Source organism: Dermochelys coriacea, chromosome 2 (genome assembly GCF_009764565.3).
Source record: "Dermochelys coriacea isolate rDerCor1 chromosome 2, rDerCor1.pri.v4, whole genome shotgun sequence".
Lineage (NCBI taxonomy): Eukaryota > Metazoa > Chordata > Testudines > Dermochelyidae > Dermochelys > Dermochelys coriacea.
In genome coordinates this window covers 210,170,176-210,295,565 of record NC_050069.1, presented here as the reverse complement: position 1 = coordinate 210,295,565, position 125,390 = coordinate 210,170,176, and the positions used below count along the sequence as shown (strand labels likewise).

Here is a 125,390-nt window from a genome sequence, read left to right as displayed (position 1 = left end):
ATCCATTGAGAACTACATTATGTATTTTATACTAGTATAAATAACTTTTAAAACATTTAAGAAAATTATCTAACATTAATCACTTACATAAATATGAAATCCAGATAAATATAAGAAACTATTCATAACTTGTGTAGTGAACTTGGATGAAAGCAGTTGTAACACTTTCATTGCTTTTTGCTATTAGCAAAGTTACAACAGTATAGAAATTCTTTACAGACCATTTACTGAAGAACAGTTAGTTATCCATTACTGTATTGAACTTTTAATCTTGAATCCATAACAGTAAGTGAATGAATATAATCAGTATAGTGTATATGTATGCAGTTATTTGCTATAGATACTTACTAATAATGAGGCACATAAATGAGAACTATATCAAGTTTTAGTGGTTGGGGTAAAAATAATTGTAACAAATAAATCTGTTTAATTTTTTCACTTAATACAAATATTAAGAAAATATATAGAAGTTAACTTTTGTGGCTTGATTTATCAAAAAAGTTATTTATTTTTGCTTTATTTATTTGTAATGCTATGAAGAGTTGTAAAAGAGTTTAGATAAAAATGAAAATAATGGTAGAAACAAAATGTAAATATTCCATTATAATTTGAAAGAGAAATAATTGCATTGAATACGTGGTGCTATATATTTTGGTGGAAAAATAACTTGCTCTTACATTTTATGGAAGAATATTCTTATGCAGTAACTGATTTCTCTATTTATTGTGTTTCTAATTGTTAAGTATTCCCAAAACAGTTCTTGCAAAAGGAAAACTGGATTATTTTTGTATGTTTACATTAGATAAATGTATCCTAAACTCCTTTAAGGTTGCTTACATGTGAAACAGATATTCAGCACAATATTAATTTGCATGGCACGAATGGATTTAAAGTTTGAGCTTCAAAATGACTTACAAATATTTAGTGTATTTATATCTGAAACTTTGTAGATAATTTATAGTACTGTACAGAAGGAAAGCTGGCTATTGTATGGAAAATATATCTCAGAAATTATAAACCTCATGTAAAACATATCTAGTGAAGAAGCAGGAAAATTCAAAAAGTGACAGTAGTAATTGTTTATATGGCTTCCTCTATATACAAAGGATTTATGGACCCTTTATAAGAAATCAAGAACTGAAAATTAAGTAGTTATTTCACAGACAATAAAAATGCTTGTCCTAATTTAAATATAATTTATCTTATATATGTATATATTTGCATTTGGAAGAAGTCAAAATATGTTTCTTGTTTGCTACTCATTTGATCCAGCAGGTTTTTTGCCAAGGGGAAAAATGTATTAACTAATGGAGTAAAATGGGACAGCAACCCAAGCATGAAATCCCACTGGAGAGAACAATGAGAAGCTGCTCTCCACTATAATATTAGTGAAGCAAAACATATTCTGATGTTTTCAGCTTGTGTTCAACATCATAGGTACCTGATGAACATAGCCCAAACCTTTATTTAATATCTGTAGGTTACAGGAAGAGAGCCTTAAATTTGCTTTTTAATACTGCTTTGTGGTTGGATCTTGGTCTGTCCTTTCTCTCTAAATAACCAACATCTATAGATTACATTTCCGTTGGGAAGATTTTGAAAATTTACCTTATTTCATGATTTGTGAAGAAAAATCTGATGTAGCACCAGTCTTTGACAAAACTCTGAAAAACTTACCCTGTAATAATACTCTATTCTGTGATGTCAACAAAAGAAAAGTTAAACTTGCTAGTGTTGGAAAGTTTCCTAGGATTTACAAATAAAATATTTTAAATTAGTCCCATGTCTTAAAAATAACTTATTTTGTAGTCTGAGGTTGATATGTGTAACTCAGTTCATTAATGTTTAGTTTAAATTTTGTTTCTCTTTTATAAATTATATTTCATTAGATTGAAATATTAAAATTTCCAGGAAATAATCATCAAAATAGTTGTTTACAATATAAAATTAGTTACTTACAATTTTATACTTGAAATGATTGGTCAGTAATTTTTTTAAAGCAAATTTTCAAACACATTAGGGTTTCATTGCTTGCTGCTTTTTATTTTTCTCAAGATCATAAGGTAACAATGTTAACTGCAATCTAGTTTTGTTGCTCTTCAGTTCTTTCCTTAATTTAGCTGAACAGCTGAGATTGGTTCCTCCCGAAGACAGTAGTTCTTATACCCTTAGTAATTTTGTCACTTCGGTTATTTTTACTTAGATTTAAACAAATCATTTTCAGTTGTATGTTTTTCATACAAACCATATAACTGTTTCTTCTGTAACTGGTTAGCTTAACATATTAAGAAAATAAAACTACCAATGATGTATTCATGTAACCACTGTCAACCTAAAATAATCTGCACAATAATATATATAATGAAAATACATAGACCGTCCTTTTTACTCAGTTATGGCACTGCAAGTGTTAAGTAGTCAGAACAAATTTACTTATGTTCCCAGATGTTGTAAAACATCATCTGGTACAACCAAGTAACTAGGACTTATACAAAGATTTTTTTTTTTTTATTAGACTGATAACCACTGTTTCAACAATATAATTCTTTGTCCCTGGAAGAAAAAGCTCCATAATCCAAAAAGTATCCTGCATCATCATAATTATAATGTGTGGAAATAAATGTAACTTAATTTGGCAAGGAAAAATATTGCTACTCCCAAACTAACTAATTCTGATTTTAAAATACCTAATTTATATCTGAGTTGTGTTGTCCTTGGTAAAATTTGGGCCAATAGGATGTTTCTATTGATAAATAACTGGTTTCTGTATATTAAGATTAATTTTTTTTGTAAAGACTGTTTTTAAATGTCAAATATAAGTGATAAAATCCTATGTTCTTAAAGTATAGGTAATGAAACAGCTTACCCATGTGTCTCCTTCACATGTAAAGCCTCCTGTGAACTAAAGTTGGAATTGTGAGCAACAATAAAATACAGAGAAAAATTAAACAATATGTTTAGATAAGCCTGAAAGTTTAATACTGAATTCACTCTATTTTTTTTATTTTATGGTGAACTTCTATGAGGTTTCTGGTCCATGCATTTAAAAACTCAGGTCACTGAAGGCATACTAAAATAGTATAATAGGGGTCACAGAGGCCAGGGGGAAAGAAATCAGCTTTGTTGCATCAGACCTCTTATAAAACTTCAACCTATATGTAAACATTCCGTGACACATTCATATATGTAGTACTTTAAGTGCAGAATAACATCTACATTATTTGCTGTAACTTAACATTGCTAAAATAACTTTATTTTTACAAAGCCATAACAATACTTTGATTTATATTTGTTCCTTGTTTTGATTTTGTTTTTAAAGGAAGACTTTGAATGATGCTCTTTAAACATTGGATATCACTCTTTGAAATTCAGTAACAACCTCAAGAAGGTTCAAAAAGTGTATTTTTTTTAATATTACTGTCTTTTGTATATGCGGTTACAATGTTAAAATAATAATAGTCAAAGCTAAAATCAAAATGTTTGAGCTAAAAACATAAGATCGTGGGCAAAATAAGATCTTTAATCTTTTTTTCAAAATAGGAAATTAAAATGTTGTTGACTTCAGTACTAACTTAAGTAAAATGCAAAATAATTTAATTTAATTCAGTGTTAAGGTTGCTTAATTAAACCATAAATCAGAAAACTCAGGTTAGAGTTCCCAGGGATGTGTAAAGGTAGCCAAAATCCACAAGCTTCTAAGATTTAACAATATCAAAATATATTTATTAAGCTATGCATTTAAGAAAAATAGGAATAGAAAATAGTACATTTGACAACATGGTCAAATTAAGCTAGTTCTGTGAATCTTAACTTTCGTTTCCTGATCTTGTGATTTTTAGCTGTGAGGTCTTAATGTTGCATTAAATCTTTTGACAATGTATAGTCTAATTTTTATATGAATATATTTCCCTGGGGTTTTAGGAATTTTTTTGATGATGCTGGGGTTTTTTTTTTGTTTTTTGTTTTGTTTTATTGAAAGAGAGAAAAGGGTTGGGGGGAGGTAAACAGAGAAAGAAGTGGGAATAGGACAAAAGTGTTCACTGGTAGAGAAAACAGACTCAAGTAAGTCAAAGGCCAACAGGTGCTTGCTCTGTTCCTCACCAAAGCACATACTGGCCTAAGAGGTTCTACTCAATTTTTAAATGCTCACTATTGGGAAAAAAACACACACACTGTATCTTTCTATAAGTGCAAATTCTCAGATTTAAGTGACACTGTCTCCCGTGTCCAGTATGTAACTTTCAGATGTTCAAAACTAGTCTTTTTTTTAATTCAGACTTGTTCATGGATGTACTCCAGTGAGGACTAGTTAAATGTCAAGTCTCAAAGTATAGCTATCTTTTAATTATTGGGGATGTGGGGGTGCCACTTCTTAAAAAATAGAAAATGTACTGCTATTCATTGCCCATATGTGCATCTATATACACTTCCAATTTAAGTCACTTTTGAGCAGAAAATAAGCATGAAAACATTGGCTGAAAAGAATAATTTTTCACAAGATTGCGTGATTAAAAAGATGGGAAGATTATAACTGAAACTACCATGAAAACATTATTATACAGGAGCATCAGGGCTTTCATCTTCTTAAAATAAAAATTTCAATCTAACTTTTTTGTTGCCCACAATGCAACACTTGCATTTGTATACACACATTTTCAGTTTGGGTAAGTCTTTCCTGGTGGGTTGCGAGGTGATAAAACAAGATAGGGCTTGCTTACAATGAGTAGCACTGAACAATCTTGAAGTCTTGTTATCAAATTTCTATTCCAGATTCTAAAGCCACATGTATATAGCTCAACATACAACATTTATTTTAGAATTTACACTACTTTGTTTTCTTCTTTTTTCAGTAGTACTGGATTTCTGAAATAATAATGCAGGTCTTTTTTTTTTTTTTTTTTAAGATTTTTTTACTAGATTTTGAGGGGAGTTTTACTAGATTGAGTTTTTCTGTTTCCCTATTCTGTCTAATTAAATGTTTGTTACATTAGAATAAGTTATTTTACTAATAGTGTTTAATTTAAGACTTTTTACAGAAATAATTCCATGACCGTTTAGCTTTTCGGTTAATCATTATTCCCTCATCTTTCAATTTGAGTTGCTTTTATAGACTCTGTTATTGTCCTCCATAGTCCTTATAGTCATACATGTTATAAAAAGCTTATATATAAAGCTTTCTTAGAACCAAAATATTAGCCATTATCTCTTAATGTCAATGGAATAGAATAATGGTGTGATGTTATGTGAGAGATGAGGCATTTATTGAAATTAAATATTGAGACACTGCATTTACAATTTTCAAAATGATCTCTCTATTCTTTGCCTTAGTTCTTTCCTTTGTAGCATACCTGTAAACTTAGGAAAATGTTCTAGACATGGCCACAAATTAAGTTTTCTGAGTGACCATCAATTAGGATTGTCACTGCAATCAAGTGACAATTTAACATCTTTCTTTTTGTTGGCATAGAGAAAATACTTTTTTAATATTTAGTCACCTATTAGTTTCAATACTATTAAGTACTGACATATTTTCAACTGGATACAACTGAAAAAGTTGGATTAATATGAAATAAATTAATGTAACATTTTACCTTACTAAGCTGTCATTGGTCTTGTCTCTTTACTGTAAGAGAAAATGGTCACACAAATAAGTATTGTTTGCTTTATAAAAAATGTCACTGTACTTTCCTTTCTGGTAAATTTCACCCATATTCTGGCAAATCTGCTGAACAGTGTTGAAGAAATACACTAGTTAAGTACTGTGCGATGTGTTCGGCTGGATCTAGAAAGATAGTGGAAGGAAAAGGAAGTAGCTGCCTATGAGATGCACCCCAACACCCCAGGCTGCAGGTGTAGAGAGAGAATTGTCCTTTGGAAAATTTCTTTAGAACAAATCATTTTTGCCTGTAATCTGCTTTACAGTAAGTACAAAGTTACTGCTTTTCTTATTTCAATTAGGCATAGACCTACACTGCTGCTATGGGTGATAGATGTGCATATATACCATTTTATCTGTAAAACTACAACTTCCAGTTTCATATTGTGGAATCCACTGAATGGAGGTTGGATAGGAATCTGCTATTAAACCCGATAGATTTAATAACATTTACAAACTCATAAAACAAGTTCTTATGATCAATCTAGAAGATAACTTAGGGGCAGTGGTGGAACTTGGTTTTATACACACAGTTCCCTTAAAGACAGGTTTCAGAGTAGCAATCGTGTTAGTCTGTATCTGCAAAAAGAAAAGGAGGACTTGTGGCACCTTAGAGACTAACAAATTTATTTGAGCATAAGCTTTCGTGAGCTACAGCTCCCTTAAAGAACACCTATTGGACTTCAACAAATTAATCTAAATCCAGTTGAGTAAATGGTGCATTTATGGTAGCGATTCTATAGTATACAAAATGAAATGGGAGGCTTTTTGACTTAAGAACTGACTCTCTTCTACCTCTGCTTTAAAATGCAATTGAAGTCTAGCAATTTATAAAAACTGCCAGAATACCAGCTTGCTTCAGGAAACCACAGGAAATTCATCTTCCTCTGCTGCTCATCTGCTGGTGCAAGGGGTGGGAAAGACAGAGTTAAATTATGCAAAACTATGGGCATCTAAACATTGTAATAGTTTTAATTTGCTGGAAAGGCACTAAAAACCCAGTGGGGGAAAGTGCATAGGATAGAAGCTTGAAGTAGCACTGTTACTAGTAGAATGAGATTGACACCACTATCAGAGAGAGAGAGAGAGAGAGAGAGAGAGAGAGAGAGAGAGAGAGAGAGAGTCTAAGTTGCCAGAAACTTTACATTCTAAAGTCTTATTTCCACTCCATTTAATCCCCCCCGCCAAAAAAAAATGCTTTGGGGACTGAAATATCATGTTTAGTTTAATCCCAAAGGCATATGTTTGTTTGAAAATGTGAGATTTTTAAATGAGGAGCTACTCTAGTGGAGAGCTGAAAAAGATTTTTTTGTTCATAACAAATGTGCAGCTTATAACTTCAAAACCTGCTTGTTTAAAACCAAACTTGCCACATTTTATGACAGGACAAGTTTGAAGAAATTGCATCCTATAATTATAGCTGTGGAAACTTTAAACCCTCTATGCTAACTAGTGGCAGCATGAACAGTTTGAGCACTGTGAAATGTAGATCTTCAGTGATCTGCAAGTGTGGCTCATTGGGGATGTGCATATTCCCAGTGCATTACCCTCTCTCTCCTCCAGCTGCCTGAAGCTCTCCCATCCCCCACTGAGTTGCCAACTGTCCCTTCCCACCCAATAGAAATCCTCTCATCTCCTTTCTCCCAAGCCTCTGCAGACCCTGACTCCTTAAGCAATGACAGAGAAGAGGAGACAAATCACTGCTTGTGGGGCCCTCGCTGTGTAAGCAAGGGTAGGGGGATGGGAGGAGAGGGAGTGGTTGTTCTCCAATGGCGGTAGCAAATTCTCAGTTTATGTGAGGTGCATTGCAGCAGTCACTAAAGACCAGGTATACACAAGAGAAGTCCTCATTCCCAAGCAGCAGAAGAAGAGGCGTCACCAATATTTTCTCCCCATTAACCCCACAAGAGGAGCCCCAAGCCTGAGGTGAGGGACAGTCCAAACCATCCCAGATTGCTGTGTATGTTTTTTAAAATGTGTATATTTTGTATGCCCAATTAACAAGTGCTGTTTGAATTTCAATAGGGGTATTTTTAAGCTTGCACCTATTTAAACAAGTGCCTGGAGTGGGGTACTGGTTTTTCTTCTCCTTGGTTGCAGTCTCGAGCAAGGGTTGGGGAAAGTTCTTTTCTCCTTGTTGGCAGTTCCTAAAGAGTTTGGTGGGGAGGGGAAAATGTTATTTCTTTCTCCCCATTATAGGGGACAGAGAGGCCACATACTCACTCCCTGTTCTGTGCAAGCCCAATCTTAAGTGTAATGGAACCTTAGGCAAGAATTTTTGGAGCATTCTCCTGCTACCCAAATAAGGTGAAAGGAAAGTAGTCATCAATATTTAAATTGGGACTATCAAGTGATTAAAAAATTAATCATGATTAATCGTGTGATTAATTGCACTGTTAATAACAATACCATTTATTTAAATATTTTTGGATGTTTTCTACATTTTCAAATATATTGATTTAAATTACAACACAGAATACAAAGAGTACAGTGCTCACTTTATATTTATTTTTGATTACAAGTATTTGCATTGTAAAAAAAAAATAGTATTTTTCAATTCACCTAGTACAAGTACTGTAGTGCAATCTCTTCAATCTCATGAAAGTTGAACTTACAAATGTAGAATTATGTACAAAGAAAACTGCATTCAAAAATAAAACAGTATAAAATTTTAGAGCCTGAAAGTCCACTCAGTCTTACTTCTTGCTCAGCCAATCGCTCAGACAAACAAATTTATCTACATTTGCAGGAGATAAGGCTGCCCGCTTCCTGTTTATGTCACCTGAAAGTGAGAGCAGGTGTTCTCATGGCACTGTTGTAGCTGGCATCTCAAGATATTTACATGCCAGATGCACTAAAGATTCATATGTCCCTTCATGCTTCAACCACCATTCCAGGGGACATGTGTCCATGCTGATGACGAGTTCTGCACAATAACAATCCCAAGTAGTGCGGACTGCGCGTGTTGATTTTCATTATCTGAGTCAGATGCCACCAGCAGACAGTTGGTTTTAGTTTTTGGTGGTTCGGGTTCTGTAGTTTCTGCATTGGAGTGTTGTTCTTTTAAGATTCTGAAAGCATGCTCCACACATCGTCCCTCTCAGATTTTGGAAGGCACTTGTAGGACTGAGTGGACTTGCAGGCTCTGAAGTTTTACATTGTATTGTTTTTGAGTGCAGTTATGCAACAACAACAAAAATCTACATTTGTAAGTTGTACTTTCATGACAGAGTTTGCACTACAGTTCTTGTACGAGGTGAATTAAAAATACTATTTCTTTTGTTTATCTTTTACAGTGCAAATATTTGTAATAAAAAATATACACTTTGATTTCAGTTACAACACAGAATTCAGTATATATGAAAATGTAAAAAAAATCCAACATATTTAATAAATTTCAATTGATAGTCTATTGGTTAGCAGTGCGATTAAAACTGCAATTAATCGAGATTAATTTTTTTGAGTTAATTGTGTGAGTTAAATGCAATTAATTGACAGCCCTAATTTAAATAATCTCTTCATGAGATTTTCCCCTAACACGCAGATTGGAATGAACATGGGTAAATTACCATAACCCTGTGCAAGTTTGTTCTGTTTTGCTTCTCGCTATGCAGTACTATCCTCATTCATGTCTTTAGACTGCAGGTTCTCAGACAGAGGAATCTATTAATTGTTCAGCACAGATGACCCATTGTACTGTGACATGTACACTTTTATACAAATAAACCAAATATTTACTAACCTGAAAGATGTGATCTGATTTTTTCTTTTTCTTTTCAACCTTCCCCCAGCTCTCACTCTTCTCTCTCTCTCTCTCTCTCTGTTTTCCTTACACTTATTGTGTTTCATCTTCCATTTCTCTTCTTCACACATCTCTTAATATTTAGCCCTCACAGATTTGTCTCTCTCGAGTTTTGCTATATGCTCCCCATTCTCTTTTTCTGTTATCAACATTGCGAGGAAGGGGAAAGAGGTAAGTGCAAAGTAATGCACATTGAAAAAACATAATCCCAACTATACATATAAAATGATGGGGTGTAAATTAGCTGTTACCACTCAAGAAAGAGACGTTGGAGTCATTGGGGATAGTTCTCTGAAAACATCCACTCAATGTGCAGTGGCAGTCAAAAAAGTTAACAGAATGTTGGGAATCATTAGGAAAAGGATAAATAATAAAACAGAAAATATCATAGTGCCTCTGTATAAATCCATGGTACGCCCACATCTTGAATACTGCATGCAAATGTGGTCACCCCATCTCAAAAAAGATATATTGGAATTGGAAAAGGTTCAGAAAAGGGCTACAAACATTATTAGTTGTTTCAGAGTAGCAGCCGTGTTAGTCTGTATTCGCAAAAAGAAAAGGAGTACTTGTGGCACCTTAGAGACTAACAAATTTATTAGAGCATAAGCTTTCGTGAGCTACAGCTCACTTCATCGGATGCATGTACACAAGTACTCCTTTTCTTTTTGCAAACATTATTAGGGGTATGGAACAACTTCCATCTGAGGAGAGATTAATAAGACTGGGACTTTTCAGCTTGGAAAAAAGACAGCTAAAGGGGGATATGATAGAAGTCAATAAAATTATGACTGGTGTAGAGAAAGTAAATAAGGAAGTGTCATTTACTCATAACACAAGAACTGGGGCTTACCAAATGAAATTAATAGGCAACAGATTAAAACAAACAAAAGGATGTATTTCTTCACACAATATGTGGTAACCCTGTGGAACTCTTTGCCAGAAGATGTTGTGAAGGCCAAGACTATAACAGGGTTCAGAAAAGAACTAGATAAGTTCATGGAGGATAGGTCCATCAGTGGCTATTAGCCAGGATGGGCAGGGTTGCAAAACCATGCTTGGAAGTATCCCTAGCCTCTGTTTGCCAGAAGCTGGGAATGGGTGTCAGGGGATGGATCACTTGATTACCTGTTCTGTTCATTCCCTCTGAAGCCTCTGACATTGGCCAGTGTTGGAAGACAGGAGAGGTGCCAGAACAATGTTCATATTGGAGATGCTGAGAGCCAATGAACCAAACTGTAAACCCTGTATATAATGGAAACCTCTTCAAGCCAGGGAGTGCAGCAGCACCCCTCTTTCCAGTATGTATGGACTGGATGGACCATTAGTCTGACCTAGTATGGCCATTCTTATATTTTTTCCTCCTCTTTACTGGGTAACATCACCATGCCCCCAACACCTCACTATCTTTTTCTTTTAAACAGGATTCCTTCCCGTCCCCAGCTCTGTGTAATAGTACCCATGGGATGTGACAGGAATATTAACCTTTTGTCCTGACCCATGTTGGCTGTCTGAGGCTAGAAATAAATACTGGTCTCTTACCAGAGCTCATGTGAATCACACCTTGCAGGATCCCCCTTCCAGGCTGTCTCTCTAAACCTTGTGCCCCCTTCCAACTTTCAAGTTCCCCTTTTCCCCCTCCTTGTCATCCGTTCCAGACTTTTTCCTCCTCCTCCAGGCAACAACTCATGTGATGCTCCTAATAGCCATGAGCCAGACTGGGGATTCAAAGCCGCATGTGGTGCCCTACAGCAACTGGGAGCAGAAAGCAGTTTCTTTCTCCATCACAGCCTGGGAGGCAGAAGGGCAGCCAGCAGGGGGTGGGAGGGCCACTGCTCTTTGGCCACACTGGCACTGCTGCAGCTGTGCACAGCAGAATAGGAGGGAAAGAAATTAAGGAAGCTGTAAGGCAGAGAGGAGAAGGGTCTGTAAACCTGCAGGGCGGGGACTTTGGCACCCTCTGTATTGTAGTACCCTAGATGGCCACCCCGTTGGTAGAACATTGTGGTTTTTGCCAGTAGGAAAGAACATGAAATAAAATAAAAAATTCACCCCACAGCGGTGGCTTCTGCCCCATAGGGCTGGGCCCAGCTGCCTGCTCCAAGCGATAGCATTCAACATAATATTTAAGAGACGGGGTTCAGCTGAATACACTAAAAGTGGGTTTCTTGCATATCTGCTTTCTGTAACAGGAAACTTGGTTCTCAGAGGAGATGCTAGCTGATGGGTCCATAGTTCTGAGGAGACATGGAGATGCTGAGTGGTTTTGGCAGTTAGTGAGGGAGTGGGGCATAAGCATAGCTACCTATTTACTAAGATGTGAAGACTGCAAGAAAGCATAAGATGTGTTTTGCAATGCCTGCCTTTTGGTGCCCTGGGTACTGTACCAAGGCATTAAAGATTTCCCACCCGCACAAACAAAGTACTTCCCATCCACCTGCTCCAGAACCCTCATTAACTCATCAACCCCATAAAATCTCCTTCAAACCAGAGAAACTCACAGTATTTCAGTAAATCCTGAACTCTGGTCTCCAGCAAACCGAGGCAAGCATTCCAGTTTTGAGGATTCCTTACTGAGGAGTCCTGGCCCTCAGAGTGGCTTTTGGCCCCATCACATTACCTCAGCTAATTGCAGCTGGTGTGATGTAGCCTACAAGGGGAGGGGCAATCTTCCAGAATCCAAACTCTTTAGAGCATTACAGGTCAAAACTACAATTTAATTTAGCTACAGCTATAAAAACACCCAATGTTAGTTTTTACAGCAATTGGCTTGGTAACTGAAAATGCATACAGTTCAGCCTCCTGACTCCGGGAAGTGCTCTTGTACCCTTTCAGGTCAGGCTGGAGGCTGCATCTCGGTCTTTTCTAAACCTGAGTCTTCTCTCTCTCCTGCTGCTTGGAGGAGTTGAGAGCAAAAGCCAGCTGCAGGTTCCCTGTCTGTCCACCATCAGCAGGTTCTCCCCTTCCTTCACCCGTTACCCGGATGGAGGACAGGGACAGTGGGGCTTTAGAGAGGGAGATTGACCTTGGAGACGGGGAATGGGCGTGAACTTAGGAAGAGAGTACATTTGGGAGGATAAACAGAGATGAGGAAAGCGAGAGGGAGACAGGCACACAAGGATCTTGGGGAGGGGTTTTTTTCATGGCTTAGTGAGCATGGAATAGGTAGGCACTCTCAGAATAGGTCTCTATTATGCCTGCAGTGATTAGTTGTGAAGGTAGGCTACCAAGCGCGCTTGAGTGTTAAATGGGATATGCTAGGGCCTCAGATTTGAGAACTGCTACCTTAAACTTCAGCTGGGAATACATTGTTAGCCACTGATGTGCTGTCTGTGGGAAGGGCCTCCTAACAGGCAAGAAGCTCTATTTTGCACTCTATTATATTATTAATTACTCGTATTACCATAGTGCCTAAGAGCCATAGTCATAAACCAGGATCCCATTGTGCTAAGCACTATACAAACATAGACCAAAACGTTTGTCCCTGCCTCAATGTAAATGGCTAGATTTAGGTGGAACACAAGTGGGAGCACGTGCGTGTAGTGGGGCTTGTAAGAGAAGGAGTCTTCATTTTGAGAATGGTTTTCTGAAGCTGGACCTGACTTCTTTTCCCAAGCTTGCTGGATCTGACCCCAAAAATAACAGCAGCCCTCAATGTGGAGAGCCAATGGGGAGAGCCCCATGAAATTCTTTGATTTTTTGTTCTATTTCTTAGAAATTTCTTGCTAATTTATTTAATCCATTCCATTCCCCATCCCAGGGGTTGGTAGTCCTGGGGGATGGATAGCAGAGCAAGCCTGCTCCTATCCTGCTAGGTTGGGCCTGGCTCCCTGCTCTGGGCATTATGACCTGGAGCGTGGGGTCACAGTGCCACTCAGGTTTGCTCATCGAGTTGATGAGACTTCATGATAGCAGTGAGATTTGCTAGAAAGATAGTGTGATGTTTCCACTAATAAATAGGGAAGCCAGAGCACAGAATATTAGCTTCAGAGAGAGTCCAAGAGACCTCCTTCATTTTCTTCTTGCATCCAATTCCACTGGCTTTCTTCGTGAGTTACAGAACTCCTTCCTATAAAATCAAGGGACTGTATGTGATTTGCAAACTTGTTCTTTCCACCCCCACTTTATCTTCCTGCTTCAGCAACTTCACTTTTTCCTGTCTGCCTCCTGTGGTTTCAACCCCATACAACTCTTTTCTGTATTTGACTCCTCTAAACTCAATATCCATGATACTTCCCTGTTTTATCCAGGATCTTGCCAGTTTCTTTCAGGAAAAATTAATTCTTTCTAGCTGGAGTTTTCCTGACCCTGAGAGACCTCTCTTACTCTCAGTTTCTTATTCCTCAGCCTATTCTTTTGTCACTTCCTCTCATTTTCTGACTCACTTTCTCCTCTCATCTTTTCCTTTATTCTCAACTTCTTTCACCCGGCTCCTTTTCTTGAGCCATCATCTAGCCACTTGTAGCTCTTATCCTAAAAAGCTTCTCCTTTCACCTCCCCTTATTTGCTCATCAACTATCACTCTATTTCCTTTCCCCACACCATCTCAGAGATCCATAAGTACATTTCTGCTTTCTGTTCTGGCATGTGTGCCTAGCAATTCAGTTTCTGTGCCAGACATTCCACTGAAACTCTTTGTACCAAAGTCACCAGTGACTTCCTGACCAAAACTGATAACCTTTTCTGTGCTTTCATCTCCCTCAGTCTGTTCGCCATCCTCAGTGAACAAGGAAGAGTCCAAAATCTCCATTATCTACCATTCCTGTCTTCAGATTGCCATGATTCTGAACTGTCCTGATTCTCCTGCTCAGGGCCATCCTTACCCATATGCAAAGCACACAAGTGCTTAGGGCACCAGGAAATTTGGTGCCTCAAATTTCCTGATGCCCTGCGCAGCTGCATGCTGCTCCAGCTCCTGCTCTGGCTCTTCCCCAGGCCTCCATCCTACCTCTTCCTGCCCCAGCCCAGCCCCTTTACCACCCCAGCCCCACCTCTTCCCACCCCTCCTCTGCCCCACGCCCGCCCCCACTCTCCTGAAGATTGCAGCCAGGCCCTGTACTCACGGTGTGGTAAGTGGAGCGACTTGGCCCCAGCCTGCTCCGCTCCCCTGGCTCCCAGGCTTGGGGGGAAGGGGAAACCACTCGCCGGCAGCGTGGCTGGGAGCCAGGGGAGTGGAACAGGATGTGGCCAGGTGACTCCACTTGCCGCAGGAAGTGGCCAGCCCCCTTCCCACACAGAGGCCTGGGGCCACACACACCCGTGGAGGCCTAGGGCGGGACCCTATACAACCCCTGCCCCCCCCCACAGAGGCCTGGGGCGGGGCTCCTCTGCTCCCACCCATGGAGGCCTGGGGCCCCAAACAGCCCCCCCACGGCCCTGCTCCTGCTCCTCCTCCTCAAATGTTTCTATACCCCCTCTCGACAATCTGTTGAGATACCTGTTCCCTCTGTTTACTTTAACCTTTGGATAGTCTCCTCTTTTCTCATGCCTTCATCTGTACTGATGACTTCTAAACCTACCTCTGATCTTCCCAACTACAGTGTATCCCTACCTTCAGTCTCACATGTCTGAGTCTCCATCTCCCCCTGGATGTCCCAACACCAACTCTCAGCATAGCAAAAATTGAACTCCCTTTCTACCATCTCCCTTCTTTCTTTATGCACATCATATTCCATTATCCTTCCAGTCACTCAGGCTCACAATCTTAGTGTAGTGTTCAATTCCTCTTCCCATACATCCATCCTGTCACCAAATCCTGTCTGTTTCTTTCTCTATCCCATCTCTAAATAACAACATGTATCCTCCATTTCTGTCACAAAGGGAATTTTCTAACCACTTTGTATATAAGATTATTCTGATTCAGATTGCATTGACCCTTTTTGTGGAGGCACTGCATTACCATGATGGGAGGAGGTACAAATGCAGTCTTCCCTGCTTACGTCTGATCTATTGCATTCTGTGAAGTTCCGGAAGTTCTTGGCAGGGCTGAGTTGAGACTTGACATTTTGACCCATGATCTTCCTGATTGGTAAAAGATTGTGGGAAGACTCTGCATAGAGATTATCAATGCTTCTCTTTTGGAAAGCAAAGTGGCAGCAGCCCTTAAATGAGCAGTTGTTAAGAAATGGCTAAGTAAGTATTATCTTGACAACTGCAGCTGTCGCTCACCTTTCTTTCTGAGAAGTTATCGAGAAGGGTGTTGGAAGGCAACTTTGGCAGTGATTGGAATCTTCAGCGTTTCTGGACCCCTACTAACCTGGTTTAATTCTTAAGCATGGAGTATGCACTGGTCCTGTTGCTCAGTTGTTTTCTGGCACCGAAGAAAGATCAAATGGCCATTCTGATTCTTTTAGCTCCCTTTGGTACCATTGCTGCTAATACTGAAACAGTGGGTGGATTCCAGGAGTAAGGGTCTGTGCAGTAGGAGGCTACAAAGGGGGCAGTAAGGAATGTGGCTTGTGTGAAGCTAAGGGACAGACATGGAAAACAAAAGGAGATAACAGTAGGTAAGTTCAATTTCTTTCCCAGAGGGTCCAGAGAATGGTATTGGATCAATGCCCTAATTGCTCTTCAGTCCTGAGGGATTTCTTTTGTGGGCAGGATTCCATTCTGGCACCTCTCCTGCTCAGTGTGAGGCTAGTAGGGGAGACTGAATACTTCCATTATATGGTTGACACTTGCCTCTGTATTGCCATTTCGTTCTGTCCAAACAACATGGGTGATGGACTCATTTCTTGGCTGAGACTGAATCTAGATTATTTCTAACTGTCCAGGCTCAACCACAGGAGTTGGTGGTAGGGTGATATCAGTCTTCTTGCTTGAGGAGGTTTATCTTTCCCTTTTAGCTAAGTGTTATGATGTGGCTGCTGTTGGCTATTCTGATAGCAGCAGTAGCCAAGAGTGTTTTTTTTTTCCCCCCCATCAAAGCCTAGTTGGAAGATTTGTGCTGGTGTTCCTTTTTGATACAGATCTTACCCTGGAGAACCATTGCTTTTTCACCTCCAAACCAGATTGATCTCTGAGGAGTTACATTTGAAAGTCACTCACAAACCTGAGACAGTGCAGCATGCAAATCATCCCTCAATGAGCAGTATTTTACAGGTATAAAACTTATTAGGTTAGACTGTAACTGCAGTACTGAGTAAAAGGAAAAGCTAGGTGAAAATGCAACAGCAACCAAAACACAGGCTAGCTGGAAGGGTAGGGAAACAGTCATCTGCAAAATGGTCATTTTAGGGTTGCATCTGGTTGTCTCTCCCAGATTTAAAAAGACAGTTACCTTTTCCATAGTTGGCGTTCTTTAAGATGTGTTGCTCATGTCTATTCCACAATAGGTGTGCGTGCTTGCCACGTGCACCGGTGCCGGAAGTTTTTCCCCTAGCAGTACCTGTAAGGGGAGCGCCGGAGTGGCGCCTCCATGGCGCGATATAAGGGGAGCTGTGCACTCTCCCCACCCTCAGTTCCTTCTTGCCCGACAATTCCGACAGAGGGGAAGGAGGGCAGGATGTGTTACGGAAAAGATAACTGTCTTCGAGTGATTACTCATGTGTATTTCACAATAGGTGATTCCAAGCTATATCTGTTGGAGGTGGGTAGGAGTTCACAAATTCTTGGGACAGAGGAGAGCCCTGCTGAACCCAGCATCATCCCTGGTTTGGGAGACAATCGCATAGTGCGTGGTGAACCGAAGACCACGTGGCAGCCTTACAAATGTCCTTGATGGGGACGTGGTCCAAGAAGGCAGCCGAGGAGGCTTGCACTCAAGCGAGTGAGCTTTCACAATTGGTGGCGGGGGGATACCCACCAGACCATAACAGGTACGGATGCATGAAGTGATCTGGTTGGAGAGCTGCTGAGTGGAGATTGACCAACCTCTCATGCACTCAGCCGAGGTGATGAACAGTTGCAAGGACTTTCTGAACTGCTTGGTCCACTCGAGGTAGAAAGCCAGAGCCCGTCGCACATTGAGCATGTGGAGATAGTGCTCCTCACTGGAAACGTGGGGCTTGGGGCAGAGGACTGGCAGAAAAATGTCCTGGCCCATGTGATAGGTGGAGACCACCTTCGGGAGGAATGCAGGGTGTGGGCAGAGCTGGACCTTGTCCTTATGAAAAACATGTATGGAGGCTCCGAGGTCAGGGCCCTGAGCTCTGAGACCCACCTGGCTGACATAATCATGACCAGGAAGGCCAACTTCCATGAGAGGTGGGACCAGGAGCACGTGGCTAGCAGCTCAAACGGGGGCCCCATGAGATGAGCCAACACCAGGTTCAGGTACCACTGCGGGAGCGGGGGCCTAGCATACAGAAAAAGATGGTCCAACCCCTTGAGGCACCGGCCAGTCATAGCATGGGAGAATACCGTGAGACCCTGCACCGGCAGATGGAAGGCCGATATGGCCGCCAGGTGCACCTTGACTGACAAGGGCACCAGGCCCTGGGCTCTAAGGTGGAGAAAGTAGTCCAGGATAAGATGGATCGGGGTGGTCACCGGAGAAAGACCCCGCTTGTCCGTCAATTTGGAGAACCGGGACCACTTTGACAAGTAGGCGTGGCTGCCTGCTTTCTAGGAGGATGCGTTGAACCCCTTCTGAGCACGTCCTTTCCTCCCTACCTAACCATTGAGCAGCCACGCTGTGAGGTGGAGAGCCACTAGCTTGGGGTGGAGGTGGTGGCCCCAGTCCTGGGAGAGCAGGTCTGGGTGGAATGGCAACAGCCATGGCGGAGCAACTGCCAGGCCCGTGAGAGTCCCGTACCAATGTTGCCTGGGCCATGTCGGGGCAATCAGGAGGACACGGGCCTTGACTGTGTTAGTCTGGTGGGAGTTGACGTTGATCCATGTGGACTTTGCCCTGACTTTGCTGGGCAGCAAATGGCATCGGGAATGTTCCGTCGACTGAGACCCACACTGATCTGGGGGCGACTGCAGAGATCCCAGTGGCAGCTTGCCTATGGAGCTTGGAGCCGACATCAGCGGTGCTCCTGGTACCGGCATGAACATAATATCCTGGGCCGCCTGCAGGGCTTCTGGCGTGGAGGGCACCCGGACATCCGGGGAGGCCTGCTCTGAATGAGCCGGGCTGCTCCACTTGACTTGAGTCGGAGGCCTCGAGGTCGGTGGGGATGAAGGACTGCCCAACATGGGTCTAGACTCTGTCCTGGGTTTACTTTGGTGCCGCTGTGAAGAAGGTGTCTTTTTAGCCTTCTTGGCGTGTCCCATGGACGGGGAGCGGTGCCGACTGGTCAATGGCACCAGAGGGTCACCGTGCAGCAACACTACAGTGCCCGGTGCCAACTCAGAGTGGCGCACCGTAGTCAGGGTCAGCGCTGACTCCATCAGAATGGCCCAGAGCCTAATGTCCCTTTCTCTCTTGGTCCGATGCTTAAATGACTTGCAGATCTTGCAACGATTGCTGATATGGGCTTCTCCCATATCAGCGCAGACAGTCCACGTGCGGGTCACTCCTTGGCATAGATCGCCTACAAGTGTCGCATGACTTAAAACCTGGGGCATGGGGCATGCCCTGGCCCGGGCGCTCTAACTAACTGAACTAACTAAACAGCTAACGCTAACTAACTACAGGTACTAACACTGAACGACCAAGCAGTTCTGGGGACAAGCTACAGCAAAGCTCAAACAGAGCAGTTCCGACGCACCTTCACTGGCAGCAAGAAGGAATGGGGGGGGGGCAGCAATCCCCTTATACCGTGCCATGGGTGCTCCCCACTACGGGTACTGCTAGGGGAAAAACTTCCTGCACCGGTGCATGTGGCGAGCATGCACACCCATTGTGGAATACACATGAGGAATCGCTCGAAGAAGAAACATCAGCTACTGGAAAGGAGTATGCTAGGAAGAAAGCACACATTAAACCTAAACAATAACAATAATTCTCCATTTAGAATATAAAGAAATATCTTTCCAGAAACTTCCAAATGGCTGCTGTTCCCTTTCTGCTTTTTTTATAGGATAAGACCAGAGAAAAAAGGAGAAGGCCCAAGGAGAAGCAGAAAAGCTCACCAAGACAAAAAGCCCACAATGGGGAACAGCTGCTCTTTCACAACTTGAAGCTTCCTGGTATAATTTCTCCTCATGTCCTGCAAACAAACAAGTAATTTTATGCACAGAAGTCCCAGTGAAGTCTAAAGGAGTACATGTGAGTCATATATATTTACAGGACTGAGCCACTGGATTACTAGAACGGATTCCTGGCTTTTATTTACCTGCAAAGCATGATGCTCACCTGTGTAAATAATAAATGAGCACTCTGTGATCACCTGTGAAGCGATCCTCCCTTTTCAATTTTTTCAGTGGGATGTTTGAGGTGGACTGAGAGACAAAGGGCACCTACCCATAGATCACCACTCCATTCCTTACCCAGCTATCAAAAAGACTTAATATACAGGAGTACAATAGCACACATCCATACATCTCAGTTCTTTAACAAAGGTATTATCCCTGTTTACAGATGGAGTAATTGAACTGCTCTGGGCTTCAATGATTTACCCAACATTACCCAGGGCAGGGTTACAGACAACCATTTTAAATTAGGTAGATAACCCAGCTTCACCTATTGCATGCTGCTTATCCTCTTTCTTAAGCCCTCTTCCAACCCCATCCTCAACATAATACAGATAATTTGTATGTGGGAATGGACAGTAAAATAGTCTCATCAAAGAGAGTGTAATGGAGGCCTTGATTTTTTTGTATGAGAGGGTAACATAAAGTGTATCTTACCCAAATTTGGATAGAGCATACATACAATTTAAAATGTAGTATTAATTTCTCTTTCTTTTTGCCCCCCCCCCCCCCCATTTTTTTTTTAAGGAACCTGAGGTTGTAGAAATGGTGAATCCTAGTACTTTGGATTAAAGTGGATTTGGGGGGACGGTCACTTTATTACATAAATAAAATTCCCACTATAAAATGGCCGAATTTCAGACTTCTTTTTTTGTTCATTAGAGCATAAGCTTTCGTGAGCTACAGCTCACTTCATTGGATGAAGTGAGCTGTAGTTCACGAAAGCTTATGCTCTAATAAATTTGTTAGTCTCTAAGGTGCCACAAGTACTCCTTTTCTTTTTGCGAATACAGACTAACGCGGCTGCTACTCTGAAACCTTTTTTTGTTCATATCTGCTACAGTCTATTTTGTGGGGTCTCCCAACACTCACAGCCAGTATCTCTTGTGGGGGCAACAGAAGCGGCAACTGTTTCCCAGCATCCTCTGCTTCCAGAGAACAGTGGTAAAGGACATATGAAATGGGTGGAGGGGCATTATTGTTTGTTTTCATAGCACACCTCTGAACAGTGTGCAGTGTTTGATAAGGACTTTTTATTCTTTTTGGTGGGATGGGAGGCTGGATGAACAAATTAGAGAGAAGAAGTCTGGCTGTAAATATTACCAGATGCTTAGATAAAAAGAACACCGGGCGAAGCTGGCTTTTCTTTGAATTTGTAAGAAAGTTTAAATTTAATTTAGGGCTGGAACATACTTTGCTACTATTTTCTAATGATAGGCTGAAGCTGGGACTGAAGTCACTCCAGTGATGACATGAGCACTAGACCGTAGCTCAAGTAGCTAGGAGCTCAGTGCTGAGACACTATCACAACCAAACTAAAAATCCCCCTCCCCCACATTCTCTATCTCCAAAATGGAGAGGCTGGGAGAATTAGACTCCCAGCACTATATTTGTGGGTGTTGCCCTCTAAGCTAGCTCCTGATCATTGAGGGAGAGGAGCCAACGTGTTGTTAAAGTCAGAATGGAGCAGTGAGAAATAAAACAAGAAAAATGTTTAAATTTGTGTGAGGATAGGATGAGGCAGTTCTTGCCCTTCCCATGTATGTATCTGGCACTATTTTCAGCTCATCTCACCAGTGTAGATGCAACAGCCTTTTCCACTGCAATGCCTGAAACAACTTCTCTAAAGCCATCTGCCTGCCCACCTCATTTAAGACCTCTATTTTCCCCCTTTCTTATGGATATATTAAGTATTAGTAATTGTATTTGTTACAGCATTTCCTCTTCTGCTAAACAATTGAATCCCAACCCAGTATAAATGATGCACATAGTCTCTAGAGAGCTAGGCTTAGAGGTTCAATAAAGCCAACATCACAAAGCAGGTTATTAATTCAGATAAGCTGTGTAGTAATATTACACAGCTGGAAATGACCACATCACATATTTCGCTGTATCTTTCAAAAAACAGGGCTTCTGGGGATTAGCTCCTACCACTAATGTACATGTAATTTATACTTGTACACTGCGTTCACAAATCGTGACACGACTGATATGACTACACTAGAAAATCCTACTATGTTTGACAAAAGAGCTAAACATTGGCAGTGGCCAGTATCAGAAGACAGGATGCTGGGTTAGGTGGACTATTGGTCTGACCCAGTATGGCCATTCTTGTGTTTAAGGCTTCTCCAGACTTCCCATTGGGGAGTTACAGATGGATTGCCCCACAGATCTGGAGAGGATCAGATTATTTTTTTTCCCCTCAGCCAGTAACTGCTCTGCGCCATAAACGTCAGAGTCTAGATGTTAAGAGGGCTTTTAAATGTTGTTTAGTCCTGACAAAGACTCTTTACAAGTCTCCAAATCTGTTTGTTTCCTTAGACAAAACAAGGCTGTAAGAGCTTCTAGAGCAATAATTTCTTGATGAAATAAAAACTGTCAATATGAGCAGAAGACCCCTGTACCTCAACATCAGTTTGTACATGCTGTACAACAAACAAATCACTGCTCCCTCTAAGGCAGAGAGGGCAATGGATTTAGGGGCACTATATCAGCCCCTCCCCTCACCCCAGGTCTGAAACAGTTCCAAAATCTATTGCCGTTCAGGACACGCTGCATAGTCCATTTATTTGAACAAGCGTTTGGGGATGTGGGTGGAAAGTAAGTATTTTTCTCCAAAGCTTCGGGGTGGGGCTGTTTTGTTAAGGGTTCTTGCTGTTTAGGGAGGGAGTTGCTGCTTCTTTGTTTTGACTTGTGTTTTTAATGGTTGTCAGGGCACCTTCTGGGATAGTCATCCTTTAAAATGTTAAATTTCAATAAATGATATGGATCTAGTTTCACTCTTTGTAGCTCCCTGCTGTCTAGATCTATCACCATTCCACAAGGCTGACTTTGATTAGAGTTTTCCAAACTGCCACTCAAGAAAAGTTCACCTCCTTGTTCTTGCTGCTCCTCATTCCTAGCTATTATTCACAGACTTGTTTTGAAAGCTAGAAAAAGAGGGGTCAGACAACAAAGGGAGAATTATCTACCAGTAACTGTGTGTGTTGCCATCCTCCCTTATTTAATCCTTGTTTGTTTGTCTATCTATCTATCTAAAATCTTTGTCTGTTACATTTTTCATTGAGAGAAAGAGGATGGAGCGTGGATAATTACATACTGCACCTGGGATTGATAGTGTCATTTTAGCTCCCACTTTTTAGTGGTGCTGATGGCTTTAATGCTTGGTGTGTGGATTATTGGTTTGTTTTCCATTAATACTGATGATAACCAGTGCCCTATGTTTTCTGTGGCACATCAGCCCTAAATTCTGCAGCAAGGGCCCCTGCTTTCTGCACATGGTGCTGAATCTTGTGGTAGCATAAAAGGCACATTAAAAATGGAGGTTATATTGAATATTAAAATAGCATTAAACTGACATTGCAATGTAATTGATCTTTAAATATTCAGGGTAAATAGGCCAAATCCCCTAAGATGGGATATTAGATGGCTGGGATCTGAGTTACCCAGGAAAGAATTTTCTGTAGTATCTGGCTGGTGAATCTTGCCCATATGCTCAGGGTTTAGCTGATCGCCATATTTGGGCTCGGGAAGGAATTTTCCTCCAGGGCAGATTAGAGAGGCCCTGGAGGTTTTTCGCCTTCCTCTGTAGTATGGGGCACGGTTGACTTGAGGGAGGCTTCTCTGCTCCTTGAAGTCTTTAAACCATGATTTAAGGACTTCAATAGCTCAGACATGGGTGAGGTTTTTCATCGGAGTGGGTGGGTGAGATTCTGTGGCCTGCGCTGTGCAGGAGGTCGGACTAGATGATCAGAATGGTCCCTTCTGACCTTAGTATCTATGAATCTATGAATACCAACCTCGGAGTTGGAATGGCTTTCTATACATTTCAATCTGCTGTGCAATTTACAGCTCACTGTGGAATGCAAGACAGGTGTATGTATAGAGGCAGAAATTAGGAGCCCTTACTCCAGATACTACCCAGATCAACAGTGTTAAACTTGGGATGGGAAATGAAGCCTCGATTCCTTCTCTCTAATTGCAACAAGGAAGTGGGATTCCGTGTTCCTTAATTTCCTATCACCTGGGAAAAGGAGAAGACTCTAACCCATCCTTTTATCCCAGCTCCAGAGTGAAGGGCTCTGAAAAATCCCCTATAGCTTTCCTGCAAAGGCCTTAACTCTTCCTTAACACAGGAACACTTGTGTTGTGTCAGACCAGTGATCCATCTAGTCTAGTACTCTGTTTCACAGTGAAATTGCTTGTTGATTCAGAAGGTGCGAGAACCCCATCGTGAATAAATACAAAATAACTTGCCCACTAAGGAAGTTTCTTCCTAATCCTTGTCAGTTAAAGGCTGTTTTATGTCCTGGAGCATGAAGGTTTATAATTCTGTAACTTTTATCTTGTCTAATATAACTATTATTTGTATTACAGGAGAGTGTAGAGCCCTTGTGCTTGCTAGGCATTGTCCCTGATCTGAAGAACTCATCATTAATACAGGTAAAAGGTGGGAGAAAGTAAATATTATCCCCATTTTTATATCTGTGAACTTGAGGCAAGGAGAGATTAAGTGACTTGTCCAAGGTTATGCAAGTAGGCTGTGGCACTTCTAAGAACTGAATCGAGACCTCCTGAGCTCCTGTTCTCATTAGCCAGACCAATGTCTAATCCTTTTTTGTACTCTGTTAAGATCTTGGCTTTAATATATTGGTGCAATGAATTTCAGCTATTTATTGTAAAACGTACTTCCTATTATTTATTTTAAATCTGCTGTATTTCAATTTCACTGCACTATTGTAATATTAAAAAGGATGAATAGAACATAATTTACTTTCTGCACATTCTTTATTTTATGTACGTCTTTGTTGTGTCCCTGTTGTTTTCTCCTTTCTAAACACTTCTACTCTTGATTTCCGGGTGTTTCCTCTTCTAGCTTCCTCCAGACGTACGTTACACATGGTTTGTCCAAAGACAGTGTAAATCTCCAATTTAGAATGTTGTGTTAAAAACAGGAAAATATGGTTGTCTCCATTTGTGTGTGTAACCAGAATGGAGCGTTTTTAAAATAAAATTTGTTCTAGCTACCTTCCCTCAAGGCCAAAGCAGCTGATCTAACCTGCATTTAAAACCCTGGGTGCGTCAACTGACTGAATCTAGTACTGGCTTCCCATCTCAGTTACACCTCCATACAGGAGTCTGGGGAGAGCACACCCCATCTTCCATGTTTATTCTTCTTGCATGTCCGAGAAGGAATGGAGTCCAGTAGAAGGGTAGGCAAATCATTCATTCCTCAAAGCTGTGTGGAGCTTTTAACAAACTGAGGCAAGATGTCAGTTTTCATTCTTTGCTGCTGTCTGGGTGTATAGATCAGTCAACTTTTAATGAGTGCACCCAAATTATTTATTTTTTTGTATTACCATAGCAGCACCCAGGAGCCCTAGATAGGGACCAGGACACCGTTGTGCTAAATGCTGTACTAACAGCGATATCTTTCCTTTGTATTGCTATTCAGACAACAAGCAATATGTTTCAAGTGGGGCCCCGTTGTGAGAAGGGACAGAATGTTGGCACTGATGTTCTGGAAGGTTCTGGGACATTTGGGATGGAAAGAGATACCTTAAGGAAGCAGAATGAAGGCAGCAGTCTCCACACCCCCCTCCCCCAACCCATGGAGGAGACAGATGGGAAACAGGCAGTGAAAGAAGGTTCATAGGAAGCAGGGTGAAGTGTGTGGAGCAGCTGCATGAGGGAAATTGAAGAGCCCTGTAGCAGGGGAAAAGGAGAGGGACAGCAAAAGAAACAACCCATGGAACTAGGGAGGAAAGAGAACAGAGTAAGAAAAACAAAACTGCCCTACCTCCTCCCCGACCCCCAGATAAGTGATCTGCTCTTTGTTACTGCTGGTTCATTGAGTATATGAAGGGATTGAACTGGTGCATAACCACTCTTATTTAAATATGAAGAATCAGCCTTAACTGCAGTATTAAGCAATTGCATATACTATTATAAAAACTCGGTGTTTTTTCACAGTTGAATGGTCTTGAAGGCAATCATTCATTTTGTGAGGGATAAACAGGTTTAGTGGTTATTACTACAAATTCTGAGGTATTTATGGATTGTGCTGTGGTTATTTGGGGCTGCAGCCATGACTCCTAGAATCAGGGACTCCAAATAATCTATTCTTTAATTATCATCCATCCTTAATTAAATGCATGTGGAATTCTTAAATGTAGGCAGGCACCTTGTCCAGTGGGCAGTAAATAATATTTGTCATCTGGACTAGGTTTTTGGGCTGTCAGGCAATCGTATATGCCTATGCCTAGCCTACCCAGACATAACCTAACAGGGAGGAGGGTGAGTGTAGACTTATCTCCCTATCATGCTGTCCACCTGGTATTTAAAGAAAAGAGAGGATGCCTGCAGCAGAGGACTGAAACATTTTTGTTATTTGCACTCCACTCCTTGACTTGAGCTTATGCCCAGGCAAAATGAAGCACTGATTAGAGCATAGACTTCTGCAGCAAGCCCTATATCAGCAGCAATTTCTGGAAGGCACAGGGCTCTGGTGACAGAATAATGGTGTTGTGACCTGTAAACTAGTCTTCCCAGGATAAGAACTCATTGGTCTGGAGAAAGAGGAACTGCTGGAAATAGTCCCAAGGAGTCACACAAATACTTGGAAATTGCTGAACAATAAACCATTGCACACTGTATAACCCACAACCTGAAACTGCTACAATACATGGCAACTCTTACTGAAAGGGCAGGGTCCGTAGGACTGCTGGATTCTTGTTAGAAGACAAATTTAGAAATAATTGCCGGACAATTGTTGTGCCCAGGATTTTTAAATGCATACCAGACCAGCAGCTGGTTCTTGAGGTAACTTCCCCCTATCCCATTCTCATACACAAAATGAGTTAGTCTGGAGGAAGAGAAACTGTTAGCAAGCAGAAAGCAGAAAGAAATGGAGGACAGAAAAGAGGAAGAAATAGGAATATGAAGAAAGCATAGCACACTGCAAAATTCAACAAGTGAAAGACATCTACCTTATAGACAGCCATGTTGCTGCTGTCCACATCATGTAATAAAACAGTTTCTCATTGCCCAAATGGTAGCCACTGAACTAGCTGAATATGTCCTAATCCTTGATGAAGAAGTTTTACATGATCTTTTGTAAGATTAGCTGATAAACAGTTACCTTTCCGTAACTGGTGTGCTTTGAGATGTGTTGCTTACGTCCATTCCACTTTAGGTGTATGTGCTCGCCACGTGCACCAGGGCCAGAAGTTTTTCCCTCAACAGTATCTGTAGGGGAGCGGCTCTGGCACCCTCTGGAGTGGCGCCAACATGGCACGGTTAAGGGGAGCCACTGGCTCCCCGCACCCTCAGTTCCTTCTTGCCGGAAACTCTGACAGTGGGGAAGAAGGGTGGGTCATGGAATGGACATGAGCAACACATCTCAAAGAACACCAGTTACGGAAAGGTAACTGTCGTTTCTTCTTCGACTGCTTGCTCATGTCCATTCCACATTAAGTGATTCCCAGCAGTTCCTGTGGAAACGGATAGGAGTTCACGGCTGCACAGATTGTAATACAGCTCTGCCGAACCCAGCATCATCTCTGGCTTGCTGAGTAATGGCATAATGCGACATGAACGTGTGGACTGAGGACCACGTTTCGGCTCTACAGATGTCCTGGATTGGGATGTATGCCAGGAAGCCCACCGAAAATGCCTGTGCTCTAGTCGAGTGGGCCCTGACAATTGGCGGCGGCGGGACCTTTGCTAAGTCATAACAGGTCTTTATGCAAGAGGTGATCCAGGTGGAAATCCTCTGCGAAGAAACTGGAAGGCCCTTCATCCTATCCGCCACAGTGATGAAGAGCTGGGTCAATTTACGGAAAGGCTTGGTACTCTCCAGGTAAAAAGCCAAGGCCCTCTGGATATCCGGCAAGTGTGGACGCCTCTCCTCAGCAGTCTTGTGTGGCTTGGGACAGAACACAGGCAGGAATACGTCCTGGCTCATGTGGAAGGAAGATGCCACCTTCAGCAGGAAGGCTGGGTGGGGCCACAGCTGGACCTTGTCCTGATAACACTGTGTAAGGCGGTTCCGAGGTCAAGGCCTTAATCTCTGAGACTCATCTCACTGACGTCACTGCCACAGGAAAGCAACCTTCCAGGACAAGTAGAAAAAGGGAGCAGGAGCCTAGAGGCTCGAAAGGCGGGCCGGTGAGCCTGGAGAGGACCAGGTTAAGGTCCCACTGCAGGACAGGAGCCCGTACCTGTGGGTAAAGCCTCTCAAGGCCCCTTAGGAACCTGACAGTCATGTCATGAGAAAAGACCATCTGACTTTGGATCGGCTGGTGGAACACAGAGAAGGCCACAAGGTGCACTCTGATGGAAGAGTGCACCAGATCCTAGGTTCTGAGATGCAGTAAGTAGTCCAAGATGGACTGCACTGAAGAATGCTAGGGAGAAATGCCGCATTCTGACGCCCAGCGGGAAAACCTCGTCCACTTAGCCAGATAAATTAGTCTTGTGGATGGCTTCCTACTTCCGAGATGGACCTGCCAGACCTCCTCCAAGCAGGTTCAACCACGGAGCATCCATGCCAAGAGGTATAGAGACTCGAGGTTGGGGTATAGGAGTCGACCGTGATCCTATGACAACAGGTCTGGGCGGTAGGGAAGGGCTCAGGGAGGGGCCACCGACATGTTAATGAGCATGCTGAACCAGTGCCGGCGAGGCCACGCAGGGGCAATTATGGTAACCCGTACCTTGTCCCTCTTGATCTTTACTAGGACCCAGTTGACCAGAGAGATTGGAGGGAACGTGTACATCAGACCCTCGGCCCATGACAGGAGGAAGGCATCAGAGAGGGAGCCCTTGCTCAGGCCCTGTCAGGAGCAAAACTGATGGCACTTTCCTGGCAGCAGCTGTGCCCTCATTGAGATTGCTCAGAATTCTTTATGGGAAACTTCCGGGAGGGTATTCTCAAACTTGGCCGTGGACTGCCACATATTAAAGTCATAGCAGCCAAAGAGGGCCTGGTGGTTGGCCACCCTCAACTGTAAGCTAGAAGAGGAATACATTTTTCGTCCAAACAAGTCCAGTTTCCTGGAGTCTTTATTTTTGGTGGTAGCTTCGGGTTGCCCCTGGCATTCCCTGTGGTTAACTGCCTCAACTACCAGGGAATTTGGGGCAGGATGGGAATAAAGGTATTGGTTTCCCTTAGTTGGGACAAAGTACTTACTCTCTGCCTGTTTTTAGAAATGGGGGGCAGAGAGGAGGAGGTTTGCCACAAGGCGCTGGATATCTTCAGTACCCCTTCATGAAGGGGAAGGGCCACCCTAGCAGGGACAGTGGAGGAGAGGATGTCAAACAGGGAGTCCACTTGCTCCTCCAACTCTTCCGCCTGCAGGCCAAGGTGGGACCCTCTTCAACAGCTCCTGGTGCACCTTAGCATCACCCTGAGGAACCAGATGCGGGGGCTCCGAGATGGCCTCGTCCAGTGCCGATAAGGAGGAAGCTGGTACCGCAGGTTCCATGGCACCCATTGGTGGTCCAGCAGTCTGTTCCCCTTGGTCCACATGGACATGCGGGGTCTTATCCCCCGAGACCTCAGGCACCGGAGGGGGCTAGGTCGTCAATGCCACAGACCAGTCCAAGGCTCGAGGCCAAGCGGGCAGGCTAGGAGGGCTGGGTGAACCCCCACAGGTGCCGGGGTACCACGGGGCCATGGGGCAGGTTTCAGTACCGACGATACAGGCTGCACCAAGGATCTGGGAAGCTGCCCCACCAATATGGAGCCTTGCTTCATACTGGAGCCATGTGCAGAGCAATTGCTGCCCAGTGACCTGGATCCACTGGAGCGGTGACCCCATGCCTGGCAATAATCTCAGTCGCGTCTAGAGGAGGACCAGTCCGAACAGGACGTGTGCCTTCATGGGGACCTCAGAGACTGGCAGCTCTCACCGGATCCGCGACAGACAACCAGCGATCCACACTCGTGCTTCAAGAACTGGTACCAGGATGAGGAGTGGGACTTGGAGATATCGCAGGCCAGGCACTGGGGGGAATCTGCCCCAGTATTGTGACACCCGTCTCGGGGAATGTTGGCGGGGCTCGCAGCTGCAGTCCTCCAATTGTTCCTGAGATCTGTAATGGTGTTCCGGTGACGCAAAGGGCTTGGTCCCGACATTCCTGCTGGGGAGCACATGCCTCTGTGGGTCTGTGTCAAGTAACTGACGAAGTCCGCTTTGAATCCCACTGCCAGTACCCAAGGTCTGGTGACCGTAGAGGGCTCCCATGCTTCTGCCTCCCTAACTCTGAGGCATGACAGCTTTGAGAAGGTAAATGGTGGCAGGACATCCCTTGCTATGGGGAGCGATACTGTTGAGGCGAGAATGCATGGAAAGGTCCCAAGGCGGGCGCTTATCCTGAGGTCTGGGCACCGCCGGGGCCGGTGTGGGTGGGACTGAGAGAGTCAGGATCTCCCGCGCAGCCTGGAGCACTTCAGGCATCAACAGCACCTGAAGCTGATGAAGGCCCGCTTCTGTGTCCAAGCTTCCAGGCAAGTAATGGGGTGGGCTGCATTGCTTGACATGAACTGAGGCCTGACTTCCCAACAGGGGAGATGAGCCATCTGGTGCAGGTCTTAGCTCACCCCCAGCCCTCTCCTTCCCCTCCCCTTGTGGGAGTAGGTGACCGTCCCCTACCAGCCTTCTTCAACTCCTTGGCCGGGGCCACGGATGAGGATCAGTGCCAGCTCGTTGATGGCACTGGCAGGGCACTACGCACTGATGCCGTGGTGCTGGGTGCTGAGTCGGACCTTTGCTCCGGGGCCGGAATGAGCGCTGACTCTATCAAGAGCACTTTGAGTCTGATCTCGTGCTCTTTCTTGGTCCTAGGTTTAAAGGATTTGCAGATTCAGCACTTATCACTTACGTGTCCTTCACCGAGGCACCTGAGATAGCTACTATGTGGATTGCACACAGGTATGGGCCATTTGCAGCAATTGTAGGGCTTAAAGCGACAGGACTTAAACTCTAACTACTGCTAAGGGCTAACTAACTCAATTACTATGTACACTAACTTTACAAGAACTCTAGTTTGTACAAACGAAGCCTAAGCAATGCTAGTAAGAGCAGCAAACGTTCCATGCACCATCACTGGCGGCAAGAAGGAACTGAGAGTGGGGGGAGCTGGCAGCACCCCTTATACTGTTCCATGTGGGTGCCACTCCAGAGGGCACCAGGGCTGCTCCCCTATGGATACTGCTGAGGGAAAAACTTCTGGCACCGGTGCATGTGGCAAGCATATACACCTAATGCGGAATGGACATGAGTAAGCACTCAAAGAACTACAGTTCTCTCATAGGCAGATACTGTTTTTCATGAAAAGAGGTTACTTATAGATCCAAAGGCCAGAAGAGACCACTGAGATCATCTAGTCTGACCACCAGTATACACAAGCCATAGAACTTCCCCAAATTAATTCCTAGAGCATCTCTTTAGGAAAATACATCCAACCTTGATTTAAAAATTGCCAGTGATGAGAATCCACCATGACCTTGGATAATTTGTTCCAATGGTTAATTACTCTCACTGTTAAAAATGTATGCCTTATTTCCAGTCTGATTTTGTCTAGCTTCAACTTCCAGACATAGGATCGTGTTATATTTTTCTCTGCTAGATTAAAGAGACCACTATTAAAAGTTTGCTTCCCATGGAGGTACATAGAATGTAGTCAAGTTACCCATTAACCTTCTCTTTGTTATACTAAATAGACTGAGCACTTTGAGTCTATCACTGTAAGATACGTTTTTTAATCCTTAAGTCGTTCTTGTGGCTCTTTGCTGAACCCTCTCCAATTTACCAACATCATTCTTGAATTGTGGACACCAGAACTGGACAGTGTTTCAGTCGTGGTCACACCAATGCCAAACAGAGACGTGAAATAACCTGTCTACTCCTCTTGAGATTCCTCCATTCAGGCAGCCAAGGATTGCATTAGACCTTCTGGCCACAGCATCACACTGGGAGCTCATGTTCATCTGAATATCCTCCTCTCCACCACCCCCAAATCTTTTTCAGTCACTGCTTCCTAGGATAGAGTCCCCCAGCCTGTAAGTATGACCTATGTTCTTTGTTGGCAGATATACATGTTTACATTTAACGATATTAAAATGCATATTTTTTGCTTCTGGCCAGGTTAACCAAGTGATCCAGATCTCTCAGTATCAGTGGCGTGTCCTCTTTATTATTTACTACTCCCCCAATTTTGAGGTCATCTGCAAACGTTTATCAGTGATGACTTTCTTTTCTTCTAGGTCATTAATAAAAATGTTAAATAGTTATGGACAAAAACAGATTCCCCACAGCACCTCAATACAAACATATCTGTTTGATGATTCCCCATTTACAATTACATTTTGAGATCTATCAGGTAGACATATTTTAATCCATTTACTTACCAGAGTAGCTCTTGTTCTCTGTATGTATTGCCACCACTGAACCATGCTGTAGGATTGCAGGCCTGGTCCCACAAACCTTTTATAATTGGATGGGCAGTTGGTCACTCACAAATTCCTAAAGCTTAATAGTGCATTAACCACAGATATAAATATCCTGCATACCCTCCAAACCGCTTTCAGTCCCTCTCTCCCTCCAGGAGCTTTAGGGCTTTAAGAGTGAAGCAAAGAGGAGGGTCAGTGTGGATCTGTGGAGGTGATGCTGTTGAAGAACATGTTGTGTGGTAGATTATCCCTTTTTTGCTTTCATAACATTGCCTCAACAGCACTATGCTATAGAGAACTAGCTAGCAGTGACAATCGTCAGGAGGTGGGCTGAGCCTACCACTTATTTGCTGAACATTAGCTAAAGCACTGCCATTTTTGAAACCAGCATCTTGTTCTTTGTGAGAATAGTGATTTGTGAAGATGTGAACAAAACTCCATGGACTAGTGGGCTCTTGACATAAGATAGGGCCCCACCTCAGAAGCACTCGTCAAACAACAATTGATTACAGCATAACTGTGCAAAACTCATTTGTCCTAATGAAACAAAATCACTATATAAACAGGGTGCCTTGCAATGAAACTTTGGGTTCGTCCTGCCAAGACTTTCCCGAAGCATCGTGTCGCGATTGAGAGAACCTGGCTCCTCCTTACCCGTGATCAACTTAGCTGGCCACTAGATTGATCCGGACTCTGGACTGGTAACTATAATATCGACTGGTGGGACAATGCGTGTGTGGTGTGACTGAATACATATGCTAATTGTTGTATCTTCAGTAAATGCGGTGTATTGCCTTTTCCCCTGAAAAAAATCCTGTGTGCTGCTTATAAGCGTAACAATGTGGGGACTGGGATTAGCCACGGTGAGCATACAGATATCTCCAGGAAGCAACAGAATCACAACATACGGGGCTGTAAGAACAATACAAGGCAATAAGAATTCTGCGGGCTGAGTCTGCTCTTCTTAGCTACTCATGCCAACAAAAGACATATACCAAATAGTCTATTTCATAATAGAATATCAGGGTTGGAAGGGACCTCAAGAGGTCATCTAGTCCAACCCCCTGCTCAAAGCAGGACCAATCCCCAATTTTTGTTCGACCCCTAAATGGCCCCTCAAGGATTGAACTCACAATCCTGGATTTAGCAAGCCAATGCTCAAACCACTGAGCTAAACTGGGTGTCTAATTTGAGTGAGAATACAACTCTCTGTAGTCTCTATATCAAGGGTGGCCAACCTGAGCCTGAGAAGGAGCCAGAATTTACCAATGTACATTGCCAAAGAGCCACAGTAATACGTCGGCAGCCCCTCAACAGCTTCCCCCACCCATTCCCAGCATATCCCACCCACCAGCAGCCCTATCGATCAGCACCTCCCCACACCTCCTGATCAGCTGTTTTGTGGCATGCAGGAGGCTTGGGGTGGGGTGGGTGGGAGGAGTGAGGGTATGGCAGGCTCAGGAAGGGGGTGGGAAGGGGTGGAGTGGGGGCAGGGCCTGTGGCAGAGCAATGAGCACCCCCCAGCACACTGGAAAGTTGGCACCTGTAGCTCCAGCCCTGGAGTCGGTGCCTATACAAGGAGCCTCATGTGACTCCAGAGGCACAGGTTGGCCACCCTGCTCTATATCCTAGAGCCTTGATTAAGAAAAATGCAGTCTGATTATTGCTTGAGACAGATAAATTGATTTGAGCCCTCCCTCCCCCAATTTCTCATAGATCTTGATCAGTACTGTATATTTCAACTCCAGTTCCCTTGTGGAAGAGTTTGGTAAGTTAACTAGTCAACTTCAAGGCTGACCTTGTACTGGACATGTGTATCCGAGACAGCTTTCCCACACACTGGGGGTTTGCAGAGAGTAATATTTGATGGAATAGCTGGCTCATCTGTTGCTCTGAAGCAGGATGGAACTAAATTTCAGTTGCAGGCTAAGGGTCTCCAACAGCATTGATCGTTGCCCTGACTCCAATTTTTAATCTTGCTGTTTCTTCCTGGTCCACCTACCATAATGTGTGAAGACCCATGAAAGTGCCTCACCACAACACTGACGTATCCACTGTTATCTTTGTGGGCAGCATCTCTCGTCAGTACTTTTCCCTGGGATAAATCTATCTTGCTCCACCATCTCAAGGATTATAGTTACTTGTGGAGAGCGTTACCTTGTGCCATGGATTCTTCTTGGCAATCCACTGTGTTAGGAAAGATTACAGGTCTGATGCAGGACAGCTAACCGAATTGTGTGTGCATGCATTAGGCCCAGAAGTTTCAGCAGCTGACAAATTGGGGGCAGTTGGGATTTTGTAGAGAGAATCTGCACCCTAGTTCTTAAGCTCCTGCTAAAAGGAATACAAGATCTGGATCACAAAATGGGCTGATGAGGTGATCATGTCATCACTCCTCTTCTGTGCCCAACATTCACAACTATTCTGGCTCTCTGTTGTGGCAGTGTCTGAAATGCTAAAGGTTGGAAAACATCCCCTTAAAGCAAAAAAGGGAGGATTTATGTACGAGATGGCTGCTCTTGTGACTGCCTGAGAAGCACTGTAATCCTCCTTTATGCTATACTTAAAGATATAACAGACAAAGCTTAAGTGCCTACCCTTCCAGAGGGATTACTTTGATATGGGAAGATTTATAACTTTGTAGGCTTTAGTAATATGGCTATTTTCTTTATATTTTTAGCTGTCATCTTTTTTAATGTTTTCCCCAAAGAAGAATGTCTGTTCATTTTGATGTGCAGAGTATCTATTGGGAATGACCGTCAACCATCCATGATACAGCCACAATAGCCTCCCATGTGGCTAGGATGCAATCATTCTGCAGGGGGTAGCTTCTAATGTTTTCTCTATGGGATCCTTTGGTAAAAAGACTCCCTGTCCAAGCTGATCATGTCTTTTGTCAGCAAGGCCACAGCTGCATTAACTTGAATCACCTGAAACTTACACAAGTTCTAAAATGGGTTTTTGTTCAGCCTTTGTTTTTCTAAGTGTGTGTTTAGATCTCATGATATTCATAAATTTGTGGAGGAAAAATCAGCAACTATCCTAGCTTGAATAGTAGACTTACCCTTGGTTTTGAGGCCTTCTTATTCTATTGCTAATGTGACATCAAAATAGTTGGATGGAAAGAATCTGACCTGAGTATTTGGTCATGTCTAATATAGGCAACTTGCCCTGTGCAAGGGCAGGGTGTATGTGTGTATAAGAACTACCACCACTTTTGGCTTTTTCAGTACCCAAGGCCTTTTAGTGCCTTTCAGCAACTACTGCTATCTGAAGAAGCTTGTGTAGCAGTGGGAGAGTGGTATCTTGTGCTGTTCAGACAAGGTTCCATTAATTGCTCTGAAGCAGAAATACTTGAGGTGCTGATCCCCTTTGTTATTCAAACAACGTTTTACTAAGAACCTAAGAAACAGAAGAGGGGAGATAGGCAGATGGTTCAAGCCAAATATTTTTGGAAGTGTTAAACAGCTGAATGCATCAAGACTGCTTCATAACTCACATGTTGCTTCTGTTAAAATTAACAAGTTTTTAAAGCAACTTACATGCTTCACATGTAGGGAGACAGATTGCACAAAATAGGGGTATACCATATAAATGACATTTTAAAAATGGTAGCTTCAGTAAAGCTATTTCCTCTCATAGTAAACTCTTTTTAGGTCCAACTACCACCAATTTTCTGATAATTTCTGTATAACTTATTACAAATAAACTGCCACTTGCTTTTCACAGTAAGCACTGAAAGAATCTACATTGGTTTAACACATATTTATGCTATCCTGAGTAAATAGAGGTTGTTTTGGACTCAGTGCCATTTGCAAAACATTTTTCACAACCTGTACAAAATACACTAATGAAACCTTTTCAGACTATGTTAGGTATCTACAAAAAAATGTATGTCTTCTATGTCTATTGTGGTCCTGCCCCAAAGCCACTGATCAAGGCCTCTTCATGCTAGGACTGGTAATGCATAAACATTATGCTCAGAAAAACTTACAACCAAAGCTCACTGAAAACAACCAATCCTTGATTAATGTCAGGTCTGCTTACTTTAGTAACAATACTTTTTACAGTTTTACTCGTTACCCTGTAGAATTAACCCAGCTACTGGATATGGATTTGATTCCTTGTGCATAAGAATTATTCCATTGTTACACCAATGCAAGTGCAATAAGAGTTTCACAGGTGTCACTGGACACTAATCTCTATTTCCTTTTCTGGGGCACCCTCCCCCCTCCATCAGTAAAGGGAGTTTATTACGTAATTTCTTCACAGCAGAGTTAGGCTTAATTCCATTTTTTAAAATTGCTTTGAGAGTCTCAGTTTTAAACCACTATACACATACAAATAACTATTACTGTAGGAAGTTTTGATGGCTTGGGAATTAAAAGAAGAGCTAATTTCAGCCCAAAGTTTAGAAGAGTCAAAACCCTAAAATATTTAGTTAAAAATGCAATACAAATATTTTGAACATTCCTCCTCCATGCTGTTGCATCTAAAAATTTTGCTAGTGAACAAGATCACGTAAACGAGGGAAACTATTTTAATTTTCTAAATTTTGTCAATGATTTGGGATGGTTTCTTTGGAGACATTTACTTCAAATTGGTAAACCTTTCTGCATGTGACCAGAGCTCCAGCTGTGCATATGTTTTACAAATCTAAAACTGAATGAAATGCAAAAAGAAATGAAGTAAATTAACTTCCACAGTTAATTAGTAATAGTTAAGTTTAATTAGTTGATTGTGAAAAAGTTAAGAAATACTAAGTCAATATAAATAAAGTGTAATCTAAAACTAGTCAGAGCTGGAAGAGTCAGGAGATTCTTGGAATATGGATCTTCTCCATCTCTAACTCACTGGTTAGAATTTAGCCCGTAGTAGTAGTACCTTTTTATTATCCAGATGACATGTAAATGCAGAATAAAAGACATGAAAATCCATTACAGTGTAATTAACTTTATTTTGAGGAAGAAGTTTATATGTAACTGTAATTTTTCTATCCATACCAGCAACTCCAGAAGGACTGAAAACTAGAACTTCCTTAACCATTATTGTAATACCAACATGAGTTTGTATGAACAGCAAATTATATAACTAATTGCTATGTTCAATAAATATTTTTTTCTCCTGCACTGATTGAACTCAAAGTAGTGTTTCCCCTTAATTAAAAAAAAAATCAGTTAAATTTGTATGGTTTTAACTTCAAATGTTATCCACTGTGTAGCAGTCAAGAAACTTTTCATCTATAAAACACAACTTTTATCTTCAGTGTACAAGAATCTGTTTTTTCCAAAGAAGTTAAACCAAATATGAAAATTTGCTACCACTTGAATATTTTACACTCAAAGCAATTTAACCAAAAAAACCTGTTGGGTTCATGACTATCTAGTGAAATTTGTCATTATAGAAAAGGTTTGGAGATGTTGCTTATTTTTCAAAATTAACAACCAAGCATTAACAGAAAGATTAACAAGTTATTTTTTGGAAACACAGGTTTATATTGAAGTAGCTGAGTGCGTATATTACACACAACATGCAAGCTTTAAAAAACATCAATGCTCTCTTCTCCTCATTAGATTAGCCAGGAGTACAACTGTTTTAAAAACAAACAAAATGACTTACAAAATGTAGTAACACTTTGGGATTTCTATTTAGTTTTGCTTAAGATGTTTAACTACACAAAACTACAACAATTACGATTTTAAGAGTATTACAATAAAAGGGGGTGGAAAACAGCAATACTTCAACTGAAAATATGTATCTCCTAAATGAACCAAAGATCTTATAAGAGAGATTTGAGGGGAAAGGAGGGGAAGACCAAAAGGGAAGCTAAGGGCAGAACTTTATTTAAAAATCATGTCCACAACTGTAATTCTTCCGTTCTTCAGTAGCGTCCTGGAAAAAAGATGATAATATTACTATAAAAATATTATAAAAATCATGTACATTTAAACATGCAAACTTGCAATAGCAGAACTTACACCAAGGCGAATTTTCTGTTGCTACATTCAAAATTTTTCATTCATCACAAGTCTATTTTCCATTAAAACTAACAAATCAAGTCCAGATGCACTAGCATGGTTTAATATGAACTATTTACATATACTTACTTGGGCTATAGGAGCGGGATCTTGACCGTGATCGGTATCGGCTATAATAAGGTGAAGGTGATCGTCTCCTTTAAAGAGAATACAGAAGTTGTAGCTTTGTTATGAAAGTGTCTTTATACAATCATTTCTATATGATGACAGTTGTTCCCTTGACAGTGGAAGATCGAATCAGATGGCTGATTTAAATCTGATCTGGCAGAGACTCACAATGAAATATTTATGGAGCTTCCTAGCTTCTCTATTCCAAATATTGTATTTAAATTAATGAGTTTATTTAGAATATGTTTATTATCCTATATGGTGTTCCAAAGTGTGCGCAGCACTTCTGCAGGCATGTAGAAACAAGTCCTTGCCCCAAAGAACTTAGTTAAACTATACAACTTTGACGAAGGAGAAAGATTTTTAAATGGATTTGACCTCATGCTTAACCATCCCTTTAGTGGCTTTTACTTTCAATAGGACATATTTTCCATTTTGTTTTAATATTTCCCTATTTTAATTATATTTGCACCCCTGCCTATTTACATCCATTCTTATTAACTTGGGCTCAGAGATCTTTTTCTCCTCCTCCCGATTCTGAAACCTCACCTTTCTATTACATTAGCCTTCCCTTTCTCCCCCCTTATTCCTCTAGAAATTAGTATGTGGACTGCTGAATATGTTATTTAGTTGACATAACTGTCTTAGTAGGGCTACAAGGCTTGCTTTTGCTGATCTCTCTCTTAGGGGTCACTTGAAATTTAAGGACACATATGTATGAGAGTTGCAAGTTTCCTCACAGCAACTACATTTATTAAAAAAAATTAAAATGAAAGAATCAAATAATTAATCCAACTTGTTACCTGTACCGGTAGTCATATTCTTCATATCTGTCATATCCTCTATCATATCCCCTATCGTAATAGGAATCACGACGACGACCTGCTCCTCCACCTCCACCGCCGCCGCCACCTCCACTGCTATTTACAAAAAGGAATAAAATGGAAGCATAGAAATCTGCATTCTTTCTTGTGAATTTTAAGTTCTCGAAAATGATCTTCAGCATCCTCAAGTGACAACTACTCACTGTACATTTTCTGTCTCAGACTCAGTAGATTCCACATTTTAAAAAAAATCACCAAGTCCATTAATTGACCAGAGTGGGTGGGGTTTAGACATTAAAGAGCCCTGGAACAATCCCCCCCCCCCAATCTTGTTTATTTTTAATATATTCTTCACTCAGTAAGCTCTTGGGCTATAAAAGATGTTCACCTTAAGTAAAAATACCATACCAGAACAGGGTTCAAGAGCGTACCTCAGGATCAACTTCAACAAACCCACCCCACCCTACATTAGAGATAAGGAGCAGCTTAAAAAAGGCAGACGACTGAAATCCTCACAAGAAATATCCTGCTGGTAGTGTCTGCAGTTCAGAGTTCAAACATTTAGTTTGACTCGATCTGAGGGCCGTTTACACAGAATGAAGAGTCGATTCCTTACTGGGTTGGCCTGCCCATGTAGATGCCCGGGGTGGGGGTGTGCGCCCGCTTGGTGATGGAGTAATCCACGCGAATCCTCCTGCCGTCCAGCTCCATGCCATTTGCATGTTCCATCGCCTGCAGGGGAGACAGGGGCCCGGCCATTAGCTGGCGAGCTGCTACACCACTTAATGAATAGGAGATAAAATGAGCGCTTCGCTTCTCGGTACGCGGCGCAAGCCCTGAACAAACGGCCTCTATTCAGGCTGGTTCCTAGCGCCCCGCTGTGGCGAGCAGCGCGTCTCGCCCGTCGCAGGCGCAGTGTTGCGGCGCTGCCTGCACTGGGGCGCTGGAGTTACGTGACACGCGATCCCTGTGCTAGCCATTAACAGACTGACGCTTTCCCCAGACTTCGACATTTAGCCAGCAAACAAGTTAACAGGCAGCAAAGCAGCTTCCCCTGCAAACTGCATCCTTCCGAGCGCCTGCTCCGACGCGGCGGGGACGGGCTCGTTCAGAAGCCGCGCACAGAGAGGCTTCCTACGGGATGCATATGGCCGCATTACTGCTAGTCGGCTGCCATTTCATGCTCTCTCTGCCTCCTGCCATCTCCCTTACAAGGACCTATTCCAGCAGAGCTTAATAAAATGGCGGGTACAGCCTACATGGATACCCAATTACAACCTTCCTCCCCACTCGCACTCCGTGCGGCTTGCTAAACCGATACACAGCGGGGACTGTGCTGGAAGGCTGCGCCCCCAGACAGGGTGAAACCCGCGCACGCACTCGTTCGCTGGCCCCCTGCTACTCTGAGTTTTGAATCAATACAATGGCCCCCCTAGCCCTATTCCAAATCATGCGAACTGGAATTCAAAGGGACATAACGCACTTTAAAGAGTTACATGAATATAATTAAGACTTCAGTCAAAGTGATCAGAGTTAACCGCTATTATTTAAATATATTTATTACGTTACAAGTAAGTGCTACTTGCAATATGCAGCAATTTCTGGCTCCTTCCATCTAAGGGCGTTCTCAGCTGCTAAGAGGTCTTTGGGCAATCAGTTCATACTAACAATTAGTTTACCTAATTTAGATTATATTTTCCTTCTCCTATGTGAGCTAAATAGAGTTTTATTAAAATTAGCATACCAAATTGTGTTCCCATTTTATGGATTTTAAGTTAAATATCACACACTACACAAAGGCTTTCCTGTAAATGATACACAAAGCACTCTCTTTTAAGGACACTAAAATTGTAACCTTTAAAAACAAAATTACATAAGAAATGGTTCCTTTTCAAGCCCCTTTTTAGCCAACAATTTTATAATTTAATGTTAAAAACAATGCATTAGGAATCTACAAGACACCACCACCACATGGTCGCTGTTCATATCCCTACCAAACTGGAAATAACAATTCTCCACTAACCTATTTAATCCCACTTAGTTTTCTCTTTTATAATGCTGTTTATATCTAGACTATATTGCCACCTAGTGATATCTATTCAAACTCAAAAATAGCTAGATTTAGTACACTGAATAGCAGAGCAAAACCATAAGGGGATAATGAGCAAAATCTCAATCTTCCTATACTTAAACATATAAATACAAGGTTTTGAAGTGGTTGCATACCCATAATCTTTTAAACTACTCCTATAATGCCATAAAATAAATATGCTGTTCACTAAAGATGCGCTAAGATGCAAAAAAGCAACTGGCTACAGAATACCCTAGAACTCAACAGGATTCTCAACTGGTGTCATTTTGACCATAAGCATCTCAAACTTGATAAAGTGAAATTAGGTATAAAAGGTGGGGGTTATTTTATATTCCAGTGGAATATATTTTAAAATCTCAGGAAGTATGAGCCAGCCTTACAAAAGCAAATATGGCTGAAGTGACAGCCAGTTCACAAATACAGACTTTTGATTGAGGTTTTTGTTTAACGGAAGAACTAACTCTACAGGAAAAGGAACTTCTAATTCAAATGGTCCCTTCCCTTTCAGGGAGAAGTCAGCCTTGAAGATGATCCATTTTGAGAGCTTTTATATACCAACAACATACCTAAGACTCTCAAACCTTATTTGCCAGTTAACTGGAAGAACGTCTTAGAACTACCATTAAGATAGGTACCTTTGTATCTAAAGAGTGTAATTCTACTGTCATATTTTGACCCAAAATATTCATAAACTCTTTCCCCAAAGAACATTAAGTACATTACACTTTAATATAAAGATTATACAGATTAATTTTTATTTCCAGAGCTCTTCAGAAAATCCTGGCCTGCTTAGTGTCCCAAATAAATGTTTATCAAAAACAAAAACACAAAGACCCTCAAAACCCCCACATAAAACAAAACTAAAAAATGAACTGTCAGCATCATGGTCAGGATTTTTAAAATAACTTTAAAGCAATTTCCTTTTTTATCTATCTGTATTACAGTTTGTATAGACATCTATTTACCCAACAGGCAAGAACAATGGGGCCTAGATTTTTTTTAAAATGTAATTTAAGTCAAATAATTTTTATAACCTGATCCCACCTTCAGCCACTAGTAATTCTTAATAATGCTCTGTACTATTCTTAACAGCACAAAGCAACTAATAGAGAAATCCATGCAATGATAGTTCATGGACTGCTTTTGGCATCTAAGGATCATTGCAAAATGACTAAACAAAGGCCACTTTGAAAAATCTACTTCCATTTCCTGCTTCTAAACAGTCCACAGGTTAAAGTGTCTTAAATTTGCACAGACATTATTGCCAAGGACACATATTAAGAATGGAAATAACTTTTGATATTGTTTGCATTTCTGTATCTCAAACAGATCAGTTTGTATGGTTATTTTGTATTTGTATGCAAAGCGTATATTTACTACTTACTATAAAGTATATAATAAAAATATTTAAAATGTTAGCTTGCCTAGGGAAAGTTTCCCACAGTTAATTTCTTTAACACATTTGTAGCAAATATATTTGCAAATAGGATTGCATGTCCATGCGGCACAGTGTCTCAGAAATTCAGTTTTTATTCAAAAAGGGAGGAAAACAGTATTGATTTGAATGTCTGTAACAGATGCCCAAAATCTATAATAGATGCCCAAATTTAAGAAGAAAATTAAAGTTTAATTTTGGTTTTAAGCATCACTGTTTACTACTTTTCAGAGGCATAATATGTTTTCCCCTGTTGAGTTTGTCCTTTTCTATTTGAACACTGATTTTCTCCCCAATGCCTGAATGTTTCTAGTGGACCTGAAATCACCATGGCTGTTATAAGATGATGCAACAAACAGACAACTCTTGTACAGAAACAAGTTTTAGTAGTTTAGTTGTGTAGATTACCTGGGCAAAACTCTAAGTCACAGTCTTCAAAGAGTGGAAGCATATGAACATTGGTAACCGCATGTGAATCCTTCCATTTTAAATTGTCTTAAACATGGAACACCTTAGTAGCTGTTTAAAGCCTTACAGCTGTTCAGTGGGCTATTAACTTTAAGTTGTTAGTTTGTATAGATCTCAGTGAACTGGTATACCACCTTTACCCTAGGTGACAATGGCCAAGGATTCAACAGGCAGAGAATCAACTACTCTTTCATCCCCCTAGAACAGAGGTTTCCGAACAGTGGTATGCACAACCCTGGGGATATGTGGTGTGCAATGGTGGATTTTATTTATTGCATTTTCATAATAAACTAATCAAAGCTTTAAAACTTGGAATTTGTTATATAAAATTCAGTAGTTAATTTATTCCAAGATGTACCAAAGAGAACACAGATACATTGATGTACAGAGCCCTTACCTCCAGTCATCCTACAGCATGAATTCAGTTGCCCAGTAACTGTCCAGTCTAACTGAGCTCAGAATTTAGTGAGGGTTTGGTTTTTTGTGACATATATAGGTCACACTATAACTATATCTGTACAAAACAGTGAAATATGGACAGATGGGTAAAGACAGGTAGTGTTTAGAACACAAAAATTATCAGTGATGAGAAGGTTAGAGGTACGCAGGCAGCTGGCAGATCTGGAAGGGGGTATGTAATAACAAAAGTTGGGGAACTTCTGCCTTAAAAAAAAACAACCGATGGGAGGATTGAGGCACATAGGAGGGCTTATGCCATCTGTATGTGTTGGACTTATTCAGCAGATACAGGATTTCACTTCGTAGAGATGTCAATATCTTTCATAAGGCCTAAAGTCACTAAAAATAATTCTGGCAATTACATGATGGGTTTTAAATAAGAGATACAACCCAAACTGCAAACAGGTCAAACATTAAAGGCCTTTATTTTATTTGACAGTCTCTTATTAACTGCTATGTACAGCTTCAAGAATTTGTGAAACCAATGAAGCAGACCAAGCATACTTCATAATTTACTAATTCAAATGTAAAATACCCTTTGTGATACAGGAGGGCCAGGGAGCAGTAGGAGAGTGCTAGAGGGGAAATATATACCCTCAAGGGTAATTAAGGCATGGTTCCCTGTAGACTAGGGAAGGTGGCTGCAGGTTAATTGGAGCACCTGCAGTCAATTAAGGCCCCATTAGGAACCTAATAACCCCCCACCTCCCATCAAGCAGACAGGGAGGAGGAGGAAGGAAAAAGGACTGGAGCTTGGAGGTGTGTTGAGAGATTTGGAAGACCTGAGAACTGAAGTAAGGGAGACCCTGCCAAGCAGGAGAGGGAGACTCCCTTCCACCCAGCATCTAAGGACCAAGGGTAACCCCACCTAAGGGGGAGGAGGGTAAGAAACCCACAGGGGTTGAGAGGGGCTGGGACTCAGAGCAAGGAGCAAACCCAGACCCCCTCCCCCCCTACTTCCCTCCTCTACCACCTTCCCGGGCTAGTAGTGGGGCCCTTGGCACCCAAGAGCAGGGGCAAAGGGTGGCATCTTAGCTCCCCAGCAAGAAAAGCGCAGGACCCACCAGATTAAAATCTGACATCTTGCCACACCTTGCACACTGTAAAAATGTTTTAAATAAAAAAAGCTTCCAGCTATAACTTCTAAATAGTAGTTAATGACTTTTGGGACACTTTCAAATATTTCTACATATATTTATTTTCAGTATTTCTTCACAAAGAACTGAGATTACTTGCTTGGAAAGAACTTCTACTAAGTCATTGGCTTCTGTTACCTATTTCTTACCTGAAGTCCTTCATATGTCATAATCACTTCCACAAAACACAATTGTGATGCAATGGACAGAATTAAAACATGTGATAGGACTAGACAGTCACAATGAATGAATTAAACTAAAGCTTTTGTGAAACCAATATATTGTTTAATACTTAATTCAGATCAGAATAAAAAATGCAAGCAAATTAAGCATTAAAAACAGCTTTTTTACTGTAATCTGAAGTTTTAAATTCAGGACTCTATTTCCTTATAAGAGTCTGAGTCAGTTTCCTACTCTGGTGTAGGTATTTGTAATGTTAAATATGTTAGAAATTACAAGCAAGCCTGCATTTTACATATTTAAACATCCTGCTAAGAATTTGGGATCCTGTTTTTTAAAAAGCTTTAAAGAATTTAAGAGTAGATAAATACAGGATAGAAAACAAAATTATTTCTAACTGGAATGCTTTTCTAATGTTTCTATGTTCTGTGTCAGTAATATCAGGACATTTTACAATCAGCAAACATGTTTTTAAATATTCATCCCGGAGGTTCAAAACTCTCAATTTCTGCTGGTGCATTTTGCTCTCAAGAATTCTCTCTGTATGATTTTTATTTTTTAAATGTGAACAATTTTTTTAAGCATTCACTGAATAATTTGTATGAGAATTTTCGAAGTCTGTAATAAACTATTTAAATTTATTTCTGAACACACCAACAAGCCAGCACTGTAGAGAGTAATTAGCACTGATAATTCGTAACAGTGGCCTTAAGTAATGTAAATATTTTGTCTGAATATTTGTGATTTTTTTGGATTTAAGTTCATGTTTCAGTGCTTGGGAAAGGTAATGAATTGACTGCCCTTAGGTTCTCTATTTGCAGAACAAAAATACAAAGTACATCTAGCAACAATGTGAAGTTCATGCTTTATTATTATGTGTTATGCTGACCCAGGGAAATTAATCTATAAAGGTCTAAAAAGCAGTGCAGTCTCTATGCCTACACAATCCTTGTGGCACCTTAGAGACTAACAAATTTATTAGAGCATAAGCTTTCGTGAGCTACAGCTCACTTCATCGGATGCATTTGGTGGAAAAAACAGAGTAGAGATTTATATACACACACACAGAGAACATGAAACAATGGGTTTATCATACACACTGTAAGGAGAGTGATCACTTAAGATAAGCCATCACCAACAGCAGGGGGGGGAAGGAGGAAAACCTTTCATGGTGACAAGCAGGTAGGCTAATTCCAGCAGTTAACAAGAATATCAGAGGAACAGTGGGGGGTGGGGTGGGAGGGAGAAATACCATGGGGAAATAGTCAACTCTGTCCACATATCTATTCAGGGGATACCATCATAGGGCCTAATCACATCAGCCACACTATCAGAGGCTCGTTCACCTGCGCATCTACCAATGTGATATATGCCATCATGTGCCAGCAATGCCCCTCTGCCATGTACATTGGCCAAACTGGACAGTCTCTACGTAAAAGAATGAATGGACACAAATCAGACGTCAAGAATTATAACATTCAAAAACCAGTTGGAGAACACTTCAATCTCTCTGGTCACTCGATCACAGACCTAAGAGTGGCTATCCTTCAACAAAAAAGCTTCAAAAACAGACTCCAACGAGAGACTGCTGAATTGGAATTAATTTGCAAACTGGATACAATTAACTTAGGCTTGAATAGAGACTGGGAATGGATGAGTCATTACACAAAGTAAAACTATTTCCCCATGGTATTTCTCCCTCCCACCCCACCCCCCACTGTTCCTCTGATATTCTTGTTAACTGCTGGAATTAGCCTACCTGCTTGTCACCATGAAAGGTTTTCCTCCTTCCCCCCCCTGCTGTTGGTGATGGCTTATCTTAAGTGATCACTCTCCTTACAGTGTGTATGATAAACCCATTGTTTCATGTTCTCTGTGTGTGTGTATATAAATCTCTACTCTGTTTTTTCCACCAAATGCATCCGATGAAGTGAGCTGTAGCTCACGAAAGCTTATGCTCTAATAAATTTGTTAGTCTCTAAGGTGCCACAAGTACTCCTTTTCTTTTTGCGAATACAGACTAACACGGCTGCTACTCTGAATACACAATCCTTGGTGCCTTTAGTCTGTCAAGAGCGTAAATTACCACCACTTCTAAAAGCAGTTTTGTAAGATTAACAAAACTGGAAATTCCACAGAACTTGCATCGATAAAATGGAAAATTTTTCATATAATTACCAATACCCTGAATTATCCAGTCTCACAGTTAGAAGTTTCCTGACTCATTACTAAACCAATACACAATGTTACAGATATTCTACTTAGGATTTTAGTGAGAAGGCATTCCACTTCCCCATATGTGCAGCATTGTTACTGAAAGGTGTTTTAGCTAGAGTGTAGTAGTAGTTTTTCCCACTGCTATATATATTCTTAGTCAACACAAACATTCTTGAGGATGCATGTTTTTTACAACAGAAAAGTGAACCCCAAAACGCAAATAGGAAGTAGGTGGATAGGTGAGAATGGGCTAGAATTCCATCAAGGTGTTTAAGTAACAATGCTGTAAATAAGTGGAGGTAGACTGATTTTTCATTAGAATTTTATGATGGAATGCCAATCCTGTGAATTATCTCCAAAGGGAGAGGATTACAGATGTGATAATCCCTTGTAATAAAATGCCATTCCTTAAACATCTCATTCTCTGAGACTGAGAAACTCAAGGAAGATCAGCACAAGCGACCACATACTGCAACAGACAAGACAAACAAATACCCAACTTTAAGTTTCTTAAGAAAATCCAAGTGATAAAACATCTCCTTTCCTCTAAAAAGCACAAATCAGACAGAACCTCAAAGACTGTGCCCTTAGAAACCATACTTGTTTTACAATTGATCTACTCAAATAAGAAACATCCTGAAAAGGACAAAAAATACTCTAGCAGGTAGAATACTTTGGGTTCCTCTGCTTTGAAAATAGCAACCAAAGACCAAACTGGACCCTTAAAGATTCTAAGTAACATTGTTTTGAAAAAGCAAACAGGAAGGACCACATGCAAACTTCGCATATATTTTGAAGCAAAACAGGTCTTAGGTTGGCAAGTGAAACAACCCAACCTTATACAATAGCATGATAGTACAGGACTGCTAAAAGCTTATAGCAGCAAGAAATGCACTCAACACAGCCTTTGTAGTAATAGCAACACCTATTCAATTGGTGTTAGAAGAATCTGGGTAGATTAAGGCTGTTCAACAGCTGATCTTTTGGAAACACTGGAATAAAACTGTGACATCATTTACTGCATCTATTGAAAATAAAGATGGGTTTTGTCAGTTGACCCCATGGTGTCTTGTAAGCTCAGCAAGTAGATCTTTACAGTACTCCACATGAGAGCTCTTAGGAAAGAAATTACTTGCTTTGTGAAGTAACTGGTTCTTGGAGATGTCTCCTCCTTCAGGCGCACATTCACCCCTCAAAGCCCTTGATCAAAGGCAGTTAGCAATGTCCATTCAGCCCACGCACATGGCCCATGCCTCCTTGTGCCCAGTACCAAGGCTACTGAGGGGCACGCAGGTGAATCGCCCTTTCTTCTCCAACCAAACAGGAATAGTCTGAAGCAGAGGGGAAGAAGGGTGGGTACTGGGAGCACCCACAGACATCTCTAAGAACCCACTGATGCTGGACCAGGAGAGGCAAGGGGGCCATAGCCCCATCACTTTTAAAAGTGGGAGGGCATACTAGCCATAAGGGCAAGCAACCCGGGGAGGGGGAGGGGAAGGCGCCACAGTTCAGGCACTGGTGGTCCCCCCACTTTTAGGGAGTTTCTGCCGCTCCTGAAATAACCAGTTACTGCACAAATTAACCAACATCATCTTCTTTGAGAAGTATCACTACGAGTGCTCCACTTCAGGTAACTTCTGAGCAGTCTTCAGTAGAGAAGGGAGCTTCAGAAGAGAGTCCAGAACTGAAGACAGTACTGCAGAACCAAGCATGAACAGCATGGAGCAAAGCGTAATATTTTGATAACGTATGTACTGAAGCTCATGTAGTAGCCTTACAATATTTCAGATACTAGTACACTCAATCACAATGCCACAGATGTTGCCTGAGATCTGGTTGAATGCGCTATTACCCTAAGGGGCAAGGGCGGGATGGATGAACACCTGCAGCATCATAACAAGTGATAAATACATCTAGATATCCATCTTGATAGCCTTTGAGTATCGAGAACTGATTGAGAGAGATCCACACGGTTCTCAGTCTGCAAAGGATATAAAGAGCCTAGGTGTCTTCGTAAATTGCTTGGTCCCATCTAAGTAGAAGGCCAATGCCCTTCTGACATCTAGGGTATAGAAACAAAAATCCTGTAGAGAACTATGTAGCTTTGGAAAAAACACTGACAGATGAATGACTTGAATACGGTGGAACTCTGATAGAACCTTAGATAAGAATTTAAGATGTGGATGTAAAGAGAACTTACCCTTAAAGTCCACTGTAAATGGGGGGTAGGGAAAGGGAATCTGCCATTTAGAATCCAGTCTCCTTGACCTTATGGCTGACGTGATGGCTACTAAAAAGGCTGTCTTCATAGACCAAAGCAACAGAGCAGGTTGCCACTGGTTCGAATGGAGGTCTCATAAGGTAAGCGAGTACCAGATTGAGATCTCAGGTTGGGGCAGGGTTTCTAATCTGGAGACAGACATTCCTCAAACCTTTAATAAACCTAGACCACACTGCATGAGCAAATATGGAAAATTGTTCTAGCAGAGGATGAAAGGCTGATATTGTCTTAGTATATATCTGAACTCCTGTGGTACCGAATAGGGGATCTGTACTGATACAGTAGCGGACGCCATGGTGGCCAAAGTAGATGGTACCACCAATTGTGGGCATACCGAAACAGAAGCTAATGGTGTGTGGTGCTGTTGCTTGCTGGTGTCGAATGCATGGGTACTGACAGCTGGGCTGAACTTGATGGTACCAGTCCTGAGTGTCTGTGCTTGCCCTCCTTGCTGGTAGAAGGTACCAAGTCCTGATTGGACCTCTCTCTCTCTCCTTGGTGCTCCAGGACTTTACAGCCTCTCCAGTACTGGATGAGGAGTCCTTCAATTCAGTCGTATCGAGTCAAGAGGTAGAGCCTTCAAGAACATAGATCTCACCAGGGTCCTGGCATAGGGATGGATGAGCAGATTGAATGGACATTGTTAAGTAAAAATCTCCAGTCATGGGCTTGACAGGAGCACCCATAGGGACACCACTTGAAGGAGGGGGAGCAGCTTTCCAACACCTCTATCTAGGTCCTGTTCAGTTGGAATGAGTGTAGTGTTATGCCATCTACTTTAGTTATGCCATGCAACAATAGAATCAAAAGCCAAAGTAAGGCTGAGGTTTGGCTTTTATCCATACTGGAGAGTGGCCACTAATTACTGCTACAAGGACTGCCTCTTTCTCAAGAGGTATCTAAAGTCTGACAGAAAAATTCAAGATGTCCACAGATATTAATTATATGTAATTTCGTACTACCTACGAGACGTACTCATGTACCAGAACCCCACTATGACAGGCGCTCCATAAATACAGAACAAAAAAGAAGGTTCCTGCCCCAAGGAGCTTACAATCTAATTATACAACAAGAGACAGAGGGTCACAACAGAGAGCACAGGGAAGCAATGAGACAACATTCGCCAGCCTCATTGGCTACTGGTCTGCTGAGACCATAGCCCAACTGTTGTCAAGCTTTTTGGGTGCATCATAGCATAAGAGAGTTTTAAGGAGGGATCTGAAGGAGAACACTGAAGTGGTTTTGTGGATGTTTACAGGAAGCTCCTCCGAAGGGTGAGGAGCAGCATGGGAGAAAGTATGAAGGTCCTTGTTTGAAAATCTAACAAATGGGTAATGGAGGCTAGCATTATGAGCCAATCAGAGGTAAGAGTAGACATCTTGATACTTAGTGAGAAATGATAGGGTGGGACTATTAAGTGATGTTGAGTTTGGTTGTTACCACCTATGATGTTTTTACTTAAGTAGAGGGAGACTGGATTACTAGGAGACTAGACTGGATTACTGGGAGACTAGAATTAGTGGGGGAAGCAAAAGTGGATGGGAATCTGGGAGGCAGTGACCATGAGTTGGTTGAGTTCAGGATCCTGACGCAGGGAAGAAAGGTAAGCAGCAGGATACGGACCCTGGACTTCAGGAAAGCAGACTTTGACTCCCTCAGGGAACAGATGGCCAGGATCCCCTGGGGGACTAACATGAAAGGGAAGGGAGTCCAGGAGAGCTGGCTGTATTTCAAGGAATCCCTGTTGAGGTTACAGGGACAAACCATCCCGATGAGTCGAAAGAATAGTAAATATGGCAGGCGACCAGCTTGGCTTAATGGTGAAATCCTAGCGGATCTTAAACACAAAAAAGAAGCTTACAAGAAGTGGAAGGTTGGACATATGACCAGGGAAGAGTATAAAAATATTGCTCGGGCATGTAGGAAAGATATCAGGAGGGCCAAATCGCACCTGGAGCTGCAGCTAGCAAGAGATGTCAAGAGTAACAAGAAGGGTTTCTTCAGGTATGTTGGCAACAAGAAGAAAGCCAAGGAAAGTGTGGGCCCCTTACTGAATGAGGGAGGCAAGCTAGTGACAGAGGATGTGGAAAAAGCTAATGTACTCAATGCTTTTTTTGCCTCTGTTTTCACTAACAAGGTCAGCTCCCAGACTGCTGTGCTGGGCATCACAAAATGGGGAAGAGATGGCCAGCCCTCTGTAGAGATAGAGGTGGTTAGGGACTATTTAGAAAAGCTGGACGTGCACAAGTCCATGGGGCCGGACGAATTGCATCCGAGAGTGCTGAGGGAATTGGCGGCTGTGATTGCAGAGCCCTTGGCCATTATCTTTGAAAACTCGTGGCGAACGGGGGAAGTCCCGGATGACTGGAAAAAGGCTAATGTAGTGCCCATCTTTAAAAAAGGGAAGAAGGAGGATCCTGGGAACTACAGGCCGGTCAGCCTCACCTCAGTCCCTGGAAAAATCATGGAGCAGGTCCTCAAAGAATCAATCCTGAAGCACTTAGAGGAGAGGAAAGTGATCAGGAACAGTCAGCATGGATTCACCAAGGGAAGGTCATGCCTGACTAATCTAATCGCCTTTTATGATGAGATTACTGGTTCTGTGGATGAAGGGAAAGCAGTGGATGTATTGTTTCTTGACTTTAGCAAAGCTTTTGACACGGTCTCCCACAGCATTCTTGTCAGCAAGTTAAGGAAGTATGGGCTGGATGAATGCACTATAAGGTGGGTAGAAAGCTGGCTAGGTTGTCGGGCTCAACGGGTAGTGATCAATGGCTCCATGTCTAGTTGGCAGCCGGTGTCAAGTGGAGTGCCCCAGGGGTCGGTCCTGGGGCCCGTTTTGTTCAATATCTTCATAAATGATCTGGAGGATGGTGTGGATTGCACTCTCAGCAAATTTGCGGATGATACTAAACTGGGAGGAGTGGTAGATACGCTGGAGGGGAGGGATAGGATACAGAAGGACCTAGACAAATTGGAAGATTGGGCCAAAAGAAATCTAATGAGGTTCAATAAGGATAAGTGCAGGGTCCTGCACTTAGGATGGAAGAATCCAATGCACCGCTACAGACTAGGGACCGAATGGCTCGGCAGCAGTTCTGCGGAAAAGGACCTAGGGGTGACAGTGGACGAGAAGCTGGATATGAGTCAGCAGTGTGCCCTTGTTGCCAAGAAGGCCAATGGCATTTTGGGATGTATAAGTAGGGGCATAGCGAGCAGATCGAGGGACGTGATCGTTCCCCTCTATTCGACACTGGTGAGGCCTCATCTGGAGTACTGTGTCCAGTTTTGGGCCCCACACTACAAGAAGGATGTGGATAAATTGGAAAGAGTACAGCGAAGGGCAACAAAAATGATTAGGGGTCTAGAGCACATGACTTATGAGGAGAGGCTGAGGGAGCTGGGATTGTTTAGTCTGCAGAAGAGAAGAATGAGGGGGGATTTGATAGCTGCTTTCAACTACCTGAAAGGGGGTTTCAAAGAGGATGGCTCTAGACTGTTCTCAATGGTAGCAGATGACAGAACGAGGAGTAATGGTCTCAAGTTGCAATGGGGGAGGTTTAGATTGGATATTAGGAAAAACTTTTTCACTAAGAGGGTGGTGAAACACTGGAATGCGTTACCTAGGGAGGTGGTAGAATCTCCTTCCTTAGAGGTTTTTAAGGTCAGGCTTGACAAAGCCCTGGCTAGGATGATTTAACTGGGACTTGGTCCTGCTTTGAGCAGGGGGTTGGACTAGATGACCTTCTGGGGTCCCTTCCAACCCTGATATTCTATGATTCTATGATTCTATGGATAGGATATGGAGAGATGGCAGTTGTGTACTCCGAGACATGTTGGATGAACCTAAATTCTACCGTGACAGAAATTTAGCACTCTGGTGAAAGACTGGAAATTCTGTAGCCGTTTCACACTGAAGGAGTATTTTACATTAAATAGAAGCACGTTAAATTCAATTAAATGTTGCACCATAATTATCAGTTTAATTGGCTGCAGAATTTTGTACTGAAAATACAGAACTGCGTTGTGGAAGCTGGAGACTATCAATGGTTAAGAGAGAGCTGGGGCTTTTGGAAACTGGGAAAACAGTTTATGATTGTGAAATAAGCATAATAGCCAGATGTTTCTGCTAATGTGGTCAGCATCATTTTAGTTAATAAGGCTGACACAAACTGTCATAATTAGTTTCCAGAATTAATGCTCCATTGAGCAGGAAGATAATTCATACTTAGACCTACTGTTTCAAACTGTCTACACACTTAGGAAGACAACATGGAGACAGTTACACTCATTTCATTTTCTCTTCATAACCATGAGGGCTAGAAACTTTAAAATGAAATCTTAAAATTTTGCTTAAGGTGGGGTCTCTGTAGCAGAAAACAGGTACTAAACTCAAAAGCTGATCAGCTTTTCCAGGATCACATTAAAAACTCAAAGGAATCTTAGTGAAGTTTTAGACATGTCAGAATGCACATGAACCTGCTAATTGTCCAAAGAGACACTTGTCTTCTTTGGACTAGTTCATGAAAGACTAAAGCATAACTCCATATTGAACAGGAAAGAAAGTTCAGCTGTTTACATGGATTCACTTTAAGGGACATATGCTGGCATGCATGACTTCTACATATGGCAATCAATTCCCAAAAGGTATGTAAAAAAGTGTTCTTCCAGTTACTTTAGCCAAACTGGCAAACAAGAGGGAGCATAGTCTAGTACTGTGGATATGAACTGTTCCCATTGAGGATCCAATCATCAATCACACTTCTTATTGCAATCCAAAATCCCACAAAAATTTGTGGTCACAAAAGTGCAAATATGGGTGCCACAAAAAGAAACTGGGCCTCACTTTGGAGAATGGGGGCAATCTGTTGAGTAAGGTGCTGATAATAATGATGATTTCCCCCATTCCCCAACCTCCTTCCATCCAACTGTTTCAAGTTATTGTGGAATAACAGTGAAGTAACTACAAGAAAAAGAAAGGGAGCTTCTCTTTTCCTCACTCCTAAAAGCTTCAGCCTCTGGTAGCTTTCTTCTCATCTCCCATTCTTGTCCCATGAGTGCTTTACAAAAAACATTAATAAACTAATGTTCTGCACCCATGAGGTATTCTCCATTTTACTGCAATTCCTGAATCTATTGTCTTCTCCATTTTACAATCAGGAAACTTAACCTGAAAATTACTCATCTGTAGTTACACAAGAAATCGGTGGCAGAACCAGGAACTGAACCCAGATCTCTCAAGTCTCAGTCCAATGTTAACCACTAACCCACCCTTCCTCTTAATCAAAATGCCTTTTACCTTAGCAAAGGAAGTTTTTTTTTGTTTCTCAGCCCCTGGAGTGCAATCAATCAGGTAGCTATCCCCTTATGACCCCCTGGTGGGGAGAGTAGGGGAGGTGTCACATCCCAGCATTTGAGAAACTAGTTTAAAGGAAGCAGCACTGACTGTACACTTGAAACTGCTGATGTGGTGTCTATTTTTCATTTTGACAGAGCATTGTTTAGAAAAACTGGAGATACAGTATTTTTAATTGAGGTGGCCTCACAGCCACAGAAGTTTCAACATAATTTCATATCTAGGAAGAAGTAACAATACACCTCTTTTTAAAAGAGAGACTACTTTTTTATGGTATCCCTTGTGCAAAAATCAATTTAGATTCTTAGTTTCCATTCTTTCCTTCTCAACTGACCATATCATGGATGGAGAATGATCACTCCCAGGAACAAGGTATGTCTTAAGTGTTTTGCATTGATTAGTAACCCACTGACCAATAAAGGCACATAGTGACACGTCAAAGTGAGCTTTCCAAATCTTGTTTCTAAAACAATGGTGACAGAAAAAAGCTTAAGACTATGAGGGAAAACAGTGCATCTCACAATTCTGACAGATAAGAGACTACTCAGGGAGAGAGAGAAGTGACTTTTTAAAGGAAGATGTTTAAAAAGTTTAATAGTTAAAAAAAATCCACACCCCTCTAAAGATTTTATTTTCCTTTTATAACAGATGTAGTGAGGTAACACAGGGCTTACATTAGTGAGTAGTTATGGTTGTGTTAATGGATGTATACTGATTTTACTTTACAGCTGTCAAGCCCAATAATGTTTGCAAATTAAATCCCATTGCTTAAACAGTATACTGGTATATAAAATTACAGTGTTTTATAAACACCAAACCATTACTTCTCATGAATTTGACCAATATACTATTTAAATGGCAATTTTCAGCATTTATGAGAGTCACAAAATACAATGCATCCGATGAAGTGAGCTGTAGCTCACAAAAACTTATGCTCAAATAAATTTGTTAGTCTAAGGTGCCACAAGTACTCCTTTTCTTTTTACAAAATACATTTAAATTCTTTAGTTTATAAAAATATTTGTAAAGATTTTTACAAATCTGTAATAAGAATCAACTACAGTCAAGAACAATAAACATTAATTTACCTCTTTAGAATCGTCTATTCTCTCAAAATAAACAAAAGCGAATCCTCTTGATCGTCCAGTCCGCTGATCATAAACCACATTGACGCCACTCAAAGGTCCGTAACGGGAAAAGACTTCACGCAAGTCTCGCTCAGTGGTATACAAACTGAGGCCAAACACTCCAAGGCATGTGTTAGGATCTGGATTAGCCTGTTAAAACAAAAGTTCAAAATATATTCCATGAAAATGCTATTCCTATCATATCCGCCAACTACTATTTGTTTTCCTGGTTATTCAAAGCTTAGCACTTCAACCTTAATAAACTAAAATATTTTCAAAAATCAAACTTAATTTTTTGATAAAATCTATTACAGCAAATTAAATATTGGCAAACGATGCTGAATTCACAGTACTGGAAACTGAAGCCCTTTGTTCACCTACAGAACAAGTAAAACAGTCAGCTGCTCCAGAAGCTTTCCGATAGCTGCCCCAAGCTGATATGCTACCGGCCTGATTTGGACAGACACTAGTGGTAAGAGTAAAAAGAAAAGGAGTACTTGTGGCACCTTAAAGACTAACAAATTTATTTGAGCATAAGCTTTCGAAAGCTTATGCTCAAATAAATTTGTTAGTCTCTAAGGTGCCACAAGTACTCCTTTTCTTTTTGCGAATACAGACTAACACAGCTGCTACTCTGAAACCAGTGGTAAGAGTAGCACTACTCTCCACTGAGATTCCATCCTTAACCTCTCTACAGAGACTGGAATGTCATTTAACACTCTATTCATGAATATTTAGCATAGGGGTGTCTGAATTCCTAATTTATCTTTTGCTAGATATGGACATCTCAACTATTACTATACCTGTAATCTCCCCCAAAGACTGAATATTTCTGTCACTTTCCCCCATAATAGTTCTATGTCTGTAAATAAAAGGCTCAATTTAGGTTTGTAAGGTGCATCTTTGTCCTACTCCTCTAAATTGACCAAGATCACAAGCTCATCTTATCTAGATAGTATAGATGTGCACTATTTTAAGGGACCTTGGCACTCCAAAGCCAACAGGACTAGAGTTCTGCAGCAAAATGCCAGGATTCTTACATGGTAGACTGGAAATTTTTTGGCACCTTCATTTCAGTTGAACTTTACTACTTTTACTTAACCTACTTTTTTAAAATATAAAACTGATCAGTACAGTACTTCCTTTTATTATATTTTATCTTGTCTCCACATTTTCATTTTTTGATATGCTGGATATTTTAGTTTTAATACAATCCTTTGTAGAAACTGTTTAGAAACTTTTGGAGCTCTCGAAGCACTTTAAGACTGTAGGATTAACTGCAGTAGCCAGATGTTTCAGCTACAATGATCAGCAGTGAAAGTTAATAAGACTGAAATTTATTTAATCATTTTTAGATAGGACAATGATATGAATGGAGCAGTTCACACCTTTCTGAACTACGGTTTCAGATTTTCTAGCCACAAGAAGTGCACTGGTTTACAGGTAATTTTCTTCACAGCTCCTGGGATCAGGAACACTCCTCCCCGCCCCCCCCCCCCCACACATTTTGAAGCGTAATTCCACAGCCATGAAATAATTCACTGACATTTTCAGTGACTACTAACTTGATGCAAGTCATCGATTTACATAAAAAAAGTGTAATTTTATTCCTTAATTCCCTAAGGGATCTCACATCTCTACATTTGGCATGAACCTTATTCATGTCAGTTATTCTAAAAGTAATACTATTTGTGACAATGTGTGGGACCTGTGCAATTTGAAATGAGGTTTCCATTCTGTGTAAGGCATAAATACACATTAAATTTAAAAATCAAGCATCTATATGATAATTTTGTTTTTGTCATTGTTAGAATCTAAAATTACTGAAATTTTTTGTGAGAAAATCTGTTTGTACCTTCAATTGGTTTACATTATTCAATAATGTCAAATGCAATCAGTTTGAATTATTTCTTTGTTTGTGTAAATCTTATACAGTAAAAGAAAACGTTTAAAGAGAAAATGTGATTGTACATGCCATAAAAATTGACAGGGGATTCCTGGACAGACATGGGTTCCAAAACTACTATAATGACCAGATCACAAATTGATGGTGTTTCTTTAAGCACTGCTCCTGACTAAACTATTTTCTAGCTGGTTTTCACACTTGTTTATAATTTACACAATTTACAATAATTTAAAGTTTTCCATGTCTGAGTGCAAGCCCATATACAATATTATATGGAAATGTTTATAATTCATGGTGAGAACTGATACAAACACGGACTTAAAAGCCAGAATAGACCATTGTAATCATCTAATCTGACCTCCTGAACATGGCAGACCACAGAATCTCACACGCTCATTCCTGTAATAAGCTCATAACCTCCGAGTTACTGAAGTCCTCGGATCTTCATTTAAAGACTTCAAGTTTCAGGAATTCCAACGTTTACTCTAGTTCAAATTAGCAAGTGACCCATGCCCCATCCTGCAGATGAAGGCTAAAAAAAATCTGTCACTCTCACCTGGGGGAAAATTCCTTCCCAACCCCAAATACGGCAACTGCTTAGGCTCTGAGGATGTCAGCAAGACCCAACAGCCAGACACCTGGGAAAGAATTCTCTGTAGTAACTCAGAACCCTTCCCAGCTAGTGTCCCATCTCAGACTGCTGGGGATAATTGGTACTAGCAATAGTAGATGGGCCACTGCAGGCTATCATTATGCTATCCCCTCCATCAATTTATTAAGCTCAGTCTTGAAACAAGTTAGGAGATTAGACAAAAGTTTTAACCATCAGAGGAGTGAAGTTCTGGAACAGCCTTCCAAGGGGAGTAGTGGAGGTGACCAGGATGGTGATAGTGACTGCGAAATGCTCAGGGAGATTAAAGAGGCTATTAAAATATAAAACTCAATAATAATGGGGGATTTCAACTATCCCCATATTGACTGGGTACATGTCACCTCAGGACGGGATGCAGAGATAAAGTTTCAGAGTAGCAGCAGTGTTAGTCTGTATTCGCAAAAAGAAAAGGAGTACTTGTGGCACCTTCGAGACTAACAAATTTATTTGAGTATAAGCTTTCATGCGCTACAGCATCTGATGAAGTACTCCCTTTCTTTTTGAGAGATAAAGTTTGATATCTTAAATCAGGAGTGGGCAAACTCTTCAGCCCAAGGGCCACATCCGGGTATGGAAATTGTACGAATGCTCAGGAAATTGGGGGTTTGGAAGCAGGAAGGGATGAGGGCTCTGGGGTGGGGCCAGAAATGAGGAGTTGAGGGGGCGGGAGGGGGTTCTGGGCAGGGGCAAGCGGTTGGGGTGTGGGCTCTGGGGTGCAGGAGGGTGCTCTGAGCTGGGACCAAGGGGTTTGTAGGGCGGGACGAGGATCAGGGCTGAGAAGGGAGTTGGGGCACAGGAGGGGGTCAGGGGTGCAGGCTCCAGGCGGTGCTTACATCAAGCAGCTCCTGGAAGTAGTGGCACGTCCCCCCTTCTGGCTCCTAAGCAGAAGTGCGACCAAGTGGCTCTGCATGCTGCCCCGTCCGCAGGCGCTGCCTCTGCAACTCCCACTGGCTGCAGTTGCTAACCAATGGAAGCTGTAGGGGCAGCACTTGGGGCAGGGGCAGCATGCGGAGCCTGCAGCTGCCCCTCTGCATAGGAGCTGGAGTGGGGCAAGCCCTGAACCCTACTCTGCAGCAGAAAACACCACAAGAGCTCAACACTGTAGCATTTAAGTTAAATCCTAGTGAAGAAAATAGAAAGGAGCATAAACTCTGGCAAATGAAGTTTAAAAATATAATTAGGAAGGCCAAAAAAGAATTTGAAGAACAGCTACCCAAAGACTCAAAAAGTAATAGCAAAAATTTAGTACATCAGAAGCAGGAAGCCTGCTAACAACCAGTGGGGCCACTGGACTATCGAAATGCTAAAGGAGCACTCAAGGACAATAAGGCCATTGCGGAGAAACTAAATAAATTCTTTGCATCCGTCTTCATGGTTGAGGATGTGAGAGAGATTCCCAAACCTGAGTCATTCTTTTTAGGTGACAAATCTGAGGAACCGTCCCAGAATGAGTGTCAGAGGTGGTTTTGGAACAAACTAAAACTAAAACAGTAATAAGTCACCAGGACCAGATGGTATTCACCCAAGAGTGCTGAAGGAACTCAAATGTGAAACTGCAGAACTATTAACTGTAGTATGTAACCTATCATTTAAATCAGCTTCTGTACCAAACGACTGGAGGATAGGTAACGTAACACCAATTTTCAAAAAGGGCTCCAGAGGTGATCCTGGCAACTACAGGCCGATATGCTTGACTTCACTACAGGGCAAACTAGTTGAAACTATAGTAAAAACAAAATCAGACACATAGATGAACATAACTTGTTGGGGAAGAGTCAACATATTTTTTGTGAAAGGAAATCATGCCTCACCAATCTACTAGAATTCTTTGAGGGGCTCAAAAAGCATGTGGTCAAGGGAAATTTAGTGGATGTAGTATACTGAGATTTTCAGAAAGCTTTTGACAAGGTCCCTCATCAAAGGCTCTTAAGCAAAGTAAGCTGTCATGGGATTAAGAGGGAAGATCTGCTTATGTATTGGTAACTGGTTAAAAGATAGGAAACAAACAATAGGAATAAATGATCAGTTTTCAGAATGGAGAGAGGGAAACAGTGGTGTCCCCCAGGGGTCTGTACTGGGACCAGTCCTATTCAATATATTCATAAATGATCTGGAAAAAAGGGTAAACAGTGAGGTGGCAAAATTTGCAGAGCATACAAAACTAAACTACTCAAGTTAGTTAAGTCCCAGGCAGACTGCAAAGAGCTACAAAAAGATCTCTCAAAACTGGGTGACTAGGCAACAAAATGGCACATGAAATTCAATGTTGGTAAATGAAAAGTAATGCACATTGGAAAACATAATCCCAACTATACATATAAAATGATGGTCTAAATTAGCTGTTATCTCTCAAGAAAGATCTTTGAGTAATTGTGGATAGTTTTCTGAAAACATCCACTCAATATGCAGTGGCAGTCAAAAAAGCAAACATTGAGAATCATTAAGAAAGGGATAGATAAAAATATAGAAAATATCATATTGCCTCTATAGAAATCCATTGTACGCCCACATCTTGAATATTGTGTGCAGGTGCGGTCGCCACATCTAAAAAAAGGATAGATGTGAATTGGAAAAGGGCAACAAAAATTATTAGGGATGTGGAATGGATGCTGTATGAGGATAGATTAATAAGACTGGGACTTTTCAGCTTGGAAAAGAGACAACTAAGGGGGATATGATGAGGTCTACAAAATCATGATTGGCGTGGAGAAAGTAAATAAGTGTTATTTACTCCTCATAACACAAACTAGGGGTCACCAAATGAAATTAATAGGCATCATGTTTAAAACAAACAAAAGGAAAAATTTCTTCATACAACGAAATTTCGTCAACCTGTGGATCTCTTTGCCAGAGGATGTTGTGAAGGCCAAGACTATAACAGGGTTCAAAAAACCACTAGATAAGTTCATGGAGGATAGGCCCATCAATGGCTATTAGCCAGGATGGGCAGGGATGGTATCCCTAGCCTGTTTGCCAGAAGCTGGGAATGGGTGACTGGGAATGGATCAGTTGATGATTACCTATTCTGTTCATTCCCTCTGGGGCACCTGGCATTGGCCACAGTCGGAAGACAGGATATTGGGCTATATGGACCTTTGGTCTGACCCAGTATAGCTGTTATGTTTTTTGTTTAGAAAAACTGGTTATCTTCTCAAAGAAAGATCAGGTTAGTCTGGCATCACTTATTTGTAAAACCATGTTGTAATTTTATCCCAATTTCCATTTACCTCTATGTCTTTAATTACTTTTTCAAAATTTGTTTGAACACCTTGCATTCATCTGAGGTCAAACCAACAGGCCTGTATTTTCCCCAAGTCCCACCCCCGCCATCCCTTTCTTAAATATAGGCACTCTTATCTGTAATTCTCCAGTCACATGGTATGACACCCAAGCCTACAGATTCATTAAAAATCCTTGCTACTGGCTAGCAATTTCATGAGCCAGTTCCTGTAATATTCTTGGATGGAGATTACCCGGGCCCCTCAATTTGATCTCCTTAGGCTATTTTGAGTTTGGGCTCCCCGTACAATGTGGTAGTTTCTACTTCCATATCCTTGCTCCCATCAGGAACCCTTCCACTGGCCCCAAGCACCTCATTATCCTTATTAAAAACTGAGGCAAAGTATTTGTTTAGGTATTGGGCCATACTTCTTATTTTAATCTCCACCATGTCCTCAGTGTTTAGCAGTCCCACTTCCTTCCTTGTTTTCTTTTTGTTTATATGGCTAAAACATCTTTTACTATTGGTTTTAATTTCCTTTGTAAGGCCCAGCTCTGCTTGACTTTTGGCACTTCTCACTTCATCACTATGCTTTCTGATCTACATTGGTGGGTCAAGGAAAATTGTTTTTCTCTCAAATATACAAATAACAAATCAAGTCTATTCAAAGTATTTAAAAGGGGAGATGATGAAATATTTAGACCTATTCATAAAGTTAAACCAAAAAAAGTGTGTAAAATATGCACAATGCCACGTACTATTACAGGAGGAACTGGTGGTAATCTCTATATTTAGGCTTCCTTACGCTTTACATTATCATCAGATTCTTGAAACTCTGTTTCCAGAAGCTTTAACACCTACACTGTTCGCAGCAGGCTTTTGCAATTTGACAACTAGAAAGCCCTTTGGTAGAGACATGTCTTTAATCCCATGAAATTCCTTTTAGATTTAAGCAGAGTTATAAACAGTTAAATAATTTCCCTTCTTTCACTAGCGTTCCTCAGGAAAATTCTGTCTGCATGCCAAAATATTAACAGAACACAGACATTCTAATGAACCAGGCTGCCACAGCACACGATGTACACTTCTATCCTGATATAACGAGGTCCTCGGGAGCCAAAAAATCTTACCAAGTTATAGGTGAAACCGCGTTATATCAGACGTGCTTTGGCCTCGAGCATTTCCTTTATTAATAGTCACTTCCTGCCCCCGACTGACCCCTCTGAACCCCCAACCCATCCAATCCCTCCCCACACTCCCTGTCCCCTGACTGCCCCGACCCCTATCCACACTCCCGCCCCCAACAGACTCCCTCCCCTCGGGACTCCCACACCCTATCCAATGCCCCCTTTCCCAGTCCCCTGATCGCCCCACCCCCTCAGAACCATCCAACCCCTCGGCCCCAGCCCAGCACCCTTAACACGCCTCAGAGCAGCGTGTCAGAGCCAGACACACTGATCCACCAGAGCGCACAGCCCCACCCCCCAGAGCACTGCTTTACTGCACTATATCGGGGTAGAGGTGTATTAGAAACACCTGGGCCCTACCAGAGCAACCTAGTAGTGCTGTTTAGGGAAGGAGTTTGACCAAGCCCCCTAATTCTCCAACCACACCATGGGTAGAGCCCTGCAAATTTGTGGATGTTTGCAGAATGGACATGGATAAAATTTTATATCCGTGCACGGGCTCTACACATAGGACTCTGAAGCCATGATCTGGGTCTGTCTCCATCTCCCTGCCCTTGGGGGCATCATATGAGACAAGAGCTCCCTCAGCTCCAGGGGCAGTTGGGAAGGGAGTAGAGACAATCAGGCCGGATCCCCCACCTACCCCACTGACTCTGCAAATGGACCTGCAGCCCACTCCTGCTTTGGGATAACTGTCTTCTGCTGCCGCCGGTTAATATAGTCAGTTATTAAATGGTAGAAATTTTGCTGCACTGCTGAGGGGTTGAGGTCTCAAACTTTCTTGATTATCCATGATGGTGATTGTTATAGCCGTACAACCTGCTTTATATTTTTCCCCTTATAACAATCCTAGGGAAGTGCAATACAAATAACTGCTTCAAAAAAAATTGTTTAGGTTACGAAACCAAGAATGCAGAAGTTAAAAATGTCCAGATTTATAGTTGCCTGTGCAATCTTAATTCTGCAACTTTGTGCACATGCATTCTGACACAATCTTTAATCACATTTCCCGCCCCCAAAGACACCTACCTCATTTAGTCCACAGATTGTATGCACAAGGGGGAAGAATTTAGGTTGCATGGACAATTGTGAATCTGACATTTCCCAACTTTCAAGTTATTTGCTTTGTAACCTAAATAGCTAAGGGTAGGTTTTTTAAAATGTAATTTCCTTGGGTGTTTGTTAACATATTTTTAAACCTTAACCTTTTTTAATGCATTTTTGTACATGTGTAGAATGCATACACTACTCAAAAGTGCGAGTGCCTAAAAAATTGCCACTAAAGTAAAACACACTCATATTGTACACATGTTCTAGCCTGGATTTGATACCTAAAATGTTGTATTGTGCAGACTAATAAATGAAATGGGCATATCGCCATATCCGAAATGCTTTCCTCATTTGAACCTTCTAAAATATTTTAAGGTAGCAAGGGGGTCAATAGCCAGTTTTGATATGGTGAAACAGTCTTATTTTGGAGTGAAGTTAGCTACCATGGTTACATAAACTAGTGTATTTCCCCAAGTTGAGCAATTTAGACTACTTATTGCTAACTCCAACAATAATGTAAAGAACATGTAATCAGGCAAACTGAAGGCAAATGAAATTTTGTTCTACCGTACACCCTGACTTTCAGTGTAGCACTAGTCTGGAATTTGAGGCTGCTATGTTTTTTTATACCTCAGATTGCTAGATGCTAGCTAAAAGCCTAAAAACCATCTGAGACCACCCCAAAGCCCTAGCTGAAGTTTCAAAAGTGCAAAACATCTAATTTAAAAAAAAACAAACCAACAAATAGAACTCTGAAAAATACCACTAAATAATGGCTAATCAATAGGGGCATCATGATAAATATGTCTTTCTGATTCAGTAGGATTTATTTCTGCTGTAATACGGGGTCACTGTATGGAAGCGGTTGAGAACCTATGCAGATGACTGGATAAACCAACATCAGAGGTATACTTTTATACCAGGATGGGACTACCAGACAGATTGTCTCCTTTGCAGAAGTAATTTACATGACATGACCAAAAAAAATGGAGGTTATGTAGGAGCAGGATTTTATAATTGTACTAGAAGAATAGAGGTACTAATGCATGTCTTGATTTCATTTTACCAGCTACGCCATTTGAATAGCAGAAAGGAATGACCCTCTGGACATTAGTAGAAATGCATCTGACAGACTGCCAATGTCTGCACTGATGTTAAGGCAGGGACAGACCAGAACAATCCTTATGACTGATTACGGTCACCCTTTTGTTTTAGGATAAGTTATGATGTCTATTAGGATTTCCTATACATTACAAATTAGGCATTCTAGTTAAATATACTGAACACTTCTTTGTTTTAAGGTTTAGTAAGCAAGACAGGATCTTGTCCTGTGTCTGTGTTAAGGAGATCCAAAATAAACTGACACTATTTGTATTCTCAAAGGTCTCTAAAAAATTATTTGTGTGAATGAGGAATGTACGCATCAGGAAAAGATAAGGTGTGAAGGTCATTGTTATAGCCACATGGTCATGGAAGGAGTGAAGAGACTTATCGACACCAGAGAATCATCAACACGCCTCCATAATGAAGGAAGGGTAGATTGATAACCCTGAGGTGAAGGCTGGCACCCCTAAAGACAGGACAATTGATTAAATCAAAACCAGGACAGGAGGACCCTCTCAGAGGTATAAAGGAATGTTTACATCAAAAGATACACCAATTGAGAAGTAACCCGGTCACAAACTGACACAGCAAAATCTACAGACTTCAACAGAGAAAAAAAAAAAAAAGATGGTAAGAACATGGTACTTGGCCATGGGACTTTGGGTTTGTCTTGCCACACTCCAGGAGCATCGGATCACGACCGACGGAGCCCTGCTCCCCTCTGCGATCAATCGGGCTGGCCACTAGATTGATCCAGACTTTGGACTGGTAACTATAAACATCAACTGGCAGGAGAGAGAGAGAGAGAGAGAGAGAGAGTGTGTGTGTGTGAGAGAGAGAGAGATTGAAAAGCATATGCTAACTGCTATATTCTCAAATGCAGTGTTCTGCCTTCTCCCCTATAAAGATCCTGTGTGCTTCTTATAACAGTTAGAGCTGCTCCTCATACTGGAATCTGGACTATGTCTAGTAATGTATCAAGTGAACTAGGGTAGGCTGAGATAGAAGAACTAGGTATTGTGCCTGAGATCATCGGCAAGCAAAGGCCAGACTTCAAACAGGCTCAACGGGGAACAGTTTGGTAGGAATATTCTTCGCTGTTTTCAACAACCTTGTGACTTGGGAGAAACCCATTATGAGTACCCAAATGCCCATCAGGACAGACAGATAATTCCTGGAAGCCTTAAGATCAGCCCTTTAAGCCTCCTTGGGAGACAGAGCCAGAAACTAGGGATACATAGGGAAGTATTATTACCATCATACAAGGCACTGGTGAGATCTCATCTGGAATAGCATGTGCAATTCTGGTCTCCCATGTTTAAGAAAGATGAATTCAAACTGGAACAGGTGCAGAGAAGGGCTACTGGGATGATCAGAAGAATGGAAAACCTACCTTGTGTGAGGAGAATCAAAGAGCTTGGCTTGTTTAACCTAGCAAAACAAAGGCTGAGGGGAGATATGACTGCTCTCTATAAATGCATCAGAGGGAAAATACCAGGGAGGGAGAGGTCTTTAAGTTAAGTGCCAATGTTGACAAGAAGAAATGGATGTAAACTGGCCATCAAAAGTTTAGTCTTGAAAGTAGACAACAGTTTCCAACCATCAGAGAAGTGAAGTTCTGGAACAGCCTTCCAAGGGGAATAGTGAGGAAAAACAACTAAACTGTTTCAAGACTGAGCTTGATAAACTGATGGTATGATGACAGCCAACGAAGGCATGCAGCCTATCTGTGACTGCTAGCAGCAACTCTCCAATGGCTGGTGATGGGAAGGGCTCTGAGTTACTCCAGAGAATTCTTTCCCAGGTGTCTGGCTGGTGGGTCATGCTGACATGCTCAGGATCTAACTGATCATCATATTTGGGGTCAAGAAGGAATTTACCCCCAGGTGAGATTGGGTTTTTCACTCTCCTCTGTAGCATGGGACTTGGGACACTTCCTGATTTAAACTAGAGCAAATGGTGGATTCTTTGTAACTTGAAGTCTTTAACTCCCGATTTGAGGACTTCAGTAATTCATCCAGAAGTTACAGGCCTATTACAGGAGTGGGTGGTTGCGGTTCTGTGGCCTGTGATGTGCAGGTCTGACTAAATGATCATGATGGTCCCTTCTGGCCTTGAAATCTATGAACTTCTCTCTCAATCTGATACTAATAATAGGAGTGGAGGGAAGGGGGAGAGGAGAGAAAGGGTGTTTTGTGGTAGGATGGTTGTAGAGGCCTTTGAATTTATCAAGGTGGAAACTACCTTGCCTGACAAAGCCTAGAAAGCCAGAGATTCTCTTTTGCAATCCAGATCTTTAAACAGAGCTTTTCTAGTACCTTTTCCGGTAGTCAACACATGGAGGCTTTGACTCAAGACTAGGAAGGACATCTATTCTCCAACAGGATCATCTGCTTGGAACATCCTGATCATTTCTACCAAATTGGGGGTGATCAGAATCAGAGCCACTGAATTCAGTTTCCTCAGGACCCAACGGATCAGAGAAAAAAGGTATATATTAGATGAACTTCCTAAAGGATCAGAAGTACGTGAGTTGTCCATCCCCCCCCCCTTTTTTTTTTATAGTAAGTGGATAGCTGGACAGCATTGGTATTCTTAGTAGTCACAAATACATTTGCAAGAAGAGCTCCTTTCAGCTTTTATTCCCCCAGCAGTAAAGACTTAAGTCATCCATTTTAATCAGATTAAGCTTGCAGGCTCAGTAAATCATCTCGCGCAATATCAAACTGCATATTGCCCAGTCCATCAGGATCACAGGTTCTTGTTGTTATCCATCTTGTGGGACTCTCTCTGTCTTGAAGGAGGGTCAAGATCCTGTGGGCAAGCTTGCCACAGAATCAATCAGGCATACTACAGTCACTATAGTGCTCCATGTTTCATTTGGATCTTGCTTCTGCTGCCATAGCTACAGAAGTGCTGAAATAAGAGTGCCTGACTCACTAAAGTAACTGTCAACTGGAGCTGGGAGACAGAGGACTACTGATAGGAGGGGCTCTGCTGTGGGCTAAAAGCCTAAATGGGAGGTAGAGCTACTTGCAACAATGTAAGGAGCAGCACCTCAGATTTCAGACTGGCAGTTTCCTTCCAGAAACTAAAGTCAGACAGACAGGTACTGATTACTCTTGATCATGGATCAAAGTGACACACCAAAATGTATAATTAAAAAATAAACCTTATCCAATTCACATTTACACCAATGCTTGATATTCCCCAGACATTTTTGAGTACTTTGCCTTTTTGTTATTTCCTTTGATCCAGAATAGCTTCACTACTTTATTTAATGTTTCAAAATAGTTTTGTCTTGCTCAAGTCTGAGTAACTTGAGCAAGGATGCCAACTCCTCCTTTGAAAGATTATTGCATCAATTGCATGTTTAAGCATTTTTTCCCCTGAAGTTCAGCCTAAGTTTTACCTGGCTCCATTTCACTCCACAATTTCCAGTTATTCTTCCCTGTACCATTAAGCAATTTCCTCTTTATCCTTGACGCCCTTAATTATTTGTGTTTGTTACAGCATGGCTTTAGTAGTTTTTTTTTTTTTAAGCTTAATACATATTTCTTCTAGCTTTTCTTCATGGGCAAGTCCCTCTATACATACTGCTATCTGTACTGCCCTTCTGTAAATCTCCTATTTGCACATAGTATCCCAAAGACAACTCAACCATTGCTATTACCTTTCTAATGTGTGACACAGACAGCTAGGTATAACAATAACTATGCCACTGTATCACATTGCAAACATATGCAATAGGTTACAATCCCTGTTACAGGAGGGATTAATTTAATATTGCCTCCCATCACCATAGTATGTTAGAAACCTTTCACGTAAAACCAACAGGAATAGTGAAACTCCTAGCGTTTTTGATGGCACCTCTGGCACTTGTCCATATATAGAAAAAATTCTACTTGGGCCTTTTGTTTTCAATTTTTTAGACTTTATAAATTTACCTTTTTGGAGACTAAGAGTTTCATCTGGGTTGAAGTGGGGGGGGGGGGGGTCAGTGTTGTGTCTTTCTTATAGTAGAAAGACCTTTTTGAAGAGGAATGATTTACAGTGTCTTTCCTAAAGTAGTAGCAGAATTTACTCTTGCCTCTCCTTTCAGCCCTCATTTAAGATAACTAGCATATTTCCTAAATTTTATTATTAATTCCAGCTAATTTTTCTAAGAGTTATTTAAACACGTATTCTCAATATTTTAAGTATATACAACTCCATTTGGCATCATCATCTGCAAATCTAATTAATTTGTCCACAGATCATTGATAAAATAGGCTAAAATCAATTCCTACACTGACATTTCAAAAAGTCCTCCCAAACAGTTAATTCAGACAAGATAACCAAGTCAAACAAGATGCAGAATTACTCCTTAGTTGTATCTTATCCTTTTATTCCTTTTAATTTTGTATTTGTCCAATACAGTGAAATTTAATTAGATAAAAATTAATTTGAGGCATATTCAAGTGTGTCAGAGAAGTCTAGACATCTTTCATAGGAAATAACGTCTAAGAGTTTAAGTAGAGAACCAGGAGTCATGATCCTATCCTACCAATGTAATGACTAATCTTAGGTAAATAATTTTAATCCCTCTATTATTCGCCCTTGCTCGTCTTTAAAATAGGGGTTTGGTTTGTTTGTAAAGAGCTTTGATATACTTATTGTCTTTCATAAGTATACATAATAAACTAATGTTTACACTGTAGCTAAATAAAAGTGTACTTTATTTTAAAAAACTTATAACAATGTTTATTCTTCAAAAATCCATGCCACTTCTATTCATTCAATGCCAACAGATTTGTTCTCCCTTACATGCTATCATGTTGTAGATGAGACCGTGGCAAGGCTAGATTCTTTACTCCTCTGGCTGGAATCATTATATAGGCAGATTCCTACATTATGTTCCCAAATCCATCCAGCCAAAGCACTTAGCAGAACTGATCAACTCCAGATGCACCAAGACGAGAGCCTATAGAGCACCTCCCTCACGAAGACGGCACAAGAAATGCATCTTAATCATAGCCTTCTTTAGCTGTTATTAGACATGAATAGTCATAAGTGCCCTAAACACAGTACACTGCAAGCTACGCATGGATAACCAATCCAGAAATCTCTTAATCCTTCAGTCAGGCTTAGAGGCAGACATCTCCTAGAATTTGTCTTGCCTTCTTCATCCACATACACAAAGAAAATACAGTAAACTCATAAGCACTTTAAAAAAAACTAGCCTCCCTTATGATAGAAATGTCCACAGGGAGCAATACCTTACATCATTTATTTAAAATACTCAGCCCTGATTAATACCACATACTCTGCTGCCAGTGTGCCTTCTTCGATTAGACATTGGAGAATGACTGCGGCTCCTTCGGCGACGATATTCGGGTGTGTACGATCTGCTTCGAGATCGTCTCCTATGCGAATGAGAATGAGAATGGGACCTGGAGCGAGTGTAACGTCTGTGAGAATGTCTTCTTGATCTGGACCTTCAATGAAGAAGAAAGTTTTCAGAGATATACATAGAAATATATATATATGTGAAATACACGCAATAAATTAAATTTTAAAAAGTATATGTCCCTAAAGGAGATTTCACAAATTCACTATCACCACACACAAACATTTAAAATATTGTTTAAATTCTACTTCTTAATGTGTCTATAGATTTGACAATTGCAGATTTCTAGTAGTTTAAAACTGGACTAAGTCTGATCAGTAATGTGATTCAAACTCACATGGCAAGTACACTTTTGCCATGTGAACTAGAATATATTTTAAATTAGAGAAGAGATTTCTAATCTTACACCCACAGCATGTTAATATAAAATGACATCTATAACTTGCAGTGATATGGAAGCCCAGTATACTATGTTTTAAGAAAGTCTTACATCAGCAGGGAGATGAACAGATCTAGCAGGGCTTTGCTGTCTAACTTTTATGACTGAGGTAAACCTAAGCTCAACAGTAATCCAAAATTAAGGCCAGAAGGACCATGCTAGTTTCAGGTAGGTAGGCTGTTCTTCACATCAGTCACACATGTCCAGCTGTTCTCAGTAGGATGGTACAAAACTATTCAGTTATGTGATTTCCACACACAAGTATCAGTCACAGGTAGGGTACAGCCCTCCTGGCCTAACAGTCCAAGAGAAACATACTGCAACAGCCAAAGAATGCCTGGCAGTTTGCAGAGTTCAATTCATGGTCTTTTGGCATTCATATCATTCATGCTCATTAAGAAACCTATGCTCTAACACCTCACAACTAACTGCAAGTCAGAGGACCTGAAAAGTTTTGGTAAACCACAGAAATTGTCATTCAGTAATTATGAAGAAACCAGTTTGGTTGATTTGAAGTCATTGATCTCAATTACATAAGTTTAGAGATCGTTCTCAGAAATGCCCCTTACAAAAACTTCACTGTGTCATTTAAAGTTTGGTCGTATTCAGGCTTCTACAGATTTGACCGTTTAGTGACTGCAATTGACAGCAATCATTCTCGTAACATAGCCACAAAGCTCCTAAGAGCTGCCAACTCAAGCTTCCTACCTTTGTCATCACTCTGAATGGTCTCCGTGGCTGTTTTTCCTACATTCTAGCTGTGGACACTTCCCTGATGGCTAAATATCATTTTGCATTCCAATTGTGAGTACCACCAGTCAGCCCTAGGTACATCTATACTACATGTGTAAGTGCAATTGCAGCACAGGCAATTATACCCACACTAGCTTTAATCTAACTAGAGTGGGTAACAGTGGTAGGTAGTGAGGATGTGGAAGGGGAAGCTACTGCAGTACAAGCCCTCCTGGGACTCTAGCTACTGCAAGTTATGCATGGGTAAAACAGTCAAGAAACGTATGCACCACTCTTCCAGTCATTCCAACCCTTCTAGACTGAAGTTAGCACAAGTATGCCTACCCACATTACTATGTCACATTTATTTGTGGTTCAGACATATTCCTATACTCTTTACACTCCAGATTTCTTTCCAAATAGCTTTCTCCAAAGACCACAAGTCCAAGTTTGCCTTCATGCAGAGCAACAAAAACTGCCTGCCAGCCTAGCAACAATTGCTAGGTAAAGCATGAATTACAGCTCCACCAAAAAAGGAGGAGAACCTTTAATAAATGGTATAACATCCTATGTAATTTAATTTTACCCATTCTGTTTGAAACCGTCAGCAACTACACTCATGAACCATTATCCCTTGCTCATTTAGCCCTAAGATACTTTTGGTATGTTTTTCTCTGGTTCATCAGGGTATTTTTATTCTACTGAATGCAGGGATGCATGTAGCTTCTGACAGCTACATGCATCCCTGCATTCAGTAGAACAAAAGTAAGGGCAAAACCACCAAGTACTTTTTTAAAATCCCACTAATGGTTGCCTAATATCTTGTAGGGGGAAATACAAATTAACAAATCTTACGGACATTTGCAGGAAAGACTGTCAAAGGATAGCAGGGTCACATTCAGTAAACTAGAGTTGCAAACATACCCAAGTTGTCAGTCTTCGTATAAACAGTCTTCATCCCTTCCAACAAGTTAACTGATCTGTCTTGTAAAGCTCATACTTCTGTAGATCTATTTTGCTAATATGAGGAGAACCTTCTATTCAGCAATTAGAACCAACCTTCTTTGGAACCCAGCGTTTTCTCTAGCTTGATTAACCAAAGTTTTTTGGGGAAGTGGCATGAGCATTAACTTTGAGCAACTGTTCTACTTTATCTATGTAATATGGGAACAAACACTGAAAGTTTAAGTTAATATTACTATTATTTGGACTACAATAGCACTTTGCAGCTTCAACTGAGATTAGAGTCCCCTACCCCAATTTTAAATGGCATTCATATACAAGACCAGTCCCTCCCCCAATAGTAAATAGATAAGACCGACCAAAAGTAGTATTCCCGTTTTGTATGCCTCTGTTCCTTTGACATTATTGACCTGCCCAAGACCATACCACAAACCTGTGGCAGAGCTAGGAATAAAACTCATATCTCCTGACACTTAACCATTACACTATTTTTCTTTTCGAACTGTAGTAATGAATCATAACCTTCCTTAAACTGCCAAATCATGTACAGACCAGAATACCCCCCCCACAAAAGAAGAGCTAAGTAAAAATCCAAGTAATTGCAAAAGTACAAAATAATCATAATGAAATTAACAAAATACCTCTTATTTATTTGTATTGAGGTAGTGCTTAGAGCCACCAATCAGGAATGATGCCCCCTTGTCCTTGCCATACTTTTGTAAAGCACTTAGACTATGTCCTTGCTCTGAAGAGCTTACGATAAATAAATTAAGATGAAAAACTAATGAATAAGAAACCACCACATATATTGTGACAGGGTTGGACAAGATGGCTATACAAGAGTAACAGAAAGCAGATATATTAGCCCCAGGCTAAAGTAGGTCCCTTTTTCCTGGGTAAGGTAACAGGGAAGGTTCCAGAACAATCAGAAACCTTCTGGAGACAATTAAGACAGGCTGATTAGAACACCTGCAGCCAATCAAGAAGCTGCTAGAATCAATTAAGGCAAGCTAATCAGGACACCTGGGTTTTAGAAAGGAGCTCACTTCAGTTTGTAGTGTGCGTGTGAGGAGTTGGGAGCAAGAGGCACTAAGAGCTGAGAGAGAGAACGCGGACTGTTGGAGGATTGAGGTGTACAAGCATTATCAGATACCAGGAGGAAGGTCCTATGGTGAGGATAAAGAAGGTGTTGGGAGGAACCCGGGCCCGCCCTCAACTCTGGGTTCCAGCCCAGTGCCCTGTGGAATGCAGCTGTCTAGAGTGCCTCCTGGAATAGCTGTGCGACCGCTCTAACTCCCTGGGCTACTTCCCCATGGCCTCCTCCCAACTCCTGGTCAGACCCAGGAGGTGTCGACCTCGACAGTGAATTCAGAAAAAACGGCCAAGCTGAGGGCTGCTGTGAAGCTCCAAGGCGAGCAAATCTGCCAACAAGCACAAGACCCACCAAGGTAAAGCTAGAACTTTGTCACAATACATACACACACACACACCCCCCTCTGCAAGCTGGGCTCTCAGACGAACTAGTACAGCTCAGAGCACTCCACAACTTTTCAGTCAAGGGTATGGCACGTATGAGCAGGGATGTTGCCAAAACTATAATTTATAAAACTTTTACAAAAGTTGCAAGTGAAAACAGTACCAAGCACATTAATTATATTATGTATACCACAATGTCAAAATAATAGCTACGGAGATAGTGTTTTCTGCCCTGTATAGGAGTACTTCTTAAGAGGATATGTTAGGGCCAGGTAGCTCTTTTGTTACTGTCTGTTTAAACAGTGCATTATGGACAAAACAAAGCGGAAACTATGTCCCAATAACAAACAAGAACAAGGACAATCACAATAAGGTATTTTTGGGGCTTCTGTTTTTCAGGTTTGTTAATTTCATTTGGGAAGGAGGGGGTGTTTTTTTTTTTTTTAAGCAATTTGAGTGTTATGTAGTTGTCTAAAACCTGGAGTTTCACCAGGACACACACTTTGTATCTATTGTAATGAGTAATTTTTGTAATTTTCCCTAGTGTGCTTTAAGAGACAGTTACTCACCCTGTACAATAACTGAGGTTCTTTGAGATGCTTGTCCCTGCGGATGCTCCACTTCAGGTGAATCTGAGATTTTTAGTAGCGGTGCCTGGTTGGGTCGCACATGCGCTGTCCCCGTCTCATGCCGCCTCTGGTGGTTACATAGTGCTGTGTGACCAACCCCCCCCCCCTTCGGTTCCTTCTCTACTCCAGTCTCTGGTGTAGAAACTCTGACGTAGAGGAGAGGAGGAAAGGTAGTGGAGCACCCACAGGGACAACCATCTTAAGGCAGCTCTGTTACTGCACAAGGCGAGTAACACTTGCCTCTTCTTCAAGGAGCGTCCCTGTGCGTATTCCACTTTAGGTGACTGTAAAGCAGTGCCCCCCCTTGGTGGAACGGAGGGGCTTTGGAGTTGCAATCATGGCAGATGATAAAACCGCAAGTTCCAGTAGAGTGTCTGATGATGAATGCAGCTCTGTGACATAGTGCTGTGTGAATGTATGGACTGATGCCCAGGTTGCTAGGTTTGCAGATGTCCATAACAGGCACATTGTTGAGGAAGGCTACTGATGTGGCTCTGGTGGAGTATGTACGGGTCCCAGGTGGGGGTTGTTGCTGTTGATGTCAATAAAAGTCAATCCAGCTGGTGATCTATTTCCACAGCCTTTGTTTGGATATGGTGTCTCCTGTAGATCGTTCCGTGATGGAAAGAAATAACTTTGGTAACTTCCGGAAAGACTTGGTCCTTTCATTGTAAAAAGCTAGTGCCCGGGATGCCCAGGATATAAAGTGTTTGTTCCCATGAGGTTCTGGGAAGAACAATGGGAAATGGATGGGTTCATTCAAATGTAATGATGAAACTATTTTAGGTAGGAATTTGGGATGTAGTCACAGGGTAACTGTTTTTCAAAAATTTTGTGCATGAGGAATGTACCATGAGGGCCCTCAGTTCTTCTCCTTGTCAGGCAGATCTGACAGCAACAAGGCAGGCCACCTTCACTGAAAGGCGGAGAAGTAAACATGTCACTAACTGTTCAAAAGGGGCCCCCATAAGGCATTGTAGCTCCAATCTGAGGTCTCATGATGTAGTAGTGGCTCGTATTACAGGTTAAAGATTACAAACACTCTTGAGGAAGCATTTTAGTGGTAGGGTGAGCAAAGATCAAGAACTTGTCCACTTTGTGGAGGAACGCCGTGATTCCTGTGAGATGTACTCTGATCAAGCTCATTGAGAGACCAAAGTTCCTTGAGCTCTAGTATGTAATCCAATACCACTGGTAAAGGAGCGGTAGTTGCCACTGTTTGCCTATTCTGGCATCACGTATAGAATCTTTTCCATTTGTGAAGGCAGGTACATCGTGTAGTCAGGGCTGACCTTTAGGAAAATGGCGCTGTGTCCACTTGTATTTTGGCCCCCCAACGCATGATGCTCCCCCCATTGCCCCAGGTATGAGATGGTTTACCTCCTGTCATAGTAGGTGTTCATGAGAAGGATCCCTAATGAGAGGCAGAGAGAATAGGTAGGGGGAATGGAGACAAATTGCACAGAATAGCCAATCTTGATGATTTCCCGTACCCATTTGTCTGACATGATGTTTTGCCATGCTGGGTGGAATGGAGTCAGACAGTCTCCGAATGGATGGATGGTGCTGGATGGTTCCAGCAACAGAAGACTCTTGTGAGAGGTATGTCTGGTCCTTGACTGAATCCTTGAAACCATTGTTTAGAGGCAGGTTGTTGGGATGTAAGGGGCTGAGAAGAGAGTGGTCCTCTGTCTAGTGGGTCTGTGTCTTTCCGGGTCATACTGCCTCTGAGGTAGGGTGTAGATCTTGTTCTTTACACCAAATAATACTTCTAGTTTTTTCTTTTGAGAAGGTATGTAAATGCCCAATGATTTGAGAGTCACCCTGGAGTCTTAACATGTGAAGAGACTCGTCAATCTTGGCTGCAAACAGCTTTGGACCCTCGAACTGGAGATCTTTGACAGTAGATTGTCCTCTTTGGGAAAACCAGAGAGGTGGAGCCAGGGAACTTGTCACATACTATGGCTATGGAATGTGCTGCTATGTCCAGAGAGGCTTGTAAGACTGTTCAAGCGAGAAGGTGGGCCTCTGATGTGGTTGCTTTGAATGGCTCTTTTTTTGTCCTCAGGGAGATGATCAATAAATTCAGACATTTTTTCAATAATTTGTATAATTGTTTTTGGCTATCAGTACCTCATAATTGGAAATCCTGAATTGTAGGATCACTGACAAGTAGGCCTTACGCCCAAAGAGGTCTAACCACTTCCAGTCCCCTTCATATGGAGTGGTTCTAGAGTGATGTTGCCTGCCCCACTCATTCACAGCCTCTACCACTGGAGAGTTTGGTGTGGGATGGGAAAACAAAAATTGCATTCCCTTGGAGCGGACGTAGTATTTTTTTGTCCACTCTTTTACAAGCAGGTAGAATTGTTGCCAGGGTCTGTTGGATGGTCTTGGCCACGTCCATGAGTGCCTCGTTTATTGGTAGGGCAATCTCAGAAGAGGCTGAAGTCTGGAGGATGTCCAACAACTTATATTGGGACTCTGCAACTTGTTCCAATGGAATCTCTAATAAATCTGTGATTCTCTTAAATAGTTCTCAGAACTGTTTAAAGTCATCCCCCCATTGTGGATGGTGGAAGAATGATAGCTTCATCCAGAAAGGAGGATGAAAAACTGGTATCTAGGGTGACTTCCCTCAACTGCCTCTTCCAGAGGTGCAGAGGATACAGGCGCAAAGGGTGATGAGGAACACCTCACCCTCTGTCTGTGAACTGGGGGACTTACAACTGGGTTTGCAGTACACTGCCCATGAGTCCCAATAAGACCACTGTGGTGGAAATGGCACTGGTGGCAGCATCATTGGGTGTCTATACCATCCTTGAGTTGGTACTCCTGTTGTAGTGGAACTGGTCTGGTGTGGGTAGGTGAGGAGCGGTGGGAGGAGTAGATTTCCCCTTCATTATCATTAGCATCATCTCATGATAAAGGAGGAGCTGATCTTGCTAGTCTGGTAAGTTGGTACAGTACTGAACATGCTGGAGTAAGATCAGTATTGAAGAGTGGAGATTTCGGTGCTGATGAGACTAAAAGGTCCTTATGCCAGAGGAATTGCTGCAGTACAGAGAGCATCAATACCAAGGAGGGTATTGTCAGTGGTACCAGCACCTTTACCGCAGTTGCCGGTGCCGAGGATCTTGTGCTATGCACTGTGTAGGCAGGAAGCAGTGCCATAGATTGTAGTGGTGCCAAGCTGCTTAGTGCCACATTTGATTAGCTCTGGCAGTACCGAGACAGGGATTTCTCCATTTTTGCCTTTTTCTGAGCCAGCCCTCTTAGGGTCTTTTGCTCACACAGTACCAAATGCTCCCATGTTAGAGGTGGATGGTCTTGGTGCAGTCAATACTGATATGTCTTAGAGGCTGGAGAAAGTCTCTTTTTGGCAGCTTCCTGAGACAGGAAAGTTGGAGCCCATTTCTATGTTGTTTTTTTGGGGAAGTACTCTTTCCTCTGAGAGAGTGGTAGGGAGAACTGGTCACGCCCCTTAGAATATGGTTCTCCCATGAGGGAGGGTAATTATACTACACTAAGGAGTACACCAACAACAAACGTAAACATCTAAAATAAGATTTTTATTTATTTATTTTTTAAAAGAAAAACAAACGGGGAAAAGATAGGAAAGTTAACTATGAACTAACTGGGTTATAAACTGGTACTCTGTGAGATGGGGACAGCACACGTGACCCAACCAGGCATGGATACTAAAAATCTCCGATTCCAAGCACAGGTGCACAGATTCACCTGAAGTGGAGCATCCACATCCACTCCTCAAAGAAGAGCATGGTGCTGTTTCAGCACTATAGTAAAGTGCACGAGGGATTTTAGTGTAGACTAACAGGGCCCAGTTAATGCCCAACATGTTATGCAACAATCTACATTTCTGCTTCATGTAGACAAGACTTCAGATACAAGTAAACATTTCTGATGTTTTTCCACTGTTTCTTGGGTGTAACAGATTTCTGTATTGGAGAGTTTTAATGTGTTTCTTGGTTGAAACTGAAAATCAGAAGCTCTAGGTATCTTACATCATACCCATGGATATATGATGCAGAATTAATTTTTATCAAATTCAGTACATACCTGGATTTTGACCTTGACCGGGAGTGTGATTCAGAATGTTTGGAAGCCCTCGATGGACTACGAGATCCTGACCTGCTCTCCGATTTTACACGAGCAGGACTCCCAGCTGGAGATTTTGACTGGGAGCGAGACTCCTAACAAAAAAGATAGTATTACAAATGGTACTGGTCACATAAATGCCTAACTCCTAACATTTAAAGTACCGTAATTATAATATTTTGATTGCTCCTGAAAGACAAATGGTTAGGCAATACCCTCCAGAACAAATTTCAGTCTGTTAACCCACTGTTAATATTGTATGCTTTCCTCAAATAATTCCCTACTTGAACCAGATCACCAATTCTCTATTAACTAAGTAATCATGCAAATTCATCTACAACTTGATCATACAGACACTGGAACATAAACCATACATTTACTTAACCTAGGACCCATTCATTCTTCCAGATTCTTTTAATTCTACTTCACTCTTGCTTTCTACTTTTCTTCATTCTTCATTGAGTTTTTCATTTTTCATACTTCGTGTATCTTCCCCAATTCAAACAATTCATTATAGCCTTAAAAAAAACATTCAAGTGCTTCTATCTGACCAATCTTCTGTTCAATTTTTTCCCCCATTCAATTTTAATTTTCTGATCTTTAATATTTTTCATTAGCCTTCTTTTATCTTGATTTATCTTCCACAATCTTGGAAAAAACTCTTCAATTTCTTCACGAACATTAACCTTAATGGAAAAAGAACATTTAGTATATTTAAGCACTAGGGATTATAAAACTCTGCTGGAGTTCAGAATGTTATCTACCAAAATTGAAAAGCCAGCAGGTAAAGTGCAAGTAACTATTTTTATAAAAACATTTTTTTTAAATCTTTAAAATTGTATTATTTCTAGGTTCTGACAATAAGTTTACTGATTTTCTCTAAATGTTTCAAAACTGCCCTCCTCCCCTTTCAAATTCTAGAATTATCCTTATTTTTTAGGAATTTCTACAAGATACAAACATGTACTAAAAACTTAATTTGCACAAATATATTAAGATGTTCTGATATAAAATAGATTTTCCCTAATATTAAATTTGCACTTTGATATTAAATACCTACAATGCTAGTCTTGTAATAAGCTTTTATTAAGCCATGTTTAGTTCAACAGAACGTTAAAGCAGAGCTTTCCCAGTCAAAAAAAAAATTGTCTATGCACAGAGATATATACAGGGCCCAAACTAAACCTAAAGTTAATGATTCTCTAATAATATTCTTTTCTTCCTTATTGTTATCCTATTTTCCTCAAATATTAAAGCCATATTTAAAATAAAATGTGTATTATAGGACAAAGCAACCCAAGAAGGGCCATTTTTACTGTATAAACACACACACCGGAGAAATAACCAGGAAAACAAGCAAACAGAGCAGGATAGGATTTTTTTCCCCTAAAACACTTTTTTCTAGGAAGCTTAGCCATATATGGCTTAAATTTGCTTTAAGTAATTGTAAATGTTTAGATATGGACAAGTATTAAATATGACAAATGTTAATTACAAAATTTCATGTTCTTTTATTTTCTTTGTTACATTCTGTTCTGGTTTTCACTGTCTCTCTCTCTCATTCCGTTTTACTAATTGTATATCATCTGCTAATCTTATGGGATGTTTCCAAATCATCTCTCATTCTGTAGTTAACATGGTCAATTTCTTTAGTGCCTTTCCTACTTAAAGAAGAGTTTCCCTTCTCTTACCTTTTCACAAGTACTAAAATGACCAGATAGTAGAGGATTTTAACTATTTCTATTTAAGCCTCATAACACAACCTGAGCAAGCTTCCCCAATATACCTCAACAAGAATTTAAGAGAAAGAGAGAGCGAGCTACATTCAGACGGCTAACTATTCAGAATGCCCTCTGATGTCCATGGGAGGCTTCCATAGAGATCACAGGAAGAAGGTGGCTTTACATATCTTTATTCTATTCCATGCCTTATTCTCACATCCAGAGCTCACTCAGAAAACATGCTCCCTTTCAGGCCCACAACTATTCCTGCCTTTTCTTTGTTTCCTTACTCTATTTCTCTGCCCCTTCATTGTCTGAGAGCCTCCTCTATTCTTTCCTCTACTCTTTATTCCCTGCAGCAATTTCCAATACCTACAGCAATAATTCCCACTGCCTTCCTCATTAAAAGTGATCAGCAATTAAATTTCATGTTGCAGAAGTGTAATTGACCTGTCAATCAAATTAAAAAGGGAAAGGTGTGGCCCACAGGCTATATATTTGACACCTCTGGTATAAGAGTTTATAGTTTAGTATCCCTGTCCATTCAAACTTAAAACTCTGCTGACATTGCCAACATGGTTTCCAATTAATGCCATATTGACATGAATGTATCTGCCAGATATTTGAAAGGAAACAATAACTCATTCATACAGGTCAAACTATAATCCATTTGTTTTATTTTTAAAATGTGTGTGGATCCAGAACAGTTTAAATTCACAGGACAGTTCAATTGTTCCAATTTTCAAATGGTAGTGAGAGCACAGATCCTTACAAGTTCCAAACCTTTAAATATTAATAACAATTGGAGATATGGACTGCAGCTGAGGAAATAACTATTATCTATCAGCAATTGCATACTATAGGTCAATGCCAGATGTTCATAACTTTCTGATATAACAGACCATTACTCCCACAGAACTTCAAAGCAACTATTGAAGGAATCTGTACAATGGTTTTATGAGATAGTTTAAGGATCTAAGGAAAGCAAAGCAGCTAAGAAAATATTTCCCCTTACTTGTGGTCTTTTGCTGAACTAGAACAGGTTTCCAATCCCTGGTGAGATACATAATATGGGATGAAGTCTTCTGTTGGGAAGGATTTTTTCCCCAGAGCCCTCACCATTCCTACCTTCTTTCCCCAAATTCTCCTCTCCCCACCTCTCCCAGCCCCAAACCAATATGGCATCTTTAAAGTTTTATCATCTACAACACAAACAGAGCATGGTTTTGTACACAAGCATTTTATGGGATGGATATAATCCACAAGCCTCATATATTATGTGTTGTCCTATAATATAATTCCTGTCCCAGGAAGTAAGATTTTTCCTTAGCACATAATGTTTAATGGATTGGGGGGTGGGGGGGAATCTCCTGGGTGATTTGAATTTTCTATGCAGCCACCAGGTCATAAAAATGATAAAAAGCACACCAAAAATAAGGGCTTGTCTACACTAGAGCAATCAATCAGTTATTGCTTTTCAACTGGTCATACAGGACTGATGGAAATACCAACACTTGAGTCCACACTCGCCTCCCTAAATTGGTTTAAGTTTTGCCCTTGCTTTTACATTCATCATGGCAAATCATAAATGAATGCATCCGATGAAGTGAGCTGTAGCTCACGAAAGCTTATGCTCTAATAAATTTGTTAGTCTCTAAGGTGCCACAAGTACTCCTTTTCTTTTTTCATAAATGAATGTGGCCTTGCAGATCAAAAACCACCTACATTGATTTGAATTTACATGAAGGCTGCCCTAAAATAAAGATGTGGACAGTTATCTTTGACTGCTGCCTAAGACAGCACATATCCTAATTTGCCAACTAAGAGTCCCCTCTCCGCCTTACTCATCCTTTCAGCATAGCCTGCTCCATAGAAATGCCACTGAGACATGCCCTCCCTCCTGTTCTGAAGGTCCTCAGTTTGTGATTGACTACCAGTTAAGGCTGTTTTTCTTAAACCCCATTAACCTCCCATCCCACTGCCACCATTGGACAGAACACCTACACTAATGCCTCCACCTCTATCTGCTACTCAGTGAGTCACTAATGGTTCACCAGTCAATCCTCTTGCTCTAACAAACTACAGGTAGTTTGTCAGAGTGAATGCTTCAGCCTGCAATCCATGGATGATTCTCCAGCTCAAGAGGCAGCAAGAGCACAATTAGTAGCTGTGCTCCTTATAATACCGCAGGTACCAGATTCTCCCTAACACTTCAAAGCTAACAGAATACCTTGACCAATTCCACTCTCCCTGTGGCAAGCCCACGTTATGGCTGACATTCTCACTCTGATGAACCACAAGCAAGCAGTGGCATAGTCAGAGCAGGGGACATTACTGGAGGTGAGTAGACAAGCTACAGAGTACAGTTTCAGCTACTGATCTACAGGTGCTTCACCAGATGAGGACAGACAGAGCCAGAGGTATTTCTAAAGCATACAGAGGGGCTCTTCTGGGAAGTGAGGAAACCAGAGGCAGGGAGGGGGCCCAGCAAGGGCAGAGAGGGAAAACTCACAATCGACAAACTGAGGACCATTCACTAGCTGAGGGTACTGTGATAAGTATCAGTTGACATGGCACCAACTGTGGCTGGGTCTACACCGATATACAACTGGTTGAACCATGGGGTTTATCTGTACAAATTTCAGATATAAGTTATACTGACTGTTGCCTTCCCAATAATCCATGTTATTTTCTCCAGTACAGATAAGGCTTTAAAACAAGCTTTCCAAGTACTTAAACTATTCCACTGAATCTTTTGCAGGGTTTTTTAAAAAATGCTCTTTCAAATTTCCATGGGTGGAGAAGAGAATGAGGTAACGGGAAAAAAGGGCAAAAAATAAGTCTTGTGGAAAGGGGTATTTATGCCCTCTCAATGACCACCTGAACATCTCCAAAGTGTGTCAAAACGAGCTTGTCAAATGAATATCAATAGACCCCATTTCTGAGATGAGATATTAAAAAAGATAAAATAGGGCATAGCACTGTGTGCAAGAAGAGTAGAATAGAGAAAGAAAAACAATTCTATGGAATTTCACTATGGCTATGTCTCATACTTCCTCTCCCCCCCCCATGCCAAACTGCAGTATGCTTGCCTTGGTTAAAAAGAAAACATACATATTACATGTAGAATAATATCAAATCAGTCTTAGACTTCTATGTAGCTAACATTTCACTTGTAAGAGATGGTCTGAAGAAAGTGGAAGGACCATCCTATGTACTTCCTTGGGGATTTCACCAGATCCTTCCCCTAGAGAGAGAGATAGACAAAAAGGAAACACTAGCAAAATAAGGAAAGAAACAACCCTTTAAAAAAGGAAAGGAAAAATAAAAAGGAAGATGATCAGAAAAGGAGATTTTAAGGAATGTACTGACAGCAGCCTGAGTCTGTAGGATAAAACATCAACAGGGTAACATCCATCAGATGAGTCCCTTCAGTCACAGTTATTTACTCGGTGATCAATTGGAATTTCTTGCCACAGAATATGACCAACTTTGCTTTAAATGGAGAAACAGATCTCTTAATGGCTTTTTTTTCCTTATACCCCATCAAGAGCTTGACAAATCAAAGCATAAGACTGCAAATCCTATAATGTGATATCGGTACATTAAGGTGTCTATATACGAGTATTTCAACATATATGGGAGGAAAATGAATTGCTGCTAAAAAAGGTAATTTGCCAACTATACTGTCCAACAGAAAATATACCCAAACATATTTCAAATCACAATGTTAATGAGTTACATGATCATCAACAGAAAACCCTTATCCTGTAGCGTTCAAAAAATTAACTGGAGCTAAAAGGTCTTTGAAAGTACTCATTTACTGTTCTATCAAAAAAGAGAAATTCTGTGCTCTACTTCGGGTTTATTTAGGTGAGTATTTTTGCAGAAGGATTGTTTTCAAGTCCTCCTCCATAAGGTAGAAAAGACAGGAACAAATCTCATTTTTGAAAATATAAACAGTCCTGCTGGCTACCATGGCATGAATAGTAGTCTAGCAGTAACTACCACAATTACTCAGTAACAAGACAAAAAGCCAAAGGGAACAATCAGGAATATTCAGACAATTAACAAAAAAAAAAGCTATCCTCCTTTTTCATACTCTTATAGACACAAACCATGGGATTATCAGAGCATTTCCCAAAGAACTGTGGGACTACCCATGTGTGAAAACTGCCATTGCTATCACCAAAAGCTGCAACAGAATACGTCCACACTGTTGTCCTCTAAAATTCTTGTTGGGAGTGTCTGGTCTCTACTGAGGCAGTAGACTGTCCTTGGAGAATATGTTCTGACCCCAACCAAAGGTTACAGATACAGCCTTCCCTAAAATTATCTTTCAGCCAATGAGAGGACCACAAAGAGAACAGATGACCAGATTTCCTCAACTTGTATATTTTTAAGATACACCTGCAAAGTCCTCTTTTCAAGCCAATGCTCCTTTCACAATTTCTCTGACCCAGAAAAAGTACATAAGTAACCACACTGACTTCAATGAGACTGCTCATGTGCTTAAAGCTAAATACACACTTAAGCACTTTTTGGGACTATGGCCATTGTTAGGATTTGTACAGAGTAGGACGAGATCTCAATTAAAATCAAAGGTACTGACAAACTTAGGAAGATGAGAAAAGATCTGACTACTACTTTGACCTGTTGAAAAACTGAATAGCAATTCCATCAAGATATGCCTATCGCTCCATGACTACCAAGTAAACAGCTGCCGAAGACGCCATTTTTTAGGGAAGGAATCCCAATTGTCAATGTCTAAAAGAATGGTTTTATATATTACATACGAGACAACGGGGATTGAGTAAATTTGTTGTACTGCTTTTTTAACATGCTCCCCCTGCTGTGCATAGAATGATCTCAGGATGAAATAAAGAATATGGGCTTATTCACCTCTCTGAAAACAAAGAAACCATCTGGGATTAGGAATTAAACTGAGATCCTGAAATGGAAAGGAAGAGTGTAGTTTAGAGCAGTGATTCTCAGCCAGGAATACTCAGAGGTCTTCCAGGGGCTACTCAATTCACCTAGATCAATGTTTCTCAACTTCGGGGGTTCAGCCCCATGGGGTGGAAGATCATCAAGAGATGTGTTTGTGGGGGGGCCACAAATGCAGGGGGGGCAAGCAGGGCAACTGCCCAGGGCCCCATGCCACAAGGGGCCTTGCAAAGCTAAGTTACATGCTTCAGCCCCAGGCAGCAGGACTCAGTCTTCAGATAAGGCTCACAAGTGAAAAATAGGTTCCAGAGTAGCAGCCGTGTTAGTCTGTATTCGCAAAAAGAAAAAGGAGTACTTGTGGCACTGTAGAGACTAGCATTTATTTTAGCATAAGCTTTCGTGAGCTACAGCTCACTTCATCATATGCATTCCACCGAATAAATTTGTTAGTCTCAAGTATCACACTACAACAACAAGCTGAACATGAAGGGAACAAAGACTCATCTTAAGTTCTCTGTAATTTAGTAAGAATCTGCACAAATTGTGGATAAGAGGTGAATAAGCCCATGTTCTTTATTTCACTCTGAAAACATCCTATACACAGCAGGAGAAAATGTTAAAAATCCAGTAATACAATTTACTCAACCCGCCATCTCATACATAATATATAAAAGCATCCTTTTAGACATAGATAACTGGAATTCTAGTGAAGTATTCTTCCCTGAAACAAGGAACGCTCCCCTGACCTGAGGAAGGACAAACAATGTTACTTACAGTTTTGAGAACCAAAAGGTAACAAAGGCGAAACTGGAGCTACCAGAATGAAAATAGTTCTTTCCTGAGTACATGAGCATAGGGCAGTGGTTCTCAAATTGTGCATCAGGACCCTGTTTTAATGGGGTTGCCAGGACTGGCATTAGACCTGCTGGGGCCTTGTGCTGAAGCCAAAGCCTGAGCCCCACTGCTTGGGGCCCAAGCGCTTCAGCCCTGGGTGGCGTGGCTCAGGCTACAGGCCCCCCGCCTGGGGCTGAAGTCCTGGGGCCTTGGATTTGGATCCCTCACCCAGGACGGTGGGGTGTGGGCAGGCTCAGGCCTCGGTCCCCCATCCTGGGGTCATGTAGTAATTTTTGTTGTCAGAATGGGGGTCACAGTGCAATGAAGTTTGAGAATCCCTGGCCTAAGGACTGAGCAGAAAATGGAACTATGAACCAGACTTAAATCCAGGGATATGACCAAAAAAATCCACTCTTGACCATCTCCTAGAAGCTGGAAAAGGAAGACTTCATCTTAGTATTGCAATTAGCAACCACCATATTCATTTGGAAGGTCTTAATGTTTGCCACATCAATTAGCACCTTAATTGAAAAGGTGAGGATATTTAATCTTTAATGAAGGCTTCTTTTATATATTTATCCAAAGTATCAGGTGTTAAATATTTTAGTCCCTCTGAATAAAAATCCTTTTCCTTTTCAAATTGCTCTACTTCCACCATTTTGGCTCTAATGGGGTCATCATTTCACTAGTTTCCCAGTCAGTGTCTTTCAGCATAGAGGTCTTTTGTCATTTTTAATGTTAAAAAAACAAGCAGGATTTTTTTTTCTTTTAAAACACTTTCCTAGTCCTCCATATACACATCATATACAAAAAATGCACATGCCCTTTTTCTCGCTTAGCAGATGACCTTTAAGAGAGGCATCAACTTAGAATCTACTCAACTTCAATAAAATAATTTTAAATAGCTTCAATTGCTATAATTGCCAAGTTATGGAAATTTCCCTAATAACTGTATTATGGTTTGCCATGACTCAGTTTCCATGCAAGCATTCCTTTATTAATTCAAAGGTCACCTGGTGCAAGTTACATCCAAAATAGCAATATAAGAATATATCCTTATAGTCTATGTCCTAACAATAATAGTTATAAGCATTGGCCAACATGCTTACAATAAGTTCAGGCTCGGGAGACACCTTCCCCACATCATGGCATGTCTACAGAAGGCTAAAGAAAACTGACAAAATCTCTAGAAAGCCTCTATTTTTATGCACTATAACAAACAAGTGATATCACTGCCAATTATTGGACCTTAGCTAAAATCAGCTGAAGCACTTCAGGGCTGCACCATACTTTCTTATCTCACTTTGCCATATTTTTCCCTAGCTGCAAGACTTGACTAAGCATTTGTAACTTATTTACTGCAGCTGGTGCTCAATTAACCATGTTTTCTTTATTTCTATTGCTTAGCTCAAACCCTCAATAAGGTAACAGTGGTATTTCCAGGGCCATTAGAAATTTTAAGACAAACAATCCCTCATTTTTTCTGGTTGCATGCTTCAGGTTTATCACTTTGATTAAAATCAAAATAATATAAAATCGTAGTTTACTTAGGTCTAATGTAGGCCTACAGGCCTACACCAAGACTTCCCAATTTTGTGGCTTTGCAAATCATATTTATCTTTAGTGTGTGTTTTCTAGCCTACCATGTGGATGGGTAAGACACCCCTATAAACAGTCTTACTGATTATACAGGGAAAGAAGTAAAACTGACTATATATAGTGATGTCAAATGCAAAGTAAAACTGAGAAATAATTCTCTAGCTTTTTCTAATATTTCACGTACAGTAAACTTTGTCATTTGCAGCAATAGTACATAAAATAATTTCAGAGAAGTGTGATTTTTCTTAATTGAAAGTCTTATTTTAAATTGTATGGTTTATCACACATTGTTGGGCAATTCTTAAGTTAGTCTGCAACACTTTAAAGTTACTTAATCGTAACTAGGCTTTTATAACATCCAACAACAGCGGTAATTCAATTCAATTCATATTATTTTAGAATACAATAAAACACTCAGAAATGCATGCATCAAGGACACATGATGATTAAGGTATGGCTGGTTGGGCTGACTAGTGAAGAACACATACTTAACTAAAAAGAAAAGGAGTACTTGTGGCACCTTGGAGACAAATTTATTTGAGCATGAGCTTTTGTGAGTTACAGCTCACTTCATCGGATGCAGCTCACGAAAGCTTATGCTCAAATAAATTTGTTAGTTGCTAAGGTGCCACAAGTACTCCTTTTCTTTTTGCGAATACAGACTAACACAGCTGCTACTCTGAAACCTGTCATACTTAACTAAGCAGCACCATACAATACTTCAATTTTATTTTAATTAACTTTAGTGTAATTGACTTTTGTTGGATTTGGGAGAAGTGTTCAACAGATGGATCTTCAAAATCGTTCAGAAGCGAAAATGCAAGACACAGATTTATTGCATCTTTAAAAAAATGTTTTACACAAAGCAAAAGAAAACCAGATGAAAAATAATTTTAGAATACTCGTAGAGTAACGAGAATTAGTGTTTGTTTTCTGTTCTGATATATCTATATCTATCTATCTATATATAAACAAAAGTAAACACATCACTAATTTTCTCTACCATTGCATTCAGCTGCATGGAAGACCATAAAATGGAAAATATATTGCCATTTGCTATGCTGGTTAAGAAATTTCATCATCATTGAAAACAAAGATAAGTATATTCCCAAAAGAACTGAAGTCAGGCTAATGGCACACATTGACAAGTAAACTTTCTCTTCTAAACAGAGAGGGGACCAACTGCAACAGCAGTCTCAGAAACCTAGCTTCAGAAATGCTTAGAGTAGACACTCCTATTTCAACATCAGGCAGTGGAAAACATACAGTAATTCTGAAGCCCATCAGTTTCATTACCTTCCTAACAACAACTGTTCTCTTAAACCAGAGAAACTGATGAGAAAATGTCTTTGACAAGAAAAGCAAGATACCAAAATACATAGTAATGAATGGTAAACTACTACATGAAAAATGAATGGTAAACTAGTACTCAAAGATCATCATAAACTGTAAAGAATTACTGACAAGCACGTTTGTTACCCAAGTTTTCAAACTGATATCTAAAAATGTAAGTTCATTTTCCATTTACTCATTTTAATTAAAACAGAAATACCACAGCTGCTAAACCCACTTTTGCCAGAATAATCCACACTAGAACTGTTTTTGTTTACCTCACCTGAGGAAGCAGCAGCCAACACTATAACAGTGTATGGTACTTCTAGCCTAGGGACTATTTTTATTTAGTGTTACAAAAGTAGCGCTATTTCAGTAGAGATACTTGTTGGAATACAACACTGCACTGTTAGAATTTCATGGGTCATTTCCCTAGGCAGCATCAGGTTGCTGCAAAGCTGCTGCCGCTGGTTCATCAGAGGAGGTCACAAAAAAGATCCTCTAAAGTTCTCTTCAAGAGCAACTCCTGTGAGGACACCAAAGATTTCCTACAATAAAACAGAGGTAAACAGGGATGGGATGAGGGCAGTGACCACATGGACATGAACATCTGTCCCATGTTTCAAATAGTACGAGGCAGTTACTAATTCCTGCCTTTGTCCATCACTAAAAAGTGTACAGAGACCATTCACACGTGTACAGAAAGACTGCAGCAATCATTAGAGAGTGAGTGAGGCGCTCAGCCTAACAAGGCCAGGGGCCACCACACTCCAGGAGATGGCACCGGGGGAAAGGAGGGGGACAATCGGATCATCGGTGAATAGACGGGGCAGTAGCGGAGACTGCCAGTAGCATCGGGAGTCTGGCTCAGAGGAAATCCCGATCACGGGACATCGGAATGGTAGAGGCGGCTGGTCCCTGCGCTCCTCCGGCAGTGACACGGTCCGTCTCTCACACAGGCGGAGCCATTAACTGCCCGCCAAAGAAAGCGCAACCAAACCAGCGCTGGCACGTCGGGATCCCTCCCACCCCAAGGGCGGACAAAGCGCCGCCTCCAGCGCCCAGCCTCCGGGTAGAGAAGCTCCAGGAGCGGGACCCCCGTAGTCCGGGGGGGGGGGGGGGGCGGGCGCGGGGCGGACGAGCTGGACTCGGAGCCGGAGAAGGGGAGAAGAGAGAAGGGCTCCAGCAAAACTCAGAGCGCGCTCCCCGGGGCTGCCGGGGAGAGGAAGGGACCCCAGGCGGGCTCAAAGGGAAGTGGGCAGGTAGCACGGCTCATCGCCCGCATCAAGAAATGAGGGGCGGGAGCAGCAGGGCCGGGCGCCCCATAGCTAACGGTGGGGGGCAAAGGAGGGCGGAAGGGCAGCGGGGCGCGGCCCAACGCAAAGCCCGCCGGGGGCGGGAGGCTTCGATGGCTCAGCGCCGCCCAGGGGAGCCATCTTAGGGAGAAGCTGCTGCGCCTCCCAGCCCGCCGGAAAAGAGCGCCTCTCCCCTCCCCCACTCCCCGGAGGACCGGGCCGGCCTCCCCCAGCACGGCCTGGGCGGCCTCGCCACTCACCCTCCCCTCGAAGTTATTCTCCTCTACGTCGCTCATGGCGGCGGGGTGCTGATTGCTGCGCTCAGCGAACGGGGACGCGAGTCCCGGGCAGCGGCCTCCTTCCTGCCTCCCTCCCCGCAGAGCCTCCGGACCCGTCGTGCAGGCAGCGGCGGCAGCGCAAAATGGCGCCTCTGCCGCCTCTGCGCCCGACACCGCGCAGGGGGGCGGGGCCGCCCCGCCAATCACAAAGGAGGCGCCCGCCGTCCCCGCGGCGGGAGGGGAGGGGCCGTCCCGCCCGCCCGCACTGAGACGTTGAAAACTGGAGAGATCGGGGGGGGGACACTGTCCCCATTTATCCTCTCGTGCGCGCGCCCACGGTGTGCCCCCGCCCCCTGCAACACACAGGGGGCTTGTACGATTCCCCCACACAGTCAACACGCACCGCTGCGCACATGCCCCTCCCCCCACCGCAGTTTGTACAAGCTACCCCCTAAACACACAACTTACAGCTCCATGTGTGAGCCGCCCTACGCACAACACACAGCAGCGTGTATGAGCTCCCCGCCCCCCGCAGCCACCACACGGCGTGTTGGGACTCCTGCGTCTCACAGCGTGTGTATATAAGAGAGTGAGAGGAGAGCTTGAGCAGGCCACAATGTGTGCGGGGGGCCTCTGTGCATGTGTATTTGGGGGGGGGGCGACGGGGGTTGTGCGTGCGGTTGTGGGGGCTTTGCATATGGCAGCATGTGGGCGCACTGAGGAGAGCACTGTGTGCAGGCAGATGTGTGTGTGAAGAGGACACGCGGCGCACACTGGTGCAGGGTGTTGTGTATGCCAGTGTGTGTGTGCCTTTTGTATGCCAGTTGGGGGAGAGTGATGTACATATCAGTTTTCAGAGTAGCAGCCGTGTTAGTCTGTATTCGCAAAAAGAAAAGGAGGACTTGTGGCACCTTAGAGACTAACACATTTATTAGAGCATAAGCTTTCGTGAGCTCACGAAAGCTTATGCTCTAATAAATGTGTTAGTCTCTAAGGTGCCACAAGTCCTCCTTTTCTTTGTACATATCAGTGTACGTGTAAGGAAGCGGAGCCTCATAAACATTAGTGTGTGGTGAGGAGAGAGGTGGGACCTCGTGCATGCCAGTATCTGTGTGTGTGTGGAGGGGATGGGCCCACACACACACACTGTTGTGAGGAGCTTCATGCACACTGATTAGGAAGACCACCCATCTTCTATTTCAAAGGACCATCCTTATTTCATTGATTTGTTCCTTAGGGTTACCATCCATCCTTTATTTTAAGATTAATTGAAATGTATTAAAACTGATAAGTACCATTTTAAACATTAAATTGAAGCTTAAGATAATTGCATTGTATACTTGAGGGCAGTAGAAATATATACTTCAGAGGAAAATACATGATATGCTAAGGAAAAAAGTGTTTCCTTAAAACATCTCTTAAAATAAAGCGCTGACCCTTATTTTTCATGTGGTTTTCCCTTATTTCTATCCAGCAAAGGTGGTCACCCTAACACTGATGAATATATTGAGGGAAACTCTGGACATTTCTGTGAGGGAGAGGAGGACTGTGCACATCAGCATGTGTCTCTGTGACAACAGTGAACTCCTACACACTGGTGTGTGTGTAATGGGGGGTTTTACACCCCGCAGTATGTGATGTGGGGGCTCGCCAGTGTGTGTTGTATGTGTACATGGTAGGAGGCTTGTACACACTGATTGTGTGTAGGGGCAAAGAGGCTTGTACACACACCAATGTGTGTGGTGAAGGTATAGGTGGTAGAGAACTCATACACATTGATGTGTGTGATGGGTGACAGGGTTTGTACACACTGATGTGTATGGCAAAGGGGCATGTACTGGTATGTATAACACTCTCCCCCAACGTACACTGGCATACATAAGGCACACACACACTGGCTTACACAACACGACACCAGCGTGTGCATGTCCCACACATACACATACACACACACACACATCTGCCTGCACACAGTGCTCTCTTCAATGCACCCACATGCAGCCATATGCAAAGCCCTCACAACCACACACACACACACACACTAGCATGCACAACCCCCCCCAAACTGCACGGACATACACATGCACAGAGCCCCCCACAACTGCACAGACATAATGGCCTGCTCAAGCTCTCATCTCACTCTCTTCTCATACACATATAGGGTTGACAACCCTCCAGGATTGGCCTGGAGTCTCCTAGAATCAGCATCGATCTCCCAATGACTATTGAAAGCAATCCAGGAGATTTTAATGGGCTATTTTAAGAAAATTACATCATGTTATGTTAGGGAAAAAAAATCTCCTGGAATAGCTTCAATCAGAGTTGGCAACCCTATGTACACACTGTGAGATGCAGGAGGCCCAACATGGCATGCAGGAGGCCCCCTTATGCCTTCTCCCTGCAACCCTCAACATATCAACAACTTCCTGCACAGATGCGTACATATCCATCTTACCTTGTACACATGCTCCAGTACACACATCACCTATACTTTCTCCTCAGCTCCTTATCAATTTATTTAAATCTCACCTCTGTGATGGGTTCAGTCACCGAGATCCCATTGGGACTGTCACCTGATGTGCTGAAATTACCTCTGAGCCTGATTTCCCTGCCAACTTGGGACTTCCAGAATCCTGTCTTGTTAAGCCAGACACGCTAGCCTGCTGCAACACAGACCCAGGGTCTGGTCCACGCCCCCAAAGCTGCAGACTTAACTGAAAACAGCTCATCAGGTTACCTGTCTCCAGCATCCAGACACACAGTTCCCAATGGGGTCCAAACCCCAAATAAATCCGTTTAACTCTGTATAAAACGTACGCAGGGTAAATTCATAAATTGTCCGCCCTTTATAACACTGATAGAGAGATATGCACAGCTGTTTGCTCCCCCAGGTATTAAGCACTTACTCTGGGTTTATTAATAAACAAAAGTGATTTTATTAAGTATAAAAAGTAGGATTTAAGTGGTTTCAAGTAATAACAGCCAGAACAAAGTAAGTCACAATGCAAAATAAAATAAAACAGGCAAGTCTAAACCTAATACAGTAAGAAACTGATTACAGGTAATATTTCACCCTCAAAGATATTCCAATAAGCTTCTTTCACAGACTAGACTCTTTCCTAGTCTGGGCCCAATCCTTTCCCCTGGTACAGTCTTTATTAGATCCAGAAGACATCTCAGGTGGTAAGTAGGGGTTTTCCCATGACTGGAATCCTATTTTGTCCTGCTCCACCCCTTTTATAGCTTTGGCACAAAGCGGGAATCTTTTGTCTCTTTGGGTCCCCACCCCGCCTTCTAAATGGAAAAGTACCAGATTCAAGATGGATTTCATTATCAGGTGACATGGCCACATGTCACTGTAAGACCCCTAGTCTCCATTTCCTATGGGCTAGCCCACACTTACACTGGAAGGCTTTCAAGTAACTAAGGCCATTTACAACTGATTGTTTCCGGAGCACCCTTAATGGCCTCCACTTAATATGTTTACATCAGTGATACAAGTATATATCTTATTATTCTAACTCCAGATATAGAAATAATACATTCAAACAAATAGGATGAACTCACTTAGTAGATTACGAGCTTTCTAACGACACCATACAAGGGATATTTAGTGTAAAGCATATTCCAGTTATGTCATATTCATAAGCATATTTCCATAAAGCATATGGAGTGCAACGTCACAACCTCCCTCCCATATGTCTATTTAAAACTTCCTCATCTCAAGTCCTGATTGATTTATCTTCCTTTCTATGTTCTTATACAAATCCCCACATCTCCCTCTAGCACCTCCTCCATGAACTTTCAAACTGCCTTCATTCCCATTGAGACACACAAAATCATTCAGCCTACACTGTCGTCCCCTTTCCCTATACATACACAAACACAGTCCCTTTTGCCTCTTGCCCTTTTCACTCTCTCACATGCAAATCTCACTTTTGCCTTCCATCCTCCTCTAGTTCCACATCTTCTACAGTTGTCTAATTACCTGCGCTTCCCTTCCACATGTACAAATATCTTCTCAATCTCGCCTTTCCCTCTCCCCATAGTGCTCAAATGCACTTAAAGATAGGGTGACCGTATTTCCTTATGCTGAATACGGGACCTCTGGTAAAATTACTCATGTTCAAGCGAGTTCAACAGCAATCAATCAGAACTATGCAGCATAGGTGCCGACTCCGGGGGTGCTCCGGGGCTGGAGCACCCACGGAGAAAAATTAGTGGGTGCTCTGCATCCACCGGCAGCAAAGCTCCCTGCCCCGCCCTGCCTCACGTCTTCCTCTGCTTCCGCCTCCTCCCCTGAGAGTGCCGCATCCCCACTCCTCCGCCTACCTCCCAGTGCTTGCCACGGCCAAACAGCTGTAGCAAACTCCAGGAGGGAGCGGGGAGGAGCGGGAATGTGGCGTACTCAGGGGAGGAGGCGGGGAAGAGGTGGGGCCAGGGCAGGGATTTGGGGAAGGGGTTGGAATGGGGGTGGGGTAGGGGTGGAATCAGGGCTAATAGTAAAAGTGGAAAAGTATAAGATGACAATGGCTTAAGTACCAGGTTGGAAATAGATGGATCTACCCCAGGCATAAAAATAGTCGTCCACAAAACACAGAAAAATGCCCAATCCTTTAGAGGGATTGGCCACTTGCAGTACATGGTTTGTGGCCAGTTTTAGCAACAGTGTTACATCTATTACTGGTGTGTATAAGAAGGTAGTTTAAAGAGACTACTGTCAAGAGGCCTTCCATTTTTTGGAACAGGAGCTGACTAAAGACCTAGTGCTAATTAACCTAGATTTTGACAAATCCTTCCTGGTGCTCACAGATGCTTGACACTGGTTTGAGGGCTCTCCTGATGTAAGTACAGAGGGATAGGAAAGAAATCCTATACAGTACATGGATCATCATTTTGTTCTGTGTTTTTGCATGCCTAGCACAATGGGGTCCTAGTCCATGACTGGGATTTCTAGGTGCGATCACAACATTAATAATAATAATAACAATAAATAATCTAGCTATGCAAAAAATACTATTAAGAGAGAAAAACTATGCTACTATTGAAAAAAAAAGGAATACTTGTGGCACCTTAGAGACTAACAAATTTATTTGAGCATAAGCTTTCATGAGCTACAGCTCACTTCATCGGATGCATTCAGTGGAAAATACAGTGGGGAGATTTTATATACACAGAGAACATGAAACAATGGATGTTACCATACACACTGTAACAAGAGTAATCAGGTAAGGTGAGCTATTACCAGCAGGAGAGAAAAAAAAAAAAACCTTTTGTAGCAATAATCAAGGTGGGCCATTTCCAGCAGTTGACAAGAACGTGTGAGGAACAGTAGGGGGGAAAATAAACATGGGGAAATAGTTTTACTTTGTGTAATGACCCATCCACTCCCAGTCTTTATACAAGCCTAATTTAATGGTGTCGAGTTTGCAATTTAATTCCAATTCAGCAGTCTTCTCGTTGGAGTCTGTTTTTGAAGTGTCTTGTCATAATGCAGGATCTAAACATACTACAGCTATCTCATTATGGGAGGAGATTTACCAAATATACAGACCAGGAATCATATGATCACATGATCTGAAAGGAGCTAATGTTAAACTGTTGTCCTGATTAGTGGTTGGGAGTGTGTATGTAAGCAAACAGGAAGAAGCTAGACTCTCCACCCTCAAAGCATTCTGGTTGGCTAGAGAGCTGGCAGGTAATTTTGCTCCTGCTTCCTACTGCCAGCTCTCCTAGGACTGGAGAAAGAATTCAGTGGGCTGTTGGAAAGGGCATGTGCAGTTGGCTGCTGGTGAGAAATATCAGACCAAGAGTCTGAGCTCTAGATTTGTGGGGAACAGGGCAAGGGAGCAGCCTAAACATGTGACTTCATTCAGTGAAACAGCACCATATGCGAGATTCAGCTAGAGCCCACAAACAGGAAGAAGGTATCCTGAATGTCTTAGGCTCACAGGCACTCAGACATTTTACTGATAAAGCTGACTGTTGCTGATAATGTGATTGTCCCTTATAAAGGAGTTGTAGTGACTTCTGGGTGAATATCTGCCTCTCCAAAGGCTATAGGAGGGCCTTAATCCCAAGGCAACAGCTCGGAGTTTGGAACTGGCTACCACAGAGGGGAGCCCCCACCACACTGTTGTGCTGGTGTCTAGGCAATATGGACAAAGTCCTGTCTCAAAGAACCAAAAAATAAAAATGTGTTGTTTTCAATTGTTAGCTTAATGCAACTGAAAGTCCCTCTAATGCTGGTTAAGATGCAGTCTACCATGTTTTAAGGCATATTATCTAGCTGTGTTGCTGCCTAGGCTACAATGTAGCCAGCCAACATGCCTTTATATGTATTATCCTGTTTTAATGAGTGCTGAAATGGTTTTTCAATTGTGTTAAGCTAACTTGATGGAGAACCATACCTTTTCAGTCCATCAAGTCAGGACCTTGTAAAGGTGGAGGAGTATGACAAATCCATTATCCTGTTCATTATTTATATTAGATATAGAGTACCATTAATGTTAAGGACAAATTATACATTTATATAAGCCCTGCATCTTTAAAAGCAGACTGACCTGGCTTCAGGATGACACCTTCAGACAAGACAATTCACTTGCCAAGTCCAGTACAAAAGGTCATTCTTGGAGAGGAGAAGCTAAATTGGGTCGATAAGATGCAAAAATGGAGCAGAAAAACAGGAACTGAAATTGTTTGTTCTCAGCACTGAATACTATTCTGAACTAATTTGGGAATGGTCCCCTCAGAAACACTTCTTCTGCATACCATTTCATTTGTTTTAATCTGATCTCCTTAAATGATTTTTAATTAAATAACTGGAAACTCACATCATTCTGGACAGGGGACAAATTTCAGCCTCTAAAGACGGGTTAATGAAGAGCATCTGTATGATGCTCCATTCAGGATTCTCATCACAAGGCTATAAATGAAGAAGTCCTCTCTCATTAGGTGTGTCACTTAATATTAAACAAAAATAAATTACACAGAATTTATGTAATTTGTTATAGTACTTTTTTTCCTGGTCCCAAAAAATATTGTAATTAAATCACTACAAACAGAAGAACTGACTTTGGGCTGTTGGATTAAAGTTCACTTACTCAGCAGATGAGTCTAACAAATATTTATTAAGGCAAAACACTCAGAGTAGTGATCAATTACTCACAAGTACGAAGCTCACCAAGATGATCTCATCATAGTCGCCTGCCGCACTGGACAATACAACTTCAATCTCCCTTTGTTACACAAATTTATTTATAATTTTTTCTGATCTTTTCTTATACATACAGATTAGTCTTCCATTTCCATGTTAACTCTCCTCCCCTGTCAGTAGAAGTTTAGTATTAGTTCAAACTATTATTTTCTAGCTTTTTATTTCTTTTATATTTTCTTGTTTTCCCAAATATGATTACTCTGCAATTTCTTACATATGTGCAATGCTAAACATAATTATTCTGCAATTTCTTATATGTACACAATTCTACTTATGCTTATGCTGTTAAACATTATCAGAATAGACTCTTAAAATCCACAGCAGGCTTCTGTCAGACCTAAATGCCTTCACTCCCAATATAGGCATCAGTGTGAAGGTTTTAAGTACACATATTCCTAAAATGTCTAATCACATTTAAAATCACATGCCTGGGATAACAGGCAGCATATCTTTTAATACTGTGATAGCTGTACCTTCCTCATTGAAAAAAAGTAACAAGAGCATGACTATCAGCACAAAGGAACAAATATGAACACAGTTAATAATTTATAAGACCCTGTGTCTGCAGTAGAAGGAACCTGGATACAACATGGTGGTATCCCGATACAGTTTACTCTTGTAGGGTGAACAGACTATTGTAACACAGATTTCCTGACCCGTATTAGCACAGTTTCCCATATTTAGGTCTTGTCTACACTACATAGTTTGTCAACACAAGTCAGATTTCATCAACAAAACAGTGCAGGTGTACACAAAACAATGCTCCTCCTGCCGATTTAACTCTCCTGCTATACCGACATAATAAAACCGCCTTGACGAGTGGCATAGAGCTTTTTACGACAAAGTTAAAGCGATGCAGTGTCAGTGAAGACACTGTGCTTGCTTATGTCACCCTAAGTGGCCTCCAGGAGGTGTCCCACAATGCCTATCATGACCGCTCTGGTAAGCAGTTTCTACTCTGCTGTCTTGCAACCAGGTACACAGGCATGTACCCCTGCCCCTTTAAAGCCCCAAGAATTTTTGAAATTCAATGTCCTATTTGCTCAGCGCGGACAGCGCACATTGCACCTTCTCAGCTGACCATGCTGGCTTTCTGCTGCAAACACAGTCCCGCCTGAAGTACACCAGAGTTGCTGGATCTGTTGGGTCTGTGGGGAGAAGAGGCTGTGCAGTCGTAGCTCTGATCCAGCTGTAGGAACTTTGACACCTACAAGCAGAGTGCTTGTGATATGGATTAGAAGGAGCATGGAAGTGGCACACAGCAGTACCATGCTAAGATGAAGGAGCTGAGGCAGGCGTACCAGAGGGCAAGAGAGGCTAACAATCGCTCTAGTGCAGCATTGAAAACATGCCGCTTCTATAAGGAGCTGCACACCATCCACAGCAGCAACCCCACCGCCACTGCCAAGAGCCCCATGAATACTTCAGGGGGACTGGATGCCAGCGGAGTCAACCCTGAGGATGAAGTGATGGACAAGGAGGTCGAGTTGGAGGAAGATGTAGGACAGGCGAGAGGCTTGTCTGGTGCTGTGGTGAGCCAGGACCTTTTCTGATTCCGGAGGGGTCTAGCCAGTCCCAGCAGTCTGGCTCTGGTGTGCCTGAAACAGGAGAGGGGCGCTCCAGTGAGTACTCATTTTGCTTTGATAGTGCCCAGTTACATGAGGTAGAGGTGTCCTTTATTTTGTTACACGGTGCATGTGGGAGAAACAGAGGCAGATTAAGGTTTAGTGGGGGCCTGGGCCAGAGCAAATGGGAGGCCCATCCCCAACCTTTCCACCTGCAGTCCCGCCCCTGTTCCACCACTTTCCCCCGCGGCCCTGCCCGTTCCACCCACAGGTCCGCCCCATTCCACCCTCCCTGCAGCTCCACAACCTGTTTGCTCCTTTCAGTCCCCTTCTGCTGCAGCCCCAAGACCGGAGAAGCTCTGTGTCCCCCCTCCTACACACACAGGCTGCAGCGGGGACTGAGAGCTCCCCAGCTCTGAGGCCACAGCAGGGAGCAGCCAGGGTCTGGGCGCGTGGGCTTCAGGAGGGTCCTGCCGAAGTGCAGAGTTGGGGCGTGGGTGTGCCCATGTTTCCAGAGGCCCCCCAGTTGGCTTGTCATTGTCTTTTACCATCCATTTTAGTGCACTGTCTTCATGCTTGGTCTGGCGCCGTTTTTGTGGTGTCTAATTTTTGATCGGTTAATGTTTAAGTAATCCTGCCCAGAAACTGAGTGAAGGCGGGAAATTCAAACAGTAAAGGCAGAAAGGGGTCATCTGACTCCCAGTTATTCTGCCTAGTGACAGAAAGTCTATATAAGGGGGTTACACACTCTTTCAGGTGCTGTCTGCTCAGGAAGTGCTTGGTCATGCGACAGAGGAAGAGGAACATCATCAAAACACCTTTGCTTACCTGGTTGACCATTGTCCAGGAAGATCTACTGTTCCATCTCAAGCTCCTGATTCCAGTAGCTGTCCTCAAGGTCTTGACCTGAGTTACCTGAGAAACAAGTCAGATGAGAGAATCGTGAGCCATCTACAACTGAATTCCTGTCACTGTAGAGACTGAGTAACTTGACATTTTATTTGTGTTATGCCCATATTGGTTATGGGTTGGGTCAGGGCTTCAAACTGTACTTGTAAACCACCGAGCTGTTTTATGCTGTTTTACTCTGTTTAATGCTTTATTGCCTTTTCTCTGTCTAATCCCTTAATAAACCCTCCTGCCTGTTTTCACCTTTTAAAACAACTAAGTTTCATTTTACCTGCAACTAATAGGTGATAGACCCTACAGGGGAGATGGGGTCCTTAAATCAATTCCACCCGTCTCTTCTAGTAAGACACCACCCAGTGCTCCTGCCAGGGAGCGGGGTCGGGGCATGGGTGTGCACATTTTTCCAGGGCCCCCCAGTTGACCGGGGTTCGTGGGCATGGGCTCTGTCAGCTCAGTGGCTAATCCACCATGGGTAGAGAAGGGATCAAAATTAACAACACTAGGTACTGTTTACATCTGCCTTGCATTCCCCTGTGCAGGTACGCAGTGGGGGCCCTGTGGAAAAGTTTGTTAATGCACACCGAGATTTCCCAGAAATTCTCCATAGAGATCTCTGGGAAACTTTCTTGCAGATACTCTGCAATCCTCTGCTGAAGGTTCCTTGGCAGAGCTGCTTTGTTTTTCCCCCGTTGTAGGAAACTTTCCCAAGCCAATTGGCAATTACTTCTGGAGGAACCAAAGCATCACACAGGCGAGCAGCATATGGATCTGGTCTGAAGCCGTCTGCATGTAGGAGATGTACCCTGACATCTTTGGTAACCCGCAGTAGTGTGATTTCAGCTTCAATCACCCCCACCTACGGAAAACAGTGCCAGTATTCAGAATGGCATCCCTAGGCGTTTGTACTGATCCCTTTATGAAAACACCCATACCTTTTGTCCTGTCTTGCACCACTCGCCCCAGGTCTGAACTCACCATGGTTAGTGCTCTGGCCATGCTGCGTGCTTGCCAAGGGAAAGCAAGAAAGAGGTGTATGTAACTTTTATGATTCAACACAGTGAGTGCAATCACAATATTGACTATGTGTATTCTTTCTTTTGTTTATGCAAATGTGCCCTTGAGGGCCAGCTCCTACACACTGGCAGAGTGCCTCCATCAGATAAGGAGGCAAATGAGGAGGAGTAAGGAGGACATGTTTTGTGAAGTGCTGCAATCATCAGATCAGGCCAATAGTGAGCACAGAACATGGAGAAAGACAATAAAAGAAAAACTAGAAATGGATAGCCAGGAAAGGAGACAGGCCCAGGAGCGGATCATAGAGGGTCAGAAGCAGAAAAACAAAGCTCATGAAGGACCAAACAGAGATGCTGAGGTCCCTGGTTGTGCTGCAGGTGGAACACATGCATGCTCGACTCCCCCTGCAATTCATACAGGACTGCCTTCCTTGTCCTCCCCAAACTCCGTCCACCTCAACATTTCTCTCGTGTTCCCAACCCATCACAGTACTTCTTGCACTTCACCCCTGAGACATTTTCCATAATGACAGCTGGACTTGCACACCACTGTGAGATCCTCAATTCAGTGAATGCTGTTCACTATCATGTCTCTTGTAACAAATGTTAATCTGTGTATTGCTGTTTAATAAAAATTTAGTCTTACAAGGACAGTGATTCTGTATTTGTGACCGACACAGAGTGGCTGCAACAGAAATTCATACACAGTGGTAATTGGCACATTTGCAGACCACAATTAACACTCAGGCAGGAATAATTACAGGGGTCATTCTGTGTGGCAAGTAAACAGTGTGGCTCAATTCAGAAGCCCTTGGAATTATTGGCTGGATAAAATTGCATCATGGGGTGGTGATCCCGCCCCCAGAATGCACTGCGATCCATTCCCAGAACTCCTAGCAGGAGAAGGTGGTGATTTGCACAGTGGGATAACTACCCATGGTGCACTACTGCTCTCTCTGTCAGTGCTAGAGCACCAACCGTGGATGACATCCGCCGACACAAGGAATGTTGTTTGAACATGCACAAGCAATGTAATTACAGTGGTTTATGAGAGTTGACATAATTTAAGTCGACAACTCTGTAGTGTAGACGTGGCCTTAGATTTACTCAAACTGTTTTACCCACTCTTTTAAATAAGATGAAAATTGCATGTAAATAATAATTGTGATTTGTCTGAGCTGGGGGGATGTTACCAGCTGCTGACTATGCATGTCCATGGGAATAAAGGATTAATCACTAGCTTTGGAGAGGAAGAGGAATCAGATAGGAATAACATTGCCACAGACAAAGTCAGAGCTTGTAATCTCTATCCATAAAGGTGTCACAGCCAGGGACAGTGATCCACGCTCTCATAAAGTGAATCTTGTGACCTTAGGTAGGCTGGAGTATAGTTACCCACTGCAATAGATGGTCTGGGTTTTCAGAGATACTAAGCAAGGAGACCTGTTGGCACTCAGCATCTTTGAAAATCAGGCTAAGAGAGACTCTCTCGCCCCAATAATCTCTGTCAGACAGAGTTTGCAGTTCTGTCCTCTTCTTGATATCACAAAGAGGAACCTTCAGTGGTTGTGCTAAAAATCTAGAAGATGACTACTGAATACAGTGAGGGAATCGTATTTTTTAATTTTTAGCAACAATTTTAATGGCATTGTACAAGACAAAGACAATGTCTGCATTGAAAAGGTTTTACTTACTAAATATTTTAATTTATAATTTTTAACATGTTCCTCCCCTCCCCCAATTTAGCAAAGCCACCATACCCCATTTAGGAATATTTAAATTAAAAGTTCAGTCTTTTAAAATTCAGCTACTTCTGAGTTCTCTATAGGGGGGTAAATGTTGCCACACATATTATTAGCGGTTTGCACTAATGTAATTAGATTGATTTAAAGATGATTTAGTTACACCAGTGCAAATTCTCTAAAACTAGGCTTCCATAATAATCCCCTCCCACTGTCCCAAGCTTGTTGGCTGGGCCGAAAGCATCATTTCAGCAAGTGTAATTGCTCAAATAATAGATAAAAGAAGGAATTTAGGGGACCCTGGTATGAAAGGAGAGGGGAATAGGGGCACACAGAACTGGCAGGAGGGAGACTGGGGGATCTGGCATGTGGCTGAGGTGGAAACGAGGGTCACACAGAGCCCCTGCACCACAGAGGACAGAGAGGAATGGGGGACACAAAGAGGCCCAGGCATGAAACAGGGGTCAGGGAAGTTCCAAGGAGTCCCTGAAATGGAAGGGAATGAGAGGGTGACACACAGGGAGCTTGTGGGGGGGAAAGGAGGAATGCAAGGAGCCCTGGTGTGTGCAATAAGCTCGGCCTACTGAGGCTGTGAAGTATATGACCCCATAGTTAAAAGTGCAATTAACATCTGCATGGAGATTCTCGGTCAGAAGTGGCCTTAGGCCTGGTCTACACTACAAAGTTAGGTCAACCTTAGTCAACTTGTTTTGACCTAGTTGTGCACATGCCTACCCCTAAATTTGTCTCCCGCTGACATAAGCACCCTCTTCCAGCAATGCAGTAACACCACCTCCCTAAACGATAGAGAGGTATCATTGACCTACTTAGGGTGACACAGTGCAAGTGTAGACATTGCATTACCTATGTCAACCCTAACAGTCCTCCAGCAGCTGTCCCACAATGTCCTTTGCTCTATGACAATGGCTGTTCCAGTCACAATTCTGAACTCCACTGCCCAGGAGTCACAGAGACTGGAAGCCTGTGCCCCGTTTTAAAACCCCAACCTCCGAGTGTTTTTGAAATCCCTTTTCCTGATTGCTCACCTTGGCAAGAGCACCTACTAGCCCACCTCTGCGAGCATTCAATCAGACCAGCTCACACACACGCAGAGCTACTAGACATGCTCCTGCCAGGAATAGGAAAGAGGTCATGGATCTCCTTGGCCTGTGGTGAGTAGACACTATGCAAACACAGCTAAAGAACAGTCAAAGCAATGTAGACATCTACATGCAGAGTCCATTGGGGATGATGAAACTGGGGCATGACTGACAGGGATGAGTAGCAATGTCATGTGAAAGCAAAGGAACTTTGGCAGAAGATGAGGAAGACCAACAACAAATCTGGTGCTGCTTCTACAATGAACAGACCTGCTGCTTCTAGAATGAACTGCATATCATACTTGGTGTGGACACACCAGTAACCCATATACAACTGTGAACATTTTGTGTGAGCCTTAGGTGGAGACTCCTGCAGTGCACAGCAGGGAGGAGAAGAAAGTGGGGAGAGATGTAGAGGGGAACACAAACTATGCAGCGAGCCAGGAGCTGTATAAAACTCTGCTGGAGTCAAGCCAGTTCTGCCAGGCAAATGCCAAATGAGACTGCTGATGAAGGGAAAAGGAGCTTGGGTAAGTGTGTACGGGCATTATGCCTGATAAGCATTTTTTTTACCTTTTAATTGTCCGAAACCTCATCTTCCTTCCTCCCACCCCTCTCTATCCATTTTGCCCATTTAAAAATGACACCCGCCCCATCCACAAGTTTAGAGAACAAAGGCATTGACTTTTGATTGCTCATTTTGCTTGTAAAATGTTAGAAAATAAAATGTTTCAGAGTAGCAGCCGTGTTAGTCTGTATTCGCAAAAAGAAAAGGAGTACCGGTGGCACCTTAGAGACTAACAAATTTATTAGAGCATAAGCTTTCGTGAGCTACAGCTCACTTCATCGGAATGTTAGAGAATATAGTAAAACAAATGTGTATGGCAGTCTGAATTTCACAATCCACATTAAACAGAGGTAGAAGAAAGAGGTAGAGGAAGCATTCACTTTTCCATTCTTTAGCTTGTTGGGCAAGGCAAGGTGGACCATACAGAGTATTTTGTTTATCTGAATAGCGTTATCCCTTTTATCCTCTTGAGTGATCTCAACAAAAACTTTCATGGAGATACTCTGAAATCCTCTCTTGAACATTTTTAGGGATATGAAATTACTGGCCACATTAACCACACTTTCCCTATATATGAGAAAGCAAAATTGCCAAGTCTAATCATTGTTCTCAAACACAGACAACACCATTGTCTTGCTCATCTGCACCAGATGGACATATTCCAAAGGATCTCCTGTATGGAGAAATTCCAGATGCTCCAGGGCCCCTGGGCCAACCTAGGCTCAGGTTCAAAACGTTTGCAAAGGGGAACTGAAAACTTGCAGCATTGACACTACAAGCTGGGAAGATGCAGCTAGCAAGAGGACACGCTGGAGGGCTGGTCTGCACCAAGGAGTCAGAGAGGCTAAAGAGAAGTGGTTGAGAAAAAAGAAAGTACAGCAGGCCTCAAGGGCTAGCAGTGTATTAGTTCATCTTCTGGCTCAGCGCCTTACACCTGCATTATCTGTGGCAAGGACTGTTGCTTGAGAATTGGACTTATTAGTCACTCGTGATACTGAAGCATAACACACAGTAACTGAATTGCTTCAACACTTACACCATTGTCTTTTGAGATGAACACCTGCCATTCATTCCCCACACTCATACACAGGGATGCCCAGTGTGACAGTCTGTATCCCTATATTCACTCTTTTTACAAAACTATAATGGATTTTGTACAAAGTATGCCTTGTGACTTATCATTTGAAAACTCATAATGTGCTCATCATTATTGTCCTGGTAAAATATATGTGGCAACATTGTATGTAAAGTTATAAGATTCCACTGTATAACATTACTGAGACATATTCCAAGTTTAGAAAAGCAGACACAAACCAGTTCCTAAAGGGCAAACTGATGCCTCAGCCAGTTGTCAACAAAATCAAATGGACTATTACCATGCTTTGTCAGGAAAAAGGTGTACATAAGAAATTTACATCTTGGCAAAGAAACAGCCGGAAGTTCCTGTCCCACAGACTTTCTGTCTCCTGAACCCCAGCTAGAGATGATTCTCAAAGAGGAAGAAAAGATATAAAAATGGGGAACAGATGCCTCAAATGACTCCTCCTTTTTTCTCTGCCCATGGCATCAACAACAACTGTAGAACAAGGAAATTAACACTGAACTGGGGCAGGCGCTCTGGCTGAAAGGATTCCAGCCATAAGACTGCTAAAGCATATGGTGAGATAAACATTTTGCTTTGAATTCAGTTAACTTGTTAAGTTAGGTGTTAGTTGCATTTCACCTCTTATTTCTTTGTAATCAATTCTGATTTTTCTGCCTCATTACTTGTAATTACTTAAAATCTATCTTTCTGTAGTCAATAAAATTGTATTATTGTTTTAACTAAACCAGTGTGTGTTTGGACTGAAGTGTTTGGGAAATTTCATTTGTGATAACAAGATTTGTGCATATCATTATCATTTTCTATTAATGAAATGACAGACTTTATATGAGCTTGTGTTGTCGAGGAGGAGCTGGGCAGTACAAGACACACGTAACTGGGGGAAGTCTGGGCCTGGGAGTTTGCTGGTGTTGCTCTGTAGTGTAATTCAGAGTGACTGGCTATAGCACTCATACAATATAGCTGGAAGTGATTTCCATGCTGGAGGCTGCGTCTGAACTGAGCAGGAGTAGTTGCTCTCACTTTGAAGCACCCCAGGTTGGAGAATTGAGAAGACACACACAATTGAGAGGACACACTGTCCATCAGTCCACATTGTACCTTGGGTAATGTCACACCCAATGTCTAAACTTTCACCCACCCTGGCCTTCTCCCTGCTAGGCTTTACTCACCATGGCTTGAGCTGCAAAATGGTGCTGTAATGAGCACTCCAAAGCTAAAGTGACAATTAGCATTTCTTATTAAAGAAATTTATGGCGATAATGTAAGGGAGTTTTAAGAGTTATCTTTCCCTTTCCACTGTGACTGTAAATCTAATGGTGTATTTGTCTGTTTTAATCAGTAGCCTCTGGCATGGTGACTTTGATGGTCCCTCCATGCCTGCCAAACAATGGACCTTGATCAGGAACCTTGATCAGGAAGGATATGTCATCTTGCTTCCTTCAGAGGGGATAAAACTAAAGTGAACTAAGGACATGTCTACACTATGGAACTATAGTGGCATAAACTCATAGTGTAGACACATCTTATGACGATGGAAAGGTTTTTCCATCATGGTAGGAACATCACCTGACACTAAAACATTACCTGGGACTTCTTGTAACTTTCCACTGTAAGGGAAGGGGGGAGGCAAGTTTGGGAAACAAATGATTCCCACCTCACGTAAATCCTATTTAAGGGTGGGGAGGAAGGCAAACAAGACTAATCCTCTCCATGGCCTGTCTGCCCAAGAAGAAAGACTGCAAAAGGGAAGGCAAGGGGGGAGTCCAGACTGAGACAGGGTACAGTCTGAAAAGGAATATAACTGGAACTCTGAACCACAGAAACTTTGCAAACTGCCAGCAACCATATCTAGGTCGAAAAATACTATTTGTAACCAATTTCTTTAATGAAACTAGCTTAGTTTGCATGTTTGACTTCATTTGCTTAGTAATCTGCTTTGTTCTGTTTGTTACCCCTTTTACCACTTAAAATCTGCCTTTTATAGTTAATAAAATTTGTTTATTAGTAAACCCTGTTTCTGGAATTTCCAACGGGGTGGAGGGTAGGTGGAAGAAGTGTGCACACCCCTCTCCACATTGAGGGAAGGGGTGAATTTCATAATATATCTTTGGGTCTGCACTCCAAGGGAGGTAGACATTTGAGTGCTGGAGCAAGTCCCTTAAGATGAGTCTTTCCAAAGCTGATCTGCAGCTGGGTGTGGCCCTGCCTGTGTGTGTGTTAGGGGAAGTTTTAAGAGCCTGGCTCAGCAAGACAAGTTAAAGGGGGCCCATGCTGGCAGAACAGGGAGACTCAGTGGCATCTCAACACATCAAGTGGCTTCCCAAAGGGTCCAACTCATCACATACCTTGTGTAGTAATTGGAATTCTTTGTGATGTGTGTCCGTATGGGTCCTCCACTTGGGGTGCACCTGTGCCTTGTGCACTTGCGATGGAGATTTTCGAAAATCTCAAACAAACAGCAGTGCATGTGCCCTAGCTATCCATGTGCCCCATACTGAGGGAAATCACAGACGAACTCCCACACAGTCCCATGGAGACAAGACTATAAAGCAGAGGGGAAGGAAGGTAGGTAGTGGAGCATCCAAAGGGACGCACATCTCAAAGAACTCATTACTGCAGAAGGTGAGTAATCTTTCCTTCTTCTTCAAGAATTGTTCCTCTGGATGCTCCCAAGCAGTACTCTTCAAAGGAGGTGGCAGCTTCAGAACTTGGTCTAGAACTATTTGCAGAACTGGGCGTCAATGGGAGATCGATGGCTTTGAGAGTGGTTCTATCCGCTGTAGAGGTAAGAGGGAGGACTTTGCAGTATTGAGCTGAAGGCCAAGCATATACAAGAGAGACGTAGCCTTCTTTACCACTGTTTGAACTTCAATGTAGGAATGCCCTTTTAGAAGCCAATTGTCGAGACGGGAAGATGGTTACTCACATTGGTGAAGCATCTACTGCCATAACTTTTGTAAAAACTTACATGGGGCGGTAGAATGTGAAAGGGAGGACTTGATACTGATAGTGGGTCCTGACTATGGCAAATCATAGAAACCTCTTGTGAGAGGAATGTAGTGCAACATGAAAGTATGTCTTGAAGGTCGAGAGTCACAAAATAGTTTCCTGGATTCAGAGATGGGATAATAGCTGTGAGTTTTACCATCTTGTATTTCTGTACTTTGACAAAGGTATTCAGAATACTGAGATCTATTTTGCAAACCAGAAAGTACTTGGAAATCTGCTTCCTTTGTACTGAGTGGGAACTGGTTCTACGACTCCTAAGCAGAGGAGGGAGATAACCTCTTGTCTCAGGAGACACTTGTGAGATGGGTCACTGAAAAGGGATGGGGGGGATAGGAGGGAGATATGGAGTGAAAATAGGTGGAGTAGCTGATGTTATAACCTTCAAGACCCATATGTTGGAGGTAATCTGCTCCCAGGAGCTGCAGAAATGGTAGAGATGATCTCCAAAAAGTGGGAGCATGAAGGGGGGCAAGGTGCTACAGCATCTGATTCGGATCATAGGGGTGTTCATGGCCCTCGACTGAGGCATCAAAACCAATGCTTTGTAGATGGTGACTGCTGCATCGATCCAGATGCAGTGGTTGAGAACTTTCCCCTCTGCATTCTGGGTTTCTGTTTAGGTGTGGAGGCCTGCACTATCAAGGAATGTGCAGGAGGCACTAACAAGGATGGGCTGAAGAGGGAGGGCAAGCAAGAGCATGGTCCCCCCTCAATAATCGGTGGGGGCACAGAATTCCTCTGGCCCCAGGGCTGGGGTTGGGAGACCAAGCTCCTCCGGCCCTGGGGCCGCAGTGGGAGAGTGAGCTATATGGAAATTCTCCTTCAGGTTCATGGATGGCGGGTATCGTAGGCAGGGGGAGGCTGTGCCTCCTGAAACAGCCTGGCGTGGCCCCACCCATGCTTCACCCCCAGGTCCCCTCCTGCCTGCTGTTCCCTTCTGTGGCGAAGAGGCTGGGACAGGCAGGCTGGGGACCATGGTGTGCACAAGACCCCCGGGCTGGGGCTACGCCACGCTGTGCCACCTGTCTTCCCGGTGCTGGGACCATGCTGTGGCTGGGGGCACTCCAGCCGCGCTGTCTGCCCACTGGCCCCTGCCCAGCGCTGGGGCTGGGGGCACTCCAGCCATGCTGCCAGCCTGCCCACCCGATGCTGGAAGTGCTCTGGCCGCACCCCCTGCTCACCCAGTGCTGGGGGCGCTCTGCCTGCCCAATGTGCTGGGGCTGGGGGCATGCAGGGGGGCCAGCAGCCACAGGGGGCAGGGATGTGCTCCGGTGGGGGGTGGGGCAGAAGGGGCAGGGCCTCAGGCACTCACCCACTGCCTGTGTTCATGTTTAATTGCTATCAAAAGCTGTCAGAAACAGAAAAGATATTCCTGTACCCATTATGCCCCCCGCTACATTTGCCAAATAAAGCACATTTATATAATAACAAAAATATATCAAGAAATGCTATATCCTTGCCTCTAAATCAGCAATATCATATTTATACTGTGGAGATGGCCAAATTCTATTTAAGCTCTCAGAGGCAGAGATTGTTTCTTTTCTATTTTTCTACAGTTCCCAGCACAACAGGGTCTCAGTGTTGATTTGTGGCTGTTGGGCATTTCCATAATATAAATATTTACTAATAAGTTTTACTAATAACCCATGGACTGGGGTATGCAGGACTGCATACTATCCTCACTTCAGCATAGAACTCCCATTTGGAAAGTGTAGCTAAATGTCAACTGGAAAAGTAACTAAACTTGCAGTTATAATTTATTAATTTCCTGTTGACCAATGCTTTTGTATTTAGCATCACTAACCGGGAAAACATGGTTACCTTTAGGACACCTACTTTTTCTACCCCTTGGGTTTGTCTGCACAAGGAACAGCTGTTCCTGAATAACTCCATTAGTGGACACACTTACTGTGGAATGAGTCCACATCTACAACAGAGGCTTTTGCCAGCATAGTTATTTTGGTTGGGGTGTGAAGAGGTGTGACTTACGACCGACATAGCTATGCCAGCAAAACCTTCTAGAGTAGATGCAGTTATTGTAGCAAAACTATGGTGTCACCAGTTTAGCTCGTTTCGCTCAGGGTGATGGTGAAATAAGCTGTTTAGGTTAGCTTTGCTGGTAGAACTATTTCCACACTAGAAGCACTCCGCTGGTATACCTATAACAAAAGGTGATCCTAGTCTTGACATGGCCTAATAAGGCCTGATCTATATTTAAAAGCTGTTGGCATACCTATGTCAGTTAGGAGTGTGATTCTTGTATGGGTAGGCCTGGTCTAAAGTACTATGTTAGGTTAATGTAAGTTGCCTTGGGTCGACTTATTTGCATATGTGTCTACAATGAAATTTGTCTCTAGCCAACATCGTGGCCCATTACAACAATGCAGTAAAACCACCTCCTTGAAACGATGTGGCGCCATGGTCGACTTACTGAAGTTGATGCAGTGCGACTGTTGACAGTGTGTGACCTGTATCAATCCTAACAGTCCTGTAGCATTGTCTCACAATTCCCTGCAACAGTGACTACTATGTCACAATTTTACACTCCATTGCCCGGGGTCACAGAAATCAGAACTCCGCCTCACACACACACACTCCAAGCCTCCCCATGTGTTTTCAAAGTGCCTTTTCCTATTTGCCCACCTTGCTCATATCTAGCAGTTCACCTTTCTTGTGTGCAGCTGCCCAACTGACCATGGTGGCGCCCTGCACTAGTCACGCTCCTGCCTGGAGTAGACAGGAGGCATTGGCTCTCCTGGGCTTGCCGGGGTTGGAAAAGAGCTGTAGTAAGAGGTTTCAGAGTAGCAGCCGTGTTAGTCTGTATTCGCAAAAAGAAAAGGAGTACTTGTGGCACCTTAGAGACTAACAAATTTATTAGAGCATAAGCTTTCGTGAGCTACAGCTCACTTCATCGGACATCTACCAAGATTGCACAAGGGATGCAGGCAAAGGAGTACAACAGGGATCGGCTGCAGTGCCAGGTGAAAGCAAAGGAACTGCAGCAGGAGTACAAGACCAGGGAGGCCAACACTAGCCCTGGTGCTGCCCCACAGATGCGCTGCTTTCACAACGAAACACGTGCTGCACCTGCCTGGGCCCCGCCAGCACCCCACAGACCGCTGCTGAGTTCGGCCAGCACCAACATCAGAGCCGCGCATGCCCACGCCCAAGGGATACACAGTTTGGGTGGTAACGACGTGCGTTGAGCAGTTTGTGGGGTACGCATGGCCCGAGACTATAGGGCATGGGGGAGTTTAACTCTGGCTGAGCTAATGTTTCCGGTTAACCCCCGCTCAGGAACCAGTGGGAAAGTGCTCGTCACGCCGCTGACGGTCAGACGCGTTGTTTTCAATATGAAAGCTAAGACCCCACGCTGCCCGAGGCTGCTACCTAGACACCCGGCCGAGCCAGGCCGGCTGCGGCGGCGCCTGAGCGGCACCGAACAAAGGCACCCTGGCCTGTGCACACACCCACCCACCCACCCACCGACGGCCGAAGCGCAAGGAGACCCAGCAAACGCTGCGGCGGCGGCTCCCGTGCTGCGGCAGGGACTTAGTACGAGGCGATGACAGTAGCGGTCCGGGAACCCCCCCACCGCGCGCGCGCCCCAGCAAGACGCGGGGACTTTAGCCCGCGGCCCGCCCCCTTCTCTGGGGCGCGCGAAGAGGAGAAGCGGAGCCGCGCATGCGCTTGGCTCGGCGAAGGCTGCGGAGTCCGTTGCCGCTATGCGTTGGGCGGAAGGGCTCGGGGGGCGGAGCTGGGGGACGAGCGGAAGCGGCTCGGGGAGCTGGTGTTGTTCCTGTCAGCCAGGTAGGGAAGGGGCGAGAGCGCCGCCGCCGCCGCCGAGGGACTCCGAGCCGTTGTTGGTAGGGGCGGCCTCGGGGGCAAAGGCGGCTCCGGGTTGGGGGGGGGAAAGGGCCGGCCCCGTTCCCCAGGGGGGCGTTTGAAATGGGTCAGGGATGGGGCGTAGCAGGGCTGGCCCCATTCCCCGGGGGGGTTTTGAGAGGGGTCAGGGATGGGGCGTAGCAGGGCCGGCCCCATTCCCATGGGGGGGTGGAGAGGGGGCAGGGATGGGGCGTAGCAGGGCCGGCCCCGTTCCCCGGGGGGGGGGGTGTTTGAGAGGAGTCAGGGATGGGGCGTAGCAGGGCCGGCCCCATTCCCCGGGGGGGTTGAGAGGGGGCAGGGATGGGGCGTAGTAGGGCCGGCCCCATTCCCCGGGGGGGTGTTTGAGAGGGGTCAGGGATGGGGCGTAGCAGGGCTGGCCCCATTCCCCGGGGGGGGGTTTGAGAGGGGTCAGGGATGGGGCGTAGCAGGGCCGGCCCCGTTCCCCGGGGGGGGGGGGTGTTTGAGAGGAGTCAGGGATGGGGCGTAGCAGGGCCGGCCCCATTCCCCGGGGAGGGTGTTTGAGAGGGGGCAGGGATGGGGCGTAGCAGGGCTGGCCCCATTCCCTGGGGGGGGTTGAGAGGGGTCAGGGATGGGGCGTAGCAGGGCTGGCCCCATTCCCCGGGGGGGTTTGAGAGGGGTCAGGGATGGGGCGTAGCAGGGCTGGCCCCATTCCCCGGGGAGGGTGTTTGAGAGGGGGCAGGGATGGGGCGTAGCAGGGCCGGCCCCATTCCCCCGGGGGGGGGTGTTTGAGAGGGGTCAGGGATGGGGCGTAGCAGGGCTGGCCCCATTCCCCGGGGGGGGGTGTTTGAGAGGGGGCAGGGATGGGGCGTAGCAGGGCCGGCCCCATTCCCCCGGGGTGTCGGTGAGTGCTAGAGTGGGACAGGGATTGAGGGATGAGAGCGGGACTGCCCTGTGTTGGGATCTGGGGATATGATGCGATATAGGGGCTTCGGTAATTGCCGGTCGGCCTGAGAGAGGGATTAGGTCATTGTGTGTGTTCTGTGAACTGGGGCAGATATAAGTGTGAGTTTGAGAATGCCTATGGGATGTAGTTTGTTATACTAGGTGTTGGGGTGGTCGCAGTTGTTGGGCAAAGTGAGGTTATTGCCTCATTATCATCAGCATCTTATTTTGTTTCTTCTTTATAGATGTCTCCTTGGTCCAGGTCATGCTCTTTTCTATTCTCCTTCCTCCCCTCCCTGCTCCTGCCCACCCAATTTGTACATGCAATGATTTGCTTTTGCTCTGGTTTGTCCTGTTGCAGCAGTTCCTGGTGCTGGACTTTATGAGCACTTGGATTCTGATGGCAGGAGCAATCCCTTTTCCCCCTTTCAAATCCCTGTTGTTAATACCAATGTAATGTTCCCTGTGTGCTTGTAAGGGGGTTGTTGCTGACCTCTCTTACCAGTGCCTCTGTGCAGTGTTCTATGGGAGCTAGCTTCCGTGACTCAGCCGTATTCTAGCATGGATCACCCAACTGCACATCTGTGCTGCAATGACCCTGAGTTGTCTTGGAGGGAGTCGGGGGTTTATTATGTGTTGTGCACTGTTAATAATGTATACTTTCCTAAATTGTCCTCTTAGGGGCCACAAGGATTATCAATTCTAGGTATATATAGAGCCCAGGTATACATAGAACCTGAGAATGTCACAATCTTTAAATGTATTTATTCTCACAACACCTCTGTGAGGTAAGGAAGTGCTATCACTCTTCTGTGGCTAAGTCCAAATATAACAATAAGTTATATGAATTATTGTTTGTTTTGGGGAGAACAAGGGATATATTGAGGGAATGATGCATCAAATAGTCAAGTTTTCTCTTACTACCCAAATCTAGAATTTACTCAGGGCGCTACATTGGTGCTTCCTTAAAAGTATTTTTGTGTTTCCTTCTGCATTTGCTATAGAATTGCAATTTTTACCCCATATAATTCCTCAACTTTGAGAACTGTACTATGGCTGCTGAGACTCTGAAAAACTAATGTGTTTGCTGTACTGTAAAGACCCAATCTAACTTTCATAGGGTCCAAGCATGTCACTTACCAGAAAATCAAAGCAATGAGTCTTCTGTTACTGCTTAGTATGCTATTCCACAGCCTACTGTACAACATGTCATCTGACTGTCTTTATTGTATGTAAACTTTCACGTATAAAATATAATTCAGTTACTTCTAGTGACAATCTCTTATACCTCCTTTTAAATAACATTTTTCTTTCCTTGGAGTTTAACCTTTCAGATATTTATAGATTATCATCATGTCTCCTGTTTAAACAAGCTATATTTATTTACCTTTTATTAAAGTTTCTCTATAAATCATTCTCTCCAACTTTAAACTTTGTACCTCATTATTGGAAAGATACAGATAACTAGAATGGAATATAATTTTCCAGGTGTGATATAAAGAAGGATTTTCTCTCTGTTCTTTGATAATGACCTGGGGTCTACTTAGGCTAATTTGCAGCAGTTTAGTAATCTGATGCTTTTTCTTGAAGGCTCCAATCTTTGCTCCATAATACAGGTTAGTTTGAAAAATAAGCCCCTTAGGTGTTATATTTGCCAACACAACCTTCTGAATGTGAACAGATTGTATGTAAACTGATGCAGTTTTAATACACAGTTCTGAGAGGTGAGTTGTTCCAGTTAATCTCAATGTAGTATTACCTCTGGATCTAAAATATGATTTAAATATCACTTTTGTTACTACTAGAGCTGTCAAGTGATTAAAAAAATGAATTGTGATTAATTGTGCTATTAAACAATAATAGAATACCATTTATTTAAATATTTTTGGATGTTTTTTACATTTTCAAATATATTGATTTCAATTACAAGACAGAATACAAAGTGTACAGTTCTCATTTTATATTTATTTTTATTACAAATATTTGCACTGTAAAAAACAAAATAAATAGTATTTTTCAATTCACCTAATATAAGTACTGTAGTGCAATCTCTTTATCATGAAAGTTGAACTTACAAATGTATAATTATGTACAAAAAATAACTGCATTAAAAAAAATAAAACAATATAAAACTTTAGAGCCTACATGTCCACTGAATCCTGCTTCAGCCAATCACTCAGACAAACACGTTTGGTTACATATATGGGAGATACTGCTGCTTTTTATTTACAATGTCACCTGAAGGTGAGAACAGGCATTCACATGGCACTTTTGTAGCTGGTGTTGCAAGGTATTTATGTGCCAGAAGTGCTAAACATTCGTATGCCCCTTCATGCTTCGGCCACCATTCCACAGGACATGCTTCCAGAATGATGATGCTTATTTAAAAAAAAGTGTTAATTAAATTTGTGACTGAACTCCTTGGGGGAGAACTGTATGTCTCCTGTTCTGATTTACCCGCATTCTGCCATATATTTCATGTTATAGCAGTCTCAGATGATGACCCAATACATGTTAGTTTTAATAACACTTTCAAAGCAGATTTGACAAAACTCAAAGAAGGTACCAATGTGAGATTTCTAAAAATAGCTACAGCACTCAACTTAAGGTTTAAGAATCTGAAGTGCTGTCCAAAATCTGAGAGGGACGAGGTGTGGAGCATGCTTTCAGAAGCCTTAAAAAAGCAACACTCAGATATGGAAACTAGAGAACCTGAACCACCAAAAAAGAAAATCAGCCTTCTGCTGGTGGCACCTGACTCAGATGATGAAAACGAACATGCGTCAGTCTGCTCTGCTTTGGATCGTTATCAAGCAGAACCCGTCATCAGCATGGACGCATGTCCTCTGGAATGGTGGTTGAAGCAGGAAGGGACATATGAATCTTTAGCACATCTGCCACGTAAATATATTGCAATGCCGGCTACAACAGTACCATGAGAATGCCTGTTCTCATTTTCAGGTGACACTGTAAACAAGAAACAGGCAGCATTATCTCCTGCAAATTGTAACCAAACTTGTTTGTCTGAGTGATTGGCTGAAATAGGACTGAGTGGACATGTAGGCTCTAAAGTTTTACATTTTGTTTTTGAGTGCAGTTATGTAACACAAAAATCTACATTTGTAAGTTATACTTTCACGATAAAGAGATTGCACTACAGTACTTGTATGAGGTGAATTGAAAAATACTATTTATCATTTTTACAGTGCAAATATTTGTAATAAAAATAATACAAAGTGAGCACTGTACACTTTGTATTCTGTGTAGAAAAACATCCAAAATATTTAATACATTTCAATTGTTATTCTATTAACAGTGTGATTAATCTCAATTAATTTTTTTTGAGTTAAGTGCATTTAATCGACAGCCCTAGTTTCTACTTCATTTCTGAGTAAAGTATAGAAGAAACGAGGAACAATATGAAGATGAGCACAATGCACTTGGAGTGGTATCTCATCTTGGTGTCATGAGCGTGTTTGTAGGTAGAACGTGGAAAATTACCACTACTCTTGTCCCATTTTGACCTTAAGGATGTGATCTCCCTGTGTACACAGCACATTGGCCTCGTGCCTTCTTATTTCTTGCATTGTGTATTCATGTCTAATTTGTTAATAATTTATTTGCAGTTATTTTACAGGTCCTGGGAATTATGCAATGGTTTCTGAGCTCTCTGGTCTAGTAAACGGGGATATTCCCCAAAACCTTAATAGGTAAGTGCATTTAAACTACACTCTTATTGTCAGGCCCTTGTGTTCTCTTTCCTCAAAGAAAACTCTTCTTATCTTCTAACTGGTTGGTGATTCAATGAGAGGCTGTGGTATTCCTTCTGAGCTAATTCTGATCAAATGGTTCAGTAAGGTATTGAAGGTCACTCTGCAGCAAAAGATGTCACTTCTAGTAGAAGAGAGATACTGAGGTCATGATCACACATATTAAAAATCCCATAATACTTTTCACAAGATTTAGGGGTGTTAATCCTTGTATCCTGTCTAAGTTATAACTTGAGTCATTATATGTTGTCTACTGTAATTGCTATAGGCCTGGTCTACAATATCTGAAGACTAATGGGAACCGGAGATAGTCAGCAAAGAGTTTACAATAGAATTTATCAGGGCTTCTTGGGGTTTAATACTTAGCTGGTGATGCTGAACAAAATTAGCCTTGGTCTAAACTGACTGCTAAAATGTGTTCAGCATTTGTAAGTTAGCATGGACAACCCTGTTCAGATGTGATGAAATCTAATAGCGTGGTGTAGGCTGTGTCTTTTCATTTGGACGTGAAGAGGAGTCTTCACTTCCTTTTCTAAACTTTCTTGTTAGGGCTGTTCACTGTTAAACAGCTGCTATATTCCTTCCAAGTGTAGAGGAAGTGATTCTCATACATAATATTTTTGAAGGACGTTGGGATCCTTTGTGATTAATTCTGCTTTGTAAATGTAAGATGTGCTTATTAATTTAAGTCTAAAATAGTGCCAAATCATCTATTTAAGTTTTCAAATGTTTTGTCATTGAAACAATCTGTTTTGCCCTTATGGTCGGGGGGGGAAAGGGGCAGGTTTTATCTTGATTATATTCCTGAGCCTTGCATGTGTTACGACAACAAAATACTTCATTACTCAAACCACTATGGTCCCCATATTTAGCTACTTTTTAATGTGATCATTGCTTTACTAAGATAAATTGACTACTTCACCTAGTCAAGCTAACAAGGATAATCCCAGAGGAACCAAAAGCACTGTCTTTAATGCCTACTGTGTGATTTTTTTATTTTATTTGTTTAAATCTTCTGTTGGGTCAGTATGCTGTGTCAGAAGTAAAACACATTGGAAAGAGAAATTTTAACTACTTGTACACTTTGGAGAATTCTAAATTAACTTTGTTAACTCAAGAAAGGTATCTGGACATTGCTCTGGGCAGCCCAATGAAGACCCTGACTTAATGTGCAGCTATGGTCCAGAAAGCCAAGATGTTAGGATGCCAAAGGAACAGAATAGAGAAGAATATGGAAAATACGATGCCATTATATAAATCAATGCTGAAGCCTCATCTAGAATATTATGTGCAGTACTGGTTACCTAATCTCAAATGGGATATTGCAGAATTGGAAGAGATCTAGAGAAGGATAACACATAATTAGAGGCATGAGGAAAAACTCATTTAAAGAGAGACTGAAAAAATTGGGTTTGTTTACCTTAGAAAGGAGACAAATAAGAGGGGATATGATAAAAATATGTCAAAGGAAGATCCAGAGTTTCTGTTCTCTCTGACATGACACAAAACAAGGGGATGTTTTAATGAAATTGAAAGATGGAAGATGCAAAACTTATAGAAGGAAATATTTTTTCACACATTATTAATCTGTAGAAGCCATTGCCACAGGATACTGTAGAGGTCAAATACTTAGTAAGATTGTAAACAAGGATTTTAAAAGGCAAAGTAGCTGCTTAAAAAAAGAAATCTTTGCCTGCCTTTCAAACAGAAGAAGTGACTTTATGTATGTGAAATTTGTATTTGTATGTATGCTAAGCCACAGTATCCAGTTCCAATTGTTGTTTTAGTAATTTTGGGCTTTCAGACATAGTTGCTTACAATTAGGCACTGCTCAACTTGAGGCTCCTCCTTGAAAATGTTGGTCCTAACATAATATGCAGAACTTTATTTGAATAAACTTTGCTTGACATGCAGAGCTCTCTTTGAAGATGTGTAGCCGGTACTATTCCATACCCTCAGAAGCCGGATATTAGGTTTATAAATCCTGATATGTTCCTGCTGATCACTTCCCACCTGAAGTCCTAATCTGTAGTGGCATCAAAATTGGTTGCTACGGTAAGGATTATATAACTAATGGATGATTATTAGCCAAAGTGCTATAAGGAGGTGTAACTTTATTATTTTTTATTAAGACACTGACAGTGTGTTTGATCCTGTACAAAAGCAAATGAGGACCTTACCAAAGAAACTTAGTCTAAATAAATTTCATGTTTAAGTTTCACCATAGCCTTGTGACTTTCAGTGGGGAATAAGCAACAGCTGCAGATGAATTTGCAAGGACTTTTTTTGTGAAAATATGGCATTATAAACAACCCAAAAAATATTGCTTACAAACTGAATAGTTCTAAAGGGAAGAGTTTTTTACAGATTTCTATTAGATGACACTTGCTCCTTGAGATTGAACCCAAATGCACTTTAAAAAGTTAATTACAATTACAGTAATTTAAAACTGAAGCAATGATGGTGGCATTGAAGCTTTGACTTGATGCAAAAAAGCTAAAAGACAAAGCTGTAGAAGTAGGTGAGGTGGACAGGTATGTTTCTGCACAGATATGAATCCACAAAGAATTTTTAGAATATCTAATAACTTGAAAACTGTTTTTTGTTCTTTTTACTGGTGAATGAGCATTTTGACTAATCTTGTAATACTTCAAATTTAGGAATCAAGTGACATGGAGAAAATGTGTTTTAAGATGGTCCATCCAGAAGATTTGTTACTTTGTGAAGATCTTGCTTTTGACGAATATGTAAATACCATGACAACTTCAAATTGAATTATTTTTCTTGAAATCAAGACTCATCTGTTGCCTTCATCAGAAATGTTCTTAACATTTTCAAGAAAAAACATGTCCCAGAAACTGAGTTTGTTGTTGTTGTTGTTTGGATTCATTTGGGGCTTGATGTTGCTGCGCTATACTTTTCAGCATCCAAGGCACCAAAGCAGTGCTGAATTGCGTGAACAGATACTAGATTTAAGTAAAAGATATGTGAAAGCACTGGCAGAAGAAAATAAGAACATAATGAACGGTGGTAATGGAGCCTCAATGGCAGGATATGGTAAGATTAAATAAACCTGGCTACACAAACCATTTTGTTCTAAACTGCCTTTGCTACGACTTTTTAAATATTACTTTAAATGGTATATGGAACTCTTCAAAATAATTTTGTATGTGCTGACTGTGTGTTTGCTCATTGATAGGGCTTAATTTTAAGGCATAACTTCTTTTAACACTTGTTCTTTAAACATAGTTATATGTATTTTAGTAATTTGACTGTCAGCATCAATACTAAGTTGGCTTGTTTCTCCATCAATTGCAAATAGAGCTCTAGGGGGTTTTCTCCACAGTAACATGAAGGACTACATTCATAATGTAGGAATTAAATGTAAAATTAAAACACTTCACTACCCAAACACTATCACTTTATGCGTTGTTTCTACCTTTTTTTTGCTTTTATCTTCCTCCCCCCTTAATTTTCTTCTCTTCTACTATTAACAAACAATGAGAAGCAATCATGATGGTAGAATTGGAGAGACGGGGGAATGATTATGTATTTAGCAGAATCTGACCCTTATTTTACAGATGGCAGTAGAGTGCTCCAAATCTTGAGCCTCCATTGTATATTTGCATCACCATATTCCCCTCTGACTTGACACCACTGTGCCCTGTTACCTGTGCACCCCTATATGTCTATAGCCCATGCTCATCGAGAATGCAAGAGAGATCTGTGTGTGGTTGTTATTGAGATCTGTTTAATGTAAACATTGAAAATTTCTCACTTCAAAAACATAATACTTTAAACTCTGCAACCCCAGTCTTATGATTTGTCTAGGTGTCCTAACCTGCAATTTGACAAATACAATCTACTTAAATTTTCTACACTATTCTCCAGTGTTTCATTCAGACTTAAATTTCTGAGAACTAGATAAAAGAAACTAATTGCCTGCTTGTATTATGTCATGCAAAACAAAAACTTCTGTGATAACGTATGTAATATAGACTTAAACAGGAATTCGTTTTCAGAGAGAGAGAAATTAGGACTTTACACACAGAGAGACTCATTACTATACTTACTGCCCCTTCTTAGAAGGAATGCTAGTTGAGGGTAAACCTCTCTTTCTGTGTTTAGGTCAGGTTCAGTATTTTAGGGTATCAAAATCTTTAACTCGACAAGACCCTTAAAGGGGGAGGGGAGTACATCTATAACTGGAGCTATATTCCTTGGTTCTGTGCAAAGGAATTTATTTGAAACCTATTTAGAACAATAAAATTAATTAGTTTGTTCACTGATGCAGATTCACTATCTAAGGTTTGGTTTGAGAGAATAAGAAAAATCCAAATAATGAAGAATTTTGCAAAACTAAGTGTCAAAGAGTTTGGTCAGGCCAGATGGCTCTCAAATTGTGAGGAAATGACCTAATTAATTCTGAAAGAATACGTACAGCAAAGTGAATTTTTTGTTGAATTATGTTGATTACTGCATAGTTTGCTTAGTAGTCTTACCTATTGGTGTTCTTCCTTCCTACACCTTGATTAACTGTCCTCTTCCACCCTGCTTCTTTTTCTCAATATATAGATAAATATATAATATAAAATATATATATATTCATAAATTCTTATGAATTTTTTTTAGATGAACTTAAGTCTAAATCTTTACATCCAAGAATTTTAAAATAAGAAACTGTATTCTTTTTTTCTGCTTTAAGAATTACATTGTGTATTACAATGTTTTACCTTGTCCTGTGGCAGACAGCAAGTTCTGAACTTGGAGAATATTTGGAAAGGAACTATAGAAGGAAATAACTAAGATCTATCTTATCTAGGGTGGAGAAACATAAGTGCTTTCTAATGCTGCCAAGTGCCAGAAGCTGTTACACAGGTTGAATTTATTTCGTCTCTACTGCTGTTGTGGGTTAAAGTCCAAAATATTACTCTTAAATAGTCACTTATCTTTAAAAAAAAAAAAATGGGGGGAGGACAAGGGGAGACTAATGTTATTTTATATTCTGTGATTCAACGGGCCAATTCTCAGTTTGCTATTGTGGTAGTATCTTCAAGTATGCAAAAAATAAGAATTAGTACTTTTTAAACATATGGACAGCTAGAATCCATATGTAGGAGAATTAAAGCACACTCTACCTTTTCTCTATCCTCTCCAAACAAATCCAGGAAAAAAGAAAAGCAACCTTTGAAGACATAAGTTAGATGTCCTAATCTGCAGATTTCTCACACACTGCTGATAATATAAATGAACATATTCAGTGCTACTTTCTTTGTTTTGTCTTCTTCAGCTGATCTCAAAAGAACAATTGCTGTTCTTCTGGATGACATCTTACAACGTCTGGTGAAACTGGAAAACAAAGTTGACTACATTGTCGTGAATGGCTCAGCAACAAATACCACCAATGGAACTAGTGGTAATCTGGTGCCAGTAACTACAAGTAAACGTGTAAATGCAGCAAGCAATATTAGATAACATACAAGATCACCTTATGCTTATCTATCTCAATTCAATTGGATTCAAGAAAAGCTTTTTACCTCTAGCTAGGCAAAGCAATAGTTGACACTAACATATTGTACACTGTTCTGCTATAGAATGTGCTGGGTACATGCAGTCCCAACTTCTGTACATAAGGTTCTCAGAGGATTAATTTGTTGCTTTCAGACAGTTCTGTTAAAGCAGTGCTGTACAATATCGTATTTAAAGATATTCTGGTAACTTGGTTGATGTAGTATTCCAAATGGGTGATACTTTATAATGTTTGAAGTTAAACTAAAATGGAAAAATATATATTCACTTGTAAAATATATTTATTTAAATAAAAATGTAACATATCTTTTGGATAGATTGATTTATATAGCTTAATCATTGTTTGTGTGATTGGTTTTAAACAGGTAACTAAGGATAATGTAATGTTAGAAGATGTGTATTATTTACAGTATAGTGTTTTGTTGTTAATTTGTTAGTGATATGTTAAAGATAACATTGAGATAATGTTTTAAAAATTGCAACCCAAAGAATGTCTTTATTTGCACTACCTGCTAGAATAGCTAGAGGGAATTTATTGTATATTAAAAAAAATCAATTATAATGAAAATCTTAGGTAGCAACACTGTCCAGATATCTTTGCTCCAGAAATAGGTCAGTTAAATTATCAAAGGCAAAACAATCTCTGATATCATACATAGGTATTTCATAGAAAGATATTTGTGTGTGTATTTTGTAACTTCAGATAAGTTATTTTAAGAGATGGAAGTCAACTTTCAGATATGTGAATATTTTTATTCATTGCTATTTCTTTTTAATATTTTAGTATCTTGCAGTGTGTGACAAATATAGCACATCTTCTTAAGTTACTTTTTTAAACAGGAGGGAGTAGGTAAATTAAGTTGAAGGGAAGCAGAGCATCTTGGTATATACTAAAGAGATGCATGTGCTAATGGTGTTTTATGAGGGACATAGGTGGGAGCTAAGGTTACATTGCCTTATATCCACGTTAGCCTTACAGAAATGAAAATTGTAGTGAGGGTGCACTATATTAAAAAATGTGCTTTCTGCATCATAAATGCTAAAATGAAAGTGCCATTCAGCCCTATGTTTTTTAAAACTATATTGAGTGGTTGGGGTTGGTTTTTTTTTGTTTTGTTTTTTGTTTTTTAAGAATTATGTTCAGGAATTTTTGCTTGGAAATATGCTAATAGCTTTTTAATATTTTATTAAAAAACAAACTGAATAAGACCAGAAGTGCTGGATGACACATGGTCTCACGGTTTTCCGCTTTTCTCCCTGATGATAGTCTGGACTGGTCTAGAGGAAAATAGAATATATAAATAAAACTTGAGTTGGTGTCCAGCTGTTTCTTATTTTGTGTTTGATATACTGGGTGTAAACTTTTTTTTTCCAGGAAGAAAGAAAATAAAATTTTATTTGTATTTGTGAGTTTTTTTTGTTTTTGTTTTTTTGAATTAAGTGATTCACTTTTTCCTGTTTTCTACACGTACTCTCTCTATGTACCTTGAGACTTTAAACTATTGATCTTTGTAATTTATCACTAATGGGCTATATAAGTAGAAGAGTAGGAATAATTCATTTGGTTTTGGAACCCCAATATTTCTCAAACTTTTGCCTAAGTTGGAGAGGAGAGAAGAAAATATGACTGCAGTAGTTTTAGAGGGGGGAAGCTTTCAAAGGCAGAGAAGACAGCTAGACACATACCTCCTCTTGATGCATTTGAAAAATCTCTCAATAATCTGAAGGCACACTATTTTTCTGAATACTGGTTGATTTCACCAGGCAAGTTTTAGTAAATATTTAGTAATGCATATATAAACGGGTGATTGATTACTCCTCTTGAGGAGCATGAAGTCCAAAAGAAAATTGTCATGGACTATTAGACATGAGTGGTGAAAGTTTCAAAAGTAGGCAGATGGATCTCTTAGGACATAAGACCGGTCATACTGGGTCAGACCAAAGGTCCATCTAGCCCAGTATCCTGTCTTCTGACAGTGGCCAACGCCAGGTGCCCCAGAGGAAATGAAAAGAACAGGTAATCATCAAGTGATCATCCCGTCACTGGTCCCAGCTTCTGGCAAACAGAGGCTAGGGACACCATCCCTGCCCATCCTGGCTAATAGCCATTGATGGACCTATCCTTCATGAACTTCTTTAGTTCTTTTTTGAATCCTGTTATAGTCTTGGCCTTCACAACATCCTCTGGCAAGAAGTTCCACAAGTTGACTGTATGTTGTGTGAAAAAATACTTCCTTTTGTTAGTTTTTAACCTGCTACCTATTAATTT

The 125,390-nt window shown here is 41.9% G+C and overlaps 2 protein-coding genes and 2 long non-coding RNA genes across 14 annotated transcripts; 2 read left to right on the top strand and 2 right to left on the bottom strand.

Annotated features, from left to right (window-relative positions):
• Positions 1–20,542: 20,542 nt before the first annotated feature.
• LOC122458980 lies at positions 20,543–31,181 on the bottom strand. Its single transcript, XR_006279363.1, has 2 exons — positions 30,780–31,181; positions 20,543–20,576 (listed from the first exon to the last, which is right to left on the bottom strand). It is a non-coding gene; the product is annotated as an uncharacterized LOC122458980 (long non-coding RNA).
• A 5,970-nt stretch (positions 31,182–37,151) lies between these two features.
• Positions 37,152–91,076, bottom strand: TRA2A (transformer 2 alpha homolog). Of its 5 annotated transcripts, none has more exons than XM_038388300.2 (9): positions 90,790–90,944; positions 79,176–79,487; positions 78,763–78,896; positions 70,360–70,531; positions 55,897–56,085; positions 39,801–39,916; positions 39,164–39,280; positions 38,322–38,389; positions 37,152–38,106 (listed from the first exon to the last, which is right to left on the bottom strand). In XM_038388300.2, exons 4-9 carry the CDS (start codon positions 70,390–70,392, stop codon positions 38,096–38,098), a joined length of 534 nt encoding a protein of 177 aa, XP_038244228.1. In that variant the 5' UTR covers positions 70,393–70,531; positions 78,763–78,896; positions 79,176–79,487; positions 90,790–90,944; the 3' UTR covers positions 37,152–38,095. The 5 variants fall into 5 exon arrangements, with proteins under 5 accessions (XP_038244228.1, XP_038244229.1, XP_043365116.1 ...); XM_038388301.2 differs by having other exon boundaries at positions 79,187–79,487; XM_043509181.1 differs by adding an exon at positions 89,518–89,782 and having other exon boundaries at positions 78,763–79,487; positions 90,790–90,937.
• An 8,575-nt stretch (positions 91,077–99,651) lies between these two features.
• Positions 99,652–102,158, top strand: LOC122458979. Its single transcript, XR_006279362.1, has 2 exons — positions 99,652–100,572; positions 101,193–102,158. It is a non-coding gene; the product is annotated as an uncharacterized LOC122458979 (long non-coding RNA).
• Positions 102,159–112,364: 10,206 nt separating this feature from the next.
• On the top strand, positions 112,365–124,523 carry CCDC126 (coiled-coil domain containing 126). 7 transcript variants are annotated; one of them, XM_038392490.2, is made up of 5 exons: positions 112,782–112,844; positions 117,449–117,532; positions 119,507–119,647; positions 120,253–120,649; positions 122,883–124,523. In XM_038392490.2, the coding sequence occupies exons 4-5, from the start codon at positions 120,412–120,414 to the stop codon at positions 123,065–123,067; spliced, it is 423 nt and encodes a 140-aa protein (XP_038248418.1). In that variant the 5' UTR covers positions 112,782–112,844; positions 117,449–117,532; positions 119,507–119,647; positions 120,253–120,411; the 3' UTR covers positions 123,068–124,523. The 7 variants fall into 7 exon arrangements, with proteins under 7 accessions (XP_043365115.1, XP_038248418.1, XP_043365113.1 ...); XM_038392491.2 differs by lacking the exon at positions 112,782–112,844 and adding an exon at positions 112,846–112,900; XM_043509178.1 differs by lacking the exon at positions 117,449–117,532 and having other exon boundaries at positions 112,785–112,844.
• Positions 124,524–125,390: the final 867 nt, after the last annotated feature.

Bases quoted from the DNA above. Each gene is read 5' to 3' on its own strand.
- TRA2A (XM_038388298.2), bottom strand. From the start codon at position 90,825: ATGAGCGACGTAGAGGAGAATAACTTCGAGGGGAGG. The intron at 70,532-78,762 runs GTATGTACTGAA...TCTTCATTGAAG, and splicing joins CGGTCAAGGTCAAAATCCAG to GTCCAGATCAAGAAGACATT. The intron at 39,917-55,896 runs GTAAATTAATGT...TCTCCCCTGCAG, and splicing joins GAATAGACGATTCTAAAGAG to GCGATGGAACATGCAAATGG.
- CCDC126 (XM_038392490.2), top strand. From the start codon at position 120,412: ATGTTCTTAACATTTTCAAGAAAAAACATGTCCCAGAAACTGAGTTTG. The intron at 120,650-122,882 runs GTAAGATTAAAT...TGTCTTCTTCAG, and splicing joins AGCCTCAATGGCAGGATATG to CTGATCTCAAAAGAACAATT.